The sequence below is a fragment of the Chiloscyllium plagiosum genome, unplaced genomic scaffold (genome assembly GCF_037043375.1).
Source record: "Chiloscyllium plagiosum isolate Xiang-an unplaced genomic scaffold, Cpla_swu_hap1 HiC_scaffold_1, whole genome shotgun sequence".
In the NCBI taxonomy this organism is placed as follows: Eukaryota; Metazoa; Chordata; class Chondrichthyes; order Orectolobiformes; family Hemiscylliidae; genus Chiloscyllium; species Chiloscyllium plagiosum.
The window spans coordinates 150,127,682-150,257,565 of record NW_028270139.1 but is presented as its reverse complement, the minus strand read 5'-3'; the positions used below and the strand labels follow the sequence as shown (position 1 = coordinate 150,257,565).

Below are 129,884 nucleotides of genomic sequence, written 5' to 3'. Positions count from 1 at the left end.
GTATGGACTTTCACAAGCTTTTACAGATGCATTAGAGAAAGTATTCTATCTGGATGCATCACAGCTTGGTATGGCAACTGCTCTGCTCACAACTGTAAGAAATGACAGAGAGTTGTGAACACAACCCAGCCCATCACTTGAGCCAACCTTCCAATCTCTTGACTCCATCTACACTTCTAGCTGCCTCAGGAAGACCACCCAACATCGTTGGGCAGAAGGTACAAAATCTTAAACACACACAGCAACAGATTCAAGAACAGCTTCTTCTCTGCTGTTATTAGACTTCTGAATGGACCTCTCACATTTCAAATCTGATGTTGATCTTGTTTTTCTTTGCAGCTTTAACATTGTATTCCTCGCTCTGTTCTATCACCAAATTTGTGAGGTGTGATCTTCCTGTACTGCATTCAAAATAAAATTTCCTACAGTGCTTAGCTATGTGTGACAATAATAAGTAAAATCAAAGATCTGGAGAAGTGAATTCCCAAGACTAATGAACCTTTTCATCTCATGCTAAATGGGAGACCCCTTATCTGTGCCCCACTCCTAGACTCCCCCAATGTTGGGGAAGCAGCCTCACAGCACCTATCCTGTCAACCCCCTCCCAGTCATGTATATTCCAAACATTACCTCTCATATTTCTATATTTCAGTGAGTATAGACCTAAACTGTTCAACCTCTTCTCATGAGACAACCCCTTTACTTCAGGTCAATGATAAGGTTGGGGTTAGTGAGCATTCTCTGAGCTATTTCCAATGCAAGTATATAATTCTTTAAGGAGATCAAAACTGTACATAACACTCCAGGTGCACCTCACAAATACCCTGTTCAATTACAGCAAGACTTCCCTACTTTTATACTTCACCACCCCCTCACCCCCAGCACACACACTTTGTAATAAAGTATCTTGCACAGCTATTAGAGAAAGTGGTTGTTTGAGGAATTAGGGGGAAGTGCCAATTGTTTGACTGTTCTGTCCTGGATGATGTTGAGCTCCTTGAGTGTTGTTGGAGCTCCACTTATCCAGACAAGTGGGGAGTATTCCACCACATTCCTGACTTATGCCCTATGCATTTAGTGGAAAATCTTTAGGGAAATGCTGAGTTAAACCACTTGACATCGAACACCCAGCTTGTGTTCTACTGTTATAGTCACATATGTGTGTGGTCTGGCCAATGATAGCTTCCTAGTGGTGGAGCTTTGATGATGGTAATCTCAATCAGTATCAAAGGGAGATGGCTAGATGTCTCCTGTGGAAGATGGCCATTGCCTGCAGATACTTGTGTGGTTTGCATATTACAGTCAGTCAGCCCAACATTGGATGTAATCCAGGTCTGCTACACATGGTTACAGACTACATCATTATTATACATTTGCAGATGGAACTGCACACTGTACAATCATCAACATTAATCCTCAGCAATCCAAAAATGTGCTGGTCAGGTGAATTGGCCATGCTAAATTGCCCATAGTGTTAGGTGTGTTAGTCAGGGGTAAAGTTAGTTTAGGGTGGCACGGTGGCACAGTGGTTAGCACTGCTGCCTCAACAGCGCCAGAGACCCGGGTTCAATTCCCACCTTGGGCAACTGTCTGTGTGGAGTTTGCACATTCTCCCCGTGTTGGCGTGGGTTTCCTCCGGGTGCTCCGGTTTTTCCTCCCACAGTCCAAAGATGTGCAGGTTAGGTGAATTGGCCATGCTAAATTGCCCGTAGTGTTAGGTGTAGCGAAAGGGTCTGGGTGGGTTGCTATTTGGAGGGTTGGTGTGGACTTGTTGGGCCAAAGGGCCTGTTTCCACACTAAGTAATCTCATCTAAATGTAGGGTAGGGGAATGGGTCTGGGTGGGTTACTCTTCAGAGGGTCAGTGTGGACTTGTTGGGCTGAAGGGCCTTTTCCATACTGTAGGGAATCTAATCTAATCTTAAAAAAAAAACAAAAATCCCCACATCTGACCTTGTGATGGAGGGAAGGGCACTGACCAATCAGCTGTCAAGTTTGAGCCCAGGACACGACTTTGAGCAACTTGCAGTGATGGGCCTGTGACTAAAATGATTTTATTCCATCCGCACAATGATCTTTCTTTGCGCTCAGTAAGACTGAAACTGGGGGAGGGTTCCCTTCTGGATTCCCATACTGGTCTCCTTTGGTACCACATTTAATCAAATGCTACCTTATTGTTGATTGCAGTACTTTACCTCATCACTGAGACATTTTACGACGTCAGAGGTTATATCAATGCACATTGTTTAATTTTCACTTGCTCCCTCTTATTCTCTCTCTGTAAACCATTGACAGTTGTTGCAGAAACCCAACTTGTTCATTATAGCTCTTTAGGGAAGAAATTGGTGGTTGTCATTGGGAAAAAATGAAAATTAAATTTAAATATGCTACAGTAGAACATTTCGAAAAAAATTAAGGTAATCTGGCAGAATTAACATGGTGTTGTGAAAGGAAAATCATGTTTAACACATTTATTAGAATTCTTTAAGTAAATATCACATGCTGTAGATAAAGGGGAACTTGAGGATGCACTGTACTTAGATTCCAGAAGAGGTTTGATGAGGTGTCATGTCAAAATTTGCTGCATAAAGTAAAAGTTCATGGTGTAGAGGTGGGGGTAACATACCAACATGAATAGGAGTTTATCTGGGTAGAAAACAGAGAGTAGGCATAAATGGATCATTTTTTGATAACAAGATGTTACAGGGATCAGTGCTGGGATCTCAACCTTTTGCAATTTATGTAAATTACTTTGATGGAAGTACTAAAGATATGGTGTAAACAATATAATTTGACTACAAAGGGATACAAACAAAGTGGTCTTTAGAGCTCCAGCTATTCACAATCAATCTGAATAACTTAAGACCATTGGACAGAGGAGCAGAAATTAGGCCATTCAGCCCATCGAGTCTGCTCTACAATTCAGTCATGGCTGATAAGTTTCTCAACCCTATTCTCCCACTTTCTCACAGTAACCTTGGATCCCTTTGATACTCATGAACCTATCTATCTCTGTCTTAAACATATTCAATGATCTGGCCTCCACAGACTTCTGTGGCAATGAATTCCATAGATTCACTGTCTCTGGTCTTCCCTTTACTCTAAGACTATGCCGTCGGATCCTAGCATCTCCTACCAATGGAAACACCTTCCCAACATCTACTCTGTCCAGGCCATTCAGTATTGTGTGTGTTAATTAGATACCCCGTCATCCTTCTAAACTCCATCAAGCATAAACCCAGAGGACTCAAACACTCCTGGACTTGGATGTGGTGATAGGATTACAAGAGCTAAATTTACAGGTGACACTAAATAGGTAGTAAATTAAGTTGCAATGAAGAAATAAAAAATTTACAAATTATGTTAATGTTAGGTGAATGGGCCAGAATTTGGCAGGTGTTTAAGATTATCCATTTTAAACGGAGGAATAAAAAGGCAATTCATTATCTAAATGGAGTGCGTTGGTACAGAGGGACGTGGGTGTCCTTGCACACACACATACAATAAGTAATAAGGATAACAAAGTGAATTTTTACATTTATTGCCAAAGGAATAGAGTATGAAATTGGGAAACCGTTTGCTGCAACTGTACAAGACATTAATGAGACGTTACCGGGAGTACTGTGTACAATTTTAGTCTTGAAGAGGGGTATAGTTGTATTGCACATAGTTCAGAGGAGGTCCACTAGATTGATTACAGAGGTGAGGGTTTAGTTTTATGAAGAGAGATTGAGCAGGTTAGGCCTCTACTTTCTGCAGTTTAGAAGAATGAGAGGAGATCTAACTGATGTATAGCATCATAGAGTCATAGAGACGTACAGCGTGGAAACAGACATAGAACATAGAACACGGAACATTACAGTGCAGTACAGGCCCTCCGGCCCTGGATGTTGCGCCAACCAGCCATACCATTCTGAAGCCCATCTACGTCCATATGCTTGTCCAATGATGACTTAAATGCACTTGAAGTTGGTGAATCTAATACCGTCGCAGGCAAAACATTCCATACCCTTACTTCTCTCTGAGTAAAGAAACTACCTCTGACATCTGTCCTATATCTATCACCCCTCAATTTAAATCAATGCCCCCTCGTGCTCACCGTCACCATTCTTGGAAAAAGGCTCTCCCTGTCCACCCTATCTAACCCTCTGATTATCTTATATGTCTTTATTAAGTCGCCTCTCAACCTTCTTCACTCCAACAAAAACAGCCTCAAGTCCCTCAGCCTTTCCTCATAAGACCTCCCCTCCATACCAGGCAACATCCTAGTAAATGTCCTCCAAGGCCTCCACATTCTTTGGTCCAACCCGTCCATGCCGATCAGATATCCCGACCCAATCTAGTCCCACCTGCCAGCACCCGGCCCATATTCCTCCAAACCCTTCCTATTCATATACCCATCCAAATGCCTCCTAAATGTTGCAATTGTACCAGCCTCCACCACATCCTCTGGCAGCTCATTCCACACATACCATCCTCTGTGTGGAAAGGTTGCCCCTTAGGTCCCTTTTATATCTTTCCCCTCTCACCCTAAACCTATGCCCTCTAGTTCTGGACTCCCCCACCCCAGGGAAAAGATTTTGTCTATTTACCCTATCCATGTCCCTCATGATTTTGTAAACCTCTATAAGGTCACCCCTGTTCTCCGACACTCCAGTGAAAACAGTCCCAGCCTATTCAGCCTCTCCTCCTAGCTCAAATCCTCCAACCCTGGCAATATCCTTGTAAATCTTTTCTGAACTCTTTCAAGTTTCACAACATCTTTCCGATAGGAAGGATCCAGAACTGCACGCCATATTCCAACAGTGGTCTAACCAATGTCCTGTACAGCCGCAACATGACCTCCCAACTCCTGTACTCAATACTTTGACCAATAAAGGAAAGCATACCAAAAGCCTTCTTCACTATCCTATCTACTGGCGACTCTATTTTCAAGGAGCTATGAACCTGCACTCCAAGGTCTCTTTGTTTAGCAACACTCCCTAAGACCTTACCATTAAGCGTATAAATCCTGCTAAGATTTGCTTTCCCAAAATGCAGCAACTTGCAATTATCTGAATTAAACTCCATCTACCACTTCTCAGCCTATTGGCCCACCTAATCAAGATCCCCTTGTAATCTTAGGTAACCTTCTTCGCTGTCCACTACACCTCCAATTTTGGTGTCATCTACAAACTTACTAACTATATCTCTTATGTTCACATTTGGCACTCCACTGGTCACAGGCCTCCAGTCTGAAAAACAACCCTCCACCACCCCCCTCTGCCTTCTACCTTTGAGCCAGTTCTGTATCCAAATGGCTAGTTCTCCTTGTATTCCATGCTAACCAGTCTCCCATGGGGAACCTTGTTGAACACCTTACTGAAGTACATATAGGTCTATCTCTCTGCCCTCATCAATATTCTTTGTTACTTAGAGTCATAGAGATGTACAGTATGGAAGCAGACCTTCAGTCCAACCTGTCCATGCCGACCAGATATCCCAACCCAATCTAGTCCCACCTGCCAGCACCCGGCCCATATCCCTCCAAACCCTTCCTATTCATATACCCATTCAGATGCCTTTTAAAAGTTGCAATTGTACCAGCCTTCACAACATCCTCTGGCAGCTCATTCCATACACGTACCACCCTCTGAGTGAAAAACGTGCCCCTTAGGTGTCTTTTATATCTTTCCCCTCTCGCCCTGAACCTAAGCTCTCTAGTTCTGGACTACCCCACTCCCAGGAAAAGACTTTGTCTATTTATTCTATTCATGCCCCTCATGATTTGATAAACTTCTATAAAGTCACCTCTCAGCCTCCGACGCTCCAGGAAAAACAGCCCTAGCCTATTCAACCTCGCCAACCCTGGCAACATCCTTGTAAATCTTTTCTGAACCCTTTCAAGTTTCACAACATCTTTCCGATAGGAAGGAGACCAGAATTGCACGCAATATTCCAACAGTGGCCTATCCAATGTCCTGTACATCCGCAAAATGACCTCCCAACTCCTGTACTCAATACTCTGACCAATAAAGGAAAGCATACCAAACACCGCCTTCACTATCCTATTTACCTGTGACTCCACTTTCAAGGAGCTATGAACCTGCACTCCAAGGTCTCTTTGTTCAGCAAGACTCCCTCGGACTTTACCATTAAGTGTATAAATCCTGCTAAGATTTGCTTTCCCAAAATGCAGCACCTCACATTTATCTAAATAAACTCCATCTGCCACTTCTCAGCCCATTGGCCCATCAGATCAAGATCCTGTTGTAATCTGAGGTTACCTTCTTTGCTGTCCACTACACCTCCAACTTTGATGTCATCTGCAAACTGACCACCTATACCTCTTATGCTCACCTCTCCTTCAAAAAACTCAATCAAGTTTGTGAGACGTGATTTCCCACGCACAAAGCCATGTTGACTATCCCGAATCAGCCTTGCTTTTCCAAATACATGCACATCCTGTCCCTCAGGATTCCCTCCAACAACTTGCCCACCAACGATGTCAGGCTCACTGGTCTATAGTTCCCTGGCTTTTCCTTACCACCCTTCTTAAACAGTGGCACCACGTTAGCCAACCTCCAGTCTTCCGGCACCTCAGCTGTGACTATCGATGTTACAAATATCTCAGCAAGGAGCCCAGCAATCACTTACCTAGCTTCCCACAGAGTTCTAGGGTACACCTGATCAGGTCCTGGGGATTTATCCACCTTTAACCGTTTCAAGACACCCAGCACTTCCACCTCTGTAATCTGGACATTTTGCAAGATGTCATCATCTATTTCCTTACATTCTATATCTTCCATGTTCTTCTCCATGGTAAACACTGATGCAAAATACTCATTTAAGAGGATTGACAAAGTTGAAGTAGAAAAAGGAGTAATTTCTGCTCCTGTGTTTCATGGGTTCCTCATGAGTGAATCTAGAAGTAGACATCATAATTTTGAAATAAGGAGTAGCAGATTTAAACAGAGATGAGGAGAAATTACTCTCAAAGAGCTACGATTCGGAAAAATTCACCACCTCAGAGTGCAGTAGATGCTGGATCATTGAGTAAATTTAGGGAGAATATACATTTTTAATTAGTAGCAGGTTGGAGGGGCATGGAGAGCAGGATTCAAAAGAGTGACACTGGAAAAGCACAGCAGATCAGGCAGCATCTGAAGACCAGGAGAATCGATGTTTCAGGCATAAGCAATTCATCAGGAATTTCCTGATGAAAAGCTTATGCCCGAAATCTTGACTCTCCTGCTTCTCAGATGCTGCCTGACTTGCTGTACTTTTCCAGTGTCACTCTTTTTGACTCTGACTCTCCAGCATCTGCAGTCCTCACGTTTTCCTCGGGTTATGGAGAGCGGGCAGGAAAGTAAAGTTTGGCCAATGGGAGATCAGCCATAATTGTATCGAAATGTCAAACAAGTTCAAGAGGCTGAATTGCCTATTCCTGCTCCTAGTTTTTATTGTTCTTATGTCAAGTATGAAATAGTCTATTTTGAAAGGAAGAATGTAAAAAAGCATATCATGAAAATGATGAGTATATACAAAGAAATCTATCTCTTTCTGCCTTAAAATCATTCGGAGACTTTACTTCCATTGGTTTTCAAAGACTCATGATCAGCTAAGACATTTACCTCATCTCAGCCTAAAATGGATCACCCCCACCCCCTTATCCTCAACAGTTCTAGATCCCCACACAAATATAAACAATCTTTCCAAACTGGTAATTCTTCCTAGGCAGTAATAATTGATAATGCATTGTTAATATGTGGAAACTTGGGATCTAAATTGTATGGAGAGATGTAAAGTTTTTAATATATCATGCGTACGTTAAGAAAGACCTCGATTTACAGTCATATTTGAAATTTTCGAGTGATTCCAGGGTGTTTTATTTCATTCTCTCATGGGATTTGGCCTTTGCCAATATTTAGTGCCTATCTCTATTTGCCCAGAGGGTAATTAAGAATCTCATATCGTGAGTCACATATAGAGTCATATTTGTAATAAGACCATTTCAAATAATATAGATGTTGTACAATAGTCAGTGATTTTGTCCATTTCAAAATAAACTTTGATGCTCTTTTGTAAAATGTACATTGCCAACCTCTTGTGAATATGTTCAGTGATCACTACAGTAAACACATTATAAAAATAAAATTTATGCTCAATCAAGTCAGGTTTCACTCTGTGTTTGACTTGTCCAGTATTACCATCAGCTGGGATCATAATAACAGCCACATTGCTGAAACTGCTCAGAATCTTATATTTCAATTATTTTTCTGAACTCATGTTGAAATTGTACCAGCCTCCACCACTTCCTCTGGCAGCTCATTCCATACATGTACCACCCTCTGTGTGAAGAGGTTGCCCCTTAGGTCTCTTTTATATCTTTCCCCTCTCACCCTAAACCTATGCCCTCTAGTTCTGGACTCCCCCACTCCAAGGAAGAGACTTTGCCTAATTACCCAATCCATGCCCCTCATGATCTTATAAACCTTTATAATGTCATCCCTCAGCCTCCGACGCTCCAGGGAAAACAGCCTCAGCCTGTTCAACCTCTCCCTCTAGCTCAAACCCTCCAACCCTGGCCACATCCTTGTAAATCTTTTCTGAACTCTTTCAAGTTTCACAACATCTTTCCGATAAGAAGGAGACCAGGATTGCACGCAATATTCTAAACATGGCCTCAACAATGTCCTGTACAGCTGCAAAATGACCTTCCAACTCCTATACTCAATACTCTGACCAATAAAGGAAAGCATACCAAACGCCTTCTTCACTATCCTATCTATCTGCGACTCCACTTTCAAGGAGACTCATTGGAATTTAGAAGAATCAGGAAGAATCTTACATAAACATTTAAAATTGCAAAGGGAATAGATAAAATAGAAGCAGGGAGGTTGTTTCCACTGATGGGTGAAACTGGAATGAGGCTGCTGAGCTTTAAAATAAGAGAGAGCAGATTTACGACTGAGTTGAGGACGAACCTGTTCACCCACAGGTTTGTGAATCTGTGAAACTCCCTGCCCAGTGAAGCAGCTGAATGTTTTTAAGACATAGATAGATAGAGTTTTGAACAGTAAAGGGATTAAGGGTTATGGTGAGCAGGCAGGTAAGTGGAACTGGGTCCATGAAAATGATCTACCATGACTGTTTTGAATTGTGGATCAAGTTCAAGTGGCCAAATGGCCTACTCCTGATCCTATTATGTCCTTATGTTACTGCACAGGAGGTCCTTTGTGCTAATGCTAATTATAGGTCATAGAGATGTACAGCTAGGAAACAGACCCTTCAGTCCAACTCATCCATGGAGACCAGATATCCTCACCTAATCTAGTCCCATTTGTCAGCATTTGGCCCATAGTCCTCTGCACCTTCCTGTTCATATAACCATCCAAATACATTTTAAATGTTGTAATTGTCTCAGCCTCCATCACTTCCTCTGGCATTAGGACAACAGCACATGACTTGTTCAATGATAATAACATTCTTATGAAACTGTTCCAGTCATTGTCACCCTTATGACCAAAGACATTTCATTCTTCTGCCTTGAGATTTCCATAAGTAGTGTTCCAAATCTTGTTTGGAGATGTTGGGATAACATGGATAGACTGAAGATACAAGCATTCTGTAGATAATGGAAAGTGCTCTAACTCTCCAGAGTGCAGGAGATTGACAACTTTGTAACCATAACCAACTTGTGGACGGCGAGGAAGGTTCTCAGAAATTGCAGCAGGAACTTGAACAGTTGGGGAAGTGGGCCGAGACATGGCAAATTAAGTTTAATATAGAGAAGTTTGAGGTATTGCATTTTGGAAAATCAAATCAAGGTAGGAGTTTCGTGGCGAATGGTAGGGCCTTAAGGAGTGTAGTGGAACAGAAGGACCTTGGAATTCAGGTACACAGTTCTCTGAAAGCGGAGTCACAGGTAGACAGGGCAGTGAAGAAGGATTTGGCACACTAGCCGACACCAGTCAGGGCACTGAGCATGGAAGTTGGGAAGTTATGTTGCAGTTGTACAGGATGTTGTTGAGGCCGCACTTGGAGTATTGTGTTCATAGAACATAGAACATAGAACAATACAGCACAGAACAGGCCATTCGGCCCTCGATGTTGCGCCAACCTGTGAACTAATCTAAGCGCATCCCCCTACACTATCCCATCATCATCCATGTGCTTACCCAAGGACTGTTTAAATTTAAAATTTACATTTAAATTAAAATTTTAAAGAAAAGGGAAGGCTGGTCGGTATAGGGAATGCTGGATGACTAAAGAAATTGAGGGTTTGGTTAAGAAAAAGAAGGAAGCATATGTCAGGTATAGACAGGATAGATTGAGTGAATCCTTAGAAGAGTATAAAGAAAGTAGGAGTATACTTAAGAGGGAAATCAGGAGGGCAAAAAGGGGACATGAGATAGCTTTGGCAAATAGAATTAAGGAGAATCCAAAGGGGTTTTACAAATATATTAAGGACAAAAGGGTAACGTGGGAGAGAATAGGGCCCCTCAAAGATCAGCAAGGCGGTTTTTCTATGGAGGCACAGAAAATGGGGAGATACTAAATGAATATTTTGCATCAGTATTTACAGTGGTAAAGTATATGGAAGATATAGACTGTAGGGAAATAGATGGTAACATCTTGCAAAATGTCCAGGTTATAGAGGAGAAAGTGCTGGATGTCTTGAAACAGTTAAAAGTGGATAAATCCCCAGGATCTGATCAGGTATACCTGAGAACTCTGTGGGAAGCTAGAGAAGTGATTGCTGGGCCTCTTGCTGAGATATTTGTATCGTCGATAGTCACAGGTGAGGTGCCGGAAGACTGGAGGTTGGTAAACGTGGTGCCACTGTTTAAGAAGGGCAGTAAAGACAAGCCAGGGAACTATAGACCAGTGAGCCTGACCTCCGTGCTGGGCAAGTTGTTGGAGGGAATCCTGAGGGACAGGATGTATATGTATTTGGAAAGGCAAGGACTGATTCGGGATAGTCAACATGGCTTTGTGTGTGGGAAATCATGTCTCACCAACTTGATTGAGTTTTTTGAAGAAGTAACAAAGAAGATTGATGAGGGCAGAGCAGTAGATGTGAACCATATGGACTTCAGTAAAGCTTTCGACAAGGTTCCCCATGGGAGACTGATTAGCAAGGTTAGATCTCATGGAATACAGGGAGAACTAACCATTTGAATACAGAACTGGCTCAAAGGTAGAAGACAGAGGTGGTGATGGAGGGTTGTTTTTCAGACTGGAGGCCTGTGACCAGTGGAATGCCAAATGTAAACATAAGAGGTATAGTTAGTAAGTTTGTAGATGACACCAAAATTGGAGGTGTAGTGGACAGCGAAGAAGGTTACCTAAGATTACAACGGGATCTTGATTAGATGGGCCCATGGGCTGAGAAGTGGCAGATGGAGTTTAATTCAGATAATTGCGAGGTGCTGCATTTTGGGAAAGCAAATCTTAGCAGCACTTATACACTTAATGATAAGGTCCTAGGGAGTGTTGCTAAACAAAGAGACCTTGGAATGCAGGTTCATAGCTCCTTGAAAGTAGAGTTGCCGGTAGATGGGATAGTGAAGAAGGCTTTTGGTCTGCTTTCCTTTATTGGTCAGAGTATTGAGTACAGGAGTTGGGAGGTCATGTTGCGGCTGTACAGGACATTGGTTAGACCACTGTTGGAATATTGCGTGCAGTTCTGGATCCTTCCTATTGGAAAGATGTTGTGAAACTTGAAAGAGTTCAGAAAAGATTTACAAGGATATTGCCAGGGTTGAGGATTTGAGCTAGAAGGAGAGGCTGAATAGGCTGGGACTGTTTTCCCTGGAGTGTCGGAGGCACAGGGGTGACCTCATAGAGGTTTACAAAATCATGAGGGACATGGATAGGGTAAATAGACAAAATCTTTTCCCTGGGGTCGGGGAGTCCAGAACTAGAGGATATAGGTTTAGGGTGAGAGGGGAAAGATATAAAAGAGACCTAAGGGGTAACATTTTCACGCAGAGGGTGGTACGTGTATGGAATGAGCTGCCAGAGGATGTGGTGGAGGCTGGTACAATTGCAACACTTAAGAGGCATTTGGATGGGTATATGAATAGGAAGGTAAAAACAATGCCTGATGAAGGGCTTTTGCCCAAAACGTCGATTTTACTGCTCCTCGGATGCTGCCTAAACTGCTGTGCTTTTCCAGCACCACTCTAATCTAGACATATGAATAGGAAGTGTTTGGAGGTATATGGGCCGGGTGCTGGCAGGTGGGACTAGATTGGGTTGGGATATCTGGTCGGCATGGACGGGTTGGACCGAAGGGTCTGTTTCCATGCTGTACATCTCTATGACTCTATTACTCAATCTCCCTAATGTGGCTGAGTTAACTACATTGGCAGGCAGGACATTCCATGCCCTTACCACTCTCTGAGTAAAGAACCTGCCTCTGACATCTGTCTTAATTCTACCACCCCTCAATTTGTACAATCCAACATCATCATCCTAGGAAAAAGACTCTCATTGTCCACCCTGTCTAATCCTCTGATCATCTTGCATGTTTCTATCAAATCCTCTCTTAGCATTCTTCCTTCTAATAAGAACCGACCCAAGTCTCTCAGCCTTTCCTCATACGACCTTCCCTCCAGAACTGTACAAGTGTGGCCGCGCTAACGTTTTGTATAGTTGCAGCATCACATTACAGCTCCTGAACACAATCCCTCTACCAATAAAACCTAACACACCGTATGCCTTCTTAACAGCTATCCACCTGGGTGGCAACTTTCAGGGATCTATGTACATGAACTCCAAGATCTCTCTGCACATCCACACTACCAAGAATCTTTCCATTGACTCAGTACTCTGCCTTCCTGTTATTCTTCCCAAAGTGAATCATATCACATTTAGCTGCATTGAACTCCATTTGCCACCTCTCAGCCCAATTCTGTAGTTTATCCAAGTCCCCCTGCAGCCTGTAACATTCTTTCACACTGTCCACTACTCCACCGACTTCAGTGTCATCTGCAAATTTACTAACCCATCCACCTATGCGTGTGTCTAAGTCATTTATAAAAATGACAAACAGCAGTGGTCCCAAAACAGATCCTTGTGGGACACCACTAGTAACCGAACTGCAGGCTGAATATTTTCCATCAACCCAACACTCGCTGCCTTCTTTCAAAAAGCCAGTTTCTAATCCAAACTGCTAACTCACCCTCAATCCCATGTCTCTGCATTTTCTCTAACAGCCTACCATGTGGAACCTTATCAAAGGCTTTACTGAAGTCCATGTATATCACGTCAACTGCCCTACCCTCATCTACATGCTTGGTCACCTTCTCAAAAAAACTCAATGAGGTTTGTGAGACATGACCTGTCCTTGATGAAACCATGTTGACTATCTGCAATCAAATTGTTGCTTGCTAGATGATTATAAATCCTATCTCTTATAATCCTTTCCAAAACTTTTCCTACAACAGACGTAAGGCTCACTGGTCTATAATTACCTGGGTCATCTCTAATGCCCTTCTTGTGCACAACATTTGCAATCCTCTAGTCCTCGGGTACTAAACCTGTAGACAATGACAACTCAAAGATCAAAGCCAAAGGCTCCAACATCTCCTTCCTAGCATCCCAAAAAATCCTTGGATAAATCCCATCCAGTCCAGGGGACTTTTCTACTTTCGCTCCTTCTAGAATTGATAACACCTCTTCCTTACTAACCTCGATCTTTTCTAGTCTAATATCTCGTATCTCATTCTTATCCTATATAATATTCTCCTTTTCCTGGGTGAAAACCGATGAGAAATATTCATTTAGCACCTCTCCGATCTCCACAGGGTCTACACACAACTTCCCACTTCTATCTTTGACTGGCCTTATTCCTACTCTAGTCATCCTTTTATTCCTCACATACCTATAGAAAGCTTTAGGGTTCTCCTTTATTCTACCTGCTAAATACTGCTCATGTCCTCTCTTTGCTCTTTTTAACTCTCTTTAAATCCTTCCTAGCTGATCTGTAACTCTCCATCGCCTCATCTGAACCATCTTGCCTCATCAACACATAAGCCTCCTTCTTCCGCTTAACAAGATATGCAATTTCTGTAGTAAACCTCGGTTCCCTTACCTTATCACTTCCTCCCTGCCTGACAGGGACATACCTATCAAGGACACACAATACCTGTTCCTTAAACCAGCTCCACATTTCGATTGTCCCCATCCCCTGCATTTTGTTACCCCATTGTATGCATCCTAGGTCTTGCCTAATCGCATTATAATTGCCCTTGTCCCATCAATAACTCCTGCCCTGTGGCATGTACCAATCTCTCTCCATCATTAAACTAAATGTAACTGAATTATGGTCACTCTTTCCAAAGTGCTCACCTACAACTAAATCAAACCTCTGGCCTGGTTCATTACCAAGCACCAGATCCAGTGTGGCCCCGCCTCTTGTTGGCCCTTTGACATACTGTGTCAGGAAACCCTCCTGTACACATTGGACAAAAGCTGTTGGGGAAGTTAAAGCCCCCGTAATGACCACCCTGTTCCTTTCACACCTACCCAGAATAATTTTGCTAATCCTCTCTTCCACCTCCCTGGAACTCTGCGGAGGCCTATAAAAATCTCCAAGCAGTGTGACCTCTCCTCCCCTGTTTCTAACCTCAGCCCATACTACTTCAGTAGATGAGTCCTCTTTCAGCCACCGTTATACTATCTTTGACTAACAAGGCCACGCCTCCCCCTCTTTTACCACCTTGCCTGTTTTTAATGAAAGATCTAAACCCTGGAACCTGCAACATCCATTCCTCACCCTGCTTTATCCATGTCTCCGAAATAGCCACAACATCGAAGTCCCAGGTACCTATCCATGCTGCAAGCTCACCTACCTTATTGCGGATACTACTGATGTTGAAGTAGACACACTTCAAACCAGTTTGCTGTCTGTCAGCACATTTCTGTGACCGTGAAATCCTGTCCCTGTCCTCCCTACCCTCATCCTCCTGTGCACTGCAACTACCCCTCAGGTTCTCATCCCCCTGCTGAGCTAGTTTAAACCCACCCAAATAGCACCAGCAAATTTCCCACCCAGGATACTCATACCCCTCTGGTTCAAGTGAAGACCGTCCTGCTTGTAGAGGTCCCAGCTTCCCCAGAATGAGCTTTAATTATCCATGCACCTGAAATCCTCCCTCCTGCACCATCCCTGCAGCTACGTGTTCAGCTGATATCTCTCCCTATTCCTTGTCTCGCTAACACGTTCAGTTTTGGTCACCTTGCTATAGGAAGGATGTAATTAAACTGGAAAGAGTGCAGAAGAAATTTACAAGGATGTTGCCTGGACTCAAAGGTCTGAGTTATAGAGAGAGGTTGGACAAGCTAGGACTTTTTCATTTTGAGGGTAGGAGACTGAGGGGGGATGTTGGATAAGTGTATAAGATCATGAGAGGTATGGATAGAGTGAATGCACTCAGTCCTTTTCCCAGGGTTGAGGAATCAAGGACTAAAGGGCATTAGTTTAAGGTTAGAGGGGAAAGAATAAAAGGGAACCTGAGGGGCAAAGTTTTACACAGATGGTGGAATAAGCTGCCAGTGGAAGTGGTTGAGGCAGATACATTAACAACAATGAAAAGGCATTTGGACAGATACATGGATAGGATGAGATTACAAGGATATGGACCAAGTGCAAGGAACCAGGACTAGCAGCTTAATGTTCCAGGATACAAATGCTGCAGGAAGGATAGAAAGGGAGGCAAGACAGGGAGGGGTATGGTGTTTTTGATAATTACACCTGTACTGAGGGAAGTTAAAAATCACAAAACACCAGGTTATAGTCCAACAGGTTTAATTGGAAGCACACTAGCTTTCGGAGCAACGCTCCAGACAATCACCTGATGAAGGAGCGTCGCTCCGAAAGCTAGTGTGCTTCCAATTAAACCTATTCTACTATAACCTGGTGTTGTGTGATTTTTAACTTTTTACACCCCAGTCCAACACCGGCATCTCCAAATCATGAGTACTGAGGGAAGTTATTCCCAGAAATGCATCCAGGGAAATGTTTTGGGTGGAACTGAGAAATAAGAAAGGGATGACCACCTTATTGGGATTGTATTTTTAACCCCCTAATAGTCAGCAGGAAATTGAGAAACAAACTTGTAAGGAGACCTCAGCTATCTGTAAGAATAATAGGGTAATTATGGTCGGGGTTTTAACTTTCCAAACATCGACTGGGACTGCCATAGTGTGGAAGGTTTAGATGGAGAGGAATTTGTTAAGTGTGTACAAGAAAATGTTCTGATTCAGTATGTGGATGTACCTACTAGAGAAGGTGCAAAACTTGACCTAGTCTTGGGAAAGAAGGCAGGGTCTGGTGACTGAGGTGTCAGTGGGCCAGCCTCCAAACCTCCAACTCAGTACTGCCCTCTTGACCTGTCCTACATGTCCATCTTCCTTCCTACCTACCTGCTCCACCCTCCACACTGACCTATCAATACCACCCTCCCACCTGCATCCAACTATCACCTTGCCAGCTACCTTCTCCCCTGCCCCACCCCCACCCTCCTGTTTACCTCTGAGCCCCCTTGGCCCACAAGCCTCATTCCTGATGAAGGGCTTATGCCTGAAAAGTTGATTCTCCTGGTCCTCGGATGCTGCCTGACCTGCTGTGCTTTTCGACTTGAACATCTAATCTGATAGTCTAGGCTGGTCAGATATATTCAGCGGAGGAGAACTTCTCCAAGGTAGGTATCCTTGCAAGAGGATTCGCATTAAGGATAAAATCAACTAGGCGAAAGTGAGGACTGCAGATGCTGCAATCAGAGTCAAGATTAGAGTGGCGCTGGAAAAGCACAGCAGGTCAGGCAGCATCCGAGGAGCAGGAAAATCGACATTTTGGGCAAAAGCCCTTCATCAGGAAAAGCCCTTCATTCCTGCCCCTCGGATGCTGCCTGACCTGCTGTGCTTTTCCAGCACCACTCTAATCTTGACTCTGATCTCCAGCAACTGCAGTCCTCACTTTCGCCTGGTCAGATATATTAACATTGTCACATACTCCTGTAAATCCAGCAGTGGTAAATATTCTTGGATAGTCATTTACCGCAAGAGGCGATTCTTCGTCAGAGGATTATCCACTTGGGAGTTGAATCCAAAGTAATATGTTGTAAATGATCTGTAAGTTATCAGAAATGGAACTGGACTGGTCAGGTGAGAGAGTAGAGATCCTGTAGTGGGTAACTTACTTCCTGATTCCCTAAGGCACAAGTCAGGAGTTTGATGGAATACTCCCCACTGCCTGGATGGTGCAGCTCCAACAATACATGAGAAGCTTGACACCATCCAGGACAAAGCAGCCGCTTGACTGGCAGCCTATCCACCATTTGTGGGCGGCACGGTGGCACAGTGGTTAGCACTGCTGCCTCACAGCGCCAGAGACCCGGGTTCGACTCTAGCCTCGGGTGATTGTCTGTGTGCACATTCTCCCCGTGTCTGCGAGGGTTTGCTCCGGTTTCCTCCCACAGTCCAAAAATGTGCAGGTGAGGTGAATTGGCCATGCTAAATTGTCTATAGTGTTAGGTGTAGGGGAATTGGCCTGGGTGGGTTGCACTTTGGCGGGTCGGTGTGGACTTGTTGGGTCGAAGGGTCTCCTTCCATACTGTAAGTAATCTAATTCATCCCTCACGAAACATAAAAGGTAACTCAACTGGCCCTATTTATTGGCCAGTGCTTTGCTGTCACTCCTTGTCTGAACACCCCAAGAGTGTTATTGGCACTGGCAAATGATATAAATCATTGCCTTCAGCTGAACATCGATGCAAAATAAATCAAAGCAGTAGTGCTGCCTACATAACTCTTAATAAGTGCAGGAAAATGCATGGGTTCCCTAAATCCTAGCTAATCTAATCACCTTTCTTCTGTGTGTAATGATATAATAGGAGTAATTTTTTTATGACAACCAGGCACATTCCACATGAGCTGCAGCTGACAGCTGTTTTGTTTGACAGCGTTGGAATCCTTCCACTTTTCTGTATCAGACAAAAGAACGGAGAAGGTTTTGTGGCCAGACCACCCAAACATTTCATACGATAGCGTGTGACACCTTTACATCTCCCCGCTCCTTCAGACTCTGCCCTTAACACTAACCGGTAACCCCGACACCATTCTGGATAAAACTTTACTCCGAATCTTGCCTCTCACCATGTAAATTCGATGTTAGCAATGATTAGCTGGCAACCAGTGGTGTTCATTCCTAGGTACCTTGCTTCAGAAGACCTTTAGAGAGGGTGCAGAGGAGATGTCATAGAATCCCTACAGTGTGAAAACAAACCATTCAGCCCATCAAGTCCACAAAAACCCTCCAAAGACCACCCCTCCCAGACCCACCCCCACCCTCTGTAACACTGCATTTCCCATGGCTAAACCACCTAGCCCACACATCCCTGGACACACAGGGCAGTTTAGCACGGCCAATCCACTTAATCTGCACATCTTTGGGTTGTGGGAAGAAACCAGAGCACCCAGAGGGAACACACACAGACACGGGGGAGAATGTGCAAACTCCATACAGACAGTCGCCCAAGGGTAAAATCAAACCTAGGTCCGAGGTACTGTGAGGCAGCAAGTGCTTCGAACAGCGCCAGGAATGAAGGTCATAATGTATCCAAGGAGACTAGAGAAACTGGAGTTATTCTCTTCGGAGCAGCCAATGCTGAGTTTTCAGCTGCATCGAGCAGGAGGAATTTGTAGGCGTTACTTTGGGTTCTGAGAGTGCTCCCAAGGGCTGGGGAGGCAGTGGTGTAATGGCCTTGTCATTGGGCTAGTAATCCAGAGGAGCAAATTAATGCTCTGGGAGCATAGGTTCAATTCCCATCAAAGCTCCTGATGGCACTTTAGTTAACTTAGTATATCTGGAATGAACATGTGCAGTTTTGATCTCCTTGTCTGAAGAAGGATGTTCTGCCTATGGAGGGTGTGCAGCAAAGGTATACCAGATTGATTCCTGTGAAGAGAGACTGGATTAGTTAGGACTATATTCACTGGAGTTTAGAAAATTAGGTGGGGATCTCATTGAAACCTACAAAGTTCGAACAGCACCAGACAGGGTAAACGTGGGAGGATGCTTCCAATGACTGGGGAGTCCAGAACCAGAGATCACAGCCCAAGAATATGGGGAGGCCATTTAGGAATGGAAATCATAGAATAGCTACGGTGCAGAAAGAGGCCTTTTGGCCCATCGAGTTTGCACCGACCCTCCAAACAGCATCCCACTCAGACCCAGACTCATGATTAGATTAGATTCTAATCTAATGTGTGGAAACAGGCCCTTTGGCCCAACAAGTCCACACCGACCCTCCAAAGAGCAACCCACCCAGACCCATTCCCCTACATTTACCCCTTCACCTAACACTACAGGAAATTTAGCGTGGCCAATTCACCTGGCCTGCACATTGTTGGACTGTGGGAGGAAACCGGATCACCTGGAGGAAACCCACACAGACACGGGGAGAAGGTGCAACCTCCACACAGACAGTCGCCTGAGGCAAGAATTGAACTTGGGTCTCTGGCGCTGTGAGGCAGCAGTGCTAACCACTGTGCCACCATGTCGCCCATCATTGTAGATGGTGAGGGTGGACTCAAAGGAATGAATGGCCTACTCCTACTCTTAATATCTATGTTTCTAATCACATGTTCATGAAACCATTATTTCTGAAGAACAGTTGGACTTGAAACATTAACCGTATTTCTCACGCCACAAATACTGCCAGACTTTTTGTGTTTCTCCAGAACTTGCTGTTTTTATTTCAGATTTCCAGCATCTGCAGTTTTTTAAATGTTGATTGTCAACCTGCCACCAGCCAACGTGATTCTCTAATGTCCCTCTGCCAGCTTTACCCAGTCTAGCCGACACATCTCTCTGGAAACCAGAGCAATGTAATTGCTTCTTATCATCATTTTGAAATGGCCAAGCAAGCCAATCAATCCAGAGGCAACAAATTCAGAATGATTGTGTCAGTGATGACCATATCACATGAATGAATAATGAAGGAGGTGATTCAGACCATACCTTTTCGCCATTGACCTGCAAATTTGTATTTTCCATCCAACATCCTTTGATTATTGCTATTAGATTAGATTAGACTAGATTCCTGACAGCGTGGAAACAGGCCCTTCGGCCCCACCAGTCCACACTGACCCTCCGAAGAGCAACCCACCCAGACACATGACTAATGCACCTAACACTATGGGGCAATTTAGCATGGCCAATTTACCTGAATTTCAAATCTTTGGATTGTGGGAGAAAACCGCAGCACCCGGAGGAAACCCACACAGACACAGGGAGAATGTGCAGACCCTACACAGACAGTCACCCAAGGCTGGAATCGAACCATTGAATTTGTTTTGATCACACTTTCCATCATGACTAGGTAACGTACATTAACATTCCAGTGCAGCAGTGAACAGTTGTCATGACCACTATCTTTCACATGACCTGTTAAATTGAGGTACCACGATCCACTAAGGTGGATGTAAAAGTCCCATATCCACTTTTAGGGATAAACATAGGGGCAATTCTCTCAGTGCCTCATCACCTTTTAATCCCCAAAACAAATGATTTTGTCGTTTGCCTCATTGCTATTGCTGAGTGGAGATTAGTTGCCGCTTAGTTCCTGTGGGGAGGTGATGGCCTAGCAGTATTATTGTGGAACTCAAATAATGACCTGGGGACCAGCTTTGAATCCTGCTACAGCGGATGGTCACAGAGTCATAGAGATGTACAGCAAGGAAACAGACCCTTCAATCCAACTCGTCCATGCCAAACAGATATCCCAACCCAATCTAGTCTAACCTGGCCATATCTCTCCAAACTCTTCCCATTTGTATATCCATCCAGATGCCTTTTAAGTGTTGCAATTGCACTAGCCTCCACCATTTCCTCTGGCAGCTCATGCCATACACATACCATCCTCTGCATGAAAAAGTTGCCCCTTAGGTCTCTTTTATATCTTTCCCCTCTCAGCTTAAACCTATGCCCTCTAGTTCTGGACTTCCCCACCCCAGGAAAAAGATTTTGTCTATTTATCCTATCCATGACCCTCATGATTTTGTAAACCTCTATAAGGTCACACCTCAGCCTCCGACACATCAGGGAAAACAGCCCTAGCCTATTCAGCTTCTCCCTATAGCTCAAATTCTCCAACCGTGGCAACATTCTTATAAATCTTTTCTGAACCCTTTCAAGTTTCACAACATCTTTCCAATAGGAAGGAGACTAGAATTGCACGCAATAATCCAACAATGGCCTAACCAATGTCCTGTATAGCCACAACATGACCTTCCAACTCCTGTACATCTACTACAAACCGACCGACTCCCACAGCTACCTGGACTACACCTCCTCCCATCCTGCCCCCTGCAAAAACGCCATCCCATTCTCCCAATTCCTTCGACTCCGCCGCATCTGCTCCCAGGAGGACCAGTTCCAAAAACGCACATCCCAGATGGCCTCCTTCTTCAAGGACCGCAATTTCCCCACCCCGACGTGATCGACGATGCCCTCCACCGCATCTCTTCCACTTCCCGATCCTCCGCCCTTGAACCCCGCCCCTCCAACCGCCACCAGGACAGAACCCCACTGGTCCTCACCTACCACCCCACTAACCTCCATGTACAGCGCATCATCCGCCGTCATTTCCGCCACCTCCAAACGGACCCCACCACCAAGGATATATTTCCCTCCCCTCCCCTATCAGCATTCCGTAAAGACCACTCCCTCCGTGACTCCCTCGTCAGATCCACACCCCCCACCAACCCAACCTCCACTCCCGGCACCTTCCCCTGCAACCGCAGGAGGTGCAAGACTTGCGCCCACACCTCCCCTCTCACCTCCCTCCAAGGCCCCAAAGGAAACTTCCATATCCGCCACAGATTCACCTGTACCTCCACACATATCATCTATTGCATCCTCTGTACCCGATGTGGCCTCCTCTATATTGGGGAGACAGGCCGCCTACTTGTGGAGCGTTTCAGAGAACACCTCTGGGACACCCGGACCAACCAACCCAACCACCCTGTAGCTCAACATTTCAATTCCCCCTCCCACTCCACCAAGGATATGCAGGTCTTTGGACTCCTCCATCGTCAGACCACAGCGAAACGACGGTTGGAGGAAGAACGCCTCATCTTCCGGCTAGGAACCCTCCAACCACAAGGGATGAACTCGGATTTCACCAGTTTCCTCATTTCCCCTCCCCCCAGCCTGTCTCAGTCAAATCCATCAAATTCAGCACCGCCTCCCTAACCTGCAATCTTCTTCCCGACCTCTCCGCCCCCACCCCAATCTGTCCTATCACCCTCACCTTGACCTTTTTCCACCTATCACATTTCCGACGCCCCTCCCCCAAGTCCCTCCTCCCTATCTTTTATCTTAGCCTGCTGGACAAACTTTCCTCATTCCTGAAGAAGGGCTAATGCCCGAAACGTCGATTCTCCTGTTCCCTAGATGCTGCCTGACCTGCTTCGCTTCTCCAGCAACACATTTCCATCTTCCAACTCCTGTACTCAATACTCTGACCAATAAAGGAAAGCATACCAAACGCCTTCTTCACTACCCTATCTACCTGCGACTCCACTTTCAAGGAGCTATGAACCTGTACTCCAACGTCTCTGTTCAGCAACACTCCCTAGGACCATACCATTAAGTGTATAAGTCCTGCTAAGATTTGCTTTCCCAAAATGCAGCACCTTGCATTTATCTAAATTAAACTCCATCTGCCACTTCCCAGCCCATTGGCCCATCTGATCAAGATCCCATTGTAGTCTGAGGTAACCTTCTTCGCTGTCCACTACACCTCCAATTTTGGTGTCATCTGCAAATTTACAAACTTATTCCTCTTATGCTTACATCCAAATCATTTATATAAATGATGAAAAGTAGTGGACCCAACACCGATGGTGAAATTTGAATTCATTTTAAAAACAAGATCTGGAATTACGAGTCTAACAATGACCATGAATCCATTTTTACTTGTTGGAAAAGCCCATTTGATGTCCTTTAGGAAAGGAAGCTGCCATCCTTACCTGATCTGGCCAAGCCCAGGCCCTGGCCCAGGCCCACAACAGTATGGTTGACTCTTAAACTACCCTCAGGACAATTAGAGATGGGGAATAAGTGCTGGCCTAACCAGCAAAACCTTCATCCTGTGAATTAAGTATTTTTTTTAAGAAATTTTCTCTCCATCAAAACAGGGACTATCCATCAAAAGCACTTCATTGGCTTTAGAATGTGATGAGTTTGTGACAGGTGTTATATAAATGCAATTTTACCCTCTACAAATGACCCAATGACCTGCAGTTGGAGGGAACATCAAAGGTGTAATGGACAGCTGGAGATCCCATTTTGAACAACTGCTAGAAAACATTATTAGGCCCCCTGTGTTTGTGCTACTTTAAAAGTAGGCAGTGTTTCTGATATCAGTGGGTGCCGTTCAGTACATTGACACTGAAGTGCATTCCCAGGCAAACACTCTCATTAGCTGTGGAGATGAAGTAAAAAATCCGGAAATCCAAAGCAAATATTGAAACACTGGCAATGAGTGACAGACTGATCAACAACTCCATTAGCAACAAGGTTTTACTGAATTATAAAGCTTCCTCACTAGAGGGCAGCATCATGTCTTCTTTCCATTCCAAATGTGTGTCAAGATGGTATCAACACACTCAGTGGCAATGGTTGTCATAATGTTCTATAATAGTCAGAAAACTGAGCTAGCTAAAGTGACGTGACAAATTAGGTTAAGGAATTGGTCAATGGAGAATGTTTCAAAATATAGAATATTGATACATTGGAACAAGTAAGGAAAATTCCTAATGGTGGTTAACTAAAGGAGCTATAAATAGTATCAAACTTCTGGAAAAAGTATTTAACTGTACAAAGGGAGGCTCTAGCAGATAAGAAAATTGCACCGAATATAAAGAACAATGAGCAGTAACTAAAAAAAAATCAATAAAAGTCAAAAGTGTTCAGAGAGGGTGTTTAAAACAGGCATTTGGCCCACTTGCCTTCGCTGTTCAGTCCTTTGGGTGTAGGAGTTTAAAAAACACGTTGAGGTTGTACAGGACATTGCTGAGGCCTCGTTTGGAATATTGTATCCAGTTCTGGTCGTCCAGTTATAGGAAGGATATTGTTAAGCTGCAGAGGGTTTAGAAGAGATTTACCAGGATGTTGCAGGATTTGGAAGGTTTGAGTTATAAAGAAAGGCTGGATAGGCTGGGACTTTTCACTGGAGCATAGGAGGTTAAGAGGTGAAGTTTATAAAATAATGAGGGGTACAGATAGAGTTAGTGATAGTTATCTTTTCCCTAGGATGAGGGATTTCAAGACTGGCGATCGCATCTTAACGTGAGAAGAGAGAGATTTAAAAAGACACGAGAGGCAAGTTTTTTATACAAAGGGTGGTTCGCATGTGGAATGAATGTCCTGAGGAAATGGTCGATGCGAGTACAGTTACAACGTTTAAAAGACATTTAGATAAGTTCATGAGGAGGAAGGGTTTGGAGGGATATGGGCCAGGAGCAGGCAGGTGGGACTGGTTCAGTTTGGAATGATGTTCGGCATGAACTGAAGGGACTGTTTTCGTGCTGTATGACTCTATGACGTTATAGTCACACAAGTGAATAAAAATAGAGTACAAGAGTAAGCTAACTATTCATAAAATATTTCTGTAACTATTTTAGAAAGAAAATACAGGTGGTCCCTGATTTATGAATATCTGACTTCTGTGCACACATATTTCTAAATGAGATTAATACAGGGGTGCATTGATCTTAATTTTAAAGATCTAACATGTGGAAGCTTGCTCGTACTTAATGAACAATTATATTGTCCTGTGTTGTGTATGGACTTGTGTACAAATCAACTTATGAACATACAGAAGAACAGAATCCATTTGTAAACTGGGGACAGCCTGTATTTAACACAGTGAGCATGGATCCCATAGAAAGTATGTCTGAGGAACCAATTGTGGAAAATAGGGAGATGGTAGACAATTAACTAGGTGTTTTGCATTGGTTTTCGCTGTTGAGGACACAAGTAAACAATATTCCCTTTAATGTTTTTTCTCCATTGTGTGGACCGCTGATGTATATGCTTGTTAGAGGCTTTCAGAAGCAGGAGCTAAGGCACCAGCATAAGAAGCAGTATGTGCGGATGCTCCCAGCAGCTGCACAGTTTAGAGGGAACACGGCAAGTGACATCCCAGAAGCAGTGGTAAGTCAGGAACTAGAAGGGAGGGACTCAAGCAAATTGCAAAAACCAGGGAAATGGCGAGAAATTTGTTGAAGTCAGTGCTGATAAGTTCACTGATGGACTTTTTCCTCAGGTTTTAAAACTAGTGTGGCAGGGGTGGGTGGGAACCAGAGCAGTAGATCAGCAAGTGAAATGACCGAGGAGGAATCAGAGACTAAGGGCAGTAAGACTAAGAAGAAAAGCAAACAGGGAGAGGTTATTTGGACCTGGCGGGACTCGCGGTCTGAGGTGTATTTGTTTTAATGTGAGGAGTATAACAGGTGAGGCAGTGAACTCAGAGCTTGGATTAATAGATATGAATATAGTGTTGTAACTATTACAGAGACTTGGTTGAAAGAGAGAGAGATATGACTGGCAGCTTAACGTTCCAGAGTTTAGATATTTCAGGAGACATCCAGAGGGATGTAAAAGAGGAGGAGGAGTTCCATTACTGATAAGGGAGAATCTCAGAGCTCTACTGAGGGAGGTCACCTTGGAGAGCTTATCCATATGGGTAGAGCTCAGGAATAGGAAGGGTGCAATCACTTTGATGGGATTGTACTACAGGCCTCCCTGCAGCCAGATAGAGGAACAGAAATGTGGACGGTTATGGAAAAATGTGAAAACAAACAGGGTCATTGTGATGAGTGATTTTAACTTTCTCCGTATTGACTTGACTGCCTTATTGTTAAGAGTGTGGTGTTGGAAAAGCATAGCAGGTCAGGCAGCATCCGAGGAGCAGGAGAATCAACATTTCGGGCATAAGCCCTTCATCAGGAAAAGAGGCTTTAGTGACTGCCTTAGTGCCAGGGGCTTGGATGTGGGGTGGGGGTGTGTGGATGGATTTGTTTGGTGTGTTCAGGAGAGTCTCATTCAGCAAAACGTTAACAGTTTAACTCAGGAAGGGGTCATACTATACCTGGTAATGGAATGCACATGGCCAGGTTATTACAGTTTCACTGGGGAAAGATTTCAGGAACAGTGACCATAATTCCCTAAGTTTTAAGTTACTTTTGGATAAGGATAAGAATGGACTTGGATGAATGTACAAAATTTCGAGAACTACCACAACATTAGTCAGGAGCTGGGAAATATAGAGTGGGGGCAGCTGTTTGAGGGTGAATCCACATCTGGCATGTGAGAATTACTTAAAGGCCAGTTAATTAAAGTTCAGGACAACCTATTCCTGTGAAAATGAAGGATAAGGCTTTGGGAACCATAGGTGACAAGAGAAATTGTGAGTTTAATCAAAAAGAAAAAGGAGGAATACGTAGGTTTCAAGAAACTGAAGACAGGCAGAGCTCTTGAAGTATATAAAGAAACCAGAAAAAACTTAACCAAGAAGTTAGGATTACTAAAAGGAAACCCGAAATATCTTTGAAAAGCTTGATCAAGGAAAATCTCATGGCGTTTTATACACATATAGCAATCAAGAGGGTAGCTAGGGAAAGGATAAAGGAGAGAATTTAGGTGTGGAGTCAGAGGAAGTGGGTGAGGTTCTTAAGAAATAATTTGCATCAGTATTCACAAAGGAGAAGAACATAGTGGATGGTGAGTCTTGGGAGGGGAATGTTGATGTTCTGGAGCATGTTAATAGGAGGAGGTGTTGGGTGTTATGGTGGACAAGTCCCCAGGACATGATGGAATGTATCTCAGAATGCAGAGGGAGGCAGGTAAGGAAATTGTTGGGGCCTTGTATGAAATCTTTGTATCTTCTTCAGCCACAGGAGAGGTCCCACAGGGCTGGAGAATTGCCAGTCTTGTTTAAGAAGGGCAACGTGAACAATCCAGGAACTTGCAGTTTGATGAGCCTTTCATCAGTGGTTAGGCAGGTATCGGAGAAAATTCTTAGAGACAGGATTTATTCACATTGGGAAAAATATGACTTATTAGCAATAGGCAGTGTGGCTTTGTATGGTGAAGTCATATTTCACAGAGTTGAATTTTTGGGGCAAGTGACAAAGATGATTGTTGTGGACAGAGTGATGAATGTTTCCCACATGAACTTTAGCGAGGCTTATTACAAAGTCCCTTATGGCAGGCTGATGTAGAAGATGAAGTCACATGGAATCCATAGTAAGCTGGTAAGATGGATACAGAACTGTCTCAGCTATAGAAAAGCAGCAGAAGGGTGTTTTCCTGACTGGAGATCTGTGACCAGCAGTGTTGCAGATAGATCAGTACTGAGATCCCTTCTGTTTGTAACATATATAAATTGATATGTCCAGAGGATGCAGCAGGATATAGATAGGCTGGAGAATTGGACGGTGAAATGGCAGGTGGAATTTAATCTGGAAAAAGCGTTTTGAAAGGTCTAATATAGGAGAGAGGTATACAGTAAACCCTCAGAAGCATTAACACCTAGAGGGATCTATAGAACATAGAACATAGAAGAATACAGCGCAGTACAGGCCCTTCGGACCTCGATGTTGCGCCGATCCAAGCCCACCTAACCTACACTAGCCCACTATCCTCCATATGCCTATCCAATGCCCGTTTAAATGCCCATAAAGAGGGAGAGTCCACCACTGCTACTGGCAGGGCATTCCATGAACTCACGACTCGCTGAGTAAAGAACCTACCCCTAACATCTGTCCTATACCTACCACCCCTTAATTTAAAGCTATGTCCCTTTGTAATAGCTGACTCCATACGTGGAAAAAGATTCTCATGGTCAACCCTATCTAAACCCCTAATCATCTTGTACACCTCTATCAAGACACCCCTAAACCTTCTTTTCTCCAATGAAAACAGCCCCAAGTGCCTCAGCCTTTCCTCATACGATCTTCCTACCATACCAGGCAACATCCTGGTAAACCTCCTCTGCACCCGTTCCAGTGCCTCCACATCCTTCCTATAGTATGGCGACCAAAACTGCACACAATACTCCAGATGTGGCCGTACCAGAGTCTTATACAACTGCAACATGACCTCAGGACTCCGGAACTCAATTCCTCTACCAATAAAAGCCAGTATGCCATATGCCTTCTTCACCGCACTATTTACCTGGGTGGCAACTTTCAAAGATCTGGGTACATGGACACCAAGATCCTTCTGCTCATCCACACTATCAAGTATCCGACCATTAGCCCAGTACCCCATCTTTTTGTTACTCTTACCAAAGTGAATCACCTCACACTTAGCTACATTGAACTCCATTTGCCACCTTTCTGCCCAGTTATGCAGCTTATCTATATCCCGCTGTAACCTGCCACATCCTTCCTCACTGTCTACAACTCCTCCGACTTTTGTATCATCCGCAAACTTGCTCACCCAACCTTCTAACCCCTCCTCCAGGTCATTTATAAAAATGACAAACAGCAATGGTCCCAAAACAGATCCTTGCGGAACACCGCTAGTGACGGCACTCCAAGATGAACCTTTGCCATCAACTACTACCCTCTGTCTTCTTCCAGCCAGCCAACTCCTAATCCAAACCTCCAACTCACCCTCAATGCCATACCTCCGTATTTTTTGCAGTAGTCTACCATGGGGAACCTTATCAAACGCCTTACTAAAATCCATATACACCACATCTACCGCTTTACCCTCGTCTACCTCCTTAGTCACCTTCTCAAAGAATTCAATAAGGTTTGTGAGGCATGACCTGCCCTTCACAAAACCATGCTGACTATCCTTGATCACATTATTCCTATCCAGATGTTCATAAATCCTATTCTCTCTAAGACTTTGCCCACAACAGAAGTGAGACTCACCGGCCTATAGTTACTAGGGTTATCCCTACTCCCCTTCTTGAACAAGGGAACCACATTTGCTAGTCTCCAATCTTCTGGCACTACTCCTGTAGTCAACGAGGACATAAAAATCAAGGCCAATGGCTCTGCAATCTCCTCCCTTGTTTCCCAGAGAATCCTAGGATAAATGCCATCAGGCCCAGGGGACTTATCTATTTTCACCCTTTCCAGAATTTCCAACACCTCTTCTCTACATACCTCAAAGCCATCCATTCTACTTAATTGTGACTCAGTATTCACATCGACAACAATGTCCTGTTCCTGAGTGAATACTGACGAAAAGTATTCATTCAGTGTCTCCCCAATCTCTTCAGCCTCCACACACAACTTCCCACTACTATCCTTGACTGGACCTATTCCTACCCTAGTCATTCTTTTATTCCTGACATACCTATAGAAAGCCTTAGGGTTTTCCCTAATCCTACCAACTAAGGACCTTTCATGTTCCCTCCTTGCTGCTCTTAGCTCTCTCTTCAGGTCCTTCCTAGCTACCTGATAACTCTCAATCGCCCCAATTGAACCTTCACGCCTCATCTTTACATAGGCCGCCCTCTTCCATTTAACAAGGGATTCCAATTCCTTATTAAACCACGGCTCCCTCACACGACCCTTTCCTCCCTGCCTGACGGGTACATACTTATCAAGGACACTCAATAGTTGCTCCTTGAACAAGCTCCACATATCAATTACACCCTTGCCTTGAAGCTTACTGTTCCAAGCCACACATCCTAAGTCATGCCTCACCGCATCATAATTTCCCTGCCCCCAGCTATAACTCTTGCCCTGTAGTGCACACTTATCCCTCTCCATCACTAGAGTAAAAGTCACCGAATTGTGGTCACTGTCCCCAAAGTGCTCACCTACCTCTAATTCTAACACCTGGCCTGGTTCGTTACCCAGAACCAAATCCAGTATGGCCTCACCTCTTGTTGGCCTATCTACATATTGTGTCAGGAAACCCTCCTGCACACATTGGACAAACACTGACCCATCTAACGAACTTGAGCTATAGCTTTCCCAATCAATATCAGGAAAGTTAAAGCCCCCATAACAACCACCCTATTACTTTCACTCTTCTCTTGAATCATCCTCGCAATCCTTTCTTCTACGTTTCTAGGACTATGAGGAGGCCTGTAAAAAACTCCTAACAGGGTGAGCTCACCTTTCCTATTCCTAACCTCAGCCCAAACTACCTCAGATGGCGAGTCTTCATCCATCGTCCTTTCCACAGCTGTAATACTATCTTTGACAAGCAATGCCACATAGGCATATAGGTCCACTGTTCCCTGAAAGTTGCATCACAAGTGGAGAAGGTGGTTGAAAGGGTAGATCATATGCTTGCCTTCATCGATCTTCACAGAGTCTAAATATTGGTAAGTCATAGAGCAGTTGTATAGAACTTTAGTGAGGCCACATTTGAAATCTTGCAAACAGTTCTAATTATCACACAACCAAAGGGAAGTAGAGGCTTTGGAGAGGATACATGAAAAAGTTTACCAGAATGCTGCTTGGTTTGGAGGGTATCATCTATGAGGAGAGATTGGACAAACCTGGGTTTGTTTTCACTTGAATGTTGAGAGCCAATCTGATTGAAGTTTACAAAATTATGAGGTTCCCAGATAGAATGGCCAGTCAGAGTCTTTTTTCCCAGAATCTCAATTACTAGGCGACAAAGGTTTGAGGTAAAAGGTGGAATAGTTTAAAGCAGATGTGTGAGGCAAGTTTTTGAGACAGAAGATGATCGATGTCTGGAGCACACTTCCAGAGGAGGTGGTGGAAGCGTGAGACACATCTTGACAGATACATGGACACACTAGGAAGAGAGGGATATGGACTGCCTAGAGGCAAAGGTTTAAGTTTAGAAAAGCGTAAATTTTTTTAGATTACTAAATCTAAAATAAAATTAGATTACCTACAGTGTGGAAACAGGCCCTTTAGCCCAATAAGTCCACACCAACCCTCCGAAGAGCAACCCACCTGGACCCACTCCCCTACATTTACCCTGACCAATGCAGCTTACACTACGGGTAATTTAGCATGGCCAATTCATCTAACCTGCACATTTTTGGACTGTGGGAGGAAACCGGAGCACCCGGAGGAAACCCACGCAAACACAGGGAGAATGTGCAAACTCCACACAGACAGTTGCCCGAGGCAGGAATTGAACCCGGGTCCCTGGCACTGTGAGGCAACAGTGCTAACCACTGAGCTACTCATGGTGGCTCAGTGGTTAGCGCTGCTGCCTCACATTGTCAGCACAGTCTTGACGGGCCAAAGGGCCTGTTTCTGTTCTGCAGAAGAGCTCTTTTCTCTTAGTGACTGGTGAGACACATTGGTTGCAAATTTCCAAAATTCCATTGATTCAGGGAAGATTCCATTAGACTGTGGAAAACAACAATTGCAACTCCTTTATTTAGAAAGGTAGGTATACTGAATGCAGGAAGCCACAGGTCTTTAAAAAAAAAAGTCATTCATGGAATATGGGTGTCATTGGCCAGGGCAGCATTTATTGTTCATCTCCAGTTGCTCTTGAATGGCTTCCTAGGACATTTCAGATATGCTTCAATTTCTGGAAAGCATTTGAGAAAGTGATGCATTAAAGGTTCAAGAAGGGGAGTAGAGACAACCCTGGTAATTATAGACCAGTGAGCCTTACTTCAGTTGTTGGTAAAGTGTTTGAAAAGGTTATAAGAGATTGGATTTATGATCATCTAGAAAAGAATAATTTGATTAGGGATAATCAGCACAGTTTTGTGAAGTGTAGGTCGTGCCTCACAAACCTTATTGTGTTCTTTGAGAAGGTGACCAAACAGGTAGATGAGACTAAACCGGGTGATGTGGTGTATATGGATTTCAGCAAGGCGTTCGATAAGTACAACAGTAGGCTATTGTACAAAATGCGGAGGAATGCGATTGTGGGAGATATAGCAGTTTGGATCAGTAACTGGCTTGTTGAAAGATGACAGAGGGTGGTGGTTGATGGGAAATGTTCATCCTGGAGTCCAGTTACCAGTGGTGTACCGCAAGGGTCGGTGTTGGATCCACTGCTGTTCGTCATTTTTATAAATGACCTGGATGAGGGCATAGAAGGGTCGGTTAGTAAATTTGCAGATGACACTAAGGTCGGTGGAGTCGTGGATAGTGACAAAGGATGTTATAGGTTACAGAGAGACATAGATAAGCTGCAGAGCTGGGCTGAGAGATGGCAAATGGAGTTTAATGCGGATAAATGTGAGGTGATTCACTTTGGTCGGAGTAATTGGAATGCAAAGTACTGGGCTAATGGTAAGATTCTTGGTAGTGTAGATGAGCAGAGAGATCTCGGTGTCCAGGTACACAGATTCTTGAAAGTTGCCACCCAGGTTGACAGGGTTGTTAAGAAGGCATACAGTGTTTTAGCTTTTATTAATAGAGGGATCGAGTTCCGGAACGATGAGGTTATGCTACAGCTGTACAAAACTCTGGTGCGGCCACACTTGGAGTATTGCGTACAGTTCTGGTCACTGCATTATAAGAAGGATTAGATTACGATTACATTACAGTGTGGAAACAGGCCCTTCGGCCCAACAAGTACACACCAACCCTCCGAAGAGCAACCCACCCAGACCCATTCCCCTACATTTAACCCTTCACCTGACGCTATGGGCAATTTAGCATGGCCAATTCACCTGACCTGCACATTTTTGGATTGTGGGAGGAAACCGGAGCACCCGGAGGAAACCCACGCAGACACGGGGAGAAGGTGCAAACTCCACACAGAGAGTTGCCCGAGGCAGGAATCGAACCCGGGTCTTTGGGACTGTGAGGCAACAGTGCTAACCACTGAGCCACCGTGCCGCCCATAAAGGATGTGGAAGCTTTGGAAAGGGTGCAGAGGAGATTTACCAGGATGTTGCCTGGTATGGAGGGAAGGTATTATGAGGAAAGGCTGAGGGACTTGAGGCTGTTTTCGTTAGAGAGAAGAAGGTTGAGAGGTGACTAAATAGAGACATATAAGATAATCATAGGGTTAGATAGCGTGGACAGGGAGAGCCTTTTTCCAAGTATGGTGACGGCGAGCACGAGGGGGCATAGCTTTAAATTGAGGGGTGATAATTATAGGACAAATGTCAGAGGTAGTTTCTTTACTCAGAGAGTAGTAAGGGTATGGAATGCTTTGCCTGCAATGGCAGTAGATTCGCCAACTTTAAGTACATTTAAGTCATCATTGGACAGGCATATGGACGTACATGGAATAGTGTAGGTTAGACGGGCTTCAGATTGGTATGACAGGTTGGCGCAACATCGAGGGCTGAAGGGCCTGTACTGCGCTGTAATGTTCTATGTTCTATGTTATCATGCAAAATAAAACCCCATGGTATCGTGTGTAATGTATTGGCCTGGATAGAAGATTGACTATAGGGAGGTGATGGCCTAGTGCTTGTATTGCTAGATTATTGATCTGGAAACTCAGCTAATGTTCTGGACTCACCACCAGTCACCTGTCTGTCTAATGAGAGAGCAGTCCTATGGACCTTTGGGACTATAGTGACTTTAATCCATTAAAAGTATGAGATCATCTATTAAGGCAGAGATAAGGTGAAATATCTTGGGAGTTGTGAGTCTCTGGAACTTTTTCTGTCAGAAGGCCATGGAAGCTGAGTCTTTGAATATGCATTCACCTAGTGGTATTATCACGAGACTATTCATATGGAAACTCAGCTAATATTCTGGGGAGTCACAAAGTCTGGTGCTGGAAAAGCACAGTTGGTCAGGCAGCATCCAAGGAGCAGGAGTGGCGATGTTTTGAGCATAAGCTCTTCATCATGGCAGCTGGTGGAATTTGAATTCAACAAAAACAAAGTCAGGCTTTAACAATCTACTGATGACCATGAAACCATTGCCAATTGTCGGGGAAAGCCCACCTGGCTCACTAATATTCTCCAAGGAACGAAACTGCCACCCTTACTTGGTGTGGTCAACATGTGACTCCAGACTCACAGCAATGTGGTTGATTGAAGTTTGAAATGGCCAAGCAAATCACTCAATTGTATCAATCGTTATGAAGTTTCAACAAAGAAGAGAAACTGCAGTTCAATTTTTAGTCGATTCACTTCAGTTTCTGGTCAATGTTAACCCCACAATGTTGATACTGAGCGACTCATTGATAGAAATTCCATTGAATGTCAAGGGAGCAGGGTGGTTAAATTGTCTCTTTTTGGAGGTGGATATTATGTGACTTCGATTTTTTTTTAAGATTACTTACAGTGTGGAAACAGGCCCTTCAGCCCAGCAAGTCCACACCAACCCGCCGAAGCATACCCAACCTGACCCATTCCCCTACATTTACCCCTGCACCTAACACTGCAGGCAATTTAGCATGGCCAATTCACCTGACCTGCACATTTTTGGACTGTGGGAGGAAACCGGAGCACCCGGAGAAAACCCATGCAGACCCGGGGAGAATGTGCAAACTGCACACAGTCAGTTGCCTGAGGCGGGAATTGAACCCGGGTCTCTGGCCCTGTGAGGCAGCAGTGCTAACCACTGTGCCACCGTGCCACCCATTTGTGTGTATGCAACTTGTCATTTACCAGTTCAACTCTGGATTTTGACTAGGTCTCGGTACACAGCCTGGCTCGATGTCTGTTGTCGTGTGAATGGTGCTGAACAATGTGCAATCATCAGCAAACATCCCCATTTCAGACCTTATGGTGGAGGGAAGGTCATAGGTGAAGCAGCTGAAGATGCTTGGGTCTTGTACACTGTTCTGAGGGACTTATGGCTCTTGTGGTAGTATCCTTACCTCTGGGCCAGGAGGCTTAGGCTCAAGTCCGATCTGCTCCAGAAATACGTGAAAACATTCCTGAACAGGTCGCTTAAAAAATATCTATCCCGAGGAAACTCCTGGAGCTGAGATGACTGACCTCTAACAGCCACAACCATTTTCCTTTGTGTCAGATATAGCTCCAAACAGCAGACTTTTTTCTCTTTGACTTTGGCTTTGTCTCAGTTCCTTGAAGCCACAATCTGTCAAATGCAGTCTTAGCATCCAGTGCTGTCATTCTCACCTTACCTCAGCTCCCAGGGGTTAATGACAATAGACAATAGGTGCAGGAGTAGGCCATTCTGCCCTTCAAGCCAGCACCACCATTCATTATGATCATGGCTGAATTCCTGATGAAGAGCTTATGCTCGAAACATCGACTCTCCTGCTCCTCGGCTGCTCCCTGGCATGGCTGTGCTTTTCCAGCACCACACGTTTTGACTCTGATCTCAAGCATCTCCAGTCCTCACTTTCTCCTAATATTCTGGGGACCTGAGTTCAACTCTCACCCCTGGCAGACAGTGGACCTTGAATTCAATTTTTTAAAAATCTGGAATTAAATTAATTCAATTAAAAAAAAACTCTTCACTAATGTCTTTCAAGGAAGGAAATCTGCCATCCATACCTAGTCTGGCCTACATGTGACTCCAGACACACAGCAATGCAGTTGACTCTCAACTCCCCTCTGAAATAGCTGAGCAAGTATGAATGGCTGCAAAGTCTCACGTAGACTACAGTGGTTCAAGTAGGCAGCTCACCACCACCTTCTCAAGGGCAATTAGGGATGGGCAATAAATGCTGGCCCAGCCAGTGATACCCACATCCCAAGAGCGAATTTAAAAAAAAGACAGATGCAGTTTTGGTGAGTGAGGGTCTGGTCAACAGGAATGGAGATTTGCGGTTCCAATCAGACTAGCCATGATCTTAATGAATGAATGGCCCACTGCTTTTCCTATTTTGTACATTCATTTGAATGTCAAAAAATATCACAAAATCAGTACAGCATAGAGGATTGTTGTCTAAGTGTCAAAACAATTCATCCAGTACTACTCCTGACCCAGCACTGGACACCACTCATTAAGAGGATAAAGTTGGATAAAGCACTTGGTGCTAAAGGAATCAAAGGATGAGGGGGAGAAGCAGGAAGAGGCATTGTGTTGGATGCTCTGCCATGAATATAATGAATGGTGAAGCAGGTTTGAAGGGCCAAATAACACCATAGACCAGAAAATATGGGAGCCATTCAGCCCATCCAGTATGATCTACTATTCAATTTACATGTTTCTCAGCGTCATTCTCCTACCTTCTCCCTGTAACCCTTGATCCCCTTACTAATCAAGATCCTATCTATCTCTGTCTACAATATACTCAAAGACTTGGCCTCCACAGCCTTCTGCAGCAATGAGTTCCACAGATTCCCCACCCTCTGGCTGAAGAAATTCCTCCTCATCTCAGTTCTAAAGGGTCATCCCTTCACTCTGAGGCTATGACATTGGGTCCAAGTCTCTCCAACTAGTTGAAACATCTGCTCTGTGTTCAGCCTATCCAGGCCTCTCAGTATTCTGTAAGTTTCAACCAGATCCTCACCTCATCTTCCACAACTCCATTGAATACACACTTAGAGTCCTTATGTGAAAAGCTCTTCTCCGTCTTGATCATTCTTGTAAACCAAGGCCAGTACATCCTTCCTCTGATATAGTGCCCAAAGCTGCGAACAATATTCCAAATGCGGTCTGATCAGAACCTTATACAGGCTCAGCAGTACGCCTATGCCCCTGTATTCCAGCCCTCTTGAAATGAATGCCTTCCTGATTGCCTACTAAACCTGCACATTAAGAGAATCCTGAACTCAGATTCCTAAGTCCCCTTTCTGCTTCAGATTTCTTAAACCTTTCCCATTTAAAAAAATACCCGACACCTCTATTCTTCCCACCAAAGTGCATAATTGCACAGTTTCCCACGTTGTATTGAATCTGTCACTTCTTTGACCACTCTCCAAGCCTGTCCAAGTCCTTCCACAGCCTCCCCACGTCCTCAGCACGATCTGTCCCCGCACCTATATTTGCAAACTTCATCCAGATCGTTAATGCATATTGTGAATAGTTGTGGTCCCAATACTGACCCGTGAGGAACTCTAGTGGAATGGCCTACTCCTGCTCCTATTTGCTATATTTCTCTATGAAGGCACTAGAGACTGCAAAAAAGATTCACATGATTGGGTACTAGGAACTTCAGATACATTGATAGAATGGAGAAGTTGAGATTGTTCCCCTTTAGAGACATGAATGCTGAGAGAAGGTTTGATAGAGGTATTTCGAAAGGTGTTGGACACAGTAGATCGGGAATAGGTACTCCCCTTGGTCACATTATTAAAGATAGGAGGTGCAGCTTGATGGCAATTGGCAAAAGAAGCAATGGAGACAAGAGAAACATTCCTCTTCAGTGTATGGTTCGGATCTGGAATACTCTTCCAGAGTGGAGACAGGGTCAATTGAGACATTTGTCGAGGAATAGTGTTGCTGTCTGAAAAGGAAGAATGTAACATCTTGTGAATTCTTCCTTCATAGAAACAACAGAGAGAGAGAGAGAGGCTGAATGGTCCCCTCTTGTGCTGGAACCATTCTATGAAACCTCAGGATGGATTTGGTGGTCAGGCCTGGAGGGTGGCAATTGAGCCAACAGTTTTCTACCTCGAAGGTTAACTGTAGCTGTGACAGAACGAGCTCAGCCAAGAACTTCGAAAAGATCTCGAGAACGTCACCTAGCAACCTGTTGATTTTGCAGTCTGATCAGAGCCTGAGACCTCACTTTGACTAGACTCATTCCCTTATCCCCCCGTTGTGTCTGAATTCTCATGCTTATCTCTGATGTTTGACTCCCTTTCTTCAGCTTCTCCCTGCCAATGATTACACTTGCAATAGAAATTCAATGCATTAATATGGGAACGGTTGTTAGGGAGTCTAATCTGATATTCAAGTGTTTGATATGAGTTTTCATTCCTTTCTAAAGGAGCAACATTCAGCAAGTGTCCTTTGATGTAAGTGTTGCTAAGCTAGAAACATAGGCTGTGCGTCTAAGTGTAAATTCTTCAGGCTAAATTGCACTTGAATGAAGCAATCATTGCTGCTATTTACTGTAGACAGTTGTTTATTTAGCAACCTCAATTATAAGTGGAATCCTCCCTGCTTATTATGTCAAGCTGTGCTGAGTGGGTTCATTGTATTTGGCCACTGATCCCTGGAGGGATCCAGTATCGAGTTCCTTTCAACAGTCAATGATGCGCCATCTCCAAACCATACCGCAGAGAGACTGCTACTCTCAGCTGGAGAGTCAGGAGCCACAAATTAATGTATTGGGTTTGTATGAAGGAGAAGGGTTCTCTGCATCTAGTTTCCTGCCTCTCCATGGTCAGCTCACCTCACCAATTGGAGGCCATCAGTTCTGCATTACCAATAGCGCCACCATGTGCAATGGTCACTACTGGTATGACAGGAGGCTCAAAAGGAAGAACAGCCATGAATCTCCCAGACCCCAGCGACATCTGGGACCTCACTGGTGCCAGGCTAACAGGTCCCACAACGGGGGGATAGGTCTAGTCAAAGTGAGGTGAGAGGGTGAGTGCAGGCGTGAAGAAGAAAACTATTAGGGGGTGGGCTTCTAATTGGCACTGAAAGATGGCAAAAGGAGGGAAACAGAAAGAATGTTTTAGTTGCCAACGGATCACAGAGTCAACCCTGCACTTTGGGTCCAGGTCTCTCCTGCCACCAATGATGTTTCAGCAGCTGGAGAGCTGAAGGGCAGTGGTGAGCTGAAGGGTAGTAGTGAGCTGACAGGCAGTGGTGAGCTGAAGGGAGTGGTGAGCTGAAAGGAAGTGGTGAGCTGACGGGCAGTGGTGAGCTGAAGGGCAGTGGTGAGCTGAAGGGTAGTAGTGAGGTGACGGGCAGTGGTGAGCTGAAGGGAAGTGGTGAGCAGAAGGGTAGTAGTGAGCTGACGGGCAGTGGTGAGCTGAAAGGCAGTGGTGAGCTGAAGGGCAGTGGTGAGCTGAAAGGAAGTGGTGAGCAGACGGGCAGTGGTGAGCTGAGGGCAGTAGTGAGCTGACAGGCAGTGGTGAGCTAAAGGGCAGTAGTGAGCTGACGGGCAGTAGTGAGCTGAAGGGCAGTGGTGAGCTGACGGGCAGTGGTGAGTTGACGGGCAGTGGTGAGTTGAAGGGCAGTGCTGAGCTGACGGGCAGGGGTGAGCTGAAGGGCAGTGGTGAGCTGACGGGCAGTGGTGAGCTGACGGGCAGTAATGAGTTGAAGGGTAGTGGTGAGCAGAAAGACGGTGGTGAGCTGACGGGCAGTAGTGAGCTGATGGGCAGTGGTGAGTTGACAGGCAGTGGTGAGCTGAAGGGCAGTAGTGAGCTGAAGGGCAGTGGTGAGTTGACAGGCAGTGGTGAGCTGAAGGGCAGTAGTGAGCTGAAGGGCAGTGGTGAGCTGAAGAGCAGTGGTGATCTGACGGGCAGTGGTGAGCTGAAGGGTAGTGGTGAGCTGACGGGCAGTATGAGCTGAAGGGCAGTGGTGAGCTGACGGGCAGTAGTGAGCTGATGGGTAGTGATGAGCAGAAAGGCAGTGGTGAGCAGCAGGACAGTGGTGAGCAGAAGGGCAGTGGTGAGCTGAAGGGCAGTAATGAGCTGAAGGGCAGTGGTGAGCAGAAGAGCAGTAGTGAGCTGAAGAGCAGTAGTGAGCTGAAGGGCAGTGGTGAGCTGAAGAGCAGTAGTGAGCTGAAGGGCAGTGGTGAGCTGAAGGGCAATGGTGAGCTGGAGGGTAGTGATGAGCTGAAGAGTAGTGGTGAGCTGACGGGCAGTGGTGAGCTGAAGGGCAGTGGTGAGAAAACAGGCAGTAGTGAGCTGACGGGCAGTGGTGAGCAGAAGGACAGTGGTGAGCAGCAGGACAGTGGTGAGCAGAAGGGCAGTGGTGAGCAGAAGGACAGTGGTGAGCAGCAGGACAGTGGTGAGCAGAAGGACAGTGGTGAGCAGCAGGACAGTGGTGAGCAGAAGGGCAGTGGTGAGCAGAAGGGCAGTGGTGAGCTGACGGGCAGTAGTGAGCTGAAGGGCGCTGCTCCGGGACACACTTTGCTCCCCGCTCCGGGACTCACTCAGATCCCTGCTCCAGGACTCTCTCTGCTCCCCGCTCCGGGACACACTCTGCTCCCTGCTCCGGGACACACTCTGCTCCCTGCTCCGGGACTCACTCAGATCCCTGCTCCGGGACACACTCTGCTCCCTGCTCCGGGACACACTCTGCTCCCTGCTCCGGGACACACTCTGCTCCCCGCTCCGGGACACACTCTGCTCCCCGCTCCGGGACACACTCTGCTCCCCGCTCCGGGTCTCACTCTGCTTCCCCCTCCGCGACACACTCTGCTCCCCGCTCTGGGATTCACTCTGCTCCCCGCTCCGGGTCTCACTCTGCTTCCCCCTCCGCGACACACTCTGCTCCCCGCTCTGGGATTCACTCTGCTCCCCGCTCCGGGACACAGTCTGCTCCCTGCTCCGGGACACTCTCTGCTCCCCGCTCCGAGAGTCACTCTGCTCCCCGCTCCGGGACACAGTCTGCTCCCTGCTCCGGGACACTCTCTGCTCCCCGCTCTGGGATTCACTCTGCTCCCCGCTCCGGGACACACTCTGCTCCCCGCTCCGGGACACAGTCTGCTCCCCGCTCCGGGACACACTCTGCTCCCTGCTCCGGGACACACTCTGCTCCCTGCTCCGGGACACACTCTGCTCCCTGCTCCGGGACACTCTCTGCTCCCTGCTCCGGGACACTCTCTGCTCCCCGCTCCGGGACACACTCTGCTCCCCGCTCCGGGACACTCTCTGCTCCCCGCTCCGGGACACACTCTTCTCCCTGCTCTGGGACTCTCTCAGCTCCTCGCTCCAGGACTCACTCTGTTCCCCGCTCCGAGAGTCACTCTGCTCCCTGCTCCGTGACTCTCTCTGCTCCCCGCTCCGCGACACACTTTGCTCCCCGCTCCGGGACTCACTCTGCTCCCAGATCCGGGTCTCACTCTGCTCCCCGCTCCGGGACACACTCTGCTCCCAGCTCCGGGACACACTCTGCTCCCTGCTCCCGGTCTCACTCTGCTCCCTGCTCCGGGTCTCACTCTGCTCCCTGCTCTGTGACTCTCCCTGCTCCCCGCTCTGGGACTCACTCTGCTCCCTGCTCCGGGACACACTCTGCTCCCTGCTCCGGGTCTCACTCTGCTCCCTGCTCCGTGACTCTCTCTGCTCCCCACTCCGGGACACACTCTGCTCCCAGCTCCGGGACTCATTCTGCTCCCTGCTCCGGGTCTCGCTCTGCTCCCGCTCCGGGACACATTCTGCTCTCCGCTTTTGTACTCTCTTTGTTCCCCGCTCCGGGAATCTCTCTGCTCCCACCATCCATGCTTACCAATGCCCTGGGACGTCATGTTGCGGCTGTACAGGACATTGGTTAGGCCACTGTTGGATTATTGCGTGCAATTCTGGTCTCCTTCCTATCGGAAAGATGTTGTGAAACTTGAAAGGTTTGGGAAAGGTTTACAAGGATGTTGCCAGGGTTGGAGGATTTGAGCTATAAGGAGATGCTGAACAGGCTGGGGCTGTTTTCCCTGGAGCATCGGAGACTGAGGGGTGACCTTATAGAGGTTTACAAAATTATGAGGAGCCTGGATGGGGTAAATAGGCAAAGTCTTCTCCCTGGGTGGGGGAGTCGAGAACTATACTGCATAAGTTTATGGTGAGAGGGGAAAGATATGAAAGAGACCTACGGGGCAACATTTTCACAGACGGTGGTACATGTGTGGAATGAGCTGCCAGAGGAAGTGGTACAATTGCAACATTTTCGAGGCATCTGGATGAGTATATGAATAGGAAGGGTTTGGAGGGATATGTGCCGGGTGCTGGCAGGTGGGACTAGATTGGGTTGGGCTATCTGGTCGGCATGGACGGGTTGGACTGAAGGGTCTGTTTCTATGCTGTACATCTCTATCACTCTATGACACTATGACACTCTGACTCTATGACTCTATGACTCTATGACTCTATGACTCTGTGGCTCTTTGGCTCTATGACTCTATGACAGTGTGACTCTATGACTCTATGAGACTATGACTCTATGACTCTTTGACTCTATGACTCTATGACACTATGACATTATGACACTATGATTCTATGACTCTATGACACTATGACTCTATGACACTATGACTCAATGGCACTATGATACTATGATTCTATGACTCTATGACACTATGACTCTATGACTCTATGACACCATGAACTATCACACTATGATTCTATGACTCTATGACACTATGACCCTATGACACTATGACTCAATGACACTATGATACTATTACTCTATGACACTAAACTCTATGACACTATGATACTATGATTCTATGACTGTATGACACTATGACTGTATGACACTATGACTCTATGGCTCTATGACTCTATGGCTCTATGACTCTATGACACTATGACACAATGACACAATGACACTATGACTCTATGACACTGCTAATCTGTTCCATTGGCATCTCACCCATGTTCTACCATGATCCTGGTCAACTTCAGGTCTCCCTTCCAAACATCAGTGTGTGGCAGATGTAGCTGTCCTGGTGGTATCCTGCCATCTGGCTGGATGCCAGTCCTTTGGGGATGGGGTGGAATCTATCATCTATTCAGCCCACATGACCCAGTCAACATAGTAGCTACTGATTCAAGAGGTTGGGTAGACCCACGTGCTGGCCCTTATCTGAGATATGAGGAGGAAACTCTGTTGGGAATCTTCCTCCTGCTGGTTAAATTATTGTAACAAAGACAGAGAGTGGCCCTCAAGTAACCATCAATTGACCAACTAAGGTTCAGAACTGAGGCGAAGGTGGTCAAGCTGCCTTCGGCATTACCTGCTGCCTCAAAATATCAATGCATGTTCTGGCGATGGCAAATATGAAAGCTGCCCACAGATTTATGCCACCCTCTTCTCAAATCCTGTAGCAGTGGGGAGGTGTGCCTTGGTAAAATTCTACTCCTGGACTAGTATGTTTATACGAGGCCTTTCCAAGCTGAGCTTAATAATGCACTTAATATGGGTGCCTTTGACTGCGGTCAGCATTTCTCACCTCCACATTCAAACCCCTTGCTCAGTGCTCCACTGAGTGGCCAAGCCCAAAATTAATATTACTGAGTCAAATATTCTGGAACTCTTTTCATAACAGTACTGTGGTCATGTGCATTTTAAACATCGGCTTTGATTTGATTCGATTTATTATTGTCACATGTTCCCAGGTACAGTGAAATGTTTTGTTTTGCGTGCAGTACTGACATATCATACCATTCAAAGGGCATCCGAGTAATAGAACAGAGCGAGGAATACAGTGTTACAGCCTCAGAGAAGGAGCACAAAGAGTGAGATCAACATTAAATTTAAGATTTGAGGGAAGTCTAATAACAGAGGGGAAGGAGCTGTTCTTGAACCTGTTCATCCGTGTGTTTAAGCTTCTGTATGTTCTGCCAGACGGAAGAGGTTGGAAGAAATTTTAACTGGGATGGGAGGGGTCTGTGATGATGTTGGCTGTCTTTCCAAGACATTAAGAATTGTAGATGGAGTCAGTGGATGGGACGTAGGCTTGTGTAATGGACTGGGCTGTGTTTACAACTCTCTGTAGTTTCTTATGTTCCTGGGCAGAGCAGTTGCAGTACCAGGCTGTGATGCATCCAGTTCAAGAAGATAACTCACCACCATCACCTTCTTTTAAGGCTAGTGTGAGAGGTAATTTCGGTTTAAACTTTAAGATGTGCCTGGACCACAGACTGATCTATAATAAAAGACAAAACTTTTGTTTCTTTTCTAACAACCATTTTATATACTCAAAAGTAGAATAGTTTAAATTGTGCAGAACGCTGACAATTTGTGAGCGATAGTAAAAACAAGCAGGCTCTTGATTGATGAAGCCATTCACACAGCAGGGAAGGATAAGTCCTTGACTGATAAGACTGCTAGCACAGACAGAGAAGAATAAGTCTTTGACTGATAAGACTACAGGGTGAGAAAAACAACAACTTTAGAGACTCTGAAGACATTTGTTGCAGACTTTGTGATAAAAATAATGATGTTTTTAAGAATGTGAACCTCATGGCTTGTTGGAGCCAAGGAGAGGAGGGACTTGTGCTGTATATAATGGGAGACTTTGTAAGCCTCAGCGCGCCTTTTCTTCAAGGGTGCCCGACTCTGCAGACTCGACTTGTTAATAAAACTTTGTTTTCCTGAATTTGTCTAGAGCGATTATTGAGAAGCGATTTTCGTTTCTAACAACTTGGGGGCTCGTCATCCGGGATCAACACTCCGGCCGCAAGGGGAGTTGAGGAAGGATATCGGAGAAGGTGCACCCTGCTGAGTTCAGCAGTCCCTGATTCCTTGCTTGTCGCCCCGCGCGGTTTGAGCGAGTGATATCCGGGAGGTTCAGGAAAACAAAGGAGGGGTGTACCCGAGGCAGTGGGGACGGTTAACAATCGAGTAATTTCGGTGCACCGAACCCAGGTAAGAAAAAACTTGTGGGGACCGTGTTTCCGGAGGACTGGGGACCTACGGGGTGCCTGTGGATTTTTTTTCTACAGAGACGTGGGACTCAGGAATCTAGAGACCGGGGCTCGCCTGTGAGGGATTTTGCAGAGACCGTGTTTGAGGAGGAACGTGTACCTACGGGGTGCCTGTGATTTGTGTCACAGAGACGTAGGACACAGGAATCCAAAGACCGGGGGTGCCTGCAAAGGAACCTGGGCGATCACGGGACTGAAGGTCCGGGAATTGGCTACATTGTGATAGATTATCACGGGAAAAATACGAAGTCCTCGGAAATGGGAAATAAGGGATCTAAGGCGATTAAGGGAAAGGTAGGCTTAAACAGGGACAATGACACATACCCCGGGGTACCTGACGATAGTCCGTTAGGGAGAATGCTAAATAATTGGGATCAGGGTGGAAGAAAGGGAAAATCTAAAAGGAAGATGGTAAAATACTGTCAAAAGTGGTCCCAGAAACCTATTCAGGGCGACTCAGTGTGGTGGCCTAGATTCGGTACTGACGAAGACTGGGTCCGGCAAGCCCTCATTTTATATGTCAATTCAAAACCTGATGTTAATCTGGAAGAAAGTGATTATGCCCTTTGTTGGCTGCCGGTTACGATATCTTGCCAAATAAAGACTCGAAAGGGCAGAAAGAATGGGACCCTTTAGATCACTTACCGCCGCCCTACGTGACCCCGTCTGCCCCACAGAATGTTCCTTCGGGTGACGACGATTCAGGGGAAGGGGAAGAAAATGGGGAGGAATCACAAACTACCTCAGGGGTACAGACCAGATCTCAAGCTGAAAAGGGTCACAGACAAAACCCTGTCTCGATTGCAAGAATGAATCCACTCCGGGAAGTGCCCATGGGGGGCGAGGAAGGAAGGACGGGATATGTGAACGTTCCCTTGACGAGTACTGAAGTACGGAATTTCAGGAGGGAGATGAAGGGGCTACTAGAGGACCCCATGGGACTTGCTGAACAATTGGATCAGTTCCTGGGTCCGAATACTTACACGTGGGAAGAGATGTGTTCCATCATGAAAACATTGTTCTCTAGCCAGGAGCGTCAGATGATACGACAAGCTGCGCTCTTGGTCTGGGAGAGAGAGGGGGGAGAAGGAGGGGAGCAGAAGTTTCCCCTCACCGACCCTGAGTGGGATAAGAACACGGAGGGAGGACGGCGCAACATGAGAGACATGCGGGAATATTGGATAAAAGGAATAAGACACGCAGCCCTGAAGGGGCACAATTTTACCAAGGCCTTTGGTAATCATCAAAACCCAGAGGAAACCCCTACGGACTTCCTAGACAGGATTATGAAGAATTTGCAGCAGTTTGCTGGGGTGGACCCTGAGATGGACGTGGGGCAATAACTCATACGGGTAGAGTTTGTATCAAAAGCCTGGCCGGACATACGAAAGAAGTTAGAGAAAATGGATGATTGGGATAGTAAATCTTTAAGTGAACTACTACGGGAGGCGCAAAAGGTGTTTGTGAGAAGGGACGATGAGAAGCAAAAGAAGGCGACAAAGATAATGATGCAAACGGTGCAACAAATGACAGCTGGAAGAAAGGAAAAGGGAGAGCAGTGGCAGAAACAGGAAAGGGGAGAGTCGTGGCAAGAGCAGAGGAAAAGAGAACCATGGCCGGAACAAAGGAAGAGTGGAGGAACGCGAGACCGCGACAGGGAAACGAAGAGGACACTCAGATGTTACTATTGTAATGAAGAGGGACATTTTAAACGGGAGTGCTCCCGCTACAAGCAGGAGGTGAGGTCGTACGCCCTGATGGAGGAAGATTAGGGAGGTCGGGGGTTCCTACCCTTGGGGCAAAAGGACTATCGACAGGAACCCCTGGTAAACTTGAAAGTAGGGCCCCAAGGATCGGAGATCACATTTATGGTGGACTCGGAAGCTGAAAGATCAAGTATAATCCAAATACCCCCCGGCACCCGAGCAGGAGGAAAAGTTATGGGGGTATCTGGAATTGGAGGACAGAAATTACAAGTCCCAGTGGTGGAGGACGTGGAAATTGGGTATGAAAACAGAACTACTAAACGAGACCTCCTTCTACTGCCATCGGCGGGGTTTAATTTGTTAGGAAGAGACTTGCAGGTCAAACTAGGGATCGGAACGGTACCAAATAACGGGGAAATGGTGGTAAGGTTGTTCGCCCTCACCGAAGAAGATGATCAACAAATAGACCCGGAAGTATGGTACCGAGAGGGGAACAGAGGGGGTCTAAACATCAAACCTCTCCAAATCACCATGTTACCAGGAAGAGGCCCGGTAAGAAGGAAACAATACCCGATTGCTATGGAAGGACGGGAGGGGTTACAACCTGTGATAGAAAGATTAATCACAGATGGACTACTGGAGGAATGCATGTCCCCTTTCAATACTCCAATACTCCCTGTGAGGAAGCCGGACGGGACATATAGGCTGGTGCAAGACTTGCGGGGGTTGAATGAAGTAGTCCAGGCTAGATACCCGGTGGTACCTAATCCCTACACGTTAATAAGTAAAATTCCCCCCGAACATGAATGGTTCAGCGTAATAGATCTGAAGGATGCTTTCTGGAGTTGCCCCCTTGACGAAGAAAGTCGGAACCTTTTTGCCTTTGAATGGGAGAATCCCTTCTCAGGACGAAAGCGACAGTTAAGATGGATGGTCTTGCCGCAGGGATTCACGGAGTCACCCAATTTGTTTGGACAAATACTGGAGCAGATCTTAGGAGGATTTCAGTGTAACGCGGAGAATCAATTGCTCCAATATGTCGATGATCTCTTACTCTCAGGACCAAGAGAAGAGGAGGTACGAGCAGACACCGTTGCCCTGTTGAACTTCCTGGGGAAACAGGGTCTACGCGTCTCCAGGACAAAACTCCAGTTTGTGGAGCGAGAAGTAAGATATCTGGGCCATCAAGTCAGTAAGGGGCACCGCCGTATCATGCCAGAACGAATATCAGGGATTACGGGTATGCCAATACCCAGGACGAAGAAGGAAGTCAGACAATTCCTGGGACTAGTAGGGTATTGCCGGATATGGATTGAAAGTTACACCACTTTAGTAAAATTTTTGTACGACAAACTGGGACAAGAAGGACAAAAGGTGGACTGGTCAGATGAGGAGGAGCAGCGATTTAATATTATTAAAAATAAACTGATTCGAGCTCCGGTATTGGCTTTACCCACCCTGAAGGAACCGTTCCAGTTATATGTTAATAGTGCCGGCGGAATTGCCCAGGGTGTGCTTACTCAGCTGCGGGCAGGGAAACGTCAGCCGGTTGCATTTTTGTCAAAAATGTTAGACCCTGTGTCATGTGGATGGCCGACCTGTATCCAGGCAGTGGCAGCTACGGCAATGTTAGTAGAAGAGGCCCGGAAACTTACCTTTGGAGGAAGGATCACAGTATACTCCCCACATTCGGTTAGTACCATACTGGCTCAAAAGGCTCACCGCTGGTTAACAGACTCTCGCATCCTGAAGTATGAGGCGATTTTGATGACCGGAGACGATCTCAATTTTGCAAAAGATCTCAGTTGCAACCCTGCCCAGTTTCTATACGGACGTCCTGCAGACGGGGAACAGGAGCATGATTGTGTGGAATTTGTGGACTTGCAGACCAAAAGCCGAGAGGACCTGCAGGAAGCCCCGCTGGGTGAGGGACAGGAACTGTATATCGACGGGTCCTCCCGGTGCATCAGTGGAGTACGATACAGTGGCTATGCTGTTATAGATGGTGCAACGAAACGGACGATTGAGTCCGGACGACTGCCCGGGAAGTGGTCAGCCCAATCCTGTGAGTTGTACGCCCTCCAGAGGGCCCTGAAGTTGTTGGAAGGGAAAGTGGGGACCATATATACTGACTCAAAGTATGCATACGGAGTCATTCATACTTTCGGGAAAATCTGGAAAGAGCGAGGATTGATAACTTCCCGGGGAAAAGAATTAGCTCACGAACAAATGATCAGCCTAACGTTGGAAGCCCTGGCGTTACCTACGGAACTTGCAGTAGTCCATGTACCCGGTCACCAGAAGGGGTCGACACCGGAAGCGGTGGGAAACCGGCTGGCAGACGAGGAAGCCAAGTGGGCAGCGGTCGAAAAATCCGTCCAATTGTTAACGTTAATACCATTGAGGGAAGGGCTCGCTAAACAACCCGTCTTCACCCAGGGGGAGATTGATAAAATGGATCAATTGGGTGCCCGGCTAGATACTAACGGGAAGTGGACGGTTCCTGATGGGAGACAAGTACTGAACAAACAGATCACCCGGGGTATTCTGCACCGATTACACTATCAGACCCACTGGGGGGTGCAAGCCATGTGTGACACAATCCTGAGAGACTATGTATGCAGGGGGATATACACATTAGCCCAACAAGAGGTAGTCGGATGCCCCACTTGCCGGCGTATTAATCAGAAAGCCATGCGTTCTATGCCAGCTGGTGGTCAGCCCCTAGCGATTAGGCCATTTCAGAGGATCCAAGTCGACTTTACAGAATTACCCCCAGTACAGAGATGGAAATATCTGCTAGTAATAGTAGACCATTTCACTCACTGGGTAGAGGCTTTCCCAACTGCCAAAGACGATGCACCAACCGTGGCCCGACTGTTGTTAGAGAACATAATCCCGAGATATGGCATAATGGAATCTATTGACTCCGACTGCGGGACGCATTTTATTTCTAAGCTACACCATTTGATCTGTAATGCCCTGGGTATCCAATGGAAATTCCACACACCCTGGCATCCTCAGAGTTCGGGTCGAGTTGAGAGAATGAATGGCACGCTCAAGACCCAATTGACGAAGCTGATGTTAGAAACTAAGTTACCCTGGCCAAAGTGCCTGCCCATTGCCCTAATGAGGATACGTACGGCACCTCGCCGAGATGTCGGGGTTTCCCCCTATGAAATGCTCTTCGGATTACCGTATTGGAGTAAGGTTGATGGATGTCCCACTCTACAAGGGGGGGATGTATTTATCCGAACCTATTTACTGGCCTTATCCCGTTCTTTTGCAGAACTCCGGAGGAAAGGTCTCCTGGCTCAGACTCCGCCGCTCGACTTCCTCATGCATAAGGTGGAGCCCGGAGATTGGATACTTGTTAAGACCTGGAAGGCCGAAAAGCTCCAGCCGCGGTGGGAAGGTCCGTTCCTGGTTCTGTTAACAACTGAAGCAGCTGTTCGGACGAAAGAAAAAGGGTGGGTCCACGCATCAAGGATAAAGGGGCCTGTTCCGCCTGAAGAAGAAAGCACCTGGACATGCGAGCAAGGGGACAAGCCGTTGTCGGTAAAACTGAAAAGACAGCAATAATGAACTCTACTTGGACTGTATTGGTGGGGATATTGATCAGTTTACTCCTGTATGTGAGGGAGGGTGAGGGGAGATGTGACCAATGTCGAACTACAGTAAGACTTGGGATTCGAATCTATTCGGGATCATTTGTGTCCCATTCCGATGTGGACGATAGGTGTTACGATGTGAGTGCACGCCATGAATGTTGGGAGGATGGGAGACCCTATTATCAGGTATATAATAAAGGATACGGTGGCAAAATCCATGGATGCCCAATAAATGACCGCTGGGTGTGTATTAGCAAAACTGGGAGGTGGGACCTATCCTCCGTGTTGCTCAGGGAGCAGGTTGACAGAGTCAAGGAGACCAAGATACAGATCCCTGATCGGGGGTTGGGGAAAGAGCAAGACCGTCAGGGAACGGTCGTGCTCCCTAAAGTGCCATCTGTATACGAAGAGGTAGAAGGACAGATTGAACTCCCTGATGTTACACAAAACCTGTTTATTGATCTCACCTCTAGAATAGCCACTGTTTTAAATGTTAGCAATTGCTGGGTCTGTGGGGGGCCGCATATGTCGGAACAATGGCCGTGGACTGGTCAAAGCTTAGACATAGGGGAATTGCTGCAAACCACTTGGACTCATGACAACGACAGAAAAAGCCAGGGGTGGAGACTGACAAACAGCCCTGAGGGCCAGTTCTGTATTGAAGGCAAGGGGACCGTGAAGGTAGGGATTAGCCCCTGTCAGAATATATTGGATGCAACCACGCGAGTATGGTGGCCTGAGAATATTGCTTGGTACATTGCACACCGAGGTCATCAAAATTGCATTCGGTTACGTTCTGATTCCTCCTCTTACGAGCTAAGTGCTGACCCTTCCGATGGCATGAAAAGAGTGTGGAGCGGTGGTTGTCAGGGGAATCAATGCTGGAATAATCCTGTCCAGACTCTGCCACGGGGTCAACAATCCGAATACTGGAATTGCAGTGGTCCTGGTCCTTATGAGGGCGTCCCTGGGGTAAAGGAGTTGTGGGATGACGTTGTGAGGCAGGGATGGCCTGCTCCGGATGGCCTATTTTGGATATGCGGTAATCAGGCATATTCCAAACTGCCCATGGGATGGGCTGGAGTATGTTTCCTGGGTCTAATAAGACCTGAATTCTTCCTATTACCCCGGGAGGAAGGCGATGATTTGGGAGTTAAACTCTTTGACTCCCTGCGTAGGTTGCCAAGGGATATCCAAGTCGGTGATTGGGGGGATGAGTGGCCACCGGCCCGGATTATTGAATACTACGGGCCGGCTACTTGGGCACAGGACGGATCATGGGGATATCGTACTCCTATCTATATGCTATATCGAATTATCAGGCTCCAAGCAGTTGTAGAGGTCATTACTAACCGGACTGCCCTGGCCCTAGAGCTGTTGGCTCAGCAGCAGGATAAGATGAGGGCTGCTATATATCAAAACCGACTTGCCTTGGATTATCTGTTGGCCTCGGAGGGGGGTGTGTGCGGGAAATTTAACCTGACAAACTGCTGTCTAGAAATTGACGATAATGGTAAAGCGGTTTTGAGAATTTCCGATGAAATTCGGAGATTGGCCCATGTGCCAGTACAATCTTGGCGTCCTCTTAGTGGCATCGGATGGTGGGATGGTCTCCTAGGTGGTAGCTGGTGGCGCACGGCGTTGCTGGTGGTTGGGGGAGGCATGATTCTTCTTCTCGTATTACCCTGCCTAACTCCCTGTATTCAGTTTTTAATTCAGAAAAATATTTCCCGACTCCAGGCAGTGGTGGTTCCACAACATGGGACGCGGGAACTTAAAGTGATGTTGCTGCGAAAGACCAAGGATTTCCCGGGCCCTTGAGGGGGGGAGGCTTATCTTGGTCAGGCACATCTTAAAGAAAGAAAAGGGTGGAATTGTGAGAGGTAATTTCGGTTTAAACTTTAAGATGTGCCTGGACCACAGACTGATCTATAATAAAAGACAAAACTTTTGTTTCTTTTCTAACAACCATTTTATATACTCAAAAGTAGAATAGTTTAAATTGTGCAGAATGCTGACAATTTGTGAGCGATAGTAAAAATAAGCAGGCTCTTGATTGATGAAGCCATTCACACAGCAGGGAAGGATAAGTCCTTGACTGATAAGACTGCTAGCACAGACAGAGAAGAATAAGTCTTTGACTGATAAGACTACAGGGTGAGAAAAACAACAACTTTAGAGACTCTGAAGACATTTGTTGCAGACTTTGTGATAAAAATAATGATGTTTTTAAGAATGTGAACCTCATGGCTTGTTGGAGCCAAGGAGAGGAGGGACTTGTGCTGTATATAATGGGAGACTTTGTAAGCCTCAGCGCGCCTTTTCTTTAAGGGTGCCCGACTCTGCAGACTCGACTTGTTAATAAAACTTTGTTTTCCTGAATTTGTCTAGAGCGATTATTGAGAAGCGATTTTCGTTTCTAACAGCTAGGCAGTAAATCCAGCCTTATCTGCTGATATCCCATGATAGAATTAATGAAATTTAAATTTTAAAAATGTCCCTTTTCCTAGTCATGGACATGTATGAAAAAGACCAAGAAATATAAAGGTAGTCAAATGATTAGCTATACTCCCTTTGCATACTACTTCTGCACAATATACTACTAAAAGCTTGATTAGCACCACATCCACATGCATCCATTGCCCCCACCACCAATGCTCAGTAGCAGCAGCGAGTAGTAACTACAAAATGCACTGCAGAATTTCACCAAAACCCCTTAGACACATCTTCCAAACACACAACTACTTCCATCTCGAAGGACAAGGGCAACAGATATATGAGAACATCACCAACTGTTCCCTGCCAAGCCACTCACCATCCTGACTTGAAATCTTGGAATTCCCTCCCTAAAGTCATTGTGGGTCAACCTACAGTGCGTGGACTGCAATGTATTAGACAGCAGCTCACCACCACCTTCACAAGGGCAACTTGGGACAGGCAATAAATGCTGACCCAGCCAGCAACACACATGTCCCACGAGTAAGTTAAGAAAAATATTCAGCTTCAATAAGTATGTTTGAAATCAAGAGCATTCATTCAGTATCTCAACTTTAATTTGAGGAAACGTACAGTCCTACAGTTAATTGGTCATTTATTTTTGCTGTTTGTTACTTAAATTTTCTTTGACATAAACATAAATTATAGAAATCCAGCTGGTGTAACCATTTAAAAATCATTATAAGACATAAATTCAGATTAAACAACATCAACATCTCAAATTATTGTTTTATTTGCCACACATTGGATAAAAAAAAAGTTCTTAAATATAAAACTGCATTTGTTTATAACATAGAAAAACATCAATCAGTCTTCTTGGGTCTTCACTGGTTTGTCCTCTCAACAAGATAAAGCAGAAACTGTTCTTACTGTTGTGCTTTCTTCCTGTAACATGTTTAGTTCTGAACTTTATTTCTTTTTCCATGTTATACTGAAAAGGTGTCGTGACACTGAGTCTTAGTCTTATTTGGCTAAGATTTGTGTCAGGAATTTTAGAGGGATTGTCACTGTGCACCTAAGGCATTTTCTCATCTTATCTTCCTAAACACACCTCATTAATTACTTTCTATGCCACTATGGTTTCACACGCACGGTTTCTGTCCCATTTTACCACCAGCGGTTTCTGGAACAACTCTCCACTCATCGGGTATCCACCAAAAACCCCACATCCCTTGATCTTGCGCTATCTTTAAAAGTCTGTGTTGCACCTGGCCAGGTACTGTCAGTCTGGAGCTGCCCTGCACTGGTGCTAGCATTTTCTCTGGATATGGTAGACAAAGGGAAGTCGATCCTGCTGTGTGGGCAGGATACCACAGCGGATCAGGCAGCATCCATGGAGAGAAAGCAATGCCAACGTTTCGAGTCGAGATGATTTTTCATCGTGCAGGACCTCCACCTCCCCAGGACCAGCAGTAGAGGTCACAGCTCCAGACCTTGCCACTTTACTCAAGGTTCAAGGAGCCATCAGAAGGAAGAAGAAGATTGCTGTTTCCCACTTTGTCATTGTAAATTCCTCACACTCACGCCATCTCTGTGTCCAAGGCTCGTGCTCTATCACTCTCAAAATTGCCTACAGCATCTCCTTCCCTCATTCACTCTGACTTATCCCAATCCCTAACACTGCCAACCCTGCGTGACCTCTGGAAGCAACTGAACACCAGTTTCAGCTCCAAGCATGCCTTACTCTCTGTGCATAAATAGCTTTCCATAAGCATTTTTGCTCATTTCTCTGATTGTGAAGGAAAATGTAGAATGAGTGTTGCCCCCATTGGGTGACACAACTGTCCCATGGTTCCAATCATATCTATCTCATTATGGCCATGGAGTCACTTACAATGGGTTTTTTTTCTCCTAGTGCTGCACCATTACCACTGGGGTGCCTCAATGGTTGATCCTTGTCCCCTCATACTTCTCATTTACATTTTGCCCCTTTTGACACCATCCCAAAAAACAGCAGCAGCTTCCATGTGTACATTGATGACACCCAGCTCGACCCTACCATCAACACCTCTCCTGACTCTGTGACTGAATCGACATTGACTGACTGTTCAAAGGTCAGTGCTGGCTCAGTAGAACTTCCCTCCAAGTAAATGTTGGTAAGACTGAAGTCAACACTATCACTCCCACCATAAGCTCTTCGGCTTCATACTGACTCCATCTCTCTGCCTGGCAACTGTCTGTGTTTTGACCAGAGTGTTAACACCGGCCAGCTGTTACTTTGTCCCTGCTGATCATCGCTAAGAACAGCTATATGCAGCTCTGTTAATGTCACCCAACATAACTCCAGCCTCAGAGTCAGAGAGTCATAGAGATGTATAGCGCAGAAACAGACCTTTTGGTCCAACCCGTCCATGCTGACCACATATCCCAACCCAATCTAGTCCCACCTATCAGCACCCGGCACATATCCCTCCAAACCCTTCCTATTCATATACCCATCCAAATACCTTTTAAATGTTGCAGTTGTACCAGCCTCCACCACTTCCACTGGGCAGTTCATTCCATACACGTATCACCCTCTGTGTGAAAAAATTGCCCCTTAGGTCTCTTTTATATCTTTCCCCTCTCACCCTAAACCTATGCCCTCTAGTTCTGGACTCCCCCACCCCAGGAAAAAGACTTTGTCTATTTATCCTATCCATGCCCTTCATGATTTTATAAACCTCTATAAGGTCACCCCTCAGCCTCCGACGCTCCAGGGAAAACAGCCCCAGCCTGTTCAATGTCTCCCTGTAGCTCAAATCCTCCAACCCTGGCAACATCTTTGTAAATCTTTTCTGAACCCTTTCAGGTTTCACAACATCTTTCCGATAGGAAGGAGACCAGAATTGCACGCAATATTCCAACAGTGGCCTAACCAATGTCCTGTACAGCCACAGCATGACCTCCCAACTCCTGTACTCAGTACTCTCAGCTCATCTATTGCTGGAATCCTCATCCATGTCTTATTCAGTCCACATGAGTTCAACCAGAGCTTTGCTGAATGTGGCCTACATTGACAGTCCCACTCACCGATCACCGGTGCACTCATCGACTACTATTTGCTCCCAGTTAGGCAACAGCGTCATTTCAAAATTCTCATCCTTGGTTTCAAATTCCTGTATATCATTGTGTATGCCACTACCTCGGGATCTATTGCCCTCTGGGGTATTGGCATTTCACCAATGCTGGCCTCCAGTCCATCCATTATTTTAATTGTTTCATTGTTATGTGCCATAACCCTACGTTTCCTCCCTAAATCCTCCCACTCTCTCCTCCTTCAATATGCTCCTTAAAACCTACCTCTTTGTATCAGCCTCTTGGTCAACTATCTATTGTTTCCTTTTTTGACTCAGTGTCAACCTTTGCTTGCTAATGCTCCTGTGAAGAAAATTGGGTTGTTTATTGCTTACAGTCATAACTTTCATAAAGTTTTCTTCATTTGTTGTCATCGTTAATCACTCACTAAGGGGGTCTGATCATCCACCTCGGAAATTCCATATCACCAGTCATAGAACCTATGGGTCCTTGTGTGTGTGAAAAGCCCATTTCGGACCCACATCTCCAACCACACATTTGACCACTGTTTCCAAGAAGTGGAATTGATCCCTTGACCTTGAGATCATTGTCATCCTTTCTCCAGTTTCTTATCCATACTTCCTCCCGCTGATGGGTGTTTCAAAGAATTGTGTCCTTTCATATAGGAGCTTCCTTCAAATCAGTTCCTTCTGAGCAAGGGTCTTTTATGTCTATGCTGCTTGAGGAAAGCCTTCAGGGTGTTTTCGAAACATTGCCTTTGTCCTGCTCTCGTTTGAGTACCATTCAACAGAATCGTGGCTGATCCGACATTCCTCACGCTCAGTTCCTTGCCCCTTCCCTTGATTCCCCAATGTCACACTCCCGAGACAGCAAGGGTGGGGGAGGGAATGAGCATTCACGCTATGTCTGAGCAGCCCTATGATTTACAAGTTCTGTTGTCAGTCGTAAAGGAATTCTGGGAGTTGTTGGGGCAGCTGCATGCTGGGAGTGAGGACACCGCTGACATCACGAGTCGATGTTGCCAAGTGGTGATTGAACAACTGGGTGCCTTGCTGTCAATCAGATGTAAATCTGAAGTGAGATCTTCACAGCTTTGTGATTGCTACTGAGGTAATTACCTCTGGTCACAAGTTAATGAGCTTCTATCAATCAGAGATGATGGCAAAATTATGAAAAGAAAGAATTGTGTTGTCGGTTGAAACATTGAAAATTAAATTCTGTGACTTGTTCATATTTTGTGTACACAGTATGTACATAACAGGTTGCGAAATGAAAGCATAAATAGCACCGATGGGAGAGAGCTGGGTAGATTAACAGCTGCCCTTATAGTCAGTCAGACCGTTGCTTCTGTACAGCAACGTCTTAGCTTTATTTAGCTCCTTTTATGTGGGAAACAAGATCGTTAGCAAAGAACATCTGGCAAAGAGCCACATAAAGAGACTTTGGACCAGATGACCAAATGCTTGCCCAAAAAGGTAGGTTTTAAGAAGCATTTCAACATAAAAGAAAGAAGTGCAGAGAGGTTTAGGGAGTGAGCTCCAGAGCTTAAGGCCTTGGTAGCTGAAGGAACAGCCTCAGACTGTGGGGTATTGAAATCCGGAGGGACCAGAATTACAGAGTGGTCAGTGGAATAATAAGAGTTAGGGAGGGGTGAGGCCATAGAGCAGTTTGAAAGACTCAGACGAAAATTTTAAATGTCAGGGGTCGTTGAATTGGGAGCCAGTGGAGGTCAGTGAGTACTAAGGGATGATTGACAATTGGGTCATGATGTGATTTTGGACCAGGGCAGCCAAATTTTGAAGGGTGCAAGGCAGGAGGATGGTCCAGGAGATCAGTTAAACAGAGCTTGAATTCTGAATCCTCCACTTCATTCTTCAACTTTTCATAGTCCACAAGCTAAAACAAAATAGTGTTTTCCTTTTCTTGTATTATCACATTCTGTTGTTCCACCCAATAAGGTAACACACATATTGGGAACTAATAGATAAAGCAAATACGTGAACGTAGAGAAAGTCCTTTTTATTTTGTGTTCGGATAATAACTTGTCATTTAATGATTATTATTTGAGGGGATTTTGGTTCTGCTGCTTGTCAAACTGTCAATTATAAATGCGAATTTTGAGGTTGAAAATTATAATACTGTAATTACTTCTTCCTGCAGACAAGATTTAAGTGGGTTTGTCTCTGAGTTTGATGTTGCTGTTTATTATTCACCTGAACACTTTGTTCTGAACTTCGACTGACTGATATGCAATCTATGGCCTCATTCGGCAGACAGTGCAGATGACTGTTTATATAACATGGCACTTAATATACACCTTCCTATGCAGACACAGACAATATGTGTCATATGTTTTCCGACCACCCACTATGATTGTTATCGGTAACAAATATCGGTTGGCTTTGGGAGAAGCGTTTTTTCAATGCAAGTACATCGATTCCAATTATGTAACTGGGCAAGCCAAGATATTGCCGCTAGGATTAAAACTAAGCAACACCTCAAGTCATCGTTATTTCAGAAAGAAATGCATGATTGGTACGTAGATACTGCTTTTCATGACTTGAAAACATCTGAAGTATCGAAATGTAGAAAATAGGAATAGGAGTAGGCCATTCGGCCCTTCGATCCTGCTCCACCATTCATTCTGATCATGGTTGATCATCCAACTCAATTGATCATCCTGCTCCAGCTTCTCACCATATTCTTTGATCTTTTTAATCATTACACCATGAGATCATGGGAGCAGAATCAGGCTATTTGGCCAATCACATCTGCTCCACCATTCAACCTTAGAGTCATAGATAGGGTCATAGAGATGTACAGCACGGAAACAGACCCTTCGGTCCAACTTGTCCAAGCCGACCAGATATCCCAACCCAATCTAGTCCCACCTGCCAGCACCCGGCCCATATCCCTCAAAACCCTTCCAATTCATATACACATCCAGATATGTTTTAAATGTTGCAATTGTACCAGCCTCCACCACATCCTCTGGCAGCTCATTCCATATACGTACCACCCTCTGCATGAAAAACTTGCCCCTTAGGTCTCTTTTATATCTTTCCCCTCTCACCCTAAACCTATGCCCTCTAGTTCTGGACTCCCCCACCCCAGGGAAAAGACTTTGTCTATTTATCCTATCCTTGCCCCTCATAGTTTTGTAAACCTCTATAAGCTCACCCCTCAGCCTCCAATGCTCCAGGGAAAACAGTCCCAGCCTGTTCAGCCTCTCCCTATAACTCAAATCCTTCAACCCTGGCAACATCCTTGTAAATCTTTTCTGAACCCTTTCAAGTTTAACAACATTTCTTGTCTCTCAATCCCATTCTCCTGCTTTCACCACATAACCCTTGATCCGCTTACTAATCAAGAACCCATTGATTTCTGTCTTAAATATGCTCGATGACTTAGCCTCCACAGCTGTCTGCAGCAATTGGTTCCATAGAGTCACCACAGTCCGGCTGAAGAAATTCCTCCTCATCTCAGTTCAGAGATTACATCCCTTTGCCCTGAGGCTATGTCTCCAGCGCCATGTCCACTCTATCCAGGCTTCTCAGTATTCAATCAGATCACCCTCATCTTTCTAGTCTCAATGGAGTACAGACCCAGAGTCCTCAACCACTCATACGACAAGTCCTTCACCTCGGGATCTTTCTTGTAAACCTCCTCAGGACCCTCTCCAACACCAGCACATGTTTCCTTTGATACAGGGTCCAAAACTGCTCAGACTATTTCAAACGTAGTCTGATCAGAGCCTTATACAGCCTCAGCAGTACATCTCGGCCCCTATCACAGAGTCATAGGTCCATGCTGAACAGAAGCCCAAACTGAACTAGTCCCACCTGCCTGCTCCTGGCACATATCTCTCCAAGCATTTCCTATTTGTGTTTCTATCCAAATGTCTTTTGTATTCTAGCCCTCTTGAAATGAATGCTAACATTGCATTTGCCTTCCTAATCGCCAGATGAACTTGTCCCTCTCAAGTCCCTTTATGCTTCATATTTCCAAAGTCTTTCCTTATTTAGAAAATAGTCTGCGCCTGATTTAATTAGCACTACCCTCTCCATTAAACTGAATCTAAAATTCAATCACATTATGACTGTTTCTGCCAAGGGCATCTTGACTGGGAGATCATTAATTAATCATGGGCAGCTTTAATTTTCATGTCAATTGGGAAAATCAAATTGGCAGAGGAAGAACTCTGATTGTATCTGGGACAGTGACCGAGAACAATATACTGTGAAGCCAACAAAGGATAAGACTATTTTGTATCTGGTGATGTGACTTGGAGAAGTTGCTCTTTCATTGTGTATGCTACTGCTAAAGAACCCCTTATTTACTAAAATTGAAGATATGAAATTATTCATTGACTTCAGGGAAGCTCTGGAATTCCTTCACATGACCTCATAGGAAAGCAGACCGACACAAAGTATGAATATATGATCAGGGAACAGGAGGAAACCATTCAGCTCCTCAAAACTTTAAAAAAAAATTATTTCTTCACTTCTGAGATGTGAGGCTGAGCCAGTATTTATTGTCCATCCCTGGATGCCCTTGAGTGTTGCAACTGAGAGGCTTGTTGGACTTGGATGAGTTTCCAGGAACTTCCCACCTACGTTCGGGACACCACCCATGGCCTTCACCACCTCCAAGATTTTTGTTTCCCCGGCCCCATACCCCTTTATCTTCACCATTGACATCCAGTCCCTGTACGCATCCATCTGCCATAACAAAGGTCTCCAAGCCCCGATTTCTTTCTCTCACACCGTCCCAACCAGTACCCTTCCACCAACACCCTCATCTGCCTGGCTGAACTCTCACCCTCAACAACTTCTCCTCCCACTTCCTCCAAACCAAACTAAAGGGATAGCCATGGGAATCCGCATGGGACCCAGCTATGCCTGCCTCTTTGTGGAACAGACCATTTTCCGCAGTTACATCGGCAGCACCCTCCACCTGTTCCTCTGCTATATCGATTACTTTATCAGCGCTACCTCGTGCTCCCACAAGGAGGTTGAGCAGTTCATCAACTTTACCAACACTTTCCACCCCAACCTCAAGTTCACCTGGACCATCTTAGACACCTCCCTCCCCTTCCTGGACCTCTCCATCACCATCTCCGGTGACCAAGAAATCACGGATATCTACTACAAGCCCAGTGACTCCCACAGCCACCTAGACAACACCTCCTCCCACCCTACCTCCTGTAAAAACACCATCCCTTATTCCCAATTCCTCTGCCTCCGCCCCCATCTGTTCCCAGGACAACCAATTCCAACTTAGAAAATCCAAGATTTCCTTCTTCTTCCAAGATCACAATTTCCCTTCCCATGTGGTCAACGAAGCCCTCCAGCACATCTCCTCGACTTCCCAGACCACTGCCCTTGAACCCCACACCTCCCATCGCAACAAGGACAGAACCCCCGGTCCTCATCTTCCACCCTACCAACATCCGCATACATCACATCATCCTCCACCACTTCCGTCACCAAATGGACCCCACTACCAGAGATATATTTCACGCCCCACTTCTATCAGTGTTCCAGAGAGACCATTCCCTCTGCAATTCCCTTGTCAAGTCCACGTTCCCCACCAGCCCACACGCAACTCCTGACACCTTCCCCTGTCACTGCAAGAATTGCAAAACCTGCACCCACACCACTCCCCTCACCTCCGTCCAAGGCCCCAAAGGATCCTTCCACATCCAACAGAAATTTACCTGTACCTCCACCAGCGTCATCTACTGCATCCGTTTCACCCAGTGTGGTCTCCCCTACATTGGGGACACAGGATGCCCTCTTATGGATCATTTTAGAGAATATCTCTGGGACACCCGCACCCACCAACCTCACCGCCCTGTGGCTGAACACTTCAACTTCCCCCTCCCATTCCATCAAGGATATGCAGGTCCTGGGTCTCCTCCAAGGCCAAACTGTTACCCCCCGACGCCTGGAGGAAGAACATTCCTTGGGATCCTCCAACCACATGGAATAAATGTGGATTTCAACAGCTTCCTCATTTCCCCTTCCCCTTCATTAACCCAGTCTCAAACCTCCAGCTTGGCACTGCCCTCCTGACCTGTCCAACACCTTTCCCATCTAGCCACTTCACAGTCCCCTCTAACCTATCACTTTCTCCTCTACCTTCATCTGCCTATTGCTTTGTCAGCTACCTTCCCCCTAACCTCACTACCTCCCCCCTATTTATCTCTCAGCTCCACAGCCCACAAGCCTCATTCCTGATGAACAGCTTATGCCCGAAATGTCAATTCTCCTGCTCCTCTGATACTGCCTGACCTGCTGTGCTTTTCCAGCACCACACTCTTGACTCCGATCTCCAGCATCTGCAGTCCTCACTCTCTCTTGGACTTGTATGTGTGTCTGGAATCAAATGCAGGTCAGATCCTGAAGGGCATGAGTAAACTAGATGGCCTTTTAACAACTATTCACAATTTCATGGTCATCAGTTGATGTTTAATTCCAGATATGTTTTAAAAATTGAATTCAAGTTCCACCCTTTGCCATGGTGAATGTAAGGGCCCAGAAGTTCACCCACTTTCTAGTCTTTTGAGAAGATCACATGACCATTACCTCCCCAGTTAAATGACTCTGCCATTTAATAAACTGATGCCTAATCAGATTATAATCTCAAATCCAAATTCCTGCCTTTAAGTTTTCCCTTCCTTTCATTACCAAGAATCTGTCCACTTTTCTCCCTTAAAGTATTTAAAATTCTGCTTGCCTAATCTCAAAGATTCAGGAGTTACTGGAAAAGCTCAGTAGGTCTGGCAACATCTGTGCAGAGAAATCAAAGTTAACGTTTCAGGTCCTTCGACCCTTCCTCAGAACTGCACAGTCCTTTGATTTCTCTGCACAAATGCTGCCACAGTTGCTGAGGTTTCCCAGCAACTTCTGTTCTTATTGCTGATTTACAATGTACACAGTTCTTTCAGTTTTTAATCAAAGATTCAGGAACCTTTGTGAGGAAATATTACACTTCATCTGGAGTGGTGTGATGGTTCAGTGGTTAGCATGCTGCCTCACAGCAATAGGGAGCTGGTTCAATTTCGGCCTCGGGCGACTGCTTGTGTGGAGTTTGCACATTCTCCCCGTGACTGTGTGGGTTTCCTCTGGATGCTCTGGTTTCCTCCCACAGTCCAAAGATGTGCACGTCAGGTGAATTGGCCATGCTAAATTGCCCATAGTGTTAGGTGCATTAATGAGGGATAAGATGTTGGGGAATAGGTCTGGGTGGGTTCTCTTCAGAGGGTTGGTGTGGACTTGTTGGGCTGAAGGGCCTGTTTCTGTACTTTAGGGAACGTAATCTAATGTCCGTTTTAAATGGGTGACCTTTATTTTTAAACGGTGACCCCCATTTCCAGACTCTTCTGTCTGGAATAGCCTGGGATCTTTTGTGTTTCAATTAAGTCACTTCTTTCTCTTCACTCCAACAGATGCAATTCTAGCCTGTTCAATCTGTCCTCAGCAGATGACCTGCCTCGTGCATGTATTATTCTGGCAAACCTTCTCTGAACTGCTTTTACTATGTCTCCTTCCTGTCTTAACTAAGGGGTCACAGCAGAGGAGAGGCCTTTCAGCCCATTGTATCTGTGCTGATTTATCTGCCCTAATGCTACTTTCCAGCAATTAGCCCATAGCCTTGACCCATACTGCGCACATTACCTGCTCATTTTCCATTTGATTGATGATATATGTCTGTTTCATAGAGCAGTACAGCACAGGAACAGCCCCTTCTGCCCATATGTCTGTGCCAACCACAATGCTGTTCTAAACTAATCCCATGTGCCTGTACATTGTCTGTATTCCTCTATTCCCTGCCTCTTCATGTGTCTGTACTAAATGCTATACTATCAGCTTCTACCACCTCTCCTGGCATAATGGTTTAAGCACCTACCACATGCTTTGCACATCTCCTTTAAAACTTCCCCCTCTCATCTTCAGCCTTAATATTTGATATGTCCAGGCGGGGAAGAAAGACTCTGACTATCCACCCTTTTTCAGACCCCTCACAATTTTGTACACTTCTATCAGGTCACCCCTCAGCCTTCAATGTTCCAGCAAAAACTATCCAACTTTGTCCAACCTTTCCTTACAGCCAATTTACTCCAACCCAGCCAACATCCTGGTCAACCTCTTCTGAGTTTTTGATTTATTATTGTCACATGTAACGAGATACAGTGAATAGTGTTGTTTTGCCTGATATGCTGACCAATCATACCTTATGTAAGTACGTCGGGATAATTAGAATAGTCTGTAGAATATAGTGTTACAGCTACTGAGAAGGTCAGAGAAAGACCAACTTGAATATAATAAGAGGTCTGTTCATAAGTCTGATAACAGCAGGGAAGAAGCTGTTCTTAAGTCATTTGGTATGTTTTTTCAAACTTTTGTACCTTCTGCCTGATGGAAGAGGTTGGAAGAGATTATAACCGGGTGGGAGGGGTCTTTGATTATGTTTGTTGCTTTCCCAAGGTAGCGGGAAGTGTAGACAGAGTTAATGGAAGGAAGGCTGGTGTATGTGATGGACTGGGCTGCATTCTCTCTCAATAATTTCTTTCAGCCTTGGACAGAGCTGTTGCCATACCCAAATGTGATGTATCCGATAGGATGCTTTCTATGGTGCATGTATAAAAATTGGTCAGAGTCATTGTGGACATGCGGAATTTCCTTAGCCTCCTGAGGGAGTACAGGCACTGCTGTGCTTTTCTGACTGTAACATCAACATGAATGGACCAGGCAGACTGTCGGTGATATTTACTTTCGGGAACCTGAAACTGTCAATCATCTCCCCCTCAGCACCATTGACACAGACAGGGGCGTATCCTCCACTCTACTTCCTGAGGTTGATGAACAACTCCTTCATTTTTCTGCTATTGAGGGAGAGATTGTTGTCTTTACACCATACCACTGAGCTGTCCACCTCTTTCCTGTACACTGGCTCATTATTGTTTGAGATCCAGCTGTGGTGTTATCAGCAAATTTGTAAATGGAGTTAGAACTGAATTTGGCCACACAGTCAGGAGTGTATGAGGGGTATAGTAAGGGGCTGAGTACATAGCCTTGTGGGGCACACATATTGCATATTATCATGGAGGAAGTATACCCTCTTCAAAGCCTCCACATCCTTCCTATAGTGTGGCATACAAAACTGCGCACAATGCTCCAAATGTGGCCGAGCTTGTTTTCTACAGTTGCAAATGATTTACCAACTTTTATACTCAACGATCTGTCCAATGAAGGCAAGCGTGATCTTTACCATATTATCCAGTTGTGTTCGGAGAAAGTGAGGACTGCAGATGCTAGAGTTAAGAGTCAAGAGTGTGGTGCTAGAAAAGCACAGCAGGTCAGGCAGCATCTGAGGACCAGGCGAATCAACGCTTCGGGCATAAGCCCTTCATCAGGAAGGGCTAATGTCTGAAATATTGATTCTCCTGCTCCTCGGATGCTGCCTGACCTGGTGTGCTTTTCCAGCACCACATTATCCAGTTGTGCTGCCATTGTCAAAAACCTATGGAGTTGCACTCTAAGATCCCTCTGTATATCGATGCTCCTATAGGTCCAGCCATTTACTGTATATTTTCCTGTTGCATTTAACCTCCCAAAGTGCATCACCTCACACTTGTTCAGATTAAACCCCATCTGCCATTTCCCTACCTAACTTTCCAACTGATACATATCCTGCTGCATTCTTTGACAACCTTCCTTGCTCTCCACAATTCCACTAATTTTCATATCATCTGCAAACTTACTCATCAGACCACCTATGTTTTCATCCAAATCACATATATAATATAAACAACAGACATTCCAGGACTGATCCTTGTGGAACACCATTGGTCACAGATCTGCAATCAAAAAAGCACCTCTCCACCTCTACCCTCTGTGTTCTACGAACAAGTTAATTTTGTATCCAATTTGCCAATGCACTGTGGATCCCATATGACTTAATCTTCTAGACCAACCTATCATGAGGGACTTTGTCAAATGCTTCAGTGAAGTCCAAGTAGACAGCATCCACTGCCCTATCTTCATCAATCATCTTTGTCACTTCCTCAAAAACCTCACTCAAGTTTGTGAGACAAGACCTCCCCTCCCTGCACAAAACCACGCTGACCTTCCCAATAAGTTCATTTTTTTCCAAATGTGAGTAAATCGTGTCCCTAGGAATCTTCTCCAACAATTTCCCTATAACGGATGTAAGGTTCACCAGCTGATAAAATTCCTGGCTTATCCCTGTTGCTCTTCTTAAACAAAGGAACAACATTATCTATTCTCCTGTGTAGTCTTGAAAGGGTTCAGAAAAAAATTACCTCCAGGGTTGGAGGTTTTGAGGGAAAAGCTGAACAGGCTGGGGTTATTTTCCCTGGAACGTCGGAGGCTTATGGGTAATCTTATAGAAGTTTATAAAATCATGAGGTGCCCTGACTATCCATGGAATAACTCGACTTCTCCATCTCCTTAACCCTCACTCATTTTGGGCACTCAATAAAACCTATTATCAACAAGGCTCTTGGTCATTGATTGTAATATTCTCAATGGGGTTCAGTGTCACAATTTGTTTGACAATGCTTTGATGATTTACTTTCATACATTTACCACATTAAAGGCACTATATAAATTATTGTTGAAATGTAGTTTGGGGCACAGTCCAGAACTAGAGGGTATAGGTTTAGGGTTGGAGGGGAAAGATTTAAACGGGACAACTTTTTCACTCAGAGGGTGGTGCATGAGCTGCCAGAGGAAGTGTGGTGGAGTGTAGTACAATTACAGCATTTAAAAGCATCTGGATGAGTATATGAATAGGAAGGATTTAGAGGGGTATGCACCAAGTGCTGGCAATTGTGGCTAGTTTAATTTAGGATATCTGGTCAGTCTGGACAAGTTGGACTGTTTCCATGCTGTACATCTCTATGATTCTATGTGAAGAACAATATAATTTAAGCCTATTTTCCTCTCTCTTTTTCTTAAACCCTAGTTCTTTTATGCCATGATTACGCGTCCCCACAACTCAACTTTGCCTCTTCTTGTTGAATTCATGTTTCTGTGGAGTCGCCTGTATGTACAGCAATGGGAATTGGAAACAAGAGTAGGCCATCCAGCCCCTCCAGCCTGTTCTAACACTCAATAAGATCAGAGCTGATCTCTTTGCATTCTGAGTTCTACACTCTTGTTCATCTCTGGTTACTTTTGATTCCCTTTATAGCGATCTGCCTCCAAAACCCTCGCCTCCACCACCTTCTCAAGCAGAGTTACAAAGTCAGAATATCCTTGAGAGAAAAAAAACCCTTCACATCTGAGCTAACAATTCATTTTAAAGCAGTGTCTCACCCACAAGGAGAAACACCTTCTCCATCTTCAGCCTGATGATTATTCAGGATGTTCAAAACTTCAATCAAATCACCCCTCACTCTTTTGTACTCCATTGAGAGTAAACCGATCAATCCTTGGAAAACAACCCACTCGTTCCAGGTATCAATACAGTTAGAAAAAAAATCAAAGGACTGTGGATGCTAGAAATCAGAAGCAAAAACAGAAATTGCTGGAAAAGCTCAGCAGCTCGAGCAGCATCCGTGGAGAGAAGGCAGAGTGAGCGTTTCGGATCCAGTGACCCTTCTTCAGAGCTGATTGTAGCTAAGGAAAAGTTGTTCTTTATATTAAAGGTAGAGTAAGGGGGAGGGAGGAGGAGTAAACAATGGGTGGAGATAGAGCCCAGAGAGAGAGAAAAACAAATTGCAAAGGAATGGTTAAAGGTCAGCCTCGGGGAATCAATTCAGAAGTCACATGACACCAGGTTATAGTCCAACAGTTTATTTGAAATCATAAGCTTTCGGAGTGTTACTCCTTTGTCAGGAGAAGTCAGACTTCACTTGACGAAGAAGCAGCGCTACAAAAGCTTGTGATTTCAAATAAACCTGTTGCACTATAACCAGGTGTCATGTGACTCCTGACTTTGTCTACTCCAGTCCAACACCGGCACCTCCACATCACGGGGGAATGAATAGTTGCTAATGGTGACCGTCAATGGCTGACAATGGGTTGTTTGAGATAGCAGCCCATGTGATCACAAGGCCTAGTGTCTGAGCGTTTGGAGTAAGGATGTGGAAAGGCAAGGGAAATGCAACAGAGTTAACCACCACCAGCATATCTACAACATTTATATTGGTTATTCAACAGCTCCATTCTGACCTCAGACATGTTAATGTCCTGCCTACATTTCCAGCTTGCTCACATAACTCAGTTTCCCCCTCCAATTAACTATGTGTTCATCCCCATGAGCATTCTGAATTTGATCATTATCTTGCCTTGCATGCTTTCCCAGGACCACATCTCTTCCTTGCCCTGAGGAGATGGGGTAGACTGAAATATTGAGAATAGGGATCTGCTTTGTGGCAAGGCTGAGGGAAGACAGAGAGTAAAAAATATGTCAGTGAAACAGCTAGAATGGTCCTTTTTTGTGCTAAACACAAGAATATGTGGGAAAGTTGAAGGTGAAATAAGTCACTGAGGACCACATTGCTGTAAAAGTGTTGGAGCCACTGTTTAATTCAATGTTCTTTTCAGTTCATGGAAACATAGAGAATTGGAGGAGGAGTAGACCATTCACTCTTCATACTTGCTCCACCACTCACTATGATCATGGTTAATCATCCACTGAATAGACTGTTCCTGTGTTTTTCTCAGATCATTCAATCCCTTTAGTCCCAAGTGCCATATCCAACTCCATCTTGAAAATATGGCCTCAATTGCTTTTTGTGGTAGAAAGATCCACAGGCTCACCATTTGCTAGGAGAAAACATTTCTCATCATCTCAGTTCCAAATGGCCTACTCCATATCTTTAACATCCAGGATGTCAATAGACTCTATAAAGATGAGACTAAGTAGAAAGGAGACTAAGTTGGCTGTGAGGAAATTTTCATGAGAGATGCCCAAGCAATCATAATTATTCTAATTCCCTTAGCTATTAAAGGAACCATAACGTGCAAGCAGTCCAACAATGTTTGGTAACTACTTTAATCAACAACAAACAAAATTCTTGAAAGGGAACGATTTAACAGGAGAGTTCAGCATCTCGGAAAATCCATGTATCATTTCATTACTGAGTTGTACAGATTAGTAGAAAACTGTGTTGGTGGAGTTTAGAAGGCAGAATTTCTAAGAGCAGATTTGCTGTTGGAATTAATGAGTCTTTGTCAGATGTATTACAGTCCAAAGAAGATCTGACTTTGAACTAAACTATTCAAATAGTGCATGAGCAGAAACCAGGCAGACTCACAATAAAATCTTGAGAGAAGAAGAACAATTTTATCACAACAGATTCAAGGATTTTTAAAATTCATTCATGCTTTGTGGACATTGCTGGCTAAGTCAACATATGTTGTCCATCCTTAGTTATCCAGAGAACAGTTATGAGAGACATGTAGACTGGACCAATATGTCAGAATACGCTCAGTTGGCTGGACAGATCGATAGCAATGGCATGGATTCAATCCCACACTGATGTGGTTACCATGAAGGATTCTCTTTCTCAACCCCTCCTCTCCTTCTTGCCTGAGATGTGATTATCCTCAGGTTAAACTCATGAGAGAGCAGTCCCATTGTCCAGTACGACTATGCCAACTTTTACCTTGTTTGTCCTAATTGATACTGGAAAGGTTGAATCAGTTTCAGTTATTTAAGGGTTTAATTTAAAAGTAAAAGCAAATAGGAATCACAGACATTATGAGTGTGATAGCATTGGCCTTGGTGAAATACAGACAATGGGGGAGGTAATGGCTGAGTGCTATTATTGCTAGACTATTAATCCAGAAACATTGTTAATGTTCCTGGGACCTGGTTTCAAATCCTGCCATGGCAGATGGTAGAGTTTGAATTCAATAAAGATCTGGAATTAAGAGTGTAATGATGACCATAAATTCACTGTCAATTATTGTGAAAGACCTGCCTGGTTAATCAGTCCCCCATTTGGCAAGGAAATCTGCCATCCTTACCTGTTCTGGCCTACATATGACTCCTGACCCACAGCAATGTGTTTGACTCTCAACTGGTCTCTGGGAAATTAGGAATGGGTAATAAATACTGGCCGAGCTAGTGACATCCACATCTCAAGAGTAAATAAAATGTGGGAAAATAGTGCAAATGTGGGAATTACACATATAACGTTATAACATTTTGCATCAAACTGGGAAATGTCTTTACCCACCAGAGTTGGTTTCACAGTTTATGGTGATAAGACTCAACCTTCTTGCATATATATGATCATTTGACTTGATTCCTGAGTCCTCTATCTACTTAATCAGTTGTGTGATAACAAGACCTACAGAACCTTTTCCTTCCCTAACGGTAATTAAATATAGTCTAAATGCTCAGTTGACTGAATGGCTAGTTTGCAATGTAGAGTGATGCCAACAGTATGGGTTCAATTCCCACACCAGCTGAGGCTACCATGAAGGAGTCTTCTTCTGAAACTCTTCCCTCACCTGAGGTGTATTCAGTGGTTTTTGTCAAAAATGGTTGAGCATACTCATAGGTAGTGATTACAGGTAATTTTGGGATAAAGTGTGTTTCAGCAGTGCGATTTCATACAATGTCGCTGAAGAATTAGGGAACAGTATTTTCTAGAACGCTTACCTCTGTCCACAATAGTGTGATTCCAGTGCGGATGGCTTTGCGTGCTTCGTTCTGTGCGTGTGCTGATGTCATCTGCTGGGAGAGCAGCTTTCTGTGAGAGGTGCTGCACAGAGAGCAACTTTCTTACATTTTTGAAATAATTATGTTTTCAATCTTCATTCAGGCTGTGCTATAAATTGTATTAGGCTTTTGGGTGACTTTTGAGCGATCGTGAGTGATTTTGTTGCTGGTCTGCCCCTAACCCCACTTTTCCCACAGCCCCCATTATTTCTATGAAGTGATTTTCTACTAAGCAAGGTTTCACTGAAACGCAACTATGGCATTATGGGAGAACTACCAGTATAGTCCTAAATGAATTTTGACAGCAGCTTTCAAAGACTTTGTTAGGGAGTATTCTCCTTTTTAAATGAGAATCTTTTCCTTACTTTGGTGACCCTTCTTCATGAAATAAAAGTTCAACAGGGATTCTTGTTTGATTTGTCTTCTGAAGTAAATAAGAGAGGGAAGTGACAGTGTCCTTCTGTATGAAACAGCCCATATATCTTTAGCTGCTCCCGAATGAGTGACGTTGTGCTGTTCCTATTAAATAGACTGCTATGACAGGTTGGAGGAGTGCACTGGTTTCCTTTTAGACTCACTCCTTCTCTAGTTATAAAAAATGTTACATTTAACCAGAGTTGTGATGTGGCCAACTGTGGAGCAGCACAGTGACTCAGTGGTTAGCTTTGCTGCCTCACAGCACCAGGGACCTGGGTTTGATTCCAGCTTCTGGCAAATGTGTGGAGATTGCATGTTCTCTCCATATCAGTGTGTGTTGCCTCTGCATGTTCTGGCCTCCTCCCACAGTCTGAAGGTGTGTTGGTTAGGTAGATTGGCCATGATAATCTATGCTATAGTGTCCAGGGAGGTGCAGGATGGATTAGTCATGGGGAAATATAGGGTAGGTGAGTGGGATACTCTTTAGAAGTGGGCAGAATGGCCTGCTTCCACTTTGTAAGAATTCTATATTTCATGCATGTAGAAAATGGGGCCAGACTTAGGTCATGTGACCCCTTGAATTTGCTGTGCCATCCAATGTGATCATGGCTGGTCATTGAGCTTGTTAACCTTACCCTGCCCTCCTCCCATATCCCATGATCCCTTTAGCCCCAAGCCTATATCTATCATTAGAAACAAATCAGCCAGGTTTCTTCCATCAAAGACAAGCCAGTTTATTACAAATTAAACTTAGTCAAATATGAAAAGGTTCTTGACACAAGACATTTTACACTTTGCGATAATAGATATAACGATAGATGGAATGACAGACAAACGATTAGTCCCAGGACAATTGCAAATGTGACACTGTTGTTTCAGAAAGGGGAAAGGTAGAATTCAGAAAACTATATCAAAAGTGGGAAAAGTAGTGGAGTCATCATTCAAGATAAGGTAAATATGCAGTTAGAGAAAATAAGCTAATACTAGGCAGTTGGCATGACCTTGTCTGGGACAAGTCACATCTGACAAATTTAATGGAGTTCTTTGATGAGGTGACACAGGCAGTGGATGAGGGTAGTGCTGTGGATATTGTATATTTGGACTTTCAGAAAACACTTGATATGCTGACATTTGGCAGCTTGGTTAGTAAATTAGAAATGTTTGGGATTGATGGGACCTTGGCAGCATGGATTAGCAGTTAGCTAAAAGACAGAAAACAGAGGGTAGGTGCAAAAACAGAAACTACTGGGAAAATTCAGCAAGGCTGGCAGCATCTGCAGAGAGAAAGCAGATTTAAGCAGTTTTTAAGCTTCTTCAGAACTCAGAGCTCCAGCTAGGGGTCACTGCTTTAAAATGAGGGGTCATTCTTATGGGACAGAAATGAGGAGAATTCCTTTTCTCTCTCAGAGGGTTACATAGCTTTAGAATTTGCTGTTTCAGAACGCAGTGGAGATGGCGTAATTGAATATTTTTAAGACAGGGAAGGATAGATTCTTAGGCAGTGAAAGTGGGGTTAGCAGGGTTACAGGGGGTTGATGGGAATGTGGAATTTGAAACACCAGCAATCCCAACCTGATGTTATTGAATGGTGTAGCAGGCTCAAGAGTGCGAATAGCCCATATCTGCTCCTATTTGGTTTATTCAATATCATAAACGGAGCTGGCATGAAGAAATTCAGTTACATGGAGTCAGGTTTGTGCAAAATGGTTTGTGTCCCCCTCAAAAAGTGGGTTGTAATATGAGAGGCGCTGTACGCACACCAAGTGAAATTCGATGCGAAGGCTTCATGAGTCTGGAATTTGCTGGGAAGTGTAATGCAGTGAAGCGTTCAGTGAAAACAGATTATCACCAGCCAGTTTGTCAGCCCCTTTACTCGAATGGCAATCGGTGAGAGAGCAGGGATAGTCTTGATCACTGGCTGATGAACGCATCGCAGTATATGCATTATCATCTTTTGCTTCTGCACAAAGAAGCTGGGACAAATTGCAAATGACATGAGGGGCCTCTTTTTTTAAAGGATGACAGAGCTTCATTAGAAAAAGAATGGATGGCATTAGCATATGTATGACCCCAGTGCTCCCAAACAATGCAGTGCTTTCCCGAAGCTGAGGCAATAAAATAAAGGGCATTTATTTCGGCTATGGGATTGGCACAGTGCTGGTGAGATGGTGGGGGGGGGGGGAGTGGCTGGGAAGAAGGATCGTAACTTTAAGTTATTTAATAGACTATAAGACAGCTTTAAGGATTGTTTTGCAGCTCTCTTTCTCATCTGTGGTACTGTACAATCATAGAATCCCCATTGTGTGGAAACAGGCCATTTGGCCCAACAAGTCCACACTGTCTCTCCAAAGAGAATCCCATCCAGATTTACATATCTACCCTATGAGTAGCACAGTGGTTAGCACTGCTGCCTCAAAGCACCAGGGACTTGAGTTCAATTCCTACCTCGAGTGCCTGTCTGTGTGCAGTTCGCACTTTCTCCCTGTGTCTCTGTGGGTTTCCTCCTAAAATGTGCAGGGTTAGATGTTAGGTGCATCATTCAGAGTGAAATGGGTCTGGGTGGGTTACTCTTTGGAAGATCAGTGTGGACTTGTTGGGCTAAAGGGCCCCTTTCCACACTGTAGGGAATCTAATCCCTGTAATTTTGCATTTCCCATGGCTAATCCACCTGACCTATATATCCCTGGGCAATTTAGCATGGCCAATCCACCTGACCTGCACATCTGTGAACTGTAGGAGGAAACCCACGCAGACACAGGGAGAATGTGCAAACCCCACAGACCCGAGGCTGGAATTGAACCCAGGTCCCCAGCGCTGTGAAACAGCAGTACTAAGCACTCTGTAGACATTTTGTGACATCGTCATCGCTTGCCTTCCCACCTAGTTTTGTCTCATGTGCAAACTTGGCTATGGAACATTCATTTTCCTCATCCAAGTCATAGCGATATACATTGTAAATAATTGTGACCGCAGCAGTGATCCCTTTGGCACTCCCCTCGTTGCCAACCTGAAAATACCATGATGTGGAGCTGCCAGTGTTGGATTGTGTGGTCAAAGTCAGAAGTCACACAACCAAGTTATATTCCAACAGGTTTATTTGAAATCACAAGCTTCACCTGATGAAAGGGGCAGCGCTCCAAAAGCTTGTGATTTCAAATAAACCTGTTGGACTGTAACCTGGTATCATGCAACTTCTCCCTTTATCCCAATTCTATATCTTCTATTAGTTAGCTCCTCCTGCATCCATTAAATGATTCACTTCTGATGCCATGGGCTCTTATCTTACTAAGTTGCCTTAAATGCAGTACCTTATTAAATGCCTTTTGGTACACTTTCATCTATCCTTGTTACCGCCTCAAAGAATTCTAATACATTTATCTAATAATTTCGATTTCCCTTTCATCAAGCCATGCTTGACAAATTTAGTATTCTTCTCTGATGAGGTAACAATCAGGAGAGACAGGTAGAAGTAGTCCATGTACATTTCCCCCCTCTTCCTTTACCTTCTCCACCCTGCAACTCCCACAACTGTACAGAACAATATGGAACCTCTGTTGAATTTCAGCCCTTCTGCAAACTCTGTCTTCTACAGTGTTGTAAATGCTCCCTTACACTAACAGCTCTACCCCAGAACGTCAGAGCCAGCATAAATAAGCAAGGGAGTCACACTCAGGTTCTTACTGAAGGAGGGTAAGAAAATTATAGATGCATTTTGGAGATATTGAGTAAGTAATGCGAGGATGAGAAGAATAGATGGATATGCTGAGAGGGGGAAATGAAATTGGGCAGAAGGAGCATTGTGAGGAGCAGAACTCCCATCATGGACCAGTTAAACCAAAAGACCATGCTCTGTAGGTCAATTCCTCTGTCTCCCTGCTATAGGAAAGCTGTTGTTAAACTTGAAAGGCCTCAGAAACGTTTTATGAGGATGTTGGAGGGTTTGAGCTATAGGGAGAGGCTGAGTAGGCTGGGCTGTTTTCCAGGAGAAAGTGAGGACTGCAGATGCTGGAGATCAGAGTCGAGAGTGTGGTGCTGGAAAAGCACAGCAGGTCAGGTAGGATCTGAGGAGCAGGAGAATTAACGTTTCGGGCAAACGCCCTTCATCAGGAATAAGGCTGGGAGCCTCAGGAGTAGAGAGACAAATGGGAGGGGGATGGGGCTGGGGGGGAAGGTAATGAAAGTGTGATAGGTGGATAGAGGTGGGAGTAATGGCGATAGGTCAGAGAGGAGGGTGGAACGGATAGGTGGGAAAGAAGATTGACAAGTAGAATAGTTCATGAGGGCAGAGCTGAATTGGAAGGTTGGAATTGGGAATAAGGTGAGGGGACAGGAAATGAGGCAACTGGTGAAATCCACATTGATCCCATGTGGTTGCAGGGTCCCAAGGCAGAAGATAAGGCATTCTTCCTCCAGGCATCGGGTGGTGAGGGTATGGCGATGGAGGAGGCCAGGATCAGTGTATCCTTGGCGGAGTGGGAGGGGGAATTGAAGTGTTAGGCCACTGGACGGTGGAGTTGGTTGGTGCAGGTGTCCTGGAGATGTTGTCTGAAGCGCTCTGCAAGTAGGCGTCCAGTCTACCCAATGTTGAGAAGACCGCATCGAGAGCCATGGATACAGTAAATGTGGAAGTGCGGGTGAAACTCTGATGGATGTGAAAGGCTCCTTGGACAGAGGTGATTGGAGAGGTGTGGACAATTTGGCAATTCCTGCAGTGGCAGGAGAAGGTGCCGGGGATGATGGTGGGTGGGTGGTGGGTAGCGTGGACCTGACAAGAGAATCGAGGAGGTAATGGTCTTTATGGAAAGCAGATAGGGGAGGGGAGGGAAACACATGTCTGGTGGTGGGGTCCATTTGTAGGTGGTGGAAATGGCGAAAGATAATGTGATGTATCCGGAAACCAGTGGGGTGGAAGGTGAGGACCTGGGGGTTCTGTCCTTGTTGCAGTTGGAGGGTGTGGTTCAAGGGCAGAAGTGCGGGAAGTGGATGAGATGTGCTGGAGGAAGTGGGAGGATTCAAAAGAGAAATTGGGGTTATTTTCCCTGGAGAGTCAAAGGCTGAGGGGTGACCTCATAGAGGTTTATAAAATCATGAGGGGCATGGATAGGGTAAATAGACAAGATATTTTTCCCAGAGTCGGAGAGTCCAAAACTAGAAGGCGAGAGGTGAAAGATTTAAAAGGGAACTAAAAGGCAACTTTTTCACGCAGAGGGTGGTGCATGTTTGGAATGAGCTGTCAAAGCAAGTGGTGGAGACAAAAAAACTACAGATGCTGGAATTCTAAATACACAGGCAGGAGGCTGGAAGACCACAGCAAGCCAGGCAACATCAGGAGGTGGAGAAGCTGATGTTTCAGGTGTAACCCTTCTTCAGGACTGGAGGTAAGTTTGGGAGGAGCTGCAGAAAAAGGGGGTGGCGACGGCAGGGTGGTGAAGTGGGGCTAGGTGAAGACACGCAGAGGGTGTGACCTGGTTGGTCAATGGAAACAATAAATCCAGTTGGTGGCAGGGAGCAGTGGAGGGGATGAGGACGGACTGGGAAAGGAGTCAGGGGATGGGGAGATTGAAATTGGAGAACTCAATGTTAAGCCCTCCAGGATGTAGGATGCTCAGGCGGGAGATGAGGTGTTGCTCCTCCAATTTGCACTGTGGTTCATTTTGGCAATGGAGGAGGCCAATGATGGTCATGTTGGAAAGGGAGTGGTTGGAGGAATTGAAATGGGCGGTGACTGGGAGGTCCGGTTTGCCCCTGTGGGCCTGGCTGAGATACTCGGTGAACCGTTCCCTCAGTTTACCCTCAGACACCCCAATGTAGAGAAGACCACATCTCTATGACTCTAAGAATCCTAGGTCATTGTGATATGAAGGGGAAGTTTTGTGACACAGTGGACAGTGTCTTTTCCTCTGAACCAGACATTTTGAGTTCAAGTCCCACTCCAGGAATTAATAATCAAAGGAGAGTGCATTTATAAAGTGACCCAACTAGTAGAGTATGAACTTGCAAACCCTTGCAGCAAAACTGATATTGGGCAGTATGAGGATCTTCAGGTGGGCAACACTGAAAACAAAGTGGCAAATCACTGCAGTATTTTGCCAAGTATAATCATGGACCACAGTACAGGTCAACAACACTCTGGAAGGGAATGGTATCTGATGTGAGGAAGGGAAAAAAATATGAAGGGTCTGGACAAGAGGATTAGGAATTGAGATGAATAAAATAGAACTGACATGGCCAGCAAAACCTCAGAGTGGGAAGAATGGCTCCTCCTGTTTCTATGACACAAATTATAATGTGAAAGTGAATCAGATTCAGGCAACCCAGCTTCTTGCCTATTGGGAGGATGTAACCAACAAGCATTAAGCTAAAGGAATCTGAGCTCTAAGGGTCTTTTGTGCTGGCTGAACGTCTTGCTTCTTTTAATCCAAGCTATCAGTTACCGAGAATCCAGTAAATCCCTCTCTAAACCCTTTGAATAGCAACCAAAGACTTCTCCTTTTGTCAGCCCCGTCCTGCTGGTTTTGTAAATAAAACAGGACGTTATCTGCAAAGTACAAACCCTTAGCTAAGAGCAACAATAAACAGTGTTCCCATACTCTGGAGCCACTCGACATCATGGCTATAGCGATGGCATAGTGTCCAGGCTGTCCTCAGTGCAATTATGTCACACGGACCATTACAAAGTTCTCATGTCAACACTTTGTCAATGCACAATCCACAATACATCGCAAGTGACTGTTCAATTAAAGGAAACAAAGACTTATATATACCAAAGACTGGTATAATTACAACATTTAAAAGGCATCTGGATGGGAATATGAATAGGAAGGGTTGAGAGGGATATGGGCCAAATACTGGCAAATGGGACTAAATGCATTTAGGATATGTAATCGGCATGGACGAGTTGGACTGAAGGGTCTGTTTCCATGCTATACATCCCTATGACTCTATGAATCCGTATGCAGGTTAGGTGAATTGGCCATGGGAAATGCAGGGTTACATGAATAGGGTAGGGGGTTCGGTCTAGGTGGGTTGTTCCTCGGAGAGTCTGCTTTCACACTTTAGAGATTCAACGAAACTTTTAATCAGTGCTTTACTTCTGGAGTCATTCAGGTTCTGACTAACAACTTACACAAAGCCCAATCACAGAATTTTTGAAAACTTCTAGAACTGACAAACATGGAACTCTCTTTCCTGAAGAAGGACTCATGCCCTTGGATGCTGTCTGACCTGCTGCGCTTTTCCAGTAACACATTTTCAACTCTTATCCATGCACCAATCATACCCAAAAGCCCAAAAGTGGGGTTTGACCAGATCGGAATCTTAGCAGCGGTGCTTTGAAGATCTTCTAGACTAAAGAAGATGATCTACTCCAAAATATTCGGGTGAGGGCTCTGCCAAGTCAAGGCCATTTTTAATATGACAGTCCCAACCTGGTGAAAACGTGTAGCTGCAGAGAGTCACCATTTCAGAAGTGCTCCTTTTGATCCTGCCCATTACAAGCCTTCCTGCCCCCACTAATTAGATATTTGTGTTATGATACAGTGAATTGTTCTCCTTTAAATAGGATTAGGAAGGGCCATCACTGACTGATTAGATCTAATCAACATCAATTGCTGTCCTTGGACAAGCTACTTCTCATTGGGAAGCTTGACATCAAAAGAGTGATGGATATGGATGGGGGTGGGGGTGTTGCAATTGGGATTGCATCCTGCACTTCCAGAACTCCACAGAAGGAAAACAGGATGGATTAGGATGAGTGAAGTTTATCTTTTAAGCAAAACCTGCATAGCAGGAATGGCGAGGTGGGTATGAAACACTGAAAGCAGTATTTTAAATAAAGCTCTATAATGCTTTCTCCATAACACTCTTAATCCACCTACTCCTTTTGAAGTCACTCGACATAGCCATGAGCAGTGTGCTCTTGGCTCAGGGCAGAGGACTGCACAATCTTGCTCAGCAAGTCTTCTGCAATTTGAAGAAGGAAACACCATGGCTGCGGGCAATGTCGAAATAAAAGAGAAATGAGTTAAAGGCTCCCCTTCCACCTGGCTTTTAAATTGTTTAAAATCTGATTTGGGTTTGGTTCCAGAACCCACTCCCTTCCAAACACTCCTGCGCCCCACCCAAACAATCATATTTACCTTATGATCTGTCTTGGTCATGTTTGAGAGAAATCTGCTGCTCATTGTGTACGTCACATTTTGGTCAGAAAGCAAGACTCTTTACAAAATGTGTCAACATGGGTCCTGTAGCACCCAAACAGAACTCAGTAGAAGAGTCCTGACTAAAATTTTTTTAAAAACTGTTGCAATCAAAGAATATTATAGAATGCACATTAACTTTGTGCAGTCTTGACTAGATGCCATTTGGAATACTGTGAACATTTCTGACTTCTATATTATAACAAGGAGAGAAAGGCTTCAGAGAAGGCACAAAAAGGACTTACCAGAATGATTCCAGAAATAAGAGAATGGATTTAATATCTCAGGCAGAGAAAAGACTGAGATTTAGCAAGTTTTAGAAAGTTTTAAGATGAATTGTTTTGCCTTCGTCATCTCTAGACTCCAGTCTGCCAGTACACAACCACCTGATGAAGAAGCAGCACTCCGAACACTAGTGCTTCCAAATAGATCTGTTGGACTATAATCTGGTGTTGTGTGATTTTTAACTTAATACACTTCTGGCTAATTTCCCTTTAAGTTCAGTAAACTCAAGGCATTTAAAATTCTACTGTTTGTGTCTTAATTGTTTCATGATTTGGACAAAATGTCTTGTGTGGCAACAGCCATGCAACATAAATTCCAGGCAACAACCATCCCCAACAAGAGGGAAGCTAACTATCATTCCTTAACTTGCTGAATTCCCCACTACCAACATCCTGGAGGGTCATCATTGGCCAGAAACCGAAGAGCACCAGCTGTTAATACAATGGTTACAAAAGCAGGTCAGAGGTTAAGAATCCTGCAGAGACTAACTCACCTCCTTTCCCCCCAAAGCTTGCCCACAATCTACAATGCACAAATTGGGAATGTAATGGAGTACTCTCCACTTGTCTGGACGGGTACAGCTCTAACAACATTCAAGAAGATTGATACCATCTGGGACAAAGCAGCATCTTCACTGTTACCGTATCCACCCCTTTCAGTATTTAGTCTATCCGCCATCCTTGCACTGTGGCAGCAGTATGCACCATCTATAAGATGTGCAACAACTCATCAAGGCTCCTTCGATATCACCTTCCCAAGTCCACAACCCCTACCACCAAGAAGGACAAGAGAATTCATGTAAGATAAAAGCATCACCGGTAAGATCTCTTCCAAGCTACACACCTTTTTGGAACCAGATAAAGGTTCCTTTTGTGTTGCTGGATCAATATGCTGGAAGTTGTGACTGAAGGTGAGATGGTATCTCTACACCCTCAGGAACAACTGTGGTCCAAAGTAAGTAGCTGATCACCATCCTCTCCATGACAATAAGGAATGGGCCATAGATGCTGGCCTGGCCAGTAACAGCAGACTCCATTAATGATTATTTAAGTCCATTTCCCTATCATCCTTTATATTGGTTACTTACCTTGGCTTCCACTTAAGCAATGTCTCCATTTAAAAATTCTCATTCTGGTTTTCAAATCTGTCCATGGCCTTGCTCGCTCCCCATTTTTGTAATCTCTTCCAAATGTACAATACTGTGAGGTACCTACTCTCTACTAATTCTGATCTCTCATGCAATCCAGTTATAACTTTGTCACCATTAGTGTCCATGCATCCAGGGTCTTACGTCCCAAGATCTGGAACTTCCTCACACTCTTCATTTTTCATCTCTCCACTTCACTTTCCTTTTCAAAGATACCCCTTAAAGCCTACTACTTCTATCAAGTTTTAGGGCACTGACTTCCTATCTCATGTGCCTTGGTGTTATATTTTCTGTGATACTGTTTGGATGTTTTATTATGTCAAAAATGTTAAATCAATTTAAATTGTTTCTTTTGCTATTGGGTATGTATTTAAAAATTGTTTTCAATTTTAGGTGAGACTAAATCTGAGGGTTATAAATATAAGGTAGTCATTGATGACTTCATGGTCATAGATTGCACCTTTGATTTGAAGAACAAGTTTTATTGTTGTCACCGTTTATGTTTTTCATACTGGTGCGATCATACACCATTTTTATCATGCAATTATTTACCAAAAGACTCAATAGCTGAAAAATTTGCCTTCCTTCGATTTCAAGATCGATTTAACAATTATGTTAATAACATTCAAAAATGAGACCATTTAGTTATTAGAGAATAATTTAGTGATTTTAGGGTTTTTTTGTATTGATATATGTATCGAAACTGTAAGGGTGTTGATTAACTCAGTTGACCAAACAGCTGGTTTGTGACACAGAGTGGTGCTAATAGCACGGGTTCAATTCCTACACCGGCTGTGGTTACTATGAGGGATTCTCCTTTGCTACTGTTCCCTGTACCTGAGGTGTGGTGACCCTCAGATATAACCACCACCAACTCTCCATTGAGAAATCAGACCTGTCATCTGGAAAAGCTATGGCAGTTTTACTTTTCTATGTTATGGACACCATTTCTTGACTTCACAGCATATGTGGTTTACGTTATCTTCGAGGAGAAAGTGAGGTCTGCAGATGCTGGAGATCAAAGTTGAAACTTTATTGCTGGAACAGCACAGCAGGTCAGGCAGCATCAAGGGAACAGGAGATTCGACGTTTCGGGCACAGGCCCTTCCTGAAGAAGGGCCTGTGCCCGAAACGTCGAATCTCCTGTTCCCTTGATGCTGCCTGACCTGCTGTGCTGTTCCAGCAATAAAGTTTCAACGGTTTACGTTATCTACCTATTTGCCATGCATGTGGTTTATAAATACCAGATTTGGTGGCAACTCCACATAGTTTTTATTATGGACAATTTTTTTATTAAAGGCCTTTCAAGTAAATGGAAGGTTGTCGAATTTGGGTTTACTTGCATTTCACTGGGCCTCAAGATGGCAGCGGAGGAGCACGGCTGAGCCCAGGGCTCATCCCCTTCTGTCCGCTTTCTTTCTCTTTTATTTCTTTACTTCTTTTTTACATTTGCTCTTCTACTCTTTTTATTTACTTCATTATAGTTTCCTTTTCTTTAAAGACTGGAGAGTGGCAGGCGAAAGAGGAGGGGTCCGACAGCGACAGCAGCAACACCAGGAACAGCTGGACACAGCTCCACCCTGGTCTGGGGTCTCCGGGTAAGTGAGGGGCAAGTCCTGGGCTTCTCTGCATGGACTGAACCCAGAAGGTGAGCTGAGACTCCAGGTCTGCAACTAGGCCAGGATGCCTGAAGGGGTGAAAGTATCAGCAAAAGGGACAAACCAATGACCAGTGGAAGCATCTAGATGAGCTTCGCAGGGGGAACCGGAGGGATAGAACCCATGCATCTCCAGGCCCATGGCCCCATCTTTGATGCGGCGATCGAGACAGTGGCAGTGGAAGACGTCCGTGAGCGAAACCACAGAGCCCATTACAGAGACCCTTGGTCCTGTTACAGAGACCCCTAGGCCTGTTACAGAGACTCCAGAGCCTATTACAGAGACCCCGGGGCCTGTTACAGAGACCCCGGAGTCTGTTACAGAGACCCTGGGGCCTGTTACAGAGACCCGGGGCCTGTTACAGAGACCCCGGAGCCTGTTACAGAGACCCTGGAGCCTGTTACAGAGACCTGGGGCCTGTTACAGAGACCCCGGGGACTGTTACAGAGACCCCTGGGCCTGTTACAGAGACCTAGGGGACCGTTACAGAGACCCCAGAGCCTGTTACAGAGATCCCGGGGGCCTGTTACAGAGACCCCAGGGCCTGTTACGGAGACACCGGGGCCTGTTACAGAGACTCGAAGCCTGTTATAGAGACCACAGGGACTGTTACAGAGACCCCAGAGCCTGTTACAGAGACCCCGGGGACTGTTACAGAGACCTCGGGGACCGTTACAGAGACCGCGGGGAGTATTACAGAGACCCCGGAGTCTGTTACAGAGATCCCGGGGCCTGTTACAGAGATCCCGGGGACTGTTACAGAGACCGCGCGGACTGTTACAGAGACCCCGGGGCCAGTTACAGAGACCGCGGGGCCTGTTACAGAGACCCCTGGGCCTGTTACAGAGATCCCGGGGACTGTTACAGAGACCCCAGTGCCTGTTACGGAGACACCGGGGCCTGTTACAGAGACTCGAAGCCTGTTATAGAGACCACGGGGACTGTTACAGAGATTCTGCAGTCTATTACAGAGACCCCGGAGCCAGTTACAGAGACCCCTGGGCCTGTTACAGAGACCCCTGGGACTTACAGAGACCCTGGGGACTGTTACAGAGACCCCGGGGACTGTTACAGAGACCGCGGGAACTGTTACAGAGACCCCGGGGACCATTACAGAGACCCCGGGGACCGTTATAGAGACCCTGGGGACCATTACAGAGACCGCGGGGACTGTTACAGAGACCCAGAGCCTGTTACAAAGACCCTGGGGCCTGTTACAAAGACCCTGGGGCCAGTTACAGAGATCCCGGGGCCAGTTACAGAGACCCGGGGACTGTTACAGAGACCCCTGGGCCTGTTACAGAGATCCCGGGGCCTGTTACAGAGACCCCAGGGCCTGTTACGGAGACACCGGGGCCTGTTACAGAGACTCAAAGCCTGTTATAGAGACCACAGGGACTGTTACAGAGACCCCAGAGCCTGTTACAGAGACCCAGGGGCCTGTTACAGAGACCTCGGGGACTGTTACAGAGACCACGGGGAGTGTTACAGAGACCCCGGAGTCTGTTACAGAGATCCCGGGGCCTGTTACAAGAGATCCCGGGGACTGTTACAGAGACCGCGCGGACTGATACAGAGACTCTGCAGTCTATTACAGAGACCCCAGAGCCAGTTACAGAGACCCCTGGGCCTGTTACAGAGACTGCGGGGACTGTTACAGAGACCCCGGAGTCTGTTACAGAGATCCCGGGGACTGTTGCAGAGATCCCGGGGAGTGTTACAGAGACCTCGCGGACTGTTACAGAGACCCCAGAGCCTGTTACAAAGACCCTGGGGCCTGTTACAAAGACCCTGGGGCCTGTTACAGAGACCCCGGGGCCAGTTACAGAGACCGCGGGGCCTGTTACAGACACCCCTGGGCCTGTTACAGAGACAACGAGGACTGTTACAGAAACCCCGGACTGTGGTACAGAGACCCTGGGGCCTGTTACAGAAACCCAGGAGTCTGTTATAGAGAGTTGAAACTTTATTGCTGGAACAGCACAGCAGGTCAGGCAGCATCCAGGGAACAGGAGATTCGACGTTTCGGGCACAGGCCCTTCTTCAGGAATGAGCAGAGAGTGTTCAGCAGGAGAAGATAAAAGGTAGGGAGGAGGGACTTGGAGGAGGGGAGTTGGAAATGTGATAGGTGGAAAGAGGTCAAGGTGAGGGTGATAGGTCGGAGTAGGATGGAGGCGGAGAGGTCAAGAAGAAGACTGCAGGTCAGGAAGGCGGTGCCGGGCTGGAGGGATCCGGCTGAGACAAGGTGGGGGGAGGGGGGATGAAGAAACTGGTGAAGTCCAAGTTCATCCCCTGCGGTTGGAGGGTTCCCAGTCGGAAGATAAGACGCTCCTCCTCCGACCGTCGGGTTGTTGTGGTTTGGCGGTGGATGAGTCCAATGACCTGCATATCCTCGGTGGAGTGGGAGGGGGAGTTGAAATGCTGTGCCACAGGTTGGTTGGGTTGGTTCGTCCGGGTGGCCCAGAGGTGCTCTCTGAATCGCTCCGCAAATAGGCGGCCTGTCTCCCCAATATAGAGGAGGCCACACCGGCTGCAGCGGATGCAGTAGATGATGTGGGTGGAGGTGCAGGTGAATCTGTGGCGGATATGGAAGTTTCCCTTGGGGCCTTGGAGAGAAGTGAGGGGGGAGGTGTGGGCGCAAGTGTTGCACCTCCTGCGGTTGCAAGGGAAGGTGCCGGGAGTGGAGGTTGGGTCGGTGGGGGGTGTGGATCTGACAAGGGAATCGCGGAGGGAGTGGTCTCTACGGAAAGCTGATAGGGGAGGGGAGGGAAATATATCCTTGGTGCTGGGGTCTGTTTGGAGGTGGCGGAAGTGACGGCGGATGATGCGCTGTACATGGAGATTGGTGGGGTGGTAGGTGAGGACCAGTGGGGTTCTGTCCTGGTGGCGGTTGGAGGGGCGGGGCTCAAGGGCGGAGGAGCGGGAAGTGGAGGAGATGCGGTGGAGGGCACCGTCGACCACGTTGGGGGGGAAATTGCGGTCCTTGAAGAAGGAGGCCATCTGTGTTGTACGTATTTTGAACTGGTCCTCCTGGGAGCAGATGCGGCGGAGACGAAGGAATTGGGAGAATGGGATGGCGTTTTTACAGGGGGCAGGATGGGAGGAGGTGTAGTCCAGGTAGCTGTGGGAGTCGGTTGGTTTGTAGTAGATGTCCGTGTTGATTCGGTCGCCTGAGATAGAAACAGAAAGGTCTAGGAAGGGGAGGGAGGAGTCCGAGACTGTCCAGGTGAATTTAAGGTCGGGGTGGAAGGTGTTAGTGTAGTGGATGAACTGTTCAACCTCCTCGTGGGAGCACGAGGTAGCGCCGATACAGTCATCAATGTAGCGAAGAAAAAGATGGGGGGTGGGGCCAGTGTAGTTGCGGAAGATGGATTGTTCCACATACCCTACGAAGAGGCAGGCATAGCTGGGGCCCATGCGGGTGCCCATGGCTACTCCTGGGCACCCGCATGGCTATCTTCCGTCTTATCTTCCGACTGGGAACCCTCCAACCGCAGGGGATGAACTTGGACTTCACCAGTTTCTTCATTCCCCCTCCCCCCACCTTGTCTCAGCCGGATCCCTCCAGCCCGGCACCGCCTTCCTGACCTGCAGTCTTCTTCTTGACCTCTCCGCCTCCATCCTACTCCGACCTATCACCCTCACCTTGACCTCTTTCCACCTATCACATTTCCAACTCCCCTCCTCCAAGTCCCTCCTCCCTACCTTTTATCTTCTCCTGCTGAACACTCTCTGCTCATTCCTGAAGAAGGGCCTGTGCCCGAAACGTCGAATCTCCTGTTCTCTGGATGCTGCCTGACCTGCTGTGCTGTTCCAGCAATAAAGTTTCAACTTTGATCTCCAGCATCTGCAGACCTCACTTTCTCCTCGAAGGTCTGTTATAGAGACCCCAGAGTGTGTTACAGAGACCCCTGGGCCTGTTACAGAGACCGCAGAGACTGTTACAGAGACCCCAAAGCCTGTTTCAGAGATCCGGTGCCTGTTACAGAGACCCCAGGGCCTGTTACAGAGACCCCGAAGCGTGTTATAGAGACCACGGGGACTGTTGCATAGACTCTGCAGTCTATCACAGAGACCCTGGAGCCTGTTACAGAGACCCCGGGGCCTGTTACAGAGACCCCAGGGCCTGTTACAGAGACCCCGAAGCCTGTTATAGAGACCACGGGCACTGTTACATAGACTCTGCAGTCTATTACAGAGACCCCGGAGCCTGTTACAGAGACCCCTGGACCTGTTACAGAGACCCCGGGGACTGTTACAGAGACCGCTGGGAGTGTTACAGAGACCCCAGAGCCTGTTACAGAGATCCTGGGGACTGTTACAGAGACTGCGGGGAGTGTTACAGAGACCCCGGGGACGGTTACAGAGATCCTGGGGACTGTTACAGAGACCCCGAAGCCTGTTATAGAGACCACGGGGACTGTTACATAGACTCTGCAGTCTATTACAGAGACCCCGGAGCCTGTTACAGAGACCCCTGGGCCTGTTACAGAGACCGCGGGGACTGTTACAGAGACCGCGGGGAGTGTTACAGAGACCCCAGAGGCTGTTACAGAGATCCTGGGGACTGTTACAGAGACCGCGGGGAGTGTTACAGAGACCCCAGAGCCTGCTACAGAGATCCCGGGGCCTGTTACAGAGACCCCAGAGCCTGTTGCAGAGATCCCGGGGACGGTTACAGAGAACCCGGGGCCTGTTACAGAGACTGCGGGGTCTGTTACCGAGACCGCGGGGACTGTTACCGAGACCCCGAAGCCTGTTATAGAGACCACGGGGACTGTTACAGAGACTCTGCAGTCTATTACAGAGACCGCAGGCCTTTTACAGAGACCCCGGAGCCTGTTGCAGAGATCCCGGAGCTGTTTTCTGAACCTCTGGTCAATGTCAAGCAGTGTCTGGAGCAGCCGCGGAGGTGGATCAAGAAAAAGAGAGAAAGACGAACTCTATTGCAATGAAATCTTGCTTCATATTCAGTGTTTCAAGATCGTGCCAGATCATGGTGACACTTTGCATATAACACTCGAAAACACACTTTTCACTGTATCTTTATGTTCATGAGAATAAATCTAAATCTAAATCCCCATGCTTGCATGAAGAAGAAATTTTTTTTGAATGTTGATGTGATTGGGTGTGGAAAGTGGAAGGAGTGGTAAGGAGCAAACCAGACGGACCCCTGGCATCGACTTAGACACCAGAAACAATGAAAGCAAACATAGTCCTGTCAACCCTATGCAGTCCTTCCACTGACACTGGGGGCTAGTGCCAAAACTGGGAGAGCTGTCTCGGAGATAGTCAACAGCCTGACATAGTCTTACTCACGGAATCATACCCGACAGACAATGTCCCAGACATCACCATCACTATCCCTGGATATGTCCTGTCTCACCGGCAGGACAAACCCAGCAGAGGTGGTGGCACAGTGGCTAAATGGTCAGGAAGGAGGTGCCTTGGGAGTCCTCAACATTGACTCCAGATCCCATGAAGTCTTATGTCTTCAGACTAAATACTGCCAAGGATACTTTCTTTGGGTCCTCAAGGACATAGCTGCTAGCCTGGGTCTGCAGTAGGTGGGGAAGGAATCAACAAGAAAGAAAAACATACTTGACTTCATCCTCACTAATCTGCCAGCTGCAGATGCATCTCTCCATGTTAGTATCTGTAAGAGTGACCACCGCACAGTTCTTGTGGAACTAAAGCTATATCTTCAAACTGAGAGTACCCTCCATTGTGTTGAGTGTTGTTGTGACTGTACTAACTGGCATAGACTGTGAACAGAATTGGCCACTCAATGAGGGGCTGTGAATTTTCAGAAGCAGGAGAAACATATTTTAACATAATCTGCAACTTCATGGCCCAGCGAATGCCCCATTCAACCATTTCCGTCAAGCTAGAGGATGACCTCTGTTTCAGGGAAGTTTGCAGGAGGGCATGCCAGGAGCAGTACCAGGCATACCTAAACATTCCAACTTTATGAAACTACCAAACAGTACATGCATGTGTGCCAAACAGTGCAAGCAACAAGAGATGGGCTAGATCACTCAACACTGACAATTGAAACATACAACTGATCCTTTAATGTCACTGGGTCAAAAGCCTGGAGCTCCTTCCTGAACAGCAATGTAGATGTGTCTACACCAAATAGACTGCTATGGTTCAAGGAGGCAGCTCGCCAATCCCTTTTCAAGGGTAACCAGTGATTGGCAATAAATGTTGGCATGACTATTGATGTCCACCTCCCATGAATACATTCTTTAAAAAAAAGAAGATCCATGAGGGATGCAGGAACAGTGATGTAGGGCTTATGGGCTGGTTTCTATGCTGCAAATACTTTGTACTACCTTGTAATTTTATAATAGCTTTAGACTGTGTCTTTTCTCCATGTGGGTCATGGTTAAGACCATTGATGGGCAAATATAAACCTTGTTCAGCCAAACTGAAAGAGTGAGTTTCATTTTTTTTTCTCTCAAACTGACTAGTTATCTGTTCCTTCTGAAGTAGGGAGGAATGGCCTACATCTGAGCCTACGTTTTACAGTCAAAACGTTAAAAGCTGGAGTTTAGGGAGGGGGTCAGAACATTGAGGGATGTAGAAACAAGGATCTGAATTTTGAAATGAAGGTGTTACCAAACCCTGAACCGATGTACAACAGAAGATAGGAGTAGGCCATTCAGCCTCCTGACTCTGCTCTGTCACTCTATTTCAGTGAGATTTTCCTGTACAGCTGTTAATGTTATTGTAAACTGGATGCCTGCCAATAACCTAACCTTATTACGGAGGATGGAGCAAGTACAATTTGTGGCAATTTCCAATCCATATATACTAATATCGCAAATGCATTTAAAGGCACATGTTCTCTGTGTATCTGTATGTAGAAACTAGTGATGTTTACTTTCTTAATTAACAAAATTACTATTCTGAAAGACAAACCAAGAAAAGCCATCACCTTAGGATTGATTTGATTTATTATTGTCACATGTACCTAGATACAGTGAAAAGTATTGTATTGTGTGCTCACCAGACAAATCATACCTTACATAAATACATCAGGGTAATAGAACTGGATGCAGAATATAGTGTTACAGCTACAGAGAAGGTGCTAAGAAAGATCAAAACCAATGAATGAGAGGTCTGTTCATAAGTCGGATAACAGAGGGCAAGAAGCTGTTGGTATATGTTTCCAAACTTTTGTATCTTCTGCTCAACGGAAGAGGGCAAAAGAGAGTATAATCAGGGTGGGAGGGATCTTTGATTATGTTGGTCGCTTTTCTGAGGCCTGAAAGATTAAAAGATTGATGAGTAATGAAATAGAGACTTACCTAATTGGGTCTTTTTACTTATTTGAGAAGTTTTAGAGCATTTAGGTGGCAAATGGAGTTCAATGCAGCTAAATGTGAGGTGATACACTTTGGGAAGAATAACAGAAAGTCAGAGTACTGAATCAATGGAAAGATTCTTGGTAGTGTGGATGTGCAGAGGAATCTTGGAGTCCATGTACATAGATCCCTGAAAGTTGCCACCCAGGTGGATAGTGCTGTTAAGAAGGCATACGGTGTGTTAGGTTTCATTTGTAGAGGGATTGAGTTCCGGATCCGCAATATCATTCTGCAACTATACAAAACGCAAATGAATATTGTGTACAGTTCAGGTTCCTATATTTCGGGAAGGATGTGGAAGCATTGGAAAAGGTGCAGAGGAGATTTACTAGGATGTTGCCTGGTCTGGAGGGAAAGTCTTATGAGGAAAGGCTGAGAGACTTGAAACTGTTCTCATTGGAAAGGGGAGTTGAGGGTTGTGATGACCTCGTAGAAACCTAACAGATCCCAACAGGGCAGATGCATGAAGGATAGTTCCAATGTTGGGGAGTCCAGAACTAGGAGTCACAGTTTAAGGATAAAGAGTGGGTCATTTAGGACTGAAATGAGGAGAAATGTCTCCACCCAGAGGGAGGTGAGCCTGTGGAATTCTCTGTCACACAAAGCAGTCGAGGCCAATACATTGAATCTTTTCAAAAAAAGTTAGATATGGCTCTTTGGGCTTGAGAGATAAAAGAGTATGGGGAGAAAGCAGAGGCAGGGTACTGAATTAGATGACTGTCTTTCATCATATTGAATAAGAGAGCCAGTTGAATATCCTACACCTGTTCCTATTTCATTCTGTTTCTCTCTTCCAATCACCATTTCAGCTTATTTGACACTAAACTCTTATTTTGTTTGTTATGAAGATGTGGGTATACTTTAAGAGAGTTAAAGGCAGCAGAACTACCGGACACAGCGCCAAGTGTTCTCAATCAGGCACAAATGTCACACTTAGAGTCATAGAGTCATAGAGATGTACAGCATGGAAACAGACCCTTCGGTCCAATTTGTCCACACTCAATTAGCTCATTGCCTGGAGGCAAAAACAAATTCAAATTCGGCCAATCAGTTTAAATTATACCCTGAAAATTCAATCTCCAGTCCAGTATAAACTGAGTATACTGACAATCTTAAAAGCCAATGACACAATTTGATGCATTTGGGGTATAAAACTGGGGAAAATTGAACAGTTGAGATGAGAACTGCCAAGCCCAGCATGTAAACAGACTGGTGAAAAATAGCTCTTTTAAAAAGGTACCTTTTCGATCAGTAACCAGTGACAAAGAAATTCTTACGAAGAAGAAAAGAAAACACAGGAAGATTCGAATAGAAGAATGAAATTTGCCAGATTTTGAGATAAGAAGTGTGGTTTTGTAAATCTTAATTGAGAGTTTTATTGGTGGAGTATTATAGAAGGGAAGGTAACAGAGATTAGAGTAAGTAATGGTAAACAGTTGTCAGTTAATTATTTTCTGTTATACTTTAAGAAATGAAGTTGTTAATTTTTACTTTAAATAGTTCTTGGCCACTTGAACTTTTACAGATTAATGCACGGGATAAATCTTTTCTGTGTTGCTGGTTTTAAATTAAGCAGGAGAGTTTAACCTGTGTCCTAACATGTTGCCTCAAGACTCAAGAGTTCTAGTGCTTTCCCACAAGGTTTCCTACATAAACTTAAGGATATCTAAAAGTCGATATCAATATTTTCATTCACACTCGACTTGATTTGCTGCTAAATTTGGGTTGTTTGCAAATTCTGCGCATCCTTTCTCCACCTTGTGCGTTTCTCCAGTAATACTTCAAACACTTATTCCAAACTTCTCTTCCAGCATTTAAACTTCTCTCAAATAACTAGTTCCTATTCGGTAAGTTCCTGGCTTTTGAACTTCTTTGGGATGTAGAGTCATAGAGTCATAGAGATGTACAGCACGGAAACAGACCCTTTTGTCCAACCCGTCCATGCCGACCAGATATCCCAACCCAATCTAGTCCCACCTGCCAGCACCCGGCCCATATCCCTCCAAACCCTTCCTATTCATATACCCATCCAAATTGCCTTTTAAATGTTGTAATTGTACCAGCCCCCACCACTTCCTCTGGCAGCTCATTCCATACACGTACCACCCTCTGAGTGAAATAGTTGCCTCTTAGGTCTCTTTTATATCTTTCCCCTCTCACCCTAAACCTACACCCTCTAATTCTGGACTCCCCCACCCCAGGGAAATGACTTTGTCTATTTATCCTATCCATGCCCCTCATGATTTTATAAACCTCTATAACAATACCGCTCAGCCTCCGACGCTCTGGAGAAAACAGCCCTACCCTATTCAACCTCTCCCTATAGCTCAAATCCTCCAATCCTGGCGACATCCTTGTAAATCTTTTCTGAACCCATTCAAGTTTCACAACATCTTTCTGATAGGAAGAAGACCAGAATTGCATGCAATATTCCAACAGTGGCCGAACCACTGTCCTTTACAGCTGCAACATGACCTCCCAACCTCTGTACTCAATACTCTGACCAATAAAGTAAAGCATACCAAACGCCTTCTTCACTACCACCTGCGACTCCACTTTCAAGGAGCTATGAACCTGCACTCCGAGTTCTCTTTGTTCAGCAACACTCCAAGAACCTTACCATTAAGTGTATAAGTCCTACTGAGATTTGCTTTCCTAAAATGCAGCACCTCACATTTATCTGAATTAAACTCCATCTGCCACTTCTCAGCCCTTTGGCCCATTTGATCAAGATCCCATTGTAATCTGAGGTAACCCTCTTCGCTGTATCTTGATACAACTTCTGAAATCTAAGTCACTCCAGTTACGACAAGCCTCTGAGAACTCCTTCACCTCTGCCCTCTTGTTCATCCCCCATGCCATCTGTCTCCATCGAGAACCTAAACTCCTTCATAAAGCTCTTTGCCTGCCCAACTCTCACTCCTTACCCAATTGACCAAGCCTTGAATCACACGGCCTCATGTCTCCTTCTTTGCTTCAGAGCCATAGCCAAAACCTCTGGCAATTTCGAACTTCTGACTTGTGAGGTAATATCATCACAGGTAGTGCCGCAATTGGCTTGGGCTCTTTGTCTGATCCTTTTACTTGATCTCCCATTACATGCATTGGCCAGGACCAACTGATGGAACTCATTCACACCTATATGGAGTCTATGCATGAATGGGAATGAGTGTATTGCCAGCAGTGAGTTGGCATGACATGCCCTCTCAACTATTGATATCTTGATAATCTCCAGGTTTAAGGAAACAGCATCGAGTTCAGTCTTGTGTCTTTGGAAATTAAGGTCAGTAGTTCCGGCGAGGGGCAGGGAATGTGAATGGTATTTTAAAAAACACACTGCAAAGGATAAAGAAAATTAGTTTAGCTTCGGGGAGATAGTGATATTGAGTTTCCTCAAAGTGCAGTCTGCCTTCCTTAATCCCTTTGCCACAAACAGGATTAGAGGCTTCCATTCCACTCAGAGCTGTGGAACTGCAGTGATAATCCTTTAGCAGCATGGACTGCTCACTTCTGTTATAGTGTCAGCATCTACAGGTTAAATGTTCATACACACAGCAGCAAGATGCATCATCACTAGTTAAACAGTCCGCAATGAGCCACTTACGTCGCAATGTAATCCACAGCCCCTTATGGTGAAATGGGTTCCACTGCACGTTATAGTATCATGAGTTCTGCATTCCCTAATGGATGGACTTACACTGTTCTTCATAGTACCATGTATCCACTGCCCCTCATAATGTGATATGATCCACACACTGTTATGAATACATGGGATAAATATGGTGTAATAGGATCCATAGATGCTAGCAGGATAAGTAGATCCACAGCCTCATGCTGTAGAATAGGATCCATTGGCTGTCCCATGCAGTCAGGCCTACTGTTCCTCAGAATACAATGGAATTCACTACCCCATTGTATTTTTCCTACAAAAATGCACTGTCTTGCACTGACCTTATGTTGAATGTTATTTTCCAATTGTACACCTGTCTCAGGGAGGTCTCACAGAGCTAAATAACTACATAACTGAAGACTTGGGTGTCAGTGGAGGAATGAAGGAAGTCACTGATAATAGCTATCATTTAGCACTTGTGTGGCACAGCCATTTATTTGCAACACACGAGGCTAAGCCTGAATGTCTTGTGCTGCCTGAAGGCAGGGATACTTTATAATAATGAATTTTGATTAGAAATGGACATTGTGCAATCATTCGAGCAACTCCACTGCTGACCTTACAAATCATAGAATCCCAACAGTGTGGAAGCAGGCCAATCAGCCCATCAAGTCCACACCGAGCTTCTGAAGAGCATCTCACCAATCCCTGTAACCCTGCATTTCCCATGACGAATCCACCTAACCTACACATACCCTGAATATTATGGGCAATTTAGCACGGCCAATCCACCTAACCTGCACATCTTCGGACTGTGGGAGGAAAACCACGCAGACACTGGGAGTATGTGCAAACTCCATATTGTCGCACGATGGTAGAATTGAAGCTGGGTCCCTGGTGCAATCAGGCAGCAGTGCTAACCAATGAATCACCATGCTATCCACTAAACCATTGATGAAGTTGTTTGAAAGTGTTTGGGTTTAGAGCTAACAGCAATGAGGAACTCCTGTAGCAATATCCTAAGGCTGCGCTGATTGAGGTCCAGCAACTGCAATCATTTGCCTTTGGTTAAAATTTGAATACAGCCACTAAGAAGTTTCCATTGATTATTGTTAACTTCAATTTTCCTCAGGATCTTTGCTGCTATACTTGGTGAAAGGCCAAGGGCAGTCAGTCTCACATCATTGCTGATGGAGCTTGTGATCATGATTACGTCGCCGTGGTGACGAGGACTGGAGTTGAGTGGTCCTGGAGAAACCCAAGCTGAGTATCAGAGAGCACACTACTGGTCAGTTAATGGCAGCTGGTAGCATCAAATCGACAGCAGTGGTTCAAGAAGGTAGCTTACCCCCACTTTCTCAAGGACAACTTTTAAAAAAATTCATTCCTGGGTTGAGGGCATCGTCGGGTTGGCCAGTATTTATTGTCCATCCCTAATTGCCCAGTGGGGAGTTAAAAGTCTGGAATCACATGTAGGCCAGACCAGGTAAGGATGGCAGTTTCCTTTCCTAAAGGGCATTAATGAACCAGATGGGCCTTTCTTGATAATGAGTTAGAATCTTAAATGCAGGTTTGTTAAATTTAATTCAAACTGCACTATCTGCCTTGGCAGGATTTGAGCCCAGGTTCCTAGAACATTACCTAAGTCACTGGATGAACAGTCTCGCGATAATACCACTGGGCCATCGCCTCCCTAAGACTAGGCAATAAATACTGGCCCAGCCAGCAACGCCCACATCCAATGAGTGAACTTTTACAAACATCATTGACACCTTCCACCACTTGTTGATGATCACATGTAAAACCGATGGATGGTAATGGGCTTGATTATGTTTGTACCACTTTTTGTGGACAGGGTCTACCTGGGAATGGTTAGACAGATGGCCAGTATAGTTGCACTAGACCAGCTTGGTATAGACAGTGCTGTTTCTGAAGAACAATGTTCAGCGCTCCCTTGGCATATTGTCAACACATATAGCCTCTGATATGTTCCATGACTCAGCCACGTTTTGCTATGATATAAACAGATCAAATTGCTCCATTTCTGATATGGGGGAGTTCAGCAGGAGGCTTGGTTCTTTGAGCACCAGCCATGTCTTCTGGGCTCACAAGTTGGACTGGGTAATCAACAAGGATAGAAATGTTCACAGGATGTCCTCACCCTGCTAATTGCTAATTTATTCACTACAATCATTGGACAATCCAGATGGACAAGAACAAAATGTAAATTAAAATACCATTGCTTTAAAGACATAATGAGGCAAGGTTCTGAGAGAAAATTAAAATCCTCATTTCTGCCCAGAAAACATTATCTGCAAACAGCGCCTCCTACTACTGGACTCACCCACAAGCAGACGTCCTTTTCATATTCAAGTGAAGATCATTCAGGATCTCATAACAGATCTGTCACCTCCCCTCTCACTCTTCAAAAAACCAGTAGAAACACGCTCATTCTGACCATCCTAGTCTCATAAAACAACCGACTTATTCCAGTTTTTTATCTCGTAATCCCCCTCCAAACCATCTGCAATTCGTTTAAATCCATCCTTTAACAAGGAGACCGAAACTACACATAGGATGTTCATTGGGATAGAGTGATTGCCTTGTGCACTAATCTGTCTCTGAAAGTGGACAAGATGAAAGAGGTGGTTGCTGACTTCAGGAGGGCACAAAGCGGCCACTCTCCACTGGATATCAACAGCTCTCCCATGGAGCTCGAGAAGAGCACAAATTTCTTGGTGTACACCTGGCAGAGAATCTCACCTGGGCACTCAACACCAACATCATAGCCAAGAAAGCCCAGCAGCATCTCTACTTTCTGCACAGGCTGAGGAAAGCCCACCTCCCACCTCCCCCATCTTCAACATATTCCACAGAGGGTTCATTGAGAGTACCCTGAACTGCTATATCTCTGCCTGGTTCAGGAATTGTACCATCTTAGATCTTTGTGAATGGCACTGTGGCTCAGTGGTTAGCACTGCTGTCTCACAGCACTAGGAACCTAGGTTTGATTCCATCCTTGGGTGACTGTCCATGTGAAGTTTGCACATTCTTCCCATGTCTGCATGAGTTTCCTGCCACAGTCCAAAGATGTGCAGGCCAGGTGATTTGGCCAAGGGAAGTTGCCCCACAGTGTTCAGGGATGTGTAGGTTGGGTGCATTAGTCAGGGGTTAAATGTAGGGGAATGGGTCTGGGTGGGTTACTCTTTTGAGGGTTAGTGTGGACCTGTTGGGCTGAAGGGCCTGTTTCCACACTGTCGGGATTCTATGAACACGTAAGACCCTACAATCGATAGTGAGACAGCTGCAAAGATCATCGGCAACTCTCTTCCCTCCATAACAGACATTTACACCACATGCTGCATCTGAAAGGCTAAGTGCATTGTGGAAGACCCCACACACCCCTCACTCAAACTCATCTCCCTCCTGCCATCTGGCAGAAGATACCGGAGCATTCAGTCTCTCATGGCCAGACTATGCAACAGTTTCTTCCTCCAAGCCATCAGACTCCTTAACACTGTCTGATTGGACTCTTTCCCATCTGAAATTCTTTGCACAATTTTGAATTGCTGCTAGAAAAATCGTTCTTCTATTATACTGTAACTTGAGTGCTTTGCAATTCTTATGCACTTTATGCCTTGTACGTTGTGTCGTTTGTGCTGTCTATGTGCCATTCTCAGTCCTGGAGGAATACTGTCTCATTTTTACTGTATCAGTTGTACATAGTAGAAATGACAAATAAACAGCTAATCTACTAAATAGGTTGGGACTCTACACATGGGAATTTAGAAACATAGGATCCTAAAGGGGTTTGACAGGATAAATGCTGAAAGGATATTTTCCCTCATGGGAGATGCAAGGACCAGAGAGCACAGTCTCAGAATTAAAGGGTGGCAATTTAAGGCAGACATGAGGAGGAATTTCTAATGGAATAATCGAGTCATACAGCTCTCTCAGAGGGTTGTGAGTCTTTGGAACCTCTTACCACAGAAAGCTGTGGGGGCAAAGAAACATAGAAACATAACAGCAGGAGTAGGCCATTCACCCCCTCAAGCCTGCTCCATCATTCAGTATAACCATGGCTGATCATTGAGATCAATAACCTAAACCTGCCCTTCACCCCTATGTCCCTTGGTCTCAATGGCCACAAGAGTTATATCTACCTCTTTCTTGAAAACACGTCCATACCAACCCTCTGAAGAGTAACCCCCCCAGACCTATTCCCCTACATTTTCCCTGACTAATGCACCACACCTACACATCCCTGAACACTATGGACAATTTAGCATGGCCAATCCATGTAACCTGCACATCTTTGGACTGTGGGAGGAAACCGGAGCACCCGGAAGAAACCCACGCAGACACGGGGAGAATGTGCAAATTCCACACAGTCGCCCGGGGCTGGAATCGAACCAGCAAACCAGGGCCCCTGGCACTGTGAGGCAGCAGTGCTAACTACTGAGCCAGCCCAGTCTTTAAGTAGCAAATGATGGCACTTTAATTTAACTTACATTTCTATGCTTTGCATGTTAATCATAGATCATAGAATCCTTACAGTGTGGAAACAGGCCATTTGGCCCAAGTCCACACCGACCTTCCACAGAGTGACCCACTCCCCTACCCTATTACTCTACATTTACCCCCAACTACTGCGCCTAACCGACACATCCCTGAACACTATGGGCAATTTAACATAGCCAATTCACCTAAAACTGTGCAAGGAAACCCACTCAGACCCAGGGAGAATGTGCTAACTCCACACAGACAGTCGCCTGATGCTGGAATCGAACCTGGGACCCTGGTGCTGTGAGGCAAAGTGCTAACGACTGAACCACCATGCCACCCATGTTGCTGAAAGAGAAGATATAGTTCTGGTTTCATTTTTTACTTTGCAATTTTTGGTTCTGTAAAGTCTCAGGTTTGTCTATAAATTCATTTTTAATGAAGCTTTGTAGCCTTAGAAAAGAGCAAGGATTTGACAGTCAAAGGTGTTCTTTTTTGAGTTAGAAAAATGGCTGCTGCCTAGCTGCAAGATGTCCAATGACACAGAGAGAGAGAGAGAGACAGAAACATGGTTAAAATCAACAAGTTGATATGAGCCGGTGGGCACTTCAGATGATGGAGGCTGAAGTGTTACAGTGTAAGAAGGCTGTCCAGATACTGATGGACATTCTGGGGCTTTTGCCTGAAGTGTCGATTTTCCTGCTCCTCGGTTGCTGCCTGACCTGCTGTGCTTTTCCAGCACCACTCTAATCTAGAATCAGATACTGATGGAAGCTGAGTTTATGGAAAACTCATTTTTGCCCTGAAGTTGTTTCCAAATCTGTGACAAAAATGCTCCAAAGCCTTTTACAATTCTGTCAGATGATCAAGAAGCTTTAGTGTGGAGAGAAAGGTGAGATCTCCTTGAGGTTTGATTGTTGGTAAGGTCATTGTTGTTCTAAAAGGGTTGAATCATTCTCTCTGATATTTGCAGACTAGTTCTCATATAGCAGAACATAGTTTGAGTTTCCCTTTAAACATAAATATTTATATCCATTTATATAAACTTATATGTATAATGGGCAAGTATTTTACGTGGAAAGTGGTTTCCAATGGTGTTCTTCAGTTTATTGGGTCTCAGGCAGATTGTGGTATTGAGCAACGAACTGGACTTAACTGTGGGAGGCATGATTGGGAAATTTGCAGATGACACAAAACATTGACCATGCAATTGAGGAACAGGAGCAGTCTTTCAAGAAGGAAGGTGATATCTACAGGAAGGAGAAAGCTCCCCTTGTCCGTGACAGATGTCATTTACCAGGGTGGTACAGGTCAGGCAGGATGTAGTTGACACCCAGTTCCAGTATAGTGGACTGTTTAATCATAATGCCAGCTTTTAGTCTGCATGGCAAGGGTGAACTGCAGCCTCTATTGGTTTTGTTTGTGTTCCCTTTGGCAGCTGTAAATAAAAGCTCATGCTTGGAATTGTCCGATTACTTTTCGTATGTGACGTTCCCCTGCTGGACAATGACAAGCTATAGTAAAGAGTGAGCACTGTGCACTGTATACCAGTGACCAACAGAGGCTATTGGACAGGGCAAAACTAGAGGAGAAAGTGAGGACTGCTAGAGAAGTCAGAGTCGAAAAATGTGGCGCTGGAAAAGCACAGCAGGTCAGGCTCATTCAAGAAGCAGGAAAGTAGACGTTTCGGGCATAAGCCCTTCATCAGGTATGTGGATGGAGAAGGGGGCTGAGAGATAAATAGAGGGGTGGAGCTGAGGGGAAGGTAGGTGGGAAGACGATGGGTGGATGTAGGTGGGGGGGTAATTATGATAGGTCAGAGTGAAGCATTGAGTGGATAGATGGGAGGGAAGATGGACATGTAGGACAAGTCAAGAGGATGGTGCTGAGAGTTGCATCTGGGGTGAGGGGGGGAGGGGAGTTTTAGAAACTGATGAAGTTGATGGCGATGTTGTGTGGTTGAAGGGTCCCAAGGTGGAAGATGAGATGTTCCTCCTCCAGGTGGTGGGTGGCCCCAAGCTACAGACTGGTTAAACAGCAACCAGGGCAAGAGAATGGGGTAACACGTGCAAGTGTTGTCCACGTACCGTGCGCCTGATGTGCCATTTCACTGCTGGTGAGCAGCAAACCCAGATGTTTTTCTGCACGCACAACTCTATCAAAGGTGGTGCAGATGTGAGGGACACTGGTTTTTGGCAGATATCTACTGAGAGGTGAGTTGTTCTGGGAATGGTGCATGGTAAATTGTGGCTAGAATTCATTTTTGCTTCATTCATGGGATGAAGTTGTTGCTAGCATTTATTGCCCATCCCTAATTGCCCAGAGGACAGTTCAGAGTCAACCACATTCTGTGGGTCTGGAGTCACCTGTAGGCTAGGCCAGGCCAGGTAAGGATGGCAGTTTGCTTCCCTAAAGGGCATTAGTGAACCAGATGGGATTATCCTGACAATCATCATTAGACCCTTACTTTAGAGATTTTTATTGAATCCAAATTCCACCATCTCCCGTAGCAGGATTTGAACCTGAGTCCCCAGAGTATTACCTGGGTCTCTGGACTAACAGCCCAGCAAGAATACCACTGGGCCATCACCTCACATGGACATAACAGACACCATAGGGGTATGATGGAGTAGTTATTGAGGCACGTTCAGTAAGACACAGTGAGAAATCATGGACATAACAGACACCATAGGGGTGTGATGGAGTAGTGATTGAGGCACATTCAGTAAGACACAGTGAGAAATCATGTTGCGCCTGTTGGTGAGAATTCCTTCAAATACTCAAAGAGCCACATTGAAAAAAATGTTAAGATTTATCCTCTAGTATTTAATGAACAAATGAGTACAAAGTGCTTCCCAGAATCACTGACCTGCAAGAAAATTGCATGCAGGAGCAAGTCTGAAGTGGGAGATGACAAGGTGGGAGGAGTGGAGAGAATTAAACCTATTACATGTTTGTCTGGTTTGATAAAACAAAAACAGATGTTTCATTTATTTGTTACTTTAGTTAAAAAGGCCTGTTGCTGAGAGAGACATTCTTAACAAAAAGCAACACCTTTGTGGGCAATTACCTATAGGTTTAAAGCAATTTAAACACTGGAAAACCGTGTATCTTTTAGCTTGGAAGTTCTAATCCATAAATGGAATCCTCAGCCTAATTATGTACCACACATCCACAGTACAAAGTAATGTGAAGCCCTATTAGGCTTAGTCCAAAGGCTGAAACTCTGAATGATTTTTATCTCCCCAGGCTTGATTATCCTAATCAAATTAAGTCAATATGACTAATCCTCTTCTTTTCTCCCTTTCTAGTTTGATGTTCCACTGCTAAACCCTCTCAAGGATGATGAAAGGCTTCCTCTCTTTCTCCTCTACTGCAACATCATTGATCCCCTCGCTGATAACAAAAGGCTTTCTCCCTATCCTCTGCTGCCACACTGCTGATCCCCTTAAGAATGAAGAGCATCCTGTCTCTGCTACAGTGCTACACTGCCTGTCCTCTCATTGACAGCAATAAACTTCAAATGGAAGTGCATTTTCTATTGCACTGGTCGAAATGTTATAAAACTGCTTTATTTCACTTTCAGGGTTTTAACAACAATATTTTGCATTTATTTGTCATCCTTGAGGCTATAAAATATGCTAAGATGTTTCACGGGAGTGTTATCAAACAAGATTGGGCATGAAGCTGCATAAAGTATTATTAGGGCAGATAGCTAAAGGCTTGGTCAAAGTTGTAGAAGGAATACCTTAATAAGAACACAAGAATACGAGAATAGGAGCTGGAATAGGCCGATAAAGCCTGTTCTGCCATTCAGTACAGAATCATCGAATCGTTATGGTGCAGAAAACTAAACATATTCAACATTGGAACAGCCACAACTCTCTGGAGGACAAAATCCACAATATTTTGAGTGAAGAGATTTCTCCTCATCATTTTCTTTTTGAAACTGTGCTCTCATGTTCTGATCAAGGAAAACAATCCCCCAGTCTCTATCTTGATATGCTCCATCAGAACCTTGTCTATTACAGTATGATTTTCTCTAAGTCTTCTAAATTCCAGGACGTATAAGCCCAATTAACTCAGCCTTACATCATAAAATAACCATCATCCCAAGGACCTGCACTGAGCGATCTCCAACATCAAGTATTTCTTTCCTCAAGTTAAAGAAAAACTGCAATGCAATTTTTCAGGTCTCTTTCATCAATTGTACCGAGACTTCCTTAATCATGCCCTCCAGTATTCTTTGCTAATTGCTTGTTGTTCTTGCAAGGTAACGTCCTGTGTTCCTGATACAACTCCACTCAAATATCCCTGAAAAGCAACATTTGGGGGTGTCTGAAGGAAAAAGGGTGGGGTAGAGATTTGGGAAAGGAGCTACAGAGCTTAGAGCCAAGGCAGTTGAAGGTATGACCAAAAATAGTGGAGCTGGAAAAGCATCGAGAATTTAAATAATAAAGTGGAAAGACAGAAATGCCTGCACTTATATAGAGTGTAGAAGCTTTGCATAATGCATCACCCAATTAATTTATTTTTGGGTTTAGTGACTGAATGCCAGTGATTATTTGGAGATGCCGGTGTTGGACTGGGGTGGACAAAGTTAAAACTCACACAATACCAGGTTATAGTCCAACAGGTTTAATTGGAAGCACTAGCTTTCGGAGCACAGCTCCTTCATCAACCATCTGATGAAAGAGCGGCATTCTGAAAGCTAGTGTGCTTCCAATTAAACCTGTTGGACTATAACCTGGTGTGTTATTTTTAACTTTGAATGCCAGTGACTATTGCCAGTGACAATTGTTGTCAACAACTGCCCACCTAAATTCAATCGATTAACACAACACCTAGCAAGCAGAACTTGCTGTACAAACTCAGCAGGCCTGGCAGCACCTGTGAAGAGAGAAGCAAGTTCGATACGAGTTCTTCAGAATGTTCACCGGTGCTGCCAGACCCGCTGAGTTTCTGTAGCAATCTCTTTTTTTTTGTTTGTCTCAGATCCCAGCATCCTCAGTGCTTTGCTTTATAGAAATAAACCAATTGGTCAGCCATGATCACATATTAACATGTGCCTGCACTTCATTATTATTGAACGCTTCAATAAGAGGCTTCTTTCCTCGATTCTGTTACTTTACAACTTATGTCTTCAACATTCAAAAGCACTTTCTTTTGTTCTTTTTTCACTTGAAATTTTACCTCAGTTTAGCCTGAGTTTCTCTCAAGTTGAATTCTCCACGGCTGAATCCCCAATATGCTGTAGGAATGACAATCGCAACTTGCACTTATGTGGTGTCATTAACGTAATAGAACATCTCACAGTGTTTCACAAAGAGAGTGCGATGAAAATTTGCTGCTGAGCCACATGAGATATGAGTGTATGCAATCTAAAGCTTATGGTGTTGTCATACATTGTGTTTAAAGGAGATTCTATCTTCCCTCTCAGATGCAGTATCACAAGACCCTGTTTTGAAGAAGAGCACAGCAGTTCTCCCTGATTTCCTGTTCAAAGTTTATTCCTCTGGTCCCCGTGCTATGGGAAGGATATTAATAAACTAGAAAGGGTGCAGAAAAGATTTACAAAGCTGTTACTGGGACTGGAAGGTTTGAATTATAAGGAGAGGCTGGATGCAGTCATAGAGATGTACAGCATGGAAACAGACCCTTCGGTCCAACTCGTCCATGCCAACCATGATATCTTAGTCTAATCAGGTTCCATTTGCCAGCACTTAGTCCATATCCCTCTCAACCCTTCCTAAACATATACCCATCCAGCTGCCTTTTAAATGTCGTAATTATACTAGCCTCCACCACTTCCTCTGGCAACTCATTCCATACATGCACCACCATCTGTGTGAAAAAGTTACCCCTTAGGTCCCTTTCCCCTCATACCCTAAACCTATTCCTTCTAATTCTGGACTCCAGTACCCCAGGGAAGGACTTTTCTCCCTGGAGTGCAGGAAGCTGAAGGGTGGCCTTATAGGGTTTTATAAAATCACGAGGGGCATAGGTAAGGTGAATTGCCAAGGCTTTTTGCCCAGAGTATGAGAGTTCAAAACTATAGATTTAAGATGAGAGGGAAAAGATTTAAAAAGGACCCGAGCAGCAACTTTTTCACATAGATGGTGATGCATGTATGGAATAAGCTGCCAGAGGAAGTGAAAGATGCATGTACAATTACAACATTTAAAAGACATTTGGACAGATACATAGATAGGAAAGGTTTAAAGGGATTTGGGCCAAAAGCAAGCAAATGGGACTAGTTCAGTGGTCAACATGGACAGTGTGGGCTGAATGGTCTGTTTCCATGCTGCATGACTCAATGACTCATGAGTTAACTGATCATTAAATTCTCACAAACAGCAATGTGATAATGTGCAGCTGTTGTATTTCCTCCAGTTCAGTTAGGACTACGTTTCTTTGCCTTAAAGTGCTTTTCGATGTCTTAAGGTTATGAAAGGTGCCATACAAATGCAAGTCTTTTTTTTCTCTTACTGTAGAGGAGTACAAAAAAGCAGAGTGTTTCGGGGTGGGGGAGGTTGGTCCAGTAGCTAAAAAGATTTAAATGGTGTGTAAGGTTTGGCACATGGTAAAGATTTGGTGCAGGCATGTCCTTCTGTGCTGAAACACTTGATGGGCTGGATGACCTAGTTCTGCTTCAAGGTCTTATGGTCTTTGAAGGCAGTGGTGCACTGACATTGGAGGAACCACCATAATCTCAGGGCTGCCAGAGGTAGTGATGGAAGTGAGCAGTTTTATCATTTAAGAAACTTTTAGACAGTTACATGGATGAGATAGTTATGCAGGGATATGGGCCAAACACAGGCAAAAGAGACTAGTTTAATTGTAAAAACTGGGCAAATTGGACTGAAGATTCATGCTGTAGACCTCTATGACTCTATGACTAGTAAATGGTATCAGGAAATGCCTGGTACCTGGGAAATTGTACCCAGATGCAATGGACATCTGCTCTCAGGTGGGAAATGTCCTTTAGGGAACCTGCCATCCTTACCTAGTCTGGCCAACATGTGATGTCTGTTCCATAGCAATGTGGTGGATGTTTAACTACCCTCTGACATGCCCTAGCAGGCCATTCAGTTCAGCTGAATAGCAATAAACGCCAGCCTCATCAGGCATGGACCACAGCCAAAAGATTAGTACATTTAATCAAATGTAATCTTATCAACTTCAAGGAATGCACCATCCTGAAACTGAAATACATCACATTCATTGCTGATGAGTCAAGATCCTGAAAGAGCTTTCCAATGGCACTGAAAGTGAATCAATGCCATATGGATTGCATTAGTTCGAGAAGATGGCTTTCTCCCACTTTCTCAAGTGAAATGCTGGTCTCACTTGTGATACTGAGATGGATGAATACAACAAAAGATAAATGATTGAATGCGTACAATTAGACATTGTTCCCAGTGTTAAATGATTTAAAGTTCAGGAGCACCAAAAAAGTGGCAATAATATAAAGGGATGAAATTGATTGTGGTCCACTTTTTGGATTTGTGAATACCTGTACAAATGTAAGAGTGTCAATTAAGGATATACGGATAGTGTATGGTATGATATGACTCAATATCATCCTTTTAAATTAAAAACCTAATATCATTACTTGAGATTTAAATCTAACTGGACCCCTTGTCTCACAAGTGGTTTGTAATTGATGGGAGAACAGGATTTTAAGAGTTACTGAGTCCAGATCTTGGATTAAGACCATTTTGTGTCTTTAGGTCCAAATCATCAGTGACATAATTAGATATTCCTACACACACACACTCTCACATACACACGGACACAAGTACACACAGGCGTGCACACAGACACCCACACACACACTTATAGACACACACACTCCCACACTCACACATGCACCCCCTCACAGACTTAAGACACTCTGCACTCACTATACACACACACACACACTTTCTCACACTCACAACCCCCACCCCAGACAGACACACACACACACAAAGACCACATGCACACGTATATTTTGTGGGGTGAATTTGTACTTGCAGAGTTACATTGTACTTTGCTCAAAAACTGCATGAATTCATGTAAAACTCTGTTATCTCACTGTTTAGATTAGAATCAATCTAAACATCATGGCACAGACAGAGAACACAGGGGGCCAACACCTTCAACATATTGTCTAGCTATCACCATTGTTAACAGACAATCAATTTTTCAATGTATAATTTCAGTTACATCACACTGTAAATCTTTGCTATAAATTCTGTGTCACGATCAAGCTCTCCACTATCACCTGATGAAGGAGTTTAGATTAGATTACATTACAGTGTGGAAACAGGCCCTTCGGCCCAACAAGTCCACACCGACCCGCCGAAGCGTAACCCACCCATACCCCTACATTTACCCCTTTACCTAACACTACGGGCAATTTAGCATGGCCAATTCACCTGACTTGCACATCTTTGGAGTGTGGGAGGAAACCGGAGCACCCGGAGGAAACCCACGCAGACACGGGGAGAACGTGCAAACTCCACACAGTCAGTCGCCTGAGGCGGGAATTGAACCCGGGTCTCTGGCGCTGCGAGGCAGCAGTGCTAACCACTGTGCCACCGTGCTGCCCACTAAGTGTCGCTCCGAAAGCTAGTGTGCTTCCAATTAGACCTGTTGGACTATAACCTGGTGTTGGGTGATTTTTAACTTTGGACATAATTAGAAGCTGTCTTTGATATGTCAATCTGACAGAGCTCAGTTACTTCTACTGAGGCTGAGGAGTGTCAATGAAAGGATTATTCTCAAATCTCTTCCTGCACCAGTGCTAACTCTCTAAATCCTTTGTTGTTCTTCCAAAAAGGAAAAGGAAAAGAAAACTGATGTTTTCTGGCAGGATTGGGACACATTACACTAAAGAGTCAAAGAAGTCTATATTGTGAAGGAGAGATCCATTAATTAATATAATGTTCTACGGTTTATTCCAGTTAAGTAAGTAATGGATCTTGAAAACTGACTAGTCTGTTCAGCAATTACTGACATGGGATAAGCTATCTGCCATAAAACATTACTAATTTACTGTCAGATTGGATACCTAATGAGAGAGCAGCTTAGGTAACAGTTCAAAAAGTAGATGACAAGTTGAAATATTCTGCCAGGTTTGTGGGTGGTAAAAATACAGCGAGATTGCTGGAGCTGAAAGAGTTCTATAGTTTTGAAGTCTTGGGAAAGCTTACATTAGATTAAAAATAATTCATTATGTCTTGGAAAAAAAAGAGTCTTTACATGTTGTGTCAAACTGAATTATTCCATTTCTTACTGTATCCCTTAACCCCACCAAAACCACTTCTCACTGATCTCCCAAACCTACCAATCCCATTCCATTGTATTCTTCAACCCCCACTAATCTCACCTCTCACGGTATCCCTCAACCCCACAAACCCCATTCCTCACTGTATCCCTCAATCCCAATAATCCCATCTCACTGTATCCCTTAACTCCGCAAACCCCATTCCTCACTGAATCCCTCAATCCCAATAATCCCATCTCACTGTATCCCTCAATCCCAGTAATCCTATCTCACTGTATCCCTCAATCCCACAAACCCCATTCCTCACTGAATCCCTCAATCCCAATAATCCCATTCCTCACTGTATCCCTCAATCCCAGTAATCCTATCTCACTGTATCCCTCAATACCGCTAACCCCATTCCTCACTGTATCCCTCAATCCCAGTAATCCTATCCCACTGTATCCCTCAATACCGCTAACCCCATTCCTCACTGTATCCCTCAATCCCAGTAATCCTATCCCACTGTATCCCTCAATACCGCTAACCCCATTCCTCACTGTATCCCTCAATCCCAGTAATCCTATCCCACTGTATCCCTCAAAACCGCTAACCCCATTCCTCACTGTATCCCTCAATCCCAGTAATCCTATCTGACTGTATCCCTCAATCCCACAAACCCCATTCCTCACTGTATCCCTCAATCCCGTAATCCTATCCCACTGTATCCCTCAATCCCACAAACCCCATTCCTCACTGTATCCCTCAATCCCAGTAATCCTATCCCACTGTATCCCTCAAAACCGCTAACCCCATTCCTCACTGTATCCCTCAATCCCAGTAATCCTATCTCACTGTATCCCTCAATCCCACAAACCCCATTCCTCACTGTATCCCTCCATCCCAGTATTCCTATCCCACTGTATTCCTCAATACCGCTAACCCCATTCCTCACTGTATCCCTCAATCCCAGTAATCCTATCCCACTGTATCCCTCAATACCGCTAACCCCACTTCTCATTCTATTCCTCAACCTCACAAACGCCATTCCACACCAACACCATTTCTCACTGCATTCCTCAATCCCAATCACCTCACTTTTCACTGTATCTTTCAGTCCTACCAACCATATTTCTCATTGTCTCCCTCAATCCAAGTGTATTCCTATTCTTCTGTGAGATGTGGTTGTTGCTGGTTAGGCCAACGTTCATGCCCATCCAATATTCACTTTGGAGAAGGTGGTGGTGAGCTATCTTCTTGAACTGCTGCAGTCCTTGTAGTGTCGGAACATCCAGGGAGATGTTAAAGAGTGACTTCCAGGATTTTGACTCAGTAACAGTGAAGGAATAGCAATCTGTTTGTAAAGCAAGTTGGCTTGGAGGGAAACATGCAGGTGCTGGTGATCCAATTTATCTGCTGGTTTTGACCTTTGAGGGGGTAGAGATTGTTTGTGTAGAAGGTGCTGTTGAAGGAGGTTTGGTCAGCTGGAGGTGCACCCATCCAGGCAAGTGAAGAATGTTCTACCATGGGTGGCACGGTGGCACAGTGGTTAGCACTGCTGCCTCACAGCGCCAGAGACCCGGGTTCAATTCCCGCCTCAGGCGACTGACTGTGTGGAGTTTGCACATTCTCCCTGTGTCTGCGTGGGTTTCCTCCGGGTGCTCCGGTTTCCTCCTACAGTCCAAAGATGTGCAGATAAGGTGAATTGGCCATGCTAAATTGCCCGTAGTGTTAGGTAAGGGGTAAATGTAGGGGTATGGGTGGGTTGCGCTTCGGCGGGTCGGTGTGGACTTGTTGGGCCGAAGGGCCTGTTTCCACACTGTAACGTAATCTAATCTATACAATCTATAATCCTAACTTGTGCCTTGTCGATGGTTGGCTGGCATTGGAGAGACAGGAGGTGAGTTATTCACTGCAGTATTTCAAAACACTAATTTTTTTCTTGTAACCATATTCTTTAAATGGCTGATTCAATTACATTTCTGGCCAATGGCAAGCCCCAGGTTAACATCCACCTTCTGACCAGATCCTCAATGCCACCTATTCTCTTACTCTCGCACAGTTCTCTTGTTTTCCAAAGAATTCAGAATTATCTCTTCCCTCCACTGTATAATCTCCCTCAATTACTTTCCAGGCACCAGCTTCCACAAGCTAACTTCACTTCTCTGAATTCAACTTTCTCATTGATTATTTAATTCATGCAAAACATTTAGTGTTCAGAGAGAGCATAGCTCATGTTTGTATTCATAGAGAGTTTACATTTCCCATGACTTTTATTATGCAAGGTGAAGAATTGGGCAGTTCTGCAACTATAATTGTTCCACTATTGGCAGACTTGAACTGAAGCTGACTTGGTCACAAGGTGTGGAATTCCCTGAGATGCTTCTTTGAACCTGCCTTCTACCTGAAATAACAGCTCATTGTTAAATTTTATTTGGCAATAGTCCTGCGTGTTAACTCTGTATGTTCTGCAAAATTAAAACGGGTGCTTTATAAATACAAATGATTGCTCTTGTTTAACTAATCCACATGCACTCTGCACATTCTGATACATTTCTAACCAGTTGAATATTCCTTCTTTTTCCTCTTGAATCCCACTAAGGTTTGCTCTTGTTCTATAATTAAATCCATATATTTTCCACTAGTACTTTTCACTAGCATAATATTTTATAGTTTGTAGCTTTATTCAGTATCACTGGGTCAGAATTGTGAACATGCTTCAGGCACACCTCTGCCACACAGACTGAAATGCTTCAAGAAAGCAACTCACCAACAATTTCTCAATGTCTGTTCAGATTGGGCAATAACTGGCTCAAAGGTAGAAGACAGAGGGTGGTGGTGAGGGCGTTGTTTTTCAGACTGGAGGTCTGTGACCAGTGGAGTGCCACAAGGATTGGTGCTGGGTCCTCTACTTTTTGTCATTTACATAACATGTGAGCATAAGAGGTACAGTTAGTAAGTTTGCAGATGACACCAAAATTGGAGGTGTAGTGGACAGCGAAGAGGGTTACCTCAGATTACAATAGGATCTGGACCAGATCGGCCAATGGGCTGAGAAGTGGCAGATGGAGTTTAATTCAGATAAATGTGAGGTGCTGCATTTTGGGAAAGCAAATCTTAGCAGGATTTATACACTTAATGGTAAGGTCTTAGGGAGTGTTGCTGAACAAAGAGACCTTGGAGTGCAGGTTCATAGCTCCTTGAAAGGGAGTCGCAGGTAGATAGGATAGTAAAGAAGGCATTTGGTATGCTTTCCTTTATTGGTGAGAGTATTGAGTACAGGAATTGGGAGGTCATGTTGCGGCTGTACAGGACATTGGTTAGGCCACTGTTGGAATATTGTGTGCAATTCTGGTCTCCTTCCTATCGGGAAGATGTTGTGAAACATGAAAGGGTTCAGAAAAGATTTACAAGGATGTTGCCAGGGTTGGAGGAGTTGAGCTATAGGGAGAGGCTGAATAGGCTGGGGCTGTTTTCCCTGGAGCATCGGAGGCTGAGGAGTGACCTTATAGAGGTTCACAAAATTATGAGGGGCCTGGATAGGATAAATAGACAAAGTCTTTTCCCTGGGATCGGGAAGTCCAGAACTAGAGGGCATAGGTTTAGGGTGAAAGGGGAAAGATATAAAAGAGACCTAAGGGGCAACCTTTTCACGCAGAGGGTGGTACATGTATGGAATGAGCTGCCACAGGATGTGGTGGAGGCTGGTACAATTGTAACATTTAAGAGGCATTTGGATGGGTATATGAATAGGAAGGGTTTGGAGGGATATGGGCCGGTGCTGGCAGGTGGGACTAGATTGGGTTGGGATATCTGGTCGGCATGGACAGGTTGGACCGAAGGGTCTGTTTCCATGATGTACATCTCTATGACTCTATGACTCTAAATGCTGGACTTGCCCATCTCCAGAGATTGCAAATTAACACCATTTGATTGTGAAGAGTATTCCATTTAACCTAAAATAATAGCTTTCTTTTCATTTTGAACAGTAGAATTTAGTTCTAAATTTCTCCATTTCCTAAATGTGATCATTCTGTCTGGAGTACAATTCCAGGGAATCAAACTGTCTTTCAATAGCTGATCTAAGTGGTCTTGCTTGGGTGATGATTCGGAGATGCCGGTGTTGGACTGGGGTGTACAAAGTTAAAAATCACACAACACCAGGTCATAGTCCAACAGGTTTAATTGGAAGCACACTAGCTTTTGGAGCGACGCTCCTTCATCAGGTGATGAAGGAGCGTCGCTCCGAAAGCTAGTGTGCTTCCAATTAAACCTGTTGTACTATAACCTGGTGTTGTGTGATTTTTAACTTTCTTGGGTGAGGCCAGCTAAAAGCTCTTTTCATATGAGGAAACTGATTCCCTCCCTGTGGTTGTACTCTATGGTATATCCCAGAGGCATTGCGGACTCAATGAAGTGGAGATCTACCACATTGGAGTAGGGGAGATAGTTTCTGTTTCAGTTAAGCAGACACAGTGAGCTGGTCCCTTTGATGTTTACATCCTCTGGGGCTATGTTTAAACAGCTACAGAGAACTAGGATTCTGTAGCTCAGTTACATTCGCTAATGGAACCTCAGGACGATTCTTGTTAAGCCTTATATTGAGCTGTTAACAAGAAGCTAGTCTCATAACCTCCAGAAAAATTTCCTGAAAATTGCTCCCCTCGCTTTCTCTCTGTCCTCTTTTGAGTCCTTAAAACCTTCCCCTTTATGCAATTATTTGCTCACATGATATCATATTTCCTTTTTGTAACTAAGGGCCAAATCTTTGGCTGGTATTTGAGGATCATCAGATTGGCCATGATCTTTAAATGGTGGAACAGACTTGATGGGCCGAATAGCTTAAAAGCGCAGCAGGTCAGGCAGCATCCAAGGAGCAGGAGAATCGACGTTTCGGGCATGAGCCCTTCTTCAGGAATGAGGAAAGTGTGTCCAGCAGGCTAAGATAAAAGGTAGGAAGAAGGGACTTGGGGGATGGGCATTGGAAATGCGATAGGTGGAAGGAGGTCAAGGTGAGGGTGATAGGCTGGAGTGGGGGTGGGGCGCAGAGGTCAGGAAGAAGATTGCAGGTTAGGAAGGTGGTGCTGATTTCGAGGGTCGGGACTGAAAAAAGGTGGGGGGAGGGGAAATGACGAAACTTGAGAAATCTGAGTTCATCCCTTGTGGTTGGAGGGTTCCTAGGCAGAAGATGAGGCACTCTTCCCCCAGCCGTCGTGTTGCTATGGTCTGGCAATGGAGGAGTCCAAGGACCTGCATGTTCTTGAGTTGAGTAGGCAAAAGTGAGGACTGCAGATGCTGGAGATTGGAGTTGAGAGTGTGGCGCTGGAAAAGTACAGCAGGTCAGGCAGCATCCGAGGAGCAGGAAAATCGATGTTTCGGGCAAAAGCCCTTCATCAGGAATGAGGCTGGGAGCCTCGGGGGTGGAGAGATAAATGGGAGGTGGGGTAAGACTGGGGGAAGGTAGCTGAGAGCGCAATAGGTGGATGGAGGTGGGGATAATGGCAATAGGTCTGAGGGGAGGGTGGTGCAGATAGGTGAGAAGGAAGATTGACAAGTAGGATAGGTCATGAGGGCAGTGCTGAGCTGGAAGGTTGGAACTGGGATAAGGTAGAGGGGAGGGGAAATGTGGAAACTGGTGAAATCCACATTGATGCCCTGGGGTTGGAGGGTCCCAATGCCATTGATGAGGTGTTTTTCCTCCAGGCGTCGGGTGGGAAGAGAGTGGTGATGCAGGAGTCCCAGGACCTGCATGTCCTTGGAAGAGTTGGTGCTCTGTGAATAAACATGCCGTGCGATCTTCCCTACCCGCTTTTCATAAAGACCATTCCTTTCGCGACTACATGGTCAGGTCCAAGCTCCCCCCCCAACAATCCACTTTCCCCTCCCAGCACCTTCCCCTGCCACCGCAGGAATTGCAAAACCTGTGCCCACAGCTCCTCCCTCACCTCCATCCAAGGTCCCAAAGAAGCCTTCCAAATCCATCAGAGTTAAACTTGCACTTCCATACATCATTTACTATAACAGTTGCTCCCAATGTGGTCTTCTCTACATTGGGGAGACAGGACGCCTACTCACAGAGTGCTTCAGAGAACATCTCTGGAACACCTGCACCAAACAACCCCCACTGCCCCGTGGCCGAACACTTCAACTCTCATCCTCCTTCCCCCCAGCCCTATCCCCCTCTTATTTATCTCCAACCCCGAGGCTCCTAGCCTTTTTCCTGATGAAGAGCTTTTGCCCGAAACGTCGATTTTCCTGCTCCTCGAATGCTGTTTTTGAACTGAGGCCTGTAAGAGTCAAAATAAGGAACACATAGGGGTTTCATCTAGCAACCACTGGGATTAGCCCACCTTTACAGTGGCACTGTCAATGTGCAGCATACACACCAATACAAAACTGTGCAGAGAGCTGGTCAGCCTGATGGGGGAGCCAGAAAGGGGGTTGGTCTCTCAATCAAAGACAATCATGTCCGACTGAGGAGCTGGATCTCAGGGAGGGATAGCCATCTGCTAAGAGCCAGTCCAAGGTTCTTTCTTCCAAACATCTCGGACCCTCTCCCCATGACATTCCCAAACTCAGCAATCAACCAGCCCCAACCTCTCAAGTCATTTCCCTTATACTTGGTCCCACTGCCACCTTGGGTGTCCTTCAACATTTATCCACAGAATTCATTGCCTATCTCTAATGTTTGTGGGTCTGGAGTCAAATGAAGGCCAGACCAGGTAAGTTTCCTTCCCTAAAGGACATTAGTGAACCAGATGGGTTATCCTCAGCAGTTGACATTGGATTCAGGATTTTATATAATTAGTCTCTTAATTCCATCCTTTATTGAATTGGTTGAAGTGCCACATGCTCCAGAAATGTGTTATCATATTCATGAACAGATCGATTAAAATGCCTTAGAAATCAAGAGTAGGCCATTCAGTCCCTCAAACACATTCTGATACAACGGGAACCTTAAATCCACTTCCTTTTCAACTCCTTGTTTAACAAGAAACAATTTACCCCAGCCTTAAAAATGTTCAAAGACTCTGTTCCCACCACCTTTCAGGAAGAGAGTTCAAACAGCCCCCTCGACAGCACCTTTCCCTGCAACCACAGAAGGTGTAACGCCTGTCCGTTTACTTCCTCCCTCTTCAGTATCCAAGGGCCCAAACACCTGCTTCCAGATGAAGCACTGCTTTTCCTGCATGCCACTCAATCTAGTCTATTGCATTCGCTGTTCACAACGTGCTCTCCTCTATATTTGAGGAACGAAGCGTAGGCTGGGTGACTGCTTTGCAGAACAATTACATTCTGCCTGCAAAAAGACCCTGAGCTTCCAGTTGCCTGCCACTTTAACACACCACCCTGTTCCCGCCAACATCTGTATCTCAGGCTTGCTGCAGTGCTCCAGTGAAGGTCAGCACAAGCTGGGGGAACAACACCTCATTTTCCACTCGGGAAATCTGCAGCCTTTTGAGTTCTCCCATGTCTTCAACCCACATACAAGACCTTGTTATCACATGGTCTGCTATTACACACAACCCACTGTTAGCTACTAACAGTCTCCATTAACAGCTATTCACTCTCCTAGCCAGATCGCTATCCTCCTTTATCTGTCCTACTGTTCCTCTTTCTCTTTGGGCTCTATCCTTACTCCTTACTCCTTACCCCTCCCCACCCCCATCTTCTGCATATATATCAACTTTTTCCTAGCTACCATCAGTTGTGTACAAAGGTCATTCGACCAAAACATTAACTTTTGATTTCCCTCCATAGATCCTGCCAGACCTGCTAAGCTTTTCCAGCAATTTCTGGTTTTGCATTTCAGATTTCCAGCTTCCGCAGTTCTTTCAGTTTGTGCTAATGAAATATTGATGCTCTTCCCACCTACTAATAAATTTCCTGCCTAACCATCGAAAATGGATACAAATGTGGCCTTTCTCCTCAATATCTAGAATCTATGTTTTTTCATTCTCGCTGTATCTTCCTAACTATCTTGTCAGTGATGCTGGGAAATCTCCACCCAGTTAGTTCTGCTCCAGACCTCACCCAGACTGTCTCTGTGAACTCTCTTGCGTATTTGCCTTTTTATCCAGGATGTGCTTCATACTTGGTAATCAAGAAGTGTTTCTTCGGTCTGGGAGAGAGAGTGAGGAGAGGTAAACATTCTGTTGCAGTCTCAGGTTATGGCTTAAAGACAGACATTAAAGCAACACATTGCAAGGAGCAAATGACCCAAGTCCCTCTCCTGAGTATTTGATCTTATTTCAGCTGCTCTTTGTACAGAAAAGGAAACCAACCCTGTAAAAATGCACCTGATCCACCTGATGGGCACACAGAGCTAATGTGTTTCTTTGATCCTCCTGTCTAACCCCTCGCCCCCTTGTAACATTCAGATAGAACAGATTTTTTGGGACTTATCACAGCTGGACCGAATTCTATTCTCAATAGGAGGTGGGAAATAACACTTAAACACCTAATGCTAAAATGAGAGGCTGCGTAGCACGTAATGTTGGTTGCTGATTGAAGGTATATCACATATATACTGCCCATTGTCAGAGGCCCTATAACAGTCAGAGCCAAGCAAAATATCATATAGATATCATTCAACAACTGTTGGTGCTCAGGCCAAGATCTCTCCATCCAGTATGATCCCCAGCTCATTGTCATTCAGAAACTATGCTGTCTGCAAAAGGTTCTCCCATCCATTTGTATGTCACTTGACTTCAAAGATAACATTGTGCACATGAAACATTCACAAGGCATTGTGGAGAGATGTTACATCAGCAAGAGTCTTTGGGGGATACAGCTTTAACCCTGGATCCCACAGGCTGGGAATGATTACATTCTGCAATTTTGTTTTTAGCAGTAGAAATTGCAAATTCAACTTCTTGCGAGCATTTATACTTCCTGATAAAAGGCTATCAGGATACTAGGAAGTTCAGAGGAACAGAGGGATCTTGGAATGCTTGTCCACAGATCCCTGAAAGTGACAAGACAGGTTATTAGGGGAATTAAGAAAGCAAACAGCACACTTGCCTTTATCAGTCAAGGCATTGATTATCTGAGTCAGGTGGGTACATTGGCCTACATTTCAGTTGGGCCATAGCTGGAGTAAAGTGTACAGTTCTAGTCACCACAGGAATGGTATGATTGCACTGGAGGTGGTGAGGAGGGGCATGGACCAGATGGATAGAAAGCAGCTGTTCCCTTTAGTTAAAGAGTGAATACCAAGGGGTACACTTGTTTAAGGTGAAAGGCAGGAATTTCAAGGGAATTTTGAGGGAAAATGTTTTCACCCAGAGAGTGGAGGGAGTCTAACATGCACTGTCTGGGAGGGTAGTTAAGGAAAAGAAGCCTTATAATCTTTAAAACACACTGGAATGAACACTTGAAATGTCATACATTCAAAGAGCCAGCCAAACAGGGGAATATGGGACTGGTTTAGATATGGAGGAGATTTTCATCATTGTAGACTCAATGCGCTAAAGGGCTTATTCTGTATTCTATGATTCTATGATGTTGCTATGAAATATTGGGTGGAGTCTTAGTGGGATCTGAACAACATGGGCGAAGGTGAGATGTGTTGCAGAATTACTGTTGAAAAGGTCACTGCAAAGACACATTGTGTGAATGGACAGAGGTACAGCTCATGGACTGGACCAGGCTGCATCTCACAGCTTATCATTGTTCTCTTAGTGCTCATTGACTTAGCACCTGATTGCATGTTCGCAGCATACATGCCTTATCTTCCCTTGCCATGCTGTGCCATGCCTGCAAACTCACTGGAGCTTCAGCTGGAGCCAACTGGGTTAAGTGCTGCCATTCCAAGGTGCTGTTTAGTGCAGACACCAGACAAGCTGCTGGACACATTTGTCAATATCGACCAGCCCTGGGAAAAAGGGACTCCATGGCGGATTGAGATGACAATTTAAGTTTCCAAGTTGCAAACACACAGCATGCTCATTCAACCAAATGGTCAGACTGGAACCATGGAGGAAACAGTACTGAGGGGGCACCATTTTTGGTCAGGGGCTTGCAGAGTGTCAATCATCGGGACAGTCTGCAGCAGTCCAGGGGTTTGGAAGATGGAAATGTGTTGCTGGAAAAACGCAGCAGGTCAGGCAGCATCTAGGGAACAGGAGAATCGACGTTTCAGGCATTAGCCCTTCTTCCTGAAGAAGGGCTAATGCCCGAAACGTCGATTCTCCTGTTCCCTAGATGCTGCCTGACCTGCTGCGTTTTTCCAGCAACACATTTCCATCTCTGATCTCCAGCATCTGCAGACCTCACTTTCTCCTCAGGGGTTTGGAAGACCTATACTCAGGTGGATGGACAGTAGTCAGTCCTGTAGGGCCAGTACCAGCAATCAGGGGAATCCTATACTGTCAGTTAGGGAGCTGCAGACACAGGGGTCAAGGATCTGGGTTAGTCACAGGACAGAAGCTGATGAAGCTGGTTCCAAGCAATGAAAACAACATAAAATCATTGACTGCACCATGTTTTGATCATAATGTTGATATTAAGTTGCTATTGTGGGGATGCAGTTCAGTCCCTAATAGCTTCATTTCTGTTTCCCTTTCCTTTCTGTAAATAAAAGCTCACACTTTGTTTGGAATTGTCCATTTGTGATGTTCCCCTATTGGACAAAGATACACTGTAGTGCTGACTGAGAGAGCATTCAGATGCGATACAACTAGTGGTGATGAAGTGTGTGGCCAGATGATTAAACAGTGGCCAGGGTAAGGGAACGATGTTGCATTTGTGAACGAGTGGCCATGCTGCCCATTTGTTGTTGGCTTAGAGCTGCTACGCCACAACATTGCCAGTGAGGGGCAATGCTAGATTGCTAATGCTTGGCCAAGTGCACAATTGTCTTTTGTAGATAGCATGGGCACAAGGGAAGCTTGTCTTTTGGGATAACCAGTGAGCAATGAGCTTTGTCTGTGGGTTAGAAGGAGCTAAGATTGTTCCTCTCACCTTCCCAGGCACTCCAGATTGAGAACATAAGACCATAAAATGTACGAGCAGTATTAAACTATTCGGCCCATTGAGTCTGCTCTGCCATTCAATTATCGTTGATATCTTTCATACCTTCCCCAGCCTTCTCCCATAACGCTAGATCCCTTTACCAAACAAGAGCTTATCTACCTCTGTCTTAAAGATACTCAATGATTTGGCCTCCACAGCCTCTGCAGCAATGAATTCCACAGTTTAACCAGATGAGCCTGAAGACATTCCTTCTCATCTCGGTTCTAAAAGTTCGTCTCCTTCACTCTGAGGCTGTGTCCTCGGGTCCTAGTCTATCCTACCAGTGAAACATCTGTTTCTCATCCACTCTATCCAGGCCTCTCAGTATTCTGTAAGTTTCAATGAGATCCCCACTCATCTTTGAGTATAGGCTGAGTCCTCATCTGCTGCTCATATCACAAGTCTTTTATCCCTGGGATCATTCCTGTAAACCTCCTCCAGACTCCCCTCCAAGGCCAGCACATTCTTTGTTAGATACAGAGCAGAAAACCACTCAAATATTCCAAATGGACATCGATTAGGCCACTTTTGGAATATTGCGTTCAGTTCTGGTCTCTCTGCTATAGGAAGGATGTTGTGAAACCTGAAAGGGTTTAGAAAAGGCTTACAATGATGTTACTAGTGTTGGTGGGTTTGGGCTATAGGGAGAGGCTGAATAGGCTGGAGCTATTCTCTCTGGAGCATTGGAGGCTGAGGGGTGACCTTATAGAGGATTATAAAATTATGAGGGACCTGGATATGGTGAACAGACTAGGTCTTTTCCCTGGGGTGCGAAGTCCAAAACTAAAGGGCCGAGGTTTAAGGTGAGAGGAGAAAGATTTAAGAGGGACTTAAGGGACAACTTTTTCACACAGAGGGTGGTGCATGTGTGGAATGAGCTGCCAGAGGAAGTTGTGGAGGCTGGTACAATTATATTTAAAAGGCACTTGGACAGGTATATGAATAGGAAGGGTTTAGAGGGATATGGGCCAAGTGCTGGCAAAGGAGACTAAATTAGGTTAGGATATCTGGTCGGCACGGATGAGGTGGACCAAAGGGTCTGTTTCTGTGCTGGACATCTCTATGACTCTAAGAGACCGCATTGTCAGCAGAGAATGTAGGAGACTAGATCGAAAGCAGTAAAAGTGAAATGCTGCTTCACCTGGAAGGCGTGTTTGGGGCCTAGGACAGTGGGGACATTAAAGGACAAGTGTTCCAACGTCTGTGATTGCAGGGCAAGGTGCCATTGCGGAGTGAGCAGATGTCAGGTGTGATGAGGGAGTGGACCAGGCTTCCACAGAGGGATGCTGAGAGTGGAGGGGAGGGGAAAATGTGCCTGGTGGTGGCATTCTGTTGGAGATGGCAGGAAATGGCAGAGAGTGATCCTCTGAATGTAGAAACTGATGGGGTGGAAAGTGAGGACAAGGGAACCCGATCATTGTTCTGGGAAGAAGAGAAAGAGATGAGGGCAGAAGAGTGAGAGATGGGGCAGAAGCATCTGATAGCCTTGACAACCACTATGGTACTGGGGGATCCTCAGTTGTGGAAAAAGGAGGACGAGTCAGATATAGCCTGGAGGAAGGTAGCATCATCGGAACACATGCAACTGAGACAGAGAAGGTAGCAGAATGGAATGGAATTCCTTCAGGAATCTGGGTATAAGGAGATGTAGTCAAGGTAACTGTGGGAGTTGGTTGGTTGGTCATGGATATTGTCACAATTATTGATTATAATTTTATAAACATTAAATCATCAAATTATACCACACAGGAGACTGCCATTTAGACTTTAAAAACTCTTTGAAAGAGCTCTTCAATTGGTCCCATTCTCCCACTTCTTTTCTCAGCCCCCTATCCCACTTCCAATTCCTGGGCTCCAGACTTCTTCAGTAGGCATATGTACATGCAAACTGGGAGCAGGAGTAGGCCATTCAGCCCGTCAAACCTGCTCCAACATTCATCAAGGTCTTGACTGAAATGAACAGTAAAAAAACAGCAGAAGGATCTCAGGACATGGAACGTTATCTCTGTTTTCTCTCCACAGATACTGCCGAACCTGCTGAATTTGTTCACAAATTTCTGGTTGCTGTTGTTTCAGATTTCCAGCATCCCTAGTTCTTTGTTTTATTTTAAGACTTTGGCTGATCGAACTCTCCTCTCTCAATTCCATATTCCTATCTACCCACAAGGGGAAGCAAACTCTCTCAATCTACCCTATCACGTTCCCTAAGAACCTTGTGTTTCAGCAAAATTTCCTCATTGAAGCAGTCCATGCTCAAATGTAACAAGATCTGGGCAATAGCAAGGCTTGGGCTGACAAGTAACATTTGTGCTGCACAAATATCAGGCAATGTCCATCTCCAGTCAGAGACAATCTAACAATCACTCTTTGATATTCAATGGCATTACCATCACTGAATCCCGCATTACCAACATCCTGGGGGTTACCATTGACCCAAAACTCTACTGGAATGACCACAGAAATGCAGTGGCTACTAGACCAGGTCAGAAGCTAAGAATACTGTGGTAATTAATGCACCTCCTGACTCTCCAAAGCCTGTCCCCCATCTACAAGACACATTCAGCAGTGCGATAGAATAATCCCCACTTGCCAGGATGGGTGCAACTCCAACAATACTCAGAAGCTTGACACCATCCAGGATAATGCAACCCACAATTGGCATTTTATCCGTAAGCATCCATTCCCTCCACCAATGACACTTAGTAGCAGCAGTGTCCTACAAGATACACTGCAGAAATTCGCCAAAGATCCTTCGACAGCACCTTCCAAATGCACGAGTCCTTCCATCTAGAAGAACAAAGGCAGCAGATACATAGGAACACCACCACATTCAAGTTCCTCTCTCAGTGACTCATCATCTTGACTTGGAAATATATCGCTGTTCCTTCACTGTCACTGGATCAAAATCCTGGAATTCCCTCCTAATAGCATTGTGGGTCTATGGGCTACATCAGTTCAAGAAGAGTCTTGGGAAAAGTTGATGTGCAGAGAGATCTGGGAGTTCAGGTACATTCTACCCTGAAGGTGGCTGTACAGGTGATAGAGTGGTCAAGAAGGCATATGGTATGCTTGCCTTCATTAGACAGGGTGTTGAGTATAAGAGCTGGCAGGTCATGTTAAAACTGTACAAGACTTTGATTCTGCTGCATTTAGAATACTGTGTAAAGATCTGGTCGCCACATTACCAAAGAATGTGAACGCTTTGGAGAGGGTGCAGAGAAGGTTTACGAGGATGTTGCCTGGTATGGAAGGTGCTAGCTATGAAGAGAGGTTGAGTAGGTTAGGATTGATTTCAATAGAAAAAAGGAGATTGAGGGGTGTCCTGATTGAGGTTTACAAAATCATGAAGTGTATAGACAGGGTGGATAGAGACAAGCTTTTTCCCAGGGTGAGGGATTCAATAAAGAGAGGCCACGTGTTCAAGGTGAGAGGTGAAAAGTTTAAAGGGGGATATACGCGGCAAGTACTTTACACAGAGGGTAAGTGTAAAATACTTGCCGCGCATATCCCCTCTACCAGCAGAGGTAGTAGAAGCAGGCGCGGGTAGATTCATTGAAGGTGTGTCTGGACAGATGCATAAGTAAGTGGGGAGCAGAGAGATACAGATGCTTAGGAATTGGGCGATAGGTTTAGACAGTGGATTTGGATCGGCTCAGGCTTGGAGGGCTGAAGGTCCTGTTTCTGGGCTGTAAATTTTCTTTGTTCTTTGCTTTTCGTTCCAAGAAGGCACCTCACCACCATCTTCTCAAGGGCAACTCGGGATGGGCAATAAATGCTGGCTCAGCAATGTCCATAAATGAAATTATTTTTTTAAAAACCCAGATACAAGAATACAAGCTGCTGAGCCATTGCAAACAGCCCTTTAATGCTGACTTTTATCCCCTGTCTAACCTCAGATGAACCAAGATCTGCTAATTCAGCAGAGATTGGGTTTAGATACACCACCCGATCCACAAAGATTAGCAACACCTGTTACCCACTCAGCTTGCTAAGAGATGGCACTGCGAGTCTATGGCAAAGCAATATTTTGGTTAATTACTGGGAAATCCCATCCTTGTAGAAATATAAACTATGCAGCAAGAACTGCTAAAAAAAAACCTGACAGAACAAAGAAAGACATAAGAAGTATAATAAGGAACTAAGTATATGGTACAGTTCAGAAACCCGAAACTGAGAAGCCAAAAGCATTGAAGTTTGTTTTTCAAAGCACACATTAGAATTTAATCATTACATTTCCTGTGAGGTGATCATTTTATTTTCCTCTGGCCACAATTATGGGTTGTGGTAATTAAGGCCTAAATCTCACATAATCACTTCAGTGGCTCATATTATTTCTCTTTTGCCGTTCCATATAAATGTCATTGAAAATTCAACCCCCTTACAATGTCTCTTCAAGTTCCTCGACTCAACCAATGCCAGAAACCTTTCAGTGCCAGAAGGAAGCAAGGGGGATGGAGGGGCTGAGGTCACATTCTCGGGATGTAAGTGTCGACAGCATGATTGGCCAACTTTAAGCTGCACTTGAGAAGGTGGTATTTGGCAGCCTTCTTGAATCATCGCAGTCATCATTGAATTGACTCTGTGTGGTATTAGAAAAGGAACAGGAAGTGACTTCACCACAGGGAATAACATCACCACAGGAAATGACATCACCAACCCAAAGAAACCCAAACATATAAATAAAAAGCAGGAATTTTCACCATTGCTTCGCCTGAGGCCCGATGAAGATGTTACCGAGTAGGGTAACGAAACATCTGGTAATGAACCTTGCAGCTCAGCGAGCAAACCTACATCCAAACCCTCAACCTGGGCTACAAATCTTCTCAAACCTCATTGTGTTATTAGTATATCTGGCAGAAGTGTTGGAGGCTTCTACAAAACCTCACCCAGTCAATCAGGACATAATAATTTGCATTTTCTGGCTAATAGCTCGGATATATATTATTAATTATTTCCCAAAAGAAAATGAGCTAAGGTAAGTTATTTTCTAAGTCGCATTTTCCGAGCGAGTTCTGGATGTCATGGTGAGATTTGCATGAGACAAGGCCTGCTAATAAAGATTATTACTCAGGATCACCCTCATTTCCACCACTTATCGCCCCCTTAATAAGCAGGTTGTGACTTTTTCACATATCAGAAACAAACTGCACCACAAAGAATTCAATGTGGAAGTCAGAATGATTACCTGATTACTCCAGCTTACCCTTGCTTCCCGACACCTGATACCAATGTATGAGGGGATGCTCAGTTGACAGTGGTCAAATATATCTCATATCCACAGATATTGGTATCAGGCATATACTGGCCTCAAAGCATCATTATGGTGCATCTCTGATTCACTTAGAGTACACTTCAGCACTTTAATGTTCTACTTTGAAGCACACTGGCAACTTTTTGTTTTATTCATTTGTGGGTCATGAACTTCATTGACTGGGCCAACCCTTATTGCCCTTCTCCTGTTGCTCTTAAGAAGATGGTGGTGAGCTGCCTTCTTAAACCACTGCAGTCTGTGTGGTAGGTTGACCACAATGCCTTTAGGGAAGGAAATCCAGAATTTTGATCCAGCAACAGTTTCGGAATAGTGTTATATTTCAAAGTCTGGATGATGAGTGGCTTGAAGGTGGTGGTGTTCCCATGTATCTGCTGTCCTTGTCCCAGCTGGAGGTGGTTTTAGGTTTGGAAGGTGATGTCTGAGGATCTTTGGTGAATTTCTGCAGTGCATCTTGTAGATAGGACACACTGGTGCTTCTGAGTGTCAGGGGGAGTTGTTATTTTTGGATGCAGTGCCAATTAAGCTGATGCCTTTGTTCTGGATGGTGTCAAGCTTTTTGAGTGTTGTTGGGAGCTACACTCATCCAGGCAAGTGGGGAATATCCTATCACAGGCCTGAGCTGTGTCTTGTGCACAGGCTTTGAGGAGACAGGAGGTGAGTTACTCAGCACAGTATTTCTAGCCTCTCACTTGGTCTTGTAGCCACTCTATTTGGGTTTCTGGTCAATGGTCATCCCCAGGACATTGATAGTGGGAGATTCAGTGATGGTAACACCACTTAATGTCAAGTAGCAGTGACTGGTTAGATTATCTCTTATTGGAAATAGTCATTGTCTTGCATTTCAATGGCACAAGTGTTATTGATGAAGGGCTTTTGCCTGAAATGTCAATTTTCCTGCTCCTTGGATGCTACCTGACCTGCTGTGCTTTTCCAACATCACAATCTCAGCTCTAATCTCCAGCATCTGCAGTCCTCACTTTCACCCTGTTACTTGCCACTTGTCAGCCCAAGCTTGGATATTATCCAAATCTTGTTGCACTTGAACAAGGACTGCTTCAGTATCTGAGGAGTCACGAATTGTGCTACAACCTGTATGATCATCGGTGAACATCTCCACTTTTGACCTTATGATGGAGGGAAGGTCATTGATGAAGCAGCAGAAAATGATTGAGTTTAGGACACTGCCTGGAGGAACTCCTGCAGAGTGTCTTGGGGCTGAGATAACTGACTTCCAACAACCATGACCATCTTCCTATACGTCAGGTATGACTCCAATCGCCAGAGAGTTTTCCCCCTGATACCCACTGATTCCAGCTTTGCTAGGTTTCCTTGGTGCCACACTTGGTTGAATGTGGCTTTGATGTCAAGGGCTGTCACTCTCACCTCCCCTCTGGAATTCAGCTCTTTTGTCCATGTTTGAACCAAGGCTGTAATGAGGTCAGGAGCTGAGTGGCCCTGGCAGAACCCAAACCTGGTGTCACTGAGCAGGTTATTGCTGAGCAGATGCTGCTTGATAACGCTGTTGATGACAACTTCCATCACTTTACTGATTATAGGACAGTAATTGGTCAGGTTGGACTTGTCCTACTTTTATAGTACAGGACATTCTTAGGCAATTTTCCACATTGTTGGGTAGATGCTCGTGTTGTAACTGTACTGGAGCAGCTTGGCTAGGGGAGCAGCATGTTCTGGAGCACAAATCTTCACTATTATTGTCGCAATATTGTCGGGACCCATAGCCTTTGTGGTATTCAATGCCTCCAACCATTTATTGATACTACTTGGAATGCATTGAATTGAATTGAAGACAAATATCTGTGATGCTGGGGACCACTGGAGGAAGGAGATGGAAATGTGTTGCTGGAAAAGCGCAGCAGGTCAGGCAGCATCTAGGGAACAGGAGAATCGACGTTTCGGGCATTAGCCCTTCTTCAGGAATGAGGAAAGTTGGTCCAGCAGGCTAAGATAAAAGATAGGGAGGAGGGACTTGGGGGAGGGGCGTCGGAAATGTGATAGGTGGAAAGAGGTCAAGGTGAGGGTGATAGGTCAGACTGGGGTGGGGGCGGAGAGGTCGGGAAGAAGATTGCAGGTTAGGAAGGCGGTGCTGAATTTGATGGATTTGACTGAGACAGGCTGGGGGGAGGGGAAATGAGGAAACTGGTGAAATCCGAGTTCATCCCTTGTGGTTGGAGGGTTCCTAGCCGGAAGATGAGACGTTCTTCCTCCAACCGTCGTTTCGCTGTGGTCTGACGATGGAGGAGTCCAAAGACCAGCATATCCTTGGTGGAGTGGGAGGGGGAGTTGAAATGTTGAGCTACAGGGTGGTTGGGTTGGTTGGTCCGGGTGTCCCAGAGATGTTCTCTGAAACGCTCCGCAAGTAGGCGGCCTGTCTGCCCAATATAGAGGAGGCCACATCGGATGCAAAGGATGCAATAGATGATATGTGTGGAGGTACAGGTGAATCTGTGGCGGATATGGAAGTTTCCTTTGGGGCCTTGGAGGGAGGTGAGGGGGGAGGTGTGGGTGCAAGTCTTGCACCTCCTGCAGTTGCAGGGGAAGGTGCCGGGAGTGGAGGTTGGGTTGGTGGGGGGTGTGGATCTGACGAGGGAGTCACGGAGGGAGTGGTCTTTACGGAATGCTGATAGGGGAGGGGAGGGAAATATATCCTTGGTGGTGGAGTCCGTTTGGAGGTGGCGGAAATGACGGCGGATGATGCGCTGTACATGGAGGTTAGTGGGGTGGTAGGTGAGGACCAGTGGGGTTCTGTCCTGGTGGCGGTTGGAGGGGCGGGGTTCAAGGGAAGAGGATCGGGAAGTGGAAGAGATGCGGTGGAGGGCATCGTCGACCACGTCGGGGGGGAAATTGCGGTCCTTGAAGAAGGAGGCCATCTGGGATGTGCGTTTTTGGAACTGGTCCTCCTGGGAGCAGATGCGGCGGAGTCGAAGGAATTGGGAGAATGGGATGGCGTTTTTACAGGGGGCAGGATGGGAGGAGGTGTAGTCCAGGTAGCTGTGGGAGTCGGGCCTTGGAGGGAGGTGAAGGGGGAGGTGTGGGAGCAAGTCTTGCACCTCCTGCGGTTGCAGGGGAAGATGCCGGGAGTGGAGGTTGGGTTGGTGGGGGGTGTGGATCTGACAAGGGAGTCACGGAGGGAGTGGTCTTTACGGAATGCAGATAGGGGAGGGGAGGGAAATATATCTGGACTACACCTCCTCCCATCCTGCCCCCTGTAAAAACGCCATCCCATTCTCCCAATTCCTTCGACTCCGCCGCATCTGCTCCCAGGAGGACCAGTTCCAAAATCGCACATCCCAGATGGCCTCCTTCTTCAAGGACCGCAATTTCCGCCCGACGTGGTCGACGATGCCCTCCACCCCATCTCTTCCACTTCCCGATCCTCCGCCCTTGAACCCCGCCCCTCCAACCGCCACCAGGACAGAACCCCACTGGTCCTCACCTACCATCCCACCAATCTTCATGTACAGCGCATCATCCGCCGTCATTTCCGCCACCTCCAAACGGACTCCACCACCAAGGATATATTTCCCTCCCCTCCCCTATCAGCATTCCGTAAAGACCACTCCCTCCGTGACTCCCTCGTCAGATCCACACCCCCCACCAACCCAACCTCCACTCCCGGCACCTTCCCCTGCAACTGCAGGAGGTGCAAGACTTGCGCCCACACCTCCCCCCTCACCTCCCTCCAAGGCCCCAAAGGAAACTTCCATATCCGCCACAGATTCACCTGTACCTCCACACATATCATCTATTGCATCCTTTGCACCCGATGTGGCCTCCTCTATATTGGGCAGACAGGCCGCCTACTTGCGGAGCGTTTCAGAGAACACCTCTGGGACACCCGGACCAACCAACCCAACCACCCTGTAGCTCAACATTTCAATTCCCCCTCCCACTCCACCAAGGATATGCAGGTCTTTGGACTCCTCCATCGTCAGACCACAGCGAAACGACGGTTGGAGGAAGAACGCCTCATCTTCCGGCTAGGAACCCTCCAACCACAAGGGATGAACTCGGATTTCACCAGTTTCCTCATTTCCCCTCCCCCCAGCCTGTCTCAGTCAAATCCATCAAATTCAGCACCGCCTTCCTAACCTGCAATCTTCTTCCCGACCTTGAGGGTGGCATGGTGGCACAGTGGTTAGCACTGCTGCCTCGCAGCGCCAGAGACCCGGGTTCAATTCCCGCCTCAGGCGACTGACTGTGTGGAGTTTGCACGTTCTCCCCATGTCTGCGTGGGTTTCCTCCGGGTGCTCCGGTTTCCTCCCACAGTCCAAAGATGTGCAGGGTCAGGTGAATTGGCCATACTAAATTGCCTGTAGTGTTAGGTAGGGGTAAATGTAGGGGTATGGGTGGGTTTCGCTTCGGCGGGGCGGTGTGGACTTGTTGTGCCGAAGGGCCTGTTTCCACACTGTAAAGTAATCTAATCTAATCTAATCTCTCCGCCCCCACCCCAGTCTGACCTATCACCCTCACCTTGACCTCTTTCCACCTATCACATTTCCAACGCCCCTCCCCCAAGTCCCTCCTCCCTATCTTTTATCTTAGCCTGCTGGACCAACTTTCCTCATTCCTGAAGAAGGGCTAATGCCCGAAACGTCGATTCTCCTGTTCCCTAGATGCTGCCTGACCTGCTGCGCTTTTCCAGCAACACATTTCCATCTCTGATCTCCAGCATCTGCAGACCTCACTTTCTCCTCAAAGACCACTGGAGGAAGCCAAGATGGATCATCCACTCAACACTTCTGGCTGAAGATTATAGCGAAAGCTTCAGCCTTATCTTTTGCTCTGATGTACTGGGCTCTTCCATCATTGAGAATGGGGATATTTGTGGAGCCTCCTTCTCCTCCAGTGAGTTGTTTAATTGTCCACCATCATTCATGACTGGATGTGTCAGGGCTGCAGAGCTCAGATCTGATCCGTTACTTGTGGGCTGGTGGAATTTTAATTCAACTAGTAAACATGGGACTAAAAATTAATCTAATGGTGACCATGAAACCATTGCTGTAAAATCCCCTCTGGTTAACTCATAAAATCTGCCGTATTGACTTGGCCTATATCCAACGTCATACCTACAGCAATCAGTTTATTCTTAATCAACAAAGCTTAAATCCTATCAAAGAATACACCCTCAGCCTCTGGGATTTGGATGGAAAACATCAACAGAAGATGTCGGTTGTGCAGTCATGCTACAGGGCATGAGGACAGCTCACCCCCAAACCCACATCATTAAGAAGTCACACAACATAACATTCACTTTAGGGTCAGCTCTTAATTTAAAGTCATGTAATTCAACTGACCTGATACTTTATTTTGATCTAAATTCTTGCAGTACCTATGTCATCGGAAATAATCTGATTCTACTTTTAAAAAAATGTTGTGTTAGTCAGAGTCAATTCGAATGGTTTATGACTATCGCTTGTAGACTTTTATCAAGAGAAGAGGGAACGTGATAAATAGAACTAAAAGGGAGTTTTGACAGGTGTCAGCTCTCCTGTAAAATAGACTGTATCTGATTCTGTAATCTCCCTCACTAGGGGATGCAAGTGAGCTGCTTATTTAAGGAGGATGTTGCACAGTGGTCCATTCAAAAATGCAGAAAAGTATTGAATCATTGCTCAGGTTTTTAAAATGTCTTTGTTAGGAAAGTGAATGCTAAGGGCCCTCAGTAACTCCTTTAGAGAATGCACTGCTTAGTGGAGGATTGGACAACTAAAACCAGGAAAGGTAACTGCACCACATCAAAACTCAAAGACAGACATCAGTTGTAGCATTCTCCATGTTCAGAAGTGCCTGTGAATATTTGAAAGGAAGAAAAATTGCATTGATATAGCAGCTTTCATGGCCAGATGTAGTCCCAAAACCTTTCAAAATGAATGCCATACTTTTGAAGTCTAGTCACTGTTATAACAGGGGAAACTCAGAAGCTAATTTGTGCACAGCAAGCTCTCATAAACATCAGTGTGATAACATCTGGAGGGTCTATGAATTACCATACTGCATAACACTTTTCTTTCAAATAGAGTTAGGGAATCGCTTATGTCCATCTGAGAGATTGACATCTTGGACTGACAGCAGAGACGGTGCAGCCTCCTCTCAGTACTGCTCTGGAATGTCTTCTTAGATGCTATACCTCAGCCTCTGACATGGAACGTGAACTAACATTCTTTCCTAGGCTGGCACAGTGGCTGATTGGTTAGCACTGCTGCCTTACAGAGCCGGGCTTCTGGGTTCAATCCCAGCCTTGGGTGACTGTGTGGAGTTTGCACATTCTCCCTGTGTCTGCTTGGGTTTCCTCTCACAGTCCAAAGATATCCAGGTTTAGTGGACTGGCCTTGTTAAATTGTCCTGCAGTGTTCAGGGATGTGTAGGTTAGGTGGTATAGTAATGGTAAATGCAGGGCTAAGTTGGTAAGGGGGTGGCCTGGGAGGAATGCTCTTTGGAGGGTCACTTTGGACTTGATGGATCAAATAGCCCTCTTCCACACTGTAGGGATTTCATGATTCTGACTGAGTTAAGAAGCTGAACCATAGATGGCAGCTAAACGTATTGTGAATCCTTGAATCTAGAATTAAATGCAAGAGATGGTTATAAACAGCATGGGATATTTAAATGCGTAAAATATATTTAGAGAGATGCAGCTGTAAAAGATGTGCCTAGTCACTACAGCAAAATCTCTAAACTAAGTTAAACTTGCAAAGAGAAAGGTGATCAAGCATGCAGCAAGGAACAAAGTGAACTGAAAATAACTGGTTATGTGGATTAGTTTATATATTTAACAGGACACTGTTACCTAGAAAATCTACACAAACCAAATCATTATTCTTAATTTAAAGGAGAAAATGTCTTCTAATCATGCAGCACAAATTGTAAGAGGTGGTAATTTGGCCATTGCAGAAAATTTGAGTCACTTTGAACAAGAGAGGTCTTTAAGGGGTGAAAACCTTGATGCTTAATTCCTTGTGTACAGTGGAGGAGTCCAACATTCAGAGGCATCAGTGTCTCACACATGAAATAGCCCGGAAAAAAAACATTATCTGATAGCACCAGCAGAGATTGAAATGTGTCTTTGACTTCGCAAAGCACTCCACAGCCAATTGAGTTTTTGCATAATGTATCAAAATGTTACCCAATAAACATCACATGGGTGGACACTGAGTTGGGACACGGTTAGCATTGCTG

The 129,884-nt window shown here is 45.3% G+C and overlaps 1 long non-coding RNA gene across 1 annotated transcript; it reads left to right on the top strand.

Moving 5' to 3' along the window:
• The first annotated feature begins 56,590 nt into the window (after nt 1-56,590).
• LOC122555239 (uncharacterized) lies at nt 56,591-104,943 on the top strand. Its single transcript, XR_006313215.2, has 3 exons — nt 56,591-56,721; nt 81,504-81,600; nt 100,458-104,943. It is a non-coding gene; the product is annotated as an uncharacterized LOC122555239 (long non-coding RNA).
• Nucleotides 104,944-129,884: the final 24,941 nt, after the last annotated feature.